Raw genomic sequence first — 144,179 nt, forward strand, 5'->3', positions numbered from 1 at the left:
AAGATTACAGAATGAGGACATTCTTAACTGGCAAGGCATGTCATAAAGCAGTCCTTTCATATGCTGGTGGCAGAAGTATAAAATGGTAAAAACTTTCTGGAAAACAGAAATATGTATTAAAAGCTTTACATTAATTTAAAGCAAACCAAACAAAACCCCCCTTTGACCCAGTAATCCAACTTCTGGGATGTCTTAGAGCAGTCATTGAAAATGTTAGTGGGCTGAGGTTGTGGCTCAGAGGTAGAGTGCTTGTCTAGCATGTGTGAGACACTGGGTTCAATTCTCAGCATTGCATATGAATACATAAAATAAAGGTCCATTGACAACTAAAAATATTAAAAATAAATCTTTAAAAGGAAAATGTTAATAAAGATTTATTCACGGGAATGATAATTATACCCTTGTACATAATTAAATACTTGGAACAACAGTGAATTATGTTATAGACACAAAACAGTATTTTTAGTGCCATTATTTATTATATTCTCAATATTTTTCTCTTTTAGGTTATATTTTCACAAATCATCAGTCAGACATTATGGAATTTCTAATAGAACTAAACCAGAGGGTATAAAACTGTATTTTAAAATATTATAAATATTTGGTTTTATTACAGTTTACAAGATAGTGCTTATCTACATCATGATGAAGAAAGTGTGGTTCTTTTTCTGATCCCTGAAGGGTAGAATCATTTATTTTTTGCAATATGCAATGTTAATTACCAGATCACAGGAGAGAATCATAACAAATAACACTTGGTCTCGTTTTAACCACTAAGCCCTATCTGACTTAAAAACTATTTAATTGGCATATGTGAATTATGTGGGTTCCATTGTGGTGTATTCACACATACAATAACATAAAGTGGTCAGTTATACTCTTTAATACCTCCCCTTATCCCCCCTCCCTCCTCCTGATCCTTTTCCTCTACCTTAATATTCCTCTTCCTGTTTTCATGACATTTCTTTTCCTTCCTTCCTTCCTTCCTTCCTTCCTTCCTTCCTTCCTTCCTTCCTTCCTTCCTTTCTTTCTTTCTTTCTTTCTTTCTTTCTTTCTTTCTTTCTTTCTTTCTTTCTTTCTTTCTTTTCCTCTCTAGCTTTCACATATAAGAGGAATCATTTGATACTTGTCTTTCTGAGTCTGGCTCATTTCACTTAGCACAATACCTCCAGACATACCCATTTTCCTGCAAATGACATCGTTTTTTCTTTATGGATGAACATAACTCCATTGTGTATTTGTACCACATTTCCTTTATCTAGTCATTAAAACCAAATATTTTGTAGTTTTTAAAAGTAATGTTTATCAATAGACAAAGGAGCATGAGCGAAATTTTTGGGGTGATGAAAATACTGGTGAAATACGTTTTATTTGGGTCATGCTTATTCAACTTTATGTATTTGTCAAAGCTCATCATCATACTGCACACCAAAAGTGGTGATTTTTACTACAAATAAAATTTTACTATAAATTGTAATATAAATTTTATAGCATATACAATTTATATATAAATTATGAATTATACTGTTATACTATTATAAATTATACTATTATAGTATAAATATAAATTATGCCTCAATAAGTTTAACAAAAAATAAGTTAATTATAATTCCCCTCTCCCAACCAAATGATATTTGTTTTTACAAACAAAAACATTTTGGCAGGCAGGTACCAGGGATTGAACTCAGGGTCACTTGGCCACTGAGCCACATCACTAGCCCAATTTTGAATTTTATTTAGAGACAGGGTCTCACTGAGTTACTTAATGCCTCACTTTTGCTGAGGCTGGCTTTGAGCTTGCAATCCTCCTCTTTAGCCTCCTGAGCTGCTGGGATTACAGGCGTGTGCCACCGTGCCTGGCTGTTTGTCAAAATTTTAATGCTTGTGTAGAAACTTAAGTAAATGAGTCAGGATAAAAACCTATATTAAATATTAATGATTGTTGCCCCAGGGTGGTGGGATCATGAATGTTCTTTTTTCTATGTTCACTTAAATGAATATATCATACTTTCATAATAAGAAACATGAAATATTTATACAAAAATTTTTATAAAAATTAAAAACATGATATGCTTTTAAGGGTCTGAAAATGTACAGAAACTGGAGATAAGACTATTAAAATGGTAACAATGACAATTACTTTGGTTTTTTTTTAATTGCTTATGTTTTCAGATTCAGAAAATCTAAAATAAAAAATATAAAAAATGTCTATATTTAGCACCAACTACATTTATAATAACCTTAAAACCCACAAAAATTTGAGATGATTTCACATGCTTAATATGTAAAAAATTCACTTGGTTTTACTGTCTAGCCAGTTCTTTTGAAGTTTAAGACACATGATTGTGAGACCTGAGAGAGAGGTGGCAGATCTGGACATTGTAGGTGAAGGCATCATGTGGCAGGCAGCATGTTGCTTTACTAGTTTGGTGGTACATCCCAGGAGGTCACTCCTACCTACACTTACTTTCTGTGTCATGCCAGTCATCATAGAGGAAGTGGGTCCTCCTCCAAGGACTTCCACTGGGTTTTGTCTGAATTCTGTCTCATACCACATCATGGCCAGGAGGCTGCGTGCTAGTAGCATTTTCTATTCTGTAAACCAAGAAGCACAAGGCATGGGGACTGGCTGAGACACTCCGTTCAGAGGTGGCAAGATGGGGTTTTCTCACCCCTTCCTTTTCTTTCTTGTCCCTCCTCCTCCCCTTTTTACAAAAGGAATAAGGTCTTTGGTAAAACAGAGGAAAGGAGACTATAGAGATTTTCTTGAATAACAATGCTGTGACTCAATCAAGTTATGAGTTGTGGAAGATTCTACTTGCCAGCCCTGCTAGAAGTACCCACTTCCTGTTGGTCATGAGAGGCTTCTCTCCACAGGCCCACGGAATCCAAGACACCCTTGACTGAAAGAAAAGCAGTTCTTGGAAAAGACCTCTTATATAGCTTGCTCAAGTCACTAAGCTAGTTCTTCATATTTGTACCACATAAAGATGTGTAAAGAATATTTGTTTATTTTAAGCTTCTAAGAAGGGCAGGGAGTTGAGACATGCTGAGTGTGCGTGCTTTCTTCCTCTTCCCTGCAGATTTTAGTAAACAACCGAGCCTTACTTGAAATTTTGTCTGTGTTCTTTATTTATAAAATACGGTATTTTCCAAATTGTGGTATGTGTGTACCACGGGGATGATTTCAGGTGTTACATGGATAAACATTTCTTATTTTAATAATGAGGTGTTTGTTTGAATAATCATGAGAAAAATATAACCAGCATAAAAATATGATTTTATTGGATATTGTTGATTATGATGCAGTCTCATTTCTTTAAGTTTTAAGAAAATGAGTTGACTTAAAGAGAAATATTAATAGCAGAAGACTGAGTAAATGGATAAGGCAAGGATTGGACCTGAAATATATGAGATGTGGTGCTCGTGAGTGTGGTCAATATTAGTAAGAGGAAGTTTGTTTGCTTGTGGATATTTACTCTGAACAACTCTAAAGATTTCAAGCGTCCTTAAGACCTGATGTTCCTTGCCCTGTCTAGATAGGGTCTAGAACTCTGCTCACAGCCTCCGTCTTCACCAAGTTGGAGCTGGGACCAAGTAGGAGAAGAGAGAAAGAACAGAGAGAAATGGGAACTCTGTGCTACTCAAGATGGAAGCTGGATGAATTTATAGGTGACTTGGTGGAGAGAGTGATATTTGTGGTACCAACTGTTCTCCATGTGGGAGAGAGATTAGTTATTGGAATCACATTGTACTTAAAAATTCTACTGAGTGTTCAGGGGTATAGTCAGCTGTAGGCAATTGGGGGTCAATCCTAATGGAGTCCTACTGAGGTACTATATAGAAGAATTGTCCACAGTAGCTGCAGGGGAACAGAAGAATGAGCCCAGAGAAATTAAGCAATAAAAACGTCTGCCACCATGTCTTATCCCAAGACCTCAGCCCAAAGCCTCCACACAAGCCATCTTACACTCATGTCTTATGGTCACGTGTCTACACCTATTTCAAAATTTTTATGCAGATATTATAATGGTATGCTATGTGGACATTAAACAGTAATGTATGTGAAAATATAACTGTTATAAAAATATTAACAACATGTTAAGTTAAAAAAGCAGCTTCTTGGGGCTGGGGATGTGGCTCAAGCGGTAGCGCGTTTGCCTGGCATGCGTGTGGTCCGGGTTCGATCCTCAGCACCACATACAAACAAAGATGTTGTGTCCGCTGAAAACTAAAAAATAAATATTAAAAAAATTCTCTCTCTCTCTCTTTAGGAAAAAAAAAAGCAGCTTCTAAAACAATGCGTAAAGTGTAATCCCATTCTTTAAGAAGATAAACATGTTTATATTGATTATCACTTGATAATGAGATTGGGATGATTTTGTTTTCCTTTTTTAACTAATTTTTCAAAATAACGAACATATACTACTTGTATGATATTTTTTAATATTTTCAAATGGTATTGAGGATCAAACCCAGTGCCTCATGCATGCTAGGTGAGCATTCTACCTCTGAGCCACAAACCTAACCTGTTGCATGATATTTTTAAAGGTGAAATAATTCTCTTTATTCACACAAAAATTGCCCCTAAGGGGTCTTTCTTTTTTTTTTGTCATATATACATTCTTTTTTTTTTAATGTTGGTTGTTCAAAACATTACATAGTTCTTGATATATTGATAGTAGAGGATAGGAAAGGCAGCAGAATACAACAGACTTGAGTATGTCAATATTTAAATCAATGGAAGTGTAACTGATGTGATTCTGCAGTCTGTATATGAGGTAAAAATGGGAGTTCATAACCCACTTGAATCAAAGGGGTCTTTCTATATGATTCAGGTAACCTTGGTTGTCAAACCTTTGCCTGAGGTTTGGAAGAGGGCTCACAGCACAGATTCAGTGTTTTCAGCTGCTCTGATGTAGGAGATTAAACCATAGTTTCTGTGGTAAACAGAATTATTGCACTAGATGTTTTTTTTCTGGATGTGCAAAACTTAAGAATGTAACTTTCCAATAATCTTAGTTATTAAATATATACATATATAAAAAGTACTTTGAATTTCAGTGTTCTTTGATGATTAAATTTACACATGTGTGTTCTAATAAAAAATCTGGTTCTCAATTTAATTAAGCCAACCTTTCATGTAACATCTCTTACCACTACTAATATTTCTACTATTTTTTCAGTTCTTTAAAATTATTTCACATTCATCAAATAAAAATTGGCAGAGAACTTTATCATATTACACATTAACTTTTATCTCACCAACTCAATCTACTCGGGAAAGTGAGTTATCAAATTGTAATTTAGATTCCCAATTATTATTAATATTCATTGTGATTTCCAATTATGACTAAACTCTGTGGCTTGAGGGGATCAGATAAAAAAGGCCCACGAAATAAAGTCATTCAATAAATATACATCAAGCACTGACAACGTGTGTGATGAAAAGATACCAGGGCTAACTCAGGACTTGGTGGTTTTTGTCCCAGAATGGCTATGGGAACTCAGGCAAGTTACTTCTCTCTGGGCCTTTTCTTTTTCTTTTTTTCCATTATTTAAAAAATTTGTTCTAATTAGTTATACATGACAGTAGAATGCATTTGACATATCATATGTAAATGGAGTATAACTTCTATTCTTCTGGTTGTACATGATGTAGAGTTACACCTTAAGCCAGTCGTGTAATCATATATGCACATAGGGTAATAATGTCTGATTCATTCTACTTTCGTTCCTAACTCCATGCCCCCTCCCCTCCCTTCACTCCCCTCTGTCTAATCCAAAGTACCTCTTTTCTTCCGTAGCTGCTTCTCCCTTATTGTGAATTAGCATCCGAATATCAGAGAAAAAATTTGGCTTTTGTTTTTTTGGGATTGGCTTATTTCACTTAGCATAATATTCTCTAGTTCCATCCATTTACCGTCAAACTGGGCCTTAGTTTTCTTATCTGGAAAATTCAATACGTTTATCATTATGTATAGACATCTATGCTAGACATTCTGACAGACCTCAAAACACATTCAAGGAAGTTAGAGTGTAGGAGAAGAAATAAATAATTATCTACAATAAAAGGCAGCCCATGGCTAATGTCTTAAGGACCATCTTAAGGAAAGTGGTTGATAAGAGCAGCTCTAGGGGTCAATGAGCTGTGGTCACACCTTACCTCTGACGCTTGCCAACAATGAGAACAGTGTAAGTGACATAACACTCTCTCAGACTTTTAGTTTCCTAATTTGTGGGTTTAGAACATCTCATAGGGTGGCTTTGAAGAGTAAATGAGATAATATTTTTATATATAAACATTTAGCACAGTGGTGGGCTCTTGGTAAGTGCATAATAAATGTTAGCTGCTATTATTAACATATTTTCCATCTGGGAGAATTCTGGTGGAAGGAAAATTTAAATAGTGTTTTGAAAGATAGGCTAAATGTTTCTTTAAAAATTAAAAATAACATTAAAAGCAACATAAATAATACATATTTATTGCAGACAAATAAGTGTGGAAAAGAGACGAAGCAAAACAAGGAAAAACACATGGAACTCTAGCAAATGGGTGAGACTTTTAGGCAGAGGTGGTGAGGAAGTATTTCAGGCAGAGGGTCAGGATAGGGAGGTGGAGGAGTGATGCTCACTCACCTGAGCAGAAGCAGAGGGTCCTCTGGGAGAGTGATCTCAGGCTGGATCAAATGGTAGAGGCCTAAGTTCTGGCCTTTATCCAGTAGGCACTGGATGACACTGGTGATGTTTAGGCAAGAGCAACTAGTTGAAAGAAATATTTTAGGGACCGTTTATGCTCTTAAAGGGCTTTCTGAGCCAAGTACCCCCTCCCCCCCCCCAAAAAAAAAACCAAAACAAAAAAACAACAGCAATGACAAAAAATGGAGGAACAGCATACCTGTAATCCTGGTGGCTTGGGAGGCTGAGGCAGGAAGATTGTGAGTTCAAGGCCAGTCTTAGCATGTTAATAAAGCCCTCAGCCACTTAGTGAGACCCTGTCTCAAAATAAAATATAAAAAGGACTGGGGATATGGCGCAGTAGTTAAGTGCCCCTGGGTTCAGTTCCTGGGACACACACACACACACACACAAAAAAAAAAAAAAAAAAAAAAAAAGAGGAACATTTTGTATAAACCCAAGGGAGTATGTGTAGATCAGTACTCTATAAAGAACAACAACCTCTTCTTCTGTAAGCTAATACTTGGATTCACTAGAATTCCTCTTGGGGAATAAACATCCTTTGGGGTAAAGAGGGAGGACTCCCAAACCCCCAAAAGTCATCAATCTAAGGTCTTAGAAACATGAATCTAATAAGAGTATGGACATATTAATTTGGAATAAGAGATGGAGCAGAATAGAATTTCCTGGCATAACAGAAGAGCAAGGTATTGAGAGCTCAGGGTGTAGCAAGTGATGAGAGGTACCTGGAAATGGGAAGGGAGAAAGGGAAATTCCTAGAGCTGGCCAAAGCAGAAAAAAAGACCTTGAGAAAAGAAAGTTTTGTATTGTTTGTGAGATGAATGATGTAACTCTCCTTTTCCATGTTCCCCCACAAAGTGATTTTCAAGCTTGTATTGTCCATCTTTTTTTTTCTTTCTTTCTTGCAAGTGAGTATTCTTTAGGAGAGACCCAAACAAATATGTTTTTGTTTAGGTTTGTGTGGATAAATCCAGAGACTACTGAGACAGACTTGGGTACAAAAGTCAAGGTTATAGCTGACATTAGTAATATAGGCATTGCTATGCTGTGAATGCTTGATGCATTTCAGTTGCCTACAGTCTTTGGTGGAATCCAGAATTCAGCAAAACAGTGCCATTGAAATTGTTCTAGGACTAATGAAGGTGAAATCATTTACCCTAATAGCCCTATGTACGTCATTCATTGATTCTAATGGTTACCTAACACAGAAGCTGAAAAATCTTTAACAAAGAACTCCCAAATCTCTGTTTCACTAATTCACTATCAGTCAATGGGTAGTTTTCCCCAAATCCATAATGAAGAAAATCCCATATCAGAATAAGGATGGAGAACTTTTTGGAGGACAGTTTCAAAGAACCTACCAGCCAAGGTCACAGAAGAACACGTTTGACAATTTACTTGTTTCTCCTCTCGTGATGCTTCCCACGACCAACATCAGCCCTTTCTTTCCAGGATTGTCCACATGTTACTTTCTTACTGCTGTTACCCTGACCAATCTCCAGGTGGAGAGGAGCACCGGGCTGGCATCAGTGTTTGCATAGCACTTGATACAGATCTCTCCTACCCTTAACACATTGTTTCATGGTTCTTTGCTCATGGTTACCCTTTCATGTCAGGTACAGCTGACCCTGCTGGTAATTTACCCTTAGGTCCCTGGAGAGGAGGCTGGGCTCTTACTTTTTGTTATTTTGTGAGGATCTTTTCCAAAAGTCCACAGCCTGGGCAGAGTCCATTTTAGGAAGATTCACTGGCTGGGTGTGGTGGTGCATAACTGTAAAACCAGTTATTGAGAAGCTGAGGCAGGAGGATTGCAAGTTCAAGACCAGCCTCAGCAACTTGGTGAGATACTGTCTCAAAATAAAAAATAAAAAAGTTCTGGGGATATGTCTCAGTGGCAAAGCACCTCTGGGTTCAGTCTCTCGTACTGAAGATTCACTGAAGGCTCCTGGATACTGAGAGGGCGGTGACTGATTTACCTGTCTACTCCATAGACCAGAACTCGGGTTTCTTACAGTTCATTGTTTTGCTCCCAAGCACTTCTGAGGCCAGAGTCAACTTAAATTCTCCTTTTTCATGCTCACACTAAGTATTCCTCAGGCATCACCATTATTTCAGAGTCTAGGACAAATTCACCATTAGGGGCACAATGTTAAATGTTGGATACTCAGGGTCACAGGCAGCTGAGCCACCTGGGTGGGTGCACAAAATCTCATTCTTAGAATCCCCACACTTACTTGATGAATTCTTTTAGACAAATTGAAATTCTTTCTTTCTTTTTTTTTGTTCTTTTTTCCCCAGTGGTGCTGGGGATCGAACCCAGGGCCTTATGAATGCTAGGCAAGCACTCTACCAACTGAGCTATATCCCCAGCCCCCCAAATTGAAATTATTTTTTTTCTTTTAAATTGAAATTCTTAATTGTTGAACAAAGACCCTACATTTTCATTTTGCCCTGAGATTGACAAATTATGAATCAATCCTGGAGATACTTTTTCCTAACCTCATTTAAAGCTACTTCCCAAAGTCCTTATTTTCTACTTTCAGGTTGATGTCTCCTCAAGCCAATGATGTAAGTGACCAAATCGATCATGAGGCAATCCCACCTTTACATCCAGTCCAAGGCTTGATCTTATGGTTCCAACAAGGTAATCTAATAAAAATTGATATTAGACATTTTCCCAAATATGTATATTTTAAGGCTTCTAGAAGTCCTAGATTCATTCTAACCTAGGATCCTCTAGTTACAGATGTTAGAAATGCTATTTATATCAGTTTTTAAAAACTTGTCTTCAATTTTTAGAAGCACACTTGAGTTAAACAGACTTGGGAAATATAGAAGCACTTGTTTATGTATTAGAGTAAGTCAGAATTGCCATTTATTTAAATTCTGATGGTTAGATCTATACTGGGAGGTACTTTATTTTTATTCTCAATAGTTTTTTTTTTAAAGATAGAGTGAGAGGGGGAGAGAGAGAGAGAGAACTTTTTTTAAATATTTATTCTTTAATCATCGGCGGACACAACATCTTTGTTTGTATGTGGTGCTGAGGATCGAACCCGGGCCGCACGCATGCCAGGCGAGCACGCTACCGCTTGAGCCACATCCCCAGCCCCTCAATAATTTTTTTAAAAACATATTTTTAGTGGTTGATGGACCTTTATTGTATTCATTTGTTTATATGTAGTGCTGAGAATTAAACCTAGTGCCTCCCATATGCTAGGGCAAGTGCTCTACCACAGAGTCACAACCCTAGCCCTAAGCTCAGTGGTTTTTAAGCTAGACTAGGAGAGATCTTAAAGAGTTCCATTTGAGCACTTGGGGTGAGAGAGACGATACTGCAGAGGACCACTCTAGGACATATGGGATCTTGGGATCTTCTGTTCTGGTTTCAGACAGTTATTCTTTTTACTTTTTACACTTTGTGCTTATATGAGGTTCTTCCAATACAAAAAAAAATCTTGAAAACTGAACTGAGCTGGTTCATCTCCTTGTACTGCCATTTGATAGAAGAAGCCACTGGAGTTTAGAGAGAATGGATGGGTTGTCTTAGTTAACCCAGATTATCAATTGGAAGACCTAGATAACAAATTTGACTTCTTGGTTCCCAGTTATATGTTGCTGTTTCATTATGGTAATTGTGTCCAGCTAGATAAATAATTTCACTAGAACATAGTGTTAGAGAAGCTCAAGGAACAGGTTGCTTGGCTTATGTTTCCAGAGGAAAGTCTGAATACGTTCTGTTCATTCTAATTTCTCTATGTCCCAGTCCTGTGTCATTATCTTTCAGTATGAAATCCAATAGGAAAATGGAAGGTGTTATTGATAGCCCCTTCAAACCCTGTAATAGAGAAAAATTCTAAACAATGTAATGTCCATTAAATAAATTGTAGTTCACCCATTTTATGTAGAGCATCATACTGCCATTATAAAGAATGAAGTAATCTTACATGTAGACATAGAAAAATGTCTACAATATAATGTCAAGGTAGGAAAAAAAGGTCAACTTTTGTGCTAGTTTACATAGGAAGGGCTTATGTTTGTTTAAAAAAGTTTGTATATACCCTAGCAGAATATTTGGGAAGATGCACACTTTAATGGTTACTTCCCAGGATTGGTGTGGTAGGGAACTTTTGCTTTGACAAAATATTCTTCTTTGCTTGATTTTTTAAAAAAACAATGAGCAGGGGTTACTTTTGTAAAAATAATAAAATCAGTTTTATTTTTTAAAAGAAAAAGTTGTGGTTGTTCTCTCATTGGTAAGAATAGATAATCCAGTTATCAGAGGTTGCTCTTAATTCAACAGTATCCCCCCTCGGGCTACAAAAACAAGTGAGGGCTTTGGAGGTGATCAAAATCCGCAGCCCTAGGCTAAAAAGAATATTTGCTCTTATTCACACTAGGTATTATTTTTGAGTTAGTATAGAGTTTCTCAGTTTAGTTCTCTGAACCCACAAGTCTTTTTTTGTTATTTTTCTTCTAATAATAAAAGCAATGTATATTCATTATATAAAACTGGGAAAATACAGGAAAACACAAAGAAGCATGGGTTTATGGTCCAATCATCTAGAGGTAAATATTCTTAACATTTTATCTTGTTTATTTCATTTCTATATTTTTTTTCCAGTGGATTTGTTCATATGAGGCTGATATTGTGTTTAAGTTCAGAGCTTAACCTGCTATTCTTTTACTTAATTTAAAAAAAAATATTTATTTTTTAGTTGTAGTTGGACACAATACCTTTATTTTATTTATTTATTTTTATGTGGTGCTGAGGATAGAACTCAGATCCTTGCACATGCTGAGTGAGCACTCTACCACTGAGCCACAACTCCAGTCCATACTTAATGTTTTTTAAAAATTTTTTTTAATTATAGGTGGAAACAATATTTTTATTTTATTTATTTTTACGTGGTGCTGAAGATTAAACCCAGTGCCTCATGCTTATGAGGCAAGTGCTCTACCACTGAGTCACAGCCCCAGCCCCTACTTAATGTTTTATCATAAGCTTTTCCATCATAAATTAATTTTATAAACCTCATTTTGAAATATAATATCTTATTACATTCATGTACTTCAGTTAGAAGTACTTCAGTTAGAAGCACAAAGACATTCTAACTGGAAGTCAAGTATGTGGTTCCAAGGGTTGATCAGAGTTGATATCATGGTGACTCATTAGGACGTTCAGAGTAGTTCTGAGATGGCTGCTGAAGCTCCAAATGGCCAAATGGCCTCCATATAGCTTAATCCTAAATGGGAAGACAGGATGGATAGAAAAGGTATGTTATAAAAATATGCTTAAAAGTTCCCCCCACCCCCACCCCCAGAGACAGGGTCTTTCTGTGTTACCCAGGCTGTTCTTGAATGCCTAGTCTCAAGCCAACCTCCCATCCTCCTGTTTCAGCCTCCTGAGTAGCTGAGTAGTAGTGCCTGACATTGCCCCTAGCTTAAAATATACTTTTTTTTTTTTTTTTGGAGGGTGTGAAAGTGGGGGTTTGGGATGGGGGAGGGAAGGAAAACTTTACCAATTATTAAGAGCTGTAAAAATAGTTATACTCTTTGATTTAGTATTTATACATTTGGGAATCCATTTGAGGTAGGCTTTCCCTTATACCTCCCTGTCCAAATCTAGGTCTTATGGACATTCTTGGACTGATAATTGCCATGATTTACCTCTGGGATCGGGCCACTGCCACCTAAACAAATTATCAAGGGGATCAGAAGAAAATCCAGCTATTTGGTAAGTAACTAAAAAACATTTTCTCCCTTTGTATAGGAAAGAGTCTTTCAAATAAAATATTCAAGCGTCCAAGTTTTTTTTTTTTTTTTTCCCTTTTGGATCATTTTCTTTGGAGGAATTCACACAAGTAGAATTACTAAATTGAAGGATGTAAACTTTTTTAAAATATATTTTTTTAGTCATAGATGGATACAATCCTTTATTTTATTTACTTATTTTTATGGGGTGCTGAGGATCGAACCCAGGGCCTACATTTGCTATGTGGGCACTCTACTATTGAGTTACAACTGCAGCCCCAAGGATGTAAATATTTTTATGGTACCATTTATATACTTAAGTTATGGTAAATAATTATTAGAATTATTAGTTATGGTAAATAATACTCTGTTAACAAATACTAGATATTCATTACAGATAGGAATTTTAATGTTTTTCTGTTTACTGTGCTCTAGATTTACTTTTTTTGGGGGGGGTGTACCAGGGATTTAACTCAGAGGCACTCAATCACTGAGCCACATCCCCAGCCTTATTTTGTATTTTATATAGAGACAGGATCTCACTGAGTTGCTTAGTGAGATGTGCTTAGCTTAGTGCCTCACTTTTGCTGAAGCTGGCTTTGAACTTGCCATCCTCCTGCCTCAGCCTCCCAAGTCACTGAGATTACAGTCGTGCACCATAGCGATGGCTAGGTTTACTTTTGAAACAGGACAGTGAAATAAGATTCCCTTACAAACAAAATAAAAGCAAAACACCACTAAAAAATCACTCCAGTTCCATATGTTGTCAGGGTTTTCTTTAGTAATTATTGAATGAACTGAAACCGGACACAAGTCACAATTATACTTTCTATCTCTGAGAACAAACTCTGAGGTGAGCATCATCTCTCGTTGAGGAATTTGGAGCTGGATGTCTGACTTGATCTGCCTCCCTGTTCTTCTCATTCTGTCTGCTTTAGATTGTTTTATCATTGACCACTTCCTTATAAATGTAGTAGCTATGGAAGGGAAGATAAGGTGAAACTCAGTTAATTTTGCCTTTATTACTGAATGAGGAAAAGATTGAAAATTGTAAGAAGCTAAAACAGTCAAAGGGAGGAATTTAAAATATCTCCCTTCTCCTTATCTTTTCATTCTCTGCCTCAGAAGATTTAGTCAACTGCAATCAGATTTTTTTTCCCCATAAAAGTATTAGTCACACTGGATTCTTTTAGGGGAAAGATAGCAATATGTTTAAAGACCCAGGAGAACTGTTTTGAGTGTTAAATAAAATTTGGATTCTAAAGAAAAGTGGAAGGATTTGTTGGCATGACTCTAATGGATTAAGGCTTTGCAAGTGAGTGTGCTAATTAAGTCCACTTCTTTTTTCCTCTGTGTGCCTTTTCTTACCTACCTTGAAAAATTATAGTACCACCAGCACTTTAACAAAGACCTCTCCCTGTACTTACGGAACCGACAGGACCCGCTGATGAATTTGAGGTTCCACCCCCTTGAGAATCTGTTGAGATTTCTCTCACATGTTTCTTAAGTTTTATCTTAATCTTGTATAAAAGATAATCTTTAGAAATTCTTTCCTCTGTAGACTGCTCTGTTTCCCCATAAAATACACTTGCAAATAAGTCTGCAGATTTTTCAACACAATGCCTGCAGCAACGTCCATGATAAATCCTTTCCTGGCCTCAGCTTTCTGTAACCTTCTCCATCCCTCACAATGACACACACTTTCTCTCATTCATCTTTTATTACAATTCAATATTGTGCTTGAATATCATTAGCTTGTATGCAGCATCCCTTTCTTTTTTTTTTCTTTAAAGGACAAACTACTGTTGTTGTGCACATTTCATCTGGAAATTGACTTTGGTGTTATAGGTTCTAATATATTTACACAACAGGTACAGAAAGGTATTGGAAAAAAGAAGAAATATTTTTAACATCGTAAACCTCTAGCAAAAATATGTGTGTAATAGAATCTGGTACTGTGGTATTACACACATTACAACTGTCACTGTGACTTAGAGCCTTAGTTTAGCTGAAAGAAAATCTATAACCCCAGAAATGCAACAACGCCTGAGTCACAGTTCAGGGTAATAAATGTTTTTCACAGAATACTGTAATCCATATTTCCAAAGCTGATGCAACAAAGGAATTTCTACTAGAAATCTTTCAATTTCATGGGTGGAGGCTCCAATGCAGAGAGAAACAGAAAGAGAAAAAAAATTATTTAGAAAAAAATGATCCACTTGAGTGACATGATAAACTGCTCGGATGTTCAGAAAACTTAGCCATCTGAATAGGGAATTCAGTGGCCTTATACTCTCCTCTGATAAAAGGCCAGAGAGGGCAAACTCATAGCTAACTTGATTTGAATAAGTTTAAGGGTGGATTGTTTCTCTTTTTAAAAGGCATGTTATCTTTAAGAGAGTTGTTTTATGACTAAAACAAGCAATTGGGAAGAGGAATTCCAGACTTGGATACTGAAGGGCTTTCTGCAAATTGGGGAAATGAGGGAATAAGGCCTCCTTTCATTGCCTTTGTATTGGCCTGGACAGGGACTGATGTTCTGAGAAACATTCTCTTGTGCCTGGGGGATGCCAGCTGTGTTCTCCAGACTTTGATGGGGGTGGGGGCAGATAGGATCAGGATGGCAAATGGGCAGCAAATAGAAGGTCTGATAGACACACTGAAAAAAAGATGGTGACTTTAATTTGGCAGCCTTTATTCTTGTGCTTTTTCTGATCATCTAGAACCATCTTTTTTGAAATGAGAACAGGAACTAGAATTTTTTCTTTTTTGTTTTTTTTGAGGACATGAATAGGGCCTCCACCTTGAGCTGTGGACTTTAATATTACAAAAGAGGCCTGGCATTTCATCTCTGTGCCATGTGATTACCTTCCTCTCATGATAAACTCCTACTCATTCCTCAAGGCCCATTTGAATGTTCCCGTAGACATGATTTTCTCCTACTTCTCAGCTCCAAAAGGAGCTTATTTGTATTCCTTTATACCATTATGATCTCCTAAAGTTAGTAGCTCACATGGGCAGCAGATCAATTTGCTGAAGTTCAATTCCCCAAAGTCGTTTAGCCAAATTAAATTCACCAAAAGTCAATTGAGGAAATCAATTTGCCTAAAGCAAATTTTTCTACAAGTCTGTGATTTATTCATCATAAGTTCCTTGATGGCAGAAACCTTGTCTTATTCACTCTTGATGCTCCTCCGCTACTCAGAACATATTGCTTGGGGTATTGAAGGGTTAGTGGATGCTTATTGCTTATTGAAATTAATTGAATATAATTATAATACAGATGAAATAGTTTCATATTACTCTTGATTTCCCTTATGTTTTCTTTTTTCTATCTTGGTTAAAAGGTACAGACCATACCTAGCTGGAGTATCGAGACCTTGAGAAGTTTTTCTGCCAAGTCTGTCCTGTAGGCATAGAGCTAGGATAGATTTATGTGAGAATTTCAGCCCTTTTTTGGAATTAGAATCTCTTGGCCTCTCAATAGCTTGTGTTCTTTTTGCTTTACCGAACTTCTTAGATGAATTTATCTTTGTGTACATTTATTTTCTGGATCCTTTTGTTTAGTCTCCTTGTTGCAACATTATAGTTGATTCATCACCACCGATTGTTCCTGTAGACTGAATGTTTGTGTCCCCCTAAAAAAAGTCCCTAAAATTCATATGCTGAAATCTAACACCCAGTGTGACAGTAGTTGGGGATGGGGCCTTTGAGAGGTGATTAGATGATGAAGGTAGAGTTATCATGAATTGGATCTTTTACGGAGATTTCAGAGGGCTCCTCAGGCACTGGTACCATGTGAGGATACAAGGAGAAAAGGGCTGTCTCTAAACCAGGAAGAGTGCCCTCACCAGATAATGGATCTCTGAGCACCTTGATCTGGGACTTTCCAGGCTCTACTACTGTAAGAAATAAATTTCTGTTGTTTATAAGCCAATTAGTCTATAGTATTCTGTAATAGCAACCTGATGGGCAAAAACAGAAATTGGTACTAAGAAGGGGAATGCGGCAATAAGAAATATCTGAAAATGTGAAAACAGTTTGGGAACTGGGTATTGAGTAGAGGGAAGAGGGGTTTTGAGGAAGATGCTAGAAATATGGATCTTAAGGGCGATTCTGGTGAGGGTTCAGAAAGAAAAGAGAACTGGAGTGTAAACCCTCAATCTTAGGGAATGCCTGAGTAAAGATGAACAGAATGTTGGTAGCAATATAGACGGCAAAGGCCATTCTGTTGAGGTCTCAGACAGAAATAAGGAACATGTTATTGGGCACTGGAGGAAAGGTCATTCTTGTTAAAAAGTGGCAAAGAACTTGGCTGAGTTGTGTGCACTCTAGTGTTTTGTGTAAGGTACAACTTGCAAGAGATGAAATTGGATATTTGCCTGAGGAACTTTCTAAGAAAAATGTTGAAGGATTAGACCAGCTCCTCTTGACCACTTAGAGTCAACCTCAAGAAGAGAGAAATGACTTAAAGATAGAATTTTTCAGCAAAAAGAAACCAGCATTTAAAGTTATGGAGCAGTGTATACATACTGAAAAGAATGAGAAGGCGTCTAGGATGTGACCCAATGACTTTCTTTCTTTTTTTTAAAATGTATTTATTAGTGCATCATAGTTATACATAATAGTGAGGTTCATTTTGACGTAACCATACATGCATGGAGCATAATTTGCTCCATTTTAGTCCCTAGTACTCTTCCTCTTTACTTCCTGTCTTCCCTCTCCCTATTCCCCTTCCTCTGCTCTCCTTCTATTTATTTATTGCTTTTTTAAAGTTTATATTTTATAGATATAAAGCACAATTCCATATGAAGGTGGAATTCACTGTGGTATATTCATCTAGGTATGTGGCATAATTTGGTCAATTTCATTCTGCAGTTCCTCCCTTTTCCCACTCTCCTCCCTGTCCCTCTATCTCCTTCCACTGCTTCACTGATCTCTTTTCTATTTTTAGTGGATCTCCCACCCCTTTTTCTTATTTGGTTCTAGCTTCCGTTTATGAGCAAATGATTTTTGATAAGGAGATTATTCAGTCATCTTGACAAAAGGGAAGAGATGGTCTGCAAAACAGTGGAAAAATGACCCTGAAGGAAGTTTGGAAATCACTGGGGCTGCCATTCCTGTCATGGGCCCAGAATGCCAGGGCCTGGGCAACAGAGTGGTTTCAAATGGTGGGTCTCTGTCTCTGGTTCAGTGGGCCAGGGTGCCCCTACCCAGTGTCTCACAGGTGGGCTCCCCTCAGAGCACTGTGGCATGGGCTGTGGCCTGCAGAGCCATGTGAACATGGCTGCCTCCACGTAGAATTCAAAGGACAAGCCCATCTGAGAGCACCACGGACACAGGTCCCCAGCCTGAAAGAGCTGTGGAGTCCAGGCAGAAAGTCACTGCAGGGCTTTCCCATTGAGCCCTGGGGTTGATTCCCACCCCATGGCATGGAAGGCAGAACACTGAGTCAAAGAGAAAACTTTCTGTGCCTCAAGGTTTAATGCGGTTTGCCTGAGTAGGTTTGGGAGTTACTTGGAACCTTTCACCCCTTTCTTCTTGCCTATTTCTCTCTTCTGGAATGAGAATGTCTGTATCATGCCTGTCTCATGATTGTGTTTGAGAAGCCTGTAACTTGTTTGGTCTCACAGGTTCACAGTTGGAGAGGAATTTGTCTTGGGATAAATCATACCTTGAGTCTCATCCATATCTGATTTAGATGATATTTAGATGAGACTTTAGACTTTTACGTTGATGCTAGAAATGAGTATAGACTTTTGGGGTTTCCGGGATGAAATAGATATGTTTTTTAAATTTTTATTTATTTTTTATTGGTTGTTCAAAACCTTACAAAGCTCTTGACATATCATATTTCAAACATTAGTTTCAAGTGAGTTATGAACTCCCATTTTTACCCCAAATACAGATTGCAGAATCACATCGGTTACACATTCACATTTTTACATAATGCCATACTAGTGACTGTTGTATTCTGCTACCTTTCCTATCCTCTACTATCCCCCTCCCCCCATCTTCTCTTTCTATCCCATCTACTGTAATTCATTTCTCTCCTTATTTTTTCTTCCAATTCCCCTCACAACCTCTTTTATGTAGTTTTTTATAACAATGAGGGTCTCTTTCCATTTCCATGCAATTCCCCTTTTCTCTCTCTTTCCCTCCCATCTCGTGCCTCTGTTTAATGTCAATCTTGAAATAGATATGTTTTATTATGTGAGAAGGGCATGAACTTTGGGGGGCTAATGATGGAATGCTATCGACTCAATGTTGATGTCTCTCCAGAATTCATGTTGAGGCCTAATCCCCAGTTTAGAGGTGGGGTTTTGGGGAAGTGATTAGGCTTTGAGGGTGGAGCCCTCATTGGGATTAATAATTTTATAAAAGAGACTCCCAGGAGCTCATTGACACTTCTGCCATGGACAGGCCCAATGAGAAAGTCATGAGCACCTTGATCTTGGACTTCACAATCCCCAGAATTGTGAGAAATAAATTTCTGTTGTTTATAGATCATCTAGCTTATCATATTGTGTTGTAACAGCCTAAATGGACTAAGACTGTTATGAGAAATGGATCAGACAGCTTTTCTATTCTTTCTGAGAACTCATATCTCAGACATCAACAGTACACAAAATCCAGTGAAACCAAGACAAGCAAGTGGGACCTCTGTGGATGAGGGTGGTGATATGGATGTGGAAACCCTGATAATTGCTCACCATCAGCCACTTTACCACTTCCCTGTCACAGAACCCCATTTTACTAAGGGATGAGGTGGGTCATCTCAGTGATGGTGGGGATCTCCCTAATTTCAGAGAGTAAATAATGATTAGTTATTGTCAGTCTTAGTAATCATTCCATTTGCTAGTGAGTGGTTTAGGAGTGCATATCAACTGGCCAATGAGATGTAAAGAAATACTGGGGACTTCAAGAGTGTTCTCTTTTTTTTAATTTTAGGAAAGGTAATAATTGGTACTGGTTTTTTTTTTTTTTTTTGTACGGAAGATTGAACCCAAGGGTGCTTAATCACTGAGCCATATCCCCAGCCCTTTTTTTGGTGTTTTTTTTTTTATTTAGAGACAGGGTCTTATTGAGTTGCTTAGGGTCTTGCTAAATTGCTGAGGCTGGCTTTGAACTCTCAATTCTCCTGTCTCAGCCTCCTGAGCTGCTGGGATTACAGGAGTGAGCCATTGCCTCTGGCCTGGTACTATTTCTTCTGACCACAAGGAAAAAGCCATGAGAAGAACTAAGAGGTGGAGCTCAGACAAACCCTGAGCCACTAATGAACTACTGCTGGAGTGACTTTGCCTCAGACTTTGCCCTTATGTCTTGGTACCTGGGTTTTTTGCTATTTCCAGCTGAAATCATTCTAACGAAAACAGTAGGCATTGTGCTTTATGAAAAAGTTGAGCTCTCTAGCAATAAACGTTTGGTAGAGTGTCCCCTGGAACTGGGAGGAAAGCAGAGGTAAAGTGTGAAAAGCTGGATTCTTTGTGTGGTATAAACCCATGTCTCACACTGCTGGAAACCTGAGTCTCTCACCTTACTCCATCTCTGATCCTCATAACACCCAGGCTAAGGATTTTGGAACATTTCATTTTAAATGTTGTTTTTCTATCATTCTGGCTTTTGGAGTTTATTGGAATCAACTCATCAGCTGTGTCTGGAGGAGCAGACATTTTGGATCAGGGTCTGGTTTGAAGGAAGAGCAAAGGCAAACATATTGTTTAACAGGCACTATGCAAACGTGTTTCCTGGTGCTGGAGCTGCTGTGGTGAGCTTGGAATTGTAAGGATGCAGGAGAAATCTAACTGCAGTCAAGTACCCTGAGCAACTTGGCTGCAATTGAGGCACATTTCTAGTGTACCTGGCCACTGTACACCTGTAGGCAGTGTTTCATTGCTTATCTCTCTTTCCTGACTCCCTATAATCTATCTTATTGGTTAACAGTTTAAACAAAGACCATTGTTTTTTCTTTCAGTGTTCTAAGAATTTGCTTTTTAACCAAGCAAAGGCCATTATTTTTTTGACCAGTCATCCTAGGAAAGGCCCTTAGGTAGGGCTCCAAGTTCCTGCAGAAAAACAACAACAAAAACAAACCAAAGCAGGCTGGTCTTGAATGTGGATTCCTTGTCTGTTGTGCTTATATGCCACTGTGACTTTGACAGGCACTAGTCACAATTGGGCTTGTTTGCTTCACTGCCATCTTCTGAAGCTATGCCAGAGAGACAACACAGAAGTCAGAGCCAGGCACCTTCTTGTTGGTGCCTCTGGGGTTTTGTTTACATAAATCTATGCAAATCTAGCATGGAGTATTTTCCCTTCATTTCTAGCTAGGGACTAAGGTCTAGGCCTCACCTCTGCAATTTGAGGACTGACTCCTATATTGGTGGTTCTGCAGCAGACAGGGTCATAGCCCTGTAGTGGCCAAGTACTGTTTCATCTGCCCAGATCCTTTTCCTTTCTCTTGGGAAGGTTCTCCAACTTTTAATTTCCAGTGATTTTTTTTAATCCTAATACAGTTGTGGAGCAAATGGATAATTATGTTGGTTTCAAGGAGAAATTGAGTATTTAGAATTAGAAAAAGGAGACAAAAGAATATATTCTAGTATATTAAAATAAAAATCCCATGGTCCCTTATTAGAAGCAGTGATCCCATTTGAAATGCATGATGCACTTTTTTTCTGCAGTGCCATTTCAGAGGTAATTGTGATTAGAGAATAGTATGAAAGGGTTTCCCAGGTCAAAAACCTCACAGGTCATTTTTCCCCCCTTGGTACTGGGGATTGAACCCAATACTGAAATTGAAGTTTTGAGATGAAACTGGATCCATTCTGCTTCTGCTGGCGGGTAGGGTCTGCTGAGTTTGCAGGACTCTGCATCAAGAAGTGTTGTATGTAGCTCTTCATAGTGGACTGTGCCCTCCAGTGTAGCAGCAGACCTCAGCAGCTCAGTATCAATTTCTTCTTCTTTCTGGGTTCTTGTCTTGAGAATTTAAAGAATGAACTCTACAGACCAGGATGAGTAAGTGTAAGAGTAGGCTTTATTAAATAGAAATAGAACTGTTGCAGTGCAAGAGAGGACCGGATATCTGTTGGAGTGTGTTAGCATAGTGGGACACTGATATTGGTTCAAACTTATGCTAATTAGGGTTTAGAGGAAGTGTCAATGCTATCTGTCCAAATTTACACTAATTAGAGTTTGGAAATGTACCACTGCTCACTCTCAAGTCCAGACTTCCATTCAGACTGACCTACTTCCATTTTCTTTTGGCAAGCCGGGAAGTGGGAGGTCAAGGTCATTGGATGGTTTACACTCACAGGTTCCAGGCTGCAGAACTGCAGTGGAGTGGACTTCTGCAGCAGGTGACTGTCCCATGCCCAGGCCTGGTGACCAAAGGATGACAGGCCAGCAGGCCTTGGTTCACGGTAGTTCAGGACCACCACACCTGCATGATGAGTTCCATGGACTGCGGACCATGCTTATTCCCTGTGCTCCAACCCACCTGGGCTGCCACTCTGCCTCTCCACTGCTCTGCTAGGCAGCTAGGAGCCATGTTAGTACCTTGTGCATGCTAGGCCAATGGTGTACCATTGAGCTACACCCCTAGCCCTGCATTTTGTCATTTTTTTTAATACTTACCAATTCTGTCCATGGAAAAGACAAGAGAAATAATGATCAGTCTATAAATGGTACTGATCATCTCTTCAAGCCATTTTGTGGTCTCTAAATTCCATTTCCCTCTAAAAGGACCTAGAAAACTTCTTGGGGAATGGCAGATTCCAAGTTTGGGAAGAAAATATACAAAATGAGCCTGGAATATCTTATCATACTATAAACATGAAGGATGCAGCCAAAAATTATTAGAGATATGTCAATAAAAGAACCTGATGAACTGATTTGAAGACACTCTCATTGGCCAAAGATAGGACAAACTGAGCATCAATGAGGATAGTAATTGCAATACATTTAAACACCAAGAATATCTTTAAATCCATGAGCATGAAGTATTATTTTAAAAAAAACCTCCGGAACAACAGTTTTTAAAGAACACTGAGGAACAAACTCACTATTTGAAATCAGGCAGATAAAGGGAAAGAATCGGACATTTACTCTTCCTTTATGTGTTGTACCCTCAGGGAAGTCCCCCCCCCCTTCGGATCGAACCCAGGGCTTTGTGCATGTGATGCAAGCACTCTACCAACTGAACTATATCCCCAGCCCAGAAGTTTCTCTTTATACAGTTACTCCAACTAACATATGAATAAACAGTAGTAGAATTGGAATATTACCTTTTAAAATCTCTAATAGATTAATGAATGTTGGCAGTGATCATCACAGGCTGCTAAAACGAGTCAGCCACACACAATAGTACCTGCAAAGTGTTCTTGATTTAAAAAATTCAAACATGAATCTGATTGAACCTAGATCTAGCTGTGAAGTTTCGGGAAATAAGAAAAGTGCATGTTAAATGATATCATGAGGATACAATCAGCAAAATCCTGACTGAGAAATGCCACAGGACAAACTGGCTTCGTCAGGAAACATATCACAGGCAAAAAAAGCTGAAGGTGAGCTGACAGAATAAAAGTGACTTAAATAGGCTAATAATGCAGCCTCTACTGTAAGTCAGAAGCCCCAAGATCCTATGGAGGGTCACTGGTACAAGTGCCAGAGTCCAAGGCCAAACAACCCCGTGTCTGATGTCCAAGGGCAGTAGCAGCTGAAACATGTCCCCCTCCCGAAGGAAAATCCTAGGGGCTGGAGGTAGATTGAGTTGTTTCCCCCTTTTCTTCTGCTTTGTTGTTCCATTCAGGCCTCCAGCCTTTTAGATGCTGCTGCCCATATTCAGAAGAGTTTTCCCCACTCCACTGATCCATAGGCCTATATACTGGGAAACACTCTCAGATACAACCATAGGTATGCTTTATCATTTCCTAGACAACCATCAGACTGCTTAAGTCGACAATTAAAAAACTAATCTTTGACATTCAAGGTGAGAAAATTTACATCTAAAAATGTGCTAAAGCAAAATATATTTATAGTATACATGGTCATTGAAGGGTTTCTTTGTTGAGTGAGAAAATGAAACTTTTCTTTTAAAATCTGTTGATATGGTAAATATTATTAACACATATTCTAATGTTAATCAATTAAATGAATCCATCAATTAAATTTCGACATGAAACCAACTTAAAAAAAAAGTGAGTTCAGTGACTTAGTAGGATCTTGGTTCAAACAAACTTGGGGAAATTTTTATGAGACAGTTGTGAAAGGTTGAACATTGGATGTTGAATGATATTAAGGGATTATAGTTAATTTTTTAGGTTTGATAGCAATATTGTAGTTGTTTTTAAAAAGAATCTTTTAAAATTCACAGATAAAAAGATATGTCATGGATTTTCTTCAAAATAATTACAGGGGAGTATGTAGAATAAAAAAACTATTCACCACAAGTTGATAATTGTGGAAGTAGGATGATAAGTACTTGGAAGTTAATTATACCATCCTTACCATTTCTGAATATATGTCTGAAATTTTTCATGATAAGAAGTAAAAGAAAAAAAAAACCCCAAAACACTCTTACATCAATTGAGTTCTTATTATGCTGTGTTCTAAGCATTACTAATTCAACTAAACTTTGGAAGGGGTCTAGAAAATGCTATGATGGCAGAAGGCTTATTTTGAGTTGAAGGCATCTGAGAATCAACAGATGCAGGAAGAGACTTTCTCTGCACTCCTTTTGGTTGTGTAAAATCAGAACCTTCCAAAAGAAGTCAACTTTTATGATTCCCTACTTCTGGGTGGCTTCTTGTTCTAGATGGAAAAAATAACTTTGGTCATTGGAGATAAAATTCAGCAGGGCATGGGAAATTGTATAAACATATCTTGCTAAAATAAACCTTACCTTCCATTAATTCCCTCATATATTTCTCAGTACTTCCCACCACTTACTATCCCTTGAAATTCCAACCCCATCCTCTTGTTAGCTGGTATATAACCCCCCAATTCTAACTGCTTCTTTGAGCCACAATTTTATGTGAAATCCTATATATTATGCCAATAAATATCTGTCTTTCCTCTTACTAATCTGTCTCTTATCGTTTTAATTCCCAACCATTAAATCCACAAAGATAAGGGAAAAGTTTGTCTTCTGCAACACCTCACAGAATCCTATTATATAGATACTATTATACCTATTTTACAGATGAGGCAAATAAGTCACAGAGATTACGTGTGTTTTTCCGGATATGCTAGGTTATATTGGAGCAACAACCACTACCAGATCTAGCTCATCATGACTTAACAATAATAGTTTGTTTCACCCATGCAAAGTGACTCTCTGGGGTATCAGTTTTCCATGTGGCACATGATTACCATTTTAGACTGCTTCAGGATTATGGCATCTGCATATGAACATGATTGCCAAGTAATGAAAGAGAGAACATGCAGAAGCATGTTAAGAATAGCTTTTGAATGCTTCCATCTAAACATGTCAGCTATCATTTTTGTTCATATTCTGTTGGCCTTTAGCTTCAAGGGGATGGGAGTGTCCAATACTCCTAGGTAATAAGAAATGGAGAATCAGTGTATCGGACAGAATCAGATGTCATGAATGGGGAAATTGAGGGAAGTTTAATAAAGAGCTTATCTATAAAGGTGTTGTCTGGTTTAAGGAAATCAATAAGGGATGGTAAAGCACTGCCAGAGGAAGCAACAGTAGACACCTGTTACTATACCTAACCTTGAACTGGGAATGGCTGCCAGGAATTGATGAGACTTGCGTTGATTAAGAGAGAATTTCATGACACCCATGGCTGTTAATGAGGGCTCCTCAAGAGGGGTTGTGAGCTCAAGTAGAGGAATTCAATACTGCTGATTCATGGCCCTACAGGGAAAGTAAATGTACTGACCTCACATTCTTCTTATGCTCTAGTTTCTTGCCAGTGCCTTCTACTGACTGAACCTAACTAGAAGCCAAAGGGGAAGGGTTCCATTGATGTAAACTGTATAAATCAGCCTCCACTGGCACAGACCAGGGTGGTGAAGGATGGAGAATGGACTTGGAAGGACAAATAAAGAATAGTTAATACAACAAGATTGTAATGAGTGGTAAAATGCCAATCTTATTCAGTAACTTTCTCAAGATTATATAGATAGAGCTGACATTTGTGTCCTGATGTCTTGCTCCAGAAACATTTCTTGGTATACTATAGTTATTCTGCTTCTCAGTGAGTCCAGGTGTTCCTTGGACTATTGAAAGCAAAATTGCCTAAGTTTCTGCTGGACTTGAGGCTGATAAAACATGAACCTGGACTGTGGGGGGTACCATACAAAGCCTGAGATTGAGGCCATCTTGGGGTCAAGGACATCACTGTTCTTTCCATGTTGTGTTCACAGGAGTTGATAATTCTGTTTGAATGTGATTTCATATCAGTTTTAACTCCCACTGAAAGAAAACATTTGCTCCTAAGAATTTCTGGTGGTTAGCTATAACTCATTGCTGGAGGCAAGTTTTGAGGTTTTGACCCTATTCTGTCCATGTGGATTAAAAAGTAGAAGTCTGATTTTTCTCTACCAAAACCACCCCATATTGGCTCTTTTTCTTTGCTCTATCTAAAGTTCCTCCTTTCCTCCCATGCTCCCCCCACCTCCATCACCATTATAAGTTAGCATCTTCATATCAAAGAAAGCATTCAGCCTTTGGTTTTTTTGGATTGGCTTACTTCACTTAGTATTATAGTCTCCAACTCTATCCACTTACCTGCAAATGCCATGAGATATTATTCTCTTTTAATGCTGAATAATATTTCAGCATTAAAATATTCCATTGTGTATATATACACCAAAGTTTCTTTATCCATTCATCTACTGAAGGGCATCTGGGTTGGTTCCACAATTTAGCTATTGTGATGTGGCTGTGTCCCTGTAGTATGCTGTTATTAAGTCATTTGGGTATAAACCGAGGAGTGGGTTAGCTGGGTCAAATGGTGGTTCCATTCCAACTTTTCCAAGGAATCTCCACAATGCTTTTCAGATTGGCTGCACCAATTTGCAGTCCCACCAGCAATGTATGAGTGTGCCTTTCCCCCCACATCCTTGCCAACAATTATTGTTGTTTGTATTCTTGATAGCTGCCATTCTGATTGGAGTGAGATGAAATCTTAGAGTAGTTTTGATTTGTGTTTCTCAAATTGCTAGAGACATTGAAAATTTTTTCATATATTTGTTGATTGATTGTATATCCTCTTCTGAGAAATGTCCAGTTCCTTGGACATTCATTGATTGGGTTATTATTATTATTATTATTTTTGGTGTTAAGGTTTTTGAGTGCTTTGTATAACCTAGAGATTAGTGCTCTATCTGATGTGCTTGTGGTTAAGATTTGCTCCCCATTCTCTAGGCTCTCTATTCACCTCACTGATTGTTTCATATGCTGAGAAGAAACTTTTTAGTTTGAATCCATCCCATTTATTGATTCTTGGTTTTAATTCTTGTGTTACAGGAGTCTTATTAAGGAAGTTGGGGTCTAATCCAACATGATGGAGATTTGGGCCTACTTTTTCTTCCTTTAGGTATAAGGTCTGTGGTTTAATTCCTAGGTCCTTAATTCACTTTGAGTTTTGTGCATGGTGAGAGAGAGAGGTTTAATTTCATTTTGTTACATGAGGATTTCCAGTTTTCTGCTGAGAGCCATAGCCAAGTAGGAATGACGCATGGCATTTTTGGGTTGAAAGGTGACCCTGCTCAGGGATTAGGGTGGCTCTGGGTTTAGGGTGGATCCTGCTGGGAATAGGGCAGCTCCAGGATTAGGGTGTATCCTGATGCCTCAGGCGCCTGCTCTTTAGAGTTCCCATTGAGTTCTCGGTGCTCTGAGAGAATTGGTGCACGGAGCCGGGTAGAGGCAGTGTATTCCCAGGAAGTGTGTGTAGAGTGTCAGTGAGAGTTCAGGAATAAAGAGTTGCTGTTTGAATCTACAAGGCTTTGTGGTGGCTTGGTTATTTGGTGCCCAGTGAGACTGCGGCAGTTTTCCCAGCACCATTTGTTGAAGAGGCTATCTTTTTTTCTCCAGTATATGATTTTGGTACTTTTGTCTAATATGAGATAACTGTAATTTTGTGGGTTTGTCTCTGTGTCCTCTATTCTGTACCATTGGTCTACAGGTCTATTTTGGTCCCAATACCATGCTGTTTTTGTTATGATTGCCCTGTAGTGTAATTTACAGTCTGGAATAGTAATGACACCAGCTTCACTCTTCTTGCTTAGGATTGCTCTGGCTATTCTGGGTCTCTTATTTTCCAAGATGAATTTCATGACTGCCTTTTCTATTTCTATGAGGAATGTCATTGGGATTTTGATTGGGATTGCATTGAATCTGTATAGTGCTTTTGCAGTAGTATGGTCATTTTGACAATATTAATTCTGCCTATCCAAAGATAAGGTAGATCTTTTCATCTTCTAAGGTCTTCTTTAATTTCTTTCTTTAGCATTCTGTAGTTTTCATCATAGAGGTCTTTCACCTCTTTTGTTGATTCCTAAATATTTTATTTTTTTTAGGGTATTATAAATGGGGTGGTTTTCCTAGTTTCTCTTTCTGAGGATTTGTCACTGATGTACAGAAATGTCTTTGATTTATGGGTGTTGATTTCATATTCTGCTACTTTTCTGAATTCATTTATTAGTTCTAGAAGATTTCTGGTGAAATTTTTTGGGTCTTCTAGGTATATAGAATCATATTGTTGGAAAAAAGTGATAATTTGAGTTTTTTTTCCCTATCCATATCCTATTAATTTTTTTCATCTGTCTAATTGCTCTGGCTAGAGTTTCAAGAACTGTGTTAAATAGAAGTGGTGAAAGAGGGCATCCTTGTGTTGTTCCAGTTTTCAGAGGGAATGCTTTTAATTTTTCTCCATTTAGAATTATGTTGGTCTTGGGTTTAGACATATAGCTTTTACGATTTTGATATATGTTCCTACTATCACTCATTTTTGTGGTGTTTTGAACATGAAGGGGTCCTATATTTGTCAAATGCTTTCTCTGTATCTATTGAGATGATCATATGATTTTTATCTTTGAGTCTATTGATGTGATGAATTACATTTATTGATTTCTGTGTGTTGAACTAACCTTGCATCCTGGGGATGACTCCTATTTGATCATGGTGCACTATCTTTTTTTTTTTTTTAAGAGAGAGAGAGAGAGAGAGAGAGAGAGAGAGAGAGAGAGAGAGAGAGAGAGAGAGAGAGATTTTTTTTAATATTTATTTTTTAGTTTTCGGCGGATACAACATCTTTGTTTGTATGTGGTGCTGAGATTGAACCTGGGGGCCTTATGCATGCCAGGTGAGTGCGCTACCACTTGAGCCACATCCCCGGCCCGGTGCACTATATTTTTGATATGTTTTTGTATTTGACTTGCCAGAATATTATTGAGAATTTTTGCATCTATATTCATTAGACATTTTGGTCCAACATTTTCTTACTTTGATGTGTCTTTATCTGGTTTTGGAATCAGGGTGATATTGGCTTCATAGAATGTTTGTGTTACCTTTTTTCTATTTCATGAAATAGTTTGAGGAGCATTGGTGTTAGTTCTTCTTTAAATATTTTATAGAACTCAGCTGTGTACCCATGCAGTCCTGGGCTTTTCTTGGTTGGTAGGCTTCTGATGGAGTTCTCTATTTCCTTGCTTGAAATTGATCTGTTTAAATTGTGTATATCATCCTGATTTAGTTTGGGCATATCATATGCCTCTAGACGTTTGTCAATGTCTTTGATATTTTCTATTTTTTTTGGAGTACAAATTTTCAAAATAATTTCTAATTATCTTCTGTATTTCTATCGTGTCCGTTGTGATATTTCCTTTTTTATCATGGATATTAGAAATTTGAGTTTTCTCTCTCCTTCTCTTCGTTAGCATGGCTAATGGTTTATCAGTTTTATATATTTTTTCAAAGAACTAACTTTTTGTTTTATCAATTTTTTCAATTGTTTCTTTTGTTTCAATTTCATTGATTTCAGCTCTGATTTTAATTATTTCATGTCTTCTACTGCTTTTGGGGTTGATTTGTTCTTCTTTTTCTAGGGCTTTGAGATGTAACGTTAGTTAGTTATTTGTTGACTTTTTCTTTTTTGAAGGATTGAACTTCATGCACTGAACTTTTCTCTTAGAACTGCCTTCATGGTGTCTGATAGATTTCAATATGTTGTATCAGTGTTCTCATTTACCTCTAAGAATTTTTTAATCTCCTCATTGGTATCTTTTGCAACCCATATTTCATTCAATAGCATATTATTTAGTCTCCAGCTGTTGGAGTAGCTTTTATTTTTTATTTTATCATTGATTTCTAATCTTATTCCATTGTGGTCTGATAGAATGCAGGGTAGAATCTCTGCTTTTTTGTATTTACTAAGTTGCTTTTCAGCATAACATATGGTCTATTTTAGAGAAGGATCCATGTACTGCTGAGAAGAAAGTGTATTTGCTCATTGAAGGGTGAAATATTCTATATATGTCAGTTAAGTCTAAGTTATTGATTGTATTATTGAGTTCTATAGCTTCTTTGTTTAGCTTTTATTTGGAAGATCTATCCAGTGGTGAAAGAGGTGTGTTAAAGTCACCCAGAATTATTTTGTTGTGGTCTATTTGATTCTTGAACTTGAGAAGTGTTTGATTAATGAATGTAGATGCTCCACTGTTTGGGGCATATATATTTATAACTGTTAAGTCTTGTTGATGTATGGTTCCCTTATGTAGTATTAAATGTCCATCTTTATCCCTTTTGATTAACTTTGGCTTGAAGTTTACTTTATTTGATATGAGGATAGAAACCCCTGCTTGTTTATGCAGACCGTGTGAGTGGTGTATTTCAACCCAACCTTTAGTCTGTGGACATCTTTTTCTATGAGATGGGTCTCTTGAAGGCAGCATATTGTAGGGTCTTTTTAAAAAATCCAATCTACCAGTCTATGTCTTTTGATTGGTGAGTTTAGGCCATTAACATTCAGGGTTATTATTGAGACATGATTTGTATTTCTGGTCATTTTTGTTTATTTTTGGTGTTTAACTTGACTTGAATTCTCCTTTGGTTGGCTTTTCCTTTATTGTAGTTCTTCCCTTTGCAGATTTTCATTGTTGTTTTTCATTTCCTCCTTGTGGAATATTTTGCCAAGAATGTTCTGTAGTGCAGGCTTTCTTCCTGTAAATTCTTTTAGTTTTTGTTTATCATGAAAGGTTTTTATTTCGTCATCAAATCTGAAACTTAATTTTGCTGGATATAAGATTCTTGATTGGCATCAATTATATTTTAGAGGTTGGTATATGTTGTTCCAGAGTCTCCTGGCTTTGAGGGTCTTGGTTGAAAAATCTGCTGAGATATGAATTTGTCTTCCCTTATATGTAATCGTATTTTTCTCTCTTATGGCCTTTAAAATGCTATCCTTATTCTCTGTGCTAGGCATTTTCATTATAATGTGTCTTGGTGTAGATCTGTTTTAATTTTGTACATTTCTTGTCTAATAGGCCTCTTGTATTGGATTTTCCAATTCATTCTTCATGCTTGGGAAATTTTCTGATATTATTTCATTGAAGAGATTGCACATTCCTTTGGTTTGACTCTCTGAGCCTTCCTCTATCCCAATAAATCTTAAATTTGGTCTTTTTATGGCATCCCATAATTCTTGGATATTCTGTTCATGGTTTCTTACCATCTTCACCATGAGGTCAACTTTATTTTCAAGATTGTATATTTTGTCCTCATTGTCTGAGGTCCTGTCTTCCAAGTGATCTAGTCTGTTGGTGATGCTATTGAGTTTTTAATTTGGCTTATTGTTTCTTTCATTTCAAGGACTTTGGATTGTTTGTTTTCAGAATCTCTCTCTCTTTCTTGAAGTAATCTCTTGCAACCTGCATTTGTTCTCTTATTTCTTGCTTGGAGTAACCAATTTTTGCCTGTATCTGCTTGTTTAGGTGGTTCTTTAATTCCCAGATCATTTTAGTTATATATATTCTGAACTCCTTCTCTGACATTTCATCTACTGTGCTGTCTATGGATTCTATTGTTGTAGTATTTTGGTTTGTTTGGGGCACTTTCCTCCCTTGTTTTTTCATGATGTCTGTGTGTCTTCCTCTTTTGCAGTGTAGGTCCAAGGTATGACAGCTTCTGCCCTATTGTCTTATAGTGTCCCTACAGGTTGCCAATACCTCACCTTTAAGGGGGAGCTCAATATTACAGCACTCAATGTACCCAACATGCAGCCATAGATCAGTTAGCTTCTATTTTTACATTTACAGTTATGTTGCTATAATCAGAAATAATGAGTTCGGTTATCTTCTACCATATAGTCAAAAGGTTTCTGTAATGGTTTATAGTTTCTTTTTTTTTTATTGATTGTTCAAAACATTAAAGAGCTCATGATATATCATCTTTCATACATTTGACTCAATTGGGTTTTGAACTCCCATTTTTACCCCAAATACAGATTGCAGAATCACATCTGTTACATACTCACATTTTTACATAATGGCATATTAGTGACTGTTGTATTCTGCTACCTTTCCTATCCCCTACTATCCCCCCTCCCCTCCCCTCCCCTCCCATCTTCCCTCTCTACCTCCTCTGCTGCTTTTCAATTCTCTCCCTTTTATGGTTTACAGTTTCTAATGGTAGAAGAGAGAACTGGGGGGTTGGCTGAGATGTTCATGAGGTAAGATATGAGGTATTAGATTTTATGACTAGTGAGAGTGTAATCATAAGAAGTTGGCTGTTAGTAGGAGAAACAAGGGAGGCAACCCCATGTTAGACTCCCTGTTACCTCAACAACAGGATAACTGTTAGCACCCCTAGTAGAGATACCTCTGGTGTGGCCAGGCCCACAGGGACCTTGGTGGTGTCTTATTTCATTGAAGAGATTCCTTATTGTCATTGTCATCCCTTGTTAGAAGCCATGCAATCCCAGTTTCGTGGTGGCGATAGCCTCAAGCCTATATGTACCCTGATGTTGGGCTGTGGAGCCACACCTTGGTGGAAAAGGAAACCCAAGTGGGCACCTCGAGCAAGCATGAGGTGCTTGCCTCCCTGCATAGGTGCGGAGTGTGGGGCGGGCCTCCTGTCCAAAACTTTTATTCCTAGAGAAAGGCTACCTTCTCAGTCTCTTCACATTATAGAGGAGTTCAGGAAATCCTAGAGGAATCCAAGGCTATGGGGAGGAAAGGGGAGAGGCTGTGGGAATATAAAGAGTGTGTCTGGAGAACAGCCCCCATTTCAGGACAATTTTCAACAATTTTTTTCTGATTAAAAACCTACCCTGTACTATGGACTTCAGCAGATCTTTAGGAAATGGTTCTCAGCTCTATAGGCCACTTGGCTGGAGTGGCTCTTCTATATTAAACAAAAAGATAATGCTGATTACTTGTAGCTTTTAAAATATTTGTGGAATGAGAAGGAGTAATGATTTTAGAAGCCTTTTATTCAGGCTATAAAAATCTGCATAAATATTTTTCAAGTGACTCCTAGAATAACTAGAAGCGAAAAATCAAAAACTTTAATAGGTTATACAAAGATTATAATAGATTATACAAAGGTCTAAAATACTTGGTCCTTGTCCCATTAGCACTCCACCATCTGAAATATGATGCAAAAAAAAAATTCTCCTTAATTTTATTCCTGATAAATAAAACAGAGCTATATTCCATGTCTAAGAATATTCGATTGATTAAGAAATATCATATTAATTTATGGAAAATACTATATTCAAGATCATAACTAATAGTTCAGGTGGAAAAACATGAGTTTATCATGATAGATATCATAAAGGCATTTTATGTAAACTAATAGTTGTTTTTGATACTAAGGGGATAGATAGAGTTTTCTTAATATGATAGCCAAAAATCAATCTTAAGCCCATAGCTAAGATCATTCTTAGTGTAAATTCCCCATAAATCCAGGAACAAGGTAGAAATGTCCATAGTCACCATAGTCACCAAATCTTTCCCTTAGGCTTAGCTATAAACTTAACAAGTAATGTGTAGGACTTATATGATGTTATAATGAGGAGCCTGACTGCAGTTTCGATATTTAACTTCTTGACAACATTTAAGCCTTACTCTTCTTCCCCTGTGCCACAGGGCTTTAGATAAGAAAGTGCCCCACTTCTTGGAGGAAGATTCAAACCACATAAGCTCCTGCCCCATGCAAGAACACCAGCCCTACCTCTAGTCATGGTGAAAACCCCGACCAGTCACTGTCCTTGTTCTCTTAAGTAATTTTGGATCCACTTGAGAGTCCTGCCCTGCATTCCTTATATGAATGAATATTATGTTTTTATATGTTATTAGTACACTGAGTCATTTAATCCTTACAATAACATTTTGAGAACATAATTATCTTCATTTTTTAAAATGAGGAAACAAAAGCCAGAAGTTAGGTATTCTGTACTAGATAACACAGCTAATCAAAGTTGGAATCAAGATGTAAATCTCTAAGTCCAGTTCCAGAGTCCTTTCTTAGTCTCTCTATATTACATGTACTCTTCTGTGGAAAATGTGCCTTACTCTATCAGCTATCCCATATTGGTTTAACATTTTAAATGAAAAAAATGACAATAGAAAAAGGAGATCACCACACCTATAGGTCTTTCCCACAGAGGCTACTATGTGCATTCATTTTCTCTTGTTAGGTAGTTTGGCATTTTTGCATTTAAATGCTGACTTTGTTATGTGCTTACAATCTGGCATATTGAAATAAACTTTTTGGAAGATGAAGTGGAGGTATAGAATGTTTAAGAGTCATAATGCATGAAGAGGCAAAACCAGAATCTGCTTCTGTTGCTTCTCTGATATAATAATTGGCATTAATATTATGGATTTGCAACTTAAGAAACATGTTGTATACATTATTTAATTTGATAACCTCAACAATTGTGGGCCGGTAAATTAATAGAGGTCTAAATTCCCTACTGTCTAGATGAGTAAACTGAGATCTACAGAGGTTATATAACCAATCCAAGATCATATATGTTAAATTCACACACATTTAACATATATGATCTTGGATTGGTTATATAACCTCTGTTATATATACCACATTTTTTTTTTTTACAGTACAGATCAGTTCCTGGTTCAAGGTACTCTTAGAAATGTGCTTAGGTATAGAGAGGAATATGTACTACTTTGGTTCCAGATATGAGTGATCTAGATTGTAGTTTCCTAGGAGACTGTATCTAATCTGTAGTGCTCCTTTAGCTCTTGGGAAACACCAACATCTGATAATAAGATCTGGAAATGATCAAAGATTCAGTGTGTATTTTATTGACCTTGTACTTTTAATTCTGGGGTGGCTGAACTGTATTGAGCAGAAAGACGTGAAGAAGCCTTCTTGGAAGTGGATCTTTCAGACCGAACTTCCCCAACCAACATCACATGTAGGAAAGATGAAGTTCCCCAGGCAAGATATTCCTGAATTTCCGATTTAAAAAATCATGATTAAAAGAAGAGTATTGTTTGAAGCCATTAAGTTTTGGGGTGGTTTGTTTGGTAGTCAGAGGTAATTGAAACAGAAGTAATATTAGGCTATTAGTATAATACACAGTTGATAATAACAGGAACATAACTCTGACTTGTGTGTGCATGGAGTTACTTTTCATTTACTATGATGGACCAACATGTGAGTGACCATTGGTGAGGGGATCATTTTCAGCTGGCAGGTGCTTAGGTCTTTAAGACTGGTCTATTTTACCACCGGGAAAACATAATACTCAGAGAGTTTATTTACACATATCTGAGCTAAAACTTCATGACTCATGTTTATCAAGAAGAAAATAGTTATTCAAGTATGTGATTACATTTGTTTAGCTTTTTAGTTTCCAACATGCTCTTTCACATCCATTATTTTGATCTTCCTGGAAAATCTGAGATGCATAGAAGAGGTGGTGTTATTATTTCCATTTGTTCTAAGGAAATAGAGGTACAAGAAGGGATACATGTCTAGAATCACGTGGATAGGATCAGAGGGAAGTTGGAATCCAGATGTCTTGAGTCACAAATTCTTTCCACTCCAGCAGCTGACCAACCTATACTTGGGTAAGACAGGGAATGGATTGTACCTTTCACTGATGTTTTAACCAATATAGTGAGTATACATTCAGTGAAACTCGCTTGTTTCCATGACAACCAGATTCAAACAAAAACCTCAATTGCTCAGGAGGAAGTAGATTCACTGTCATTTTTATCCTTTTGAAGAATTTCACATTTTGATAGGCAAAGTGCAAGAAATAATTGAACTAAATAGTTCTACAGAGCCTCTGATGGAACAAGAAAGCAGATGAAAAGAAGCATATTTATATGTATGTAAATGTGGGTGGCATTTCTGCTGTGAGTCTTTCAAGAGAAATCTTGACAATCCAGAAAAACACAGGAATTGACCCCTTATTAAAATAGAAAAACAGTAAAGAAAGAAAACAAACAACAACAACAACAACAACAAGCAAAGTTGCACCGAAACAGGGAGATGGGAGTTGTAGAAGGGAAGGGAGGAAGAGATGGACAAGGCAGAAGAGCAGTCCTTGCCCCTCAGTCTTTTTCCTGATCTTCAGTGGAAATGATCTGATTTGGATTCCTTACATTGAATCAAGTGGCTTGGAGAATTCATTTGACTTTAATTTGCTTTTCTTATGAGGTAAACCACTCTCGCTCTGCCCTAAGAATTGAGGATTCAGAAATGAGTAGGGAGCATCACTTAGTGGCTCATATTTAATATACCCACTTGCCTGATTTTTATAGGTAAGTGATGGAAATGTCATGATCATGTTGTGAACAACAGAGAGATTGTCCAATATATGGCTTTGAGGCCACATCATTTATTAGTCAACAAGTAATTAATACATTTCCCAGTTTGTAAAGGTACCATGTTACTGTGAAGTGTTGGTGTTCGAAAAAATGAACAAAAGCAACATGTAAAATAGAGGATTAGTAACTAGAATATAAAAAGAACTCTACATGTCAGTAACATATGAACATATAAGCCAATAGACAAATGAGTGAATGATATAGATAAATATGAAATTTAATGAAGAGGGAAACATAAAAGGCTAAAGAACATTTAATAAGATGTTTACCTCCAGTAAGCTAGTGAGATAGTACAAACTGATGGCACCATAAGATACTACTTTATTTTTATGTGCTAGGGTGGAAAATTTGAAAAGTTTATTAATACTTAATTCTATTGAGTTGTGGGAAGAGGATTCCTTTTCTGTGCTTCTGATGAAAATGGGAAAATGATTCCTGACTTTGGCATGGAGCCATTTGATATCACCTTTTAAGATGGAAAATGACCATATCCTCTGATCTAGCATTTCCATTTAGGCATCTGCTCTAGAGAAATGTGCAAACCTGCACAGAAGAACACAGAGGGGGGTGACTGCAGCCTTGTTTGTATCAAGGACAATTGAAAATAGTCTAAATCTTATCAGGGAATGGGTAGAAACAAAGGGATATATTTATAGGTGAAATATACAGAAATTCTGTGAAAAAAGTGCTATTCACATTGACATGGATCAATCTCAAAAATGTGAAATACAAAAAGCAAGTTGTAGACTTATGTGTAATCTATGACCATTTATGTGGAAAAAGAACCCATAAAAATCAATAAAATATACTTTCTAAGGTGTAGATAAGCAGCGTGGTTAAGCGGTATGTTGGATTATAGTAGTGGTTATCTCTTGGTATTAAGTGGGGGAAGGACTGAGGAATGCTCAGGGGGATTTCATTTATATTTATAGCATTACATACTTTCGGTAAGTAGATCATGTATAATTTATTTATTAAAAGTTAATTAAAGGAAAACAATAGATAGGATACACTCCCTGTCTTTGAGAAATTTATTGACTAACGATGGCCTTATCTCTGGGTAAACCTGGGATTAGAACTCAGGTTTCCAATTTCCTAGTGCAACGATCTCTCTCTTGGATATACGATAAATTTAACCACCTGTGAAGAATCTCATACTCTGACTTGCTTCTGCAAAGTGGCAACTTTTCCAGTTGACATAAAGGATAAGGCGTTTTATATGTTAGGGACAAGGGGGAGGGGAGTGCATGGAATTTACCTTGCTTTTTAATAAAAAAATGAATAGATGCACACTGATCATTCATGTATAAAATATACAGAATAATTAATATCATGTAAACACTCCTAAACTCACCACTCGAAGGAACAAAAGACGCATACATTTCCGGAGGAGAAACTAGTAAGAATACTTGAACTGTCCTATCAGAGGTAAGATAAAACCTGAAGGGCTTGGTGGTATTCTTTCCCAGTCTACATTAGCATAATTTCTACAACTCCCTAGCAGCCAAATAAATTAAACAAATGGCCCTATTTGGAAAATTGGAATCTTCTCTTTGTGTGTTAAATGGCTGAGCGGTGATTTATCTGTGCTTCTCCTAGAGGGCGAGAAGTCACATAAAGGTCTTAAGAGTTGTGGCCAGAGGTAAAATAGGGTGTCTGAGTGTATTTAGCAAATGATAATGCAAACCACAGAAAATATATAGCAGGGGGAAAGCAAAATGTACATTTGCTGTCTGGGAAGTAATTGAACATTTATAGTTTGGGAATAGCTAGTTCTGAGGAAGGGAGATCCTTGTTTCAGTCAAAGAATCAGTGTTCTTTGGGAACTCAGTGGGGGAATTTATAAGTATTTACCCATCTAAGTAGCTTAGTTTTTAAAGTTCTTCAAGTCTTCATCTGAGAAGGGATTTAAGCTGAAAGTAGTTAAGACTATACCCAAAAGGGAGGGGGAGAGATAGAGTACATGAGCAGGTAAGGAGGAGGAGGAGTGCAGAGAGGATGGGGAGGAAAGGGGGAAACAGACAGAGTCAGAGGGAGTCAGTGAAGTTTATTGCCAGAGGATTGTCTTCCATACTTTTCCAAGGCATTGAGGGCCACAAGCTTCCCCTCACATACCATAAATGCCTCATAGTAATGTGGTTCCTAGGAAATTGCTACCCTTCAGAGCAAGAGATCAGAACTGAAAAGACATGATCAGTGAGTGGTCCCCAGAAGTTCCTGGCAGCCATTTGACGCTCCCAGCAGTCATTGCCCCCAGTTTCAATTCTCTCTTTCTAGATATCTGTGAATTGATAATTTTAAAAAATCAAAGTTGAAAATTTTTACATCATTATATTTTCACTTTATGTAGAAATTATTAATTTTATTATCCCATTCTCCATTCTCTCTCTCTCTCTCTCTCTCTCTCTCTCTCTCTCTCTCTCTTTCTCTCTCTCTCTCTGACTCTAACAAGAACTCTCATGGGTCATTGAAGCTATTTTTTCTTGTGTGCTTTAATTTCTAGATTGTATTGGCCCATCTTGAAGTTCATTGATCTTTCTTTTGCAGTTACCAATATGTTGAAAAACTTGCTTAGTGAATTTTTCATTCCAAATATTGTATTTTTGAGTTCTAGAATGTCATTTTTTTATTCCACAGTTTCAATTTATCTGTTGAGATCACCCAGTGACTCAGTCATTATTTCCATCTTATCTTTAAATACTTGAACATATTCATAGTGGTTGTTTTAAAGTCTTGGCAAATTTCAACATGGGTATCATCCTTAGTTTTATTTCTATTGCTTCCACTTAACCTCTACCCCATGCACTTAGGGCAGGACATATCTATGACATAGATGCCTTTTAAGATTCTAGACAGAAATCAGAGCACAAATCAACAATCAACATCTTAGGATCCTAAATCAACAATCTTAGGATCCCAAAACTTTAAGTTAGAGTTCGTAATTTTCCCTAATCCTCTCTGATGCTCCTGTGTAACTTTCTAAGTCCCCTCTTCTCCCTTTATAAACTTCCTTCTCTTAATTTGAAGAGTTTTTTTTTTTTTTCCAGCCTGAAATGAAGGTGTGGTGCAGAAAGTAGAAAGACTTGCCTTAACTAGAATTTATTGGCATCCAATCACTGATAGTCTTTTACCTGGATCAGTTTTTTTTTTTTTTAACTTAGAGACTAAGAATTTAGTATACTGATCCTTTGACCTCCATAGGCCAACTATTACCAGCCATACCTCCAGGGAACAACTGCCAACTCAAACAGTTTAGAAATGTGAAGTGGGTAGGTGGAGGCAAGATAAGGAAAGATGCAGAAAACACATAGGTGGTTGGTATTTTCATTTAGTGCTTTGCTGCATTTTTTCCCCCCAAGTTCACAGTCACATTAACCTAAGTTTTGCCATTATTTGCAACGTGGCTTCTCTCTCCCCTCCAAAACTTACGTGTTCAATATATGGCTCTGACATCAACCTTCTGGGATTGCATAGCTATATTTCTGAAGGTTCATTTCATTTCAAAGGCAATCTCAAAACATTAGTATAAGCAGTTTTAGATAATCGAACTACTGCCTTATGACTAAGAATGTCTAGTTTATGTTGTACATTCATCTGCATCAGTGATAGGGGGGATTCCTTAGAGTCACAGAGTCAATTTTAATAAAGTTCTTAGTTTGGAATTTGTGGCACCGGATTTGGGAATGTATTCTTAGAGAACAATGAGGATTGTTTTTTCTTTAAAAGGCATCTCTGTATTACACAAGCTTGAGGCATTTGAATCATTTGTACTTCATATTTTATAATAAAATGGGATTGTTAAACTATGGCTCATAGGCCAATTCTGGTTCATGGCCTGTTTTGGGATGGCCTGTCAGCTAGGAATGGTTTTATATTTTTAAAAGGTTGCAAAAGCAAAAACAAAAAACAGAAGAAGAAAAAGAACATGTGGCAAAGATTTTATGTGGCCCACAACCTTAAAATGTTTGCTATTTGGCTCAGAAAAATTTGTTGTATCTTGTAATAAAGGCTGGAGGGGTAGGGATGCCTCTTGTCATGGTAGAACCGTGACTCAGAGTGCTTGTCTTGGGTTTTCCTTTATTGTAGTTCTTCCCTTTGCAGATTTTCATTGTTTAAAGGAAGTGAAGAGGCACCACAGCCTGTTTTTATTTTCATTGATCCTTTGCTTATACACTGAGTCTCATGGTGTACCTGTGTTAATGTGCTGCCTTTCTCTGTTAAGGCGGGCATGGGAACATGAACCTCCTTACCTGGGACACATGGATCTGAAGCCATGGTGTAAATTCTTGAGGCAGGAACATGTTTCCAGCTGAGAAAGGCAGGCCAGATTTGAGCCATCTTTGCAGAGGCAGAGGGCCACGCCCAATACAGGCCATCTCTACTCAGGATTCTTCTCTCTTTTTTTCTGCTATTTTCTCACTGGTGAGGACTTGTGTTAGTGAGCACATCGAATGTGAAAATCATTTTCCTGCTGGGTGATCCTTTGAATCCTCTCCCAGGCCTTTGGGATGCCCCTTGGGGATGGTGGCATGTTTTATGTTAGGTGCTGGTTGTGAGCAATGCCATTCATTATCAGCTTGGCTTTCAGACTGTCTGTCAGCCTTCTTATGGCAATAAATAAGTGACTGTGGATCTCTAGAGATCGAAAGTCTTCTCTTTTTGTGTAATGGTCTGGTCAAAAGAGGCTGAAATATAGCTCTTCCCCTGTATTCCTTTATCATTTGGCTGTTCCATATTTAAGTGCTATTACCTGGAAGTCATTCTTCTCAGCGATAATTTGAAAGAAAGTTGCTTACAAAGGCATCAAGCAGAGGAGACAACTTGGGTAGAATCAAAATGTGAGAGAGATTGAATTTCAGGTTAAATCCCGGCTCTGTCCCTTGAAACCGAGGCGTACAGATGAGAATGCAAACCGAAAACAGTGGGTAAACATGCTGGAATGTACAGTGGGTAATGGATATTGAGGGATGATATTGTCATGCATGCTAAACAGATATTTTTATGAGTTTAAATTTAATTAGCATCTGGAAATTAACAAGGCTAGAAAGAAGGGCAATGTGTTTTTAAGTGATGGCGATGGATAGGTACTGTTTGGAGCATATAGATAAATGAAGATTTAATTTGTAATGCATAATGAGCCAGGTGCCTATAAAATAATTTGTTTTCAAGTTGCCATCACAGAACAAAACAATAGAACCATCCAAGGTCAGGAAATTACTGTTATTATAATTTTTCTTTGGTTAAATGTTAAATTCAGCTTTGTAAAATGGATATTGATTTATATTGCTCAAATTGGACAATGTAATTTTCTTTTTCATTGTGATATCCTGTTTCTTCTTTAAGGGATGAGGCATAAAAATAATTTTTTTTCAACTCACATCTTTTGAACATTTACCTTAATTGTATAAGTAGGTATATGTTGAGTCAGGGAAGGCTCATGAAGAAAAAGGAAATCGATATCTTCTATTCTAGTACCTTTTCCTATTTAGGGCATTTTTTTGGGGGGGGTGATCTTTTTTGGAGGAAGTCCTGAGAAATAAACTGGAGCTGGAGAATAGAAGAAAGGGTCCAGTTCAATTCAAAAATGATGTAATTGCTGTTCTTCCTTTGGTCACAAACTGTATGAATCTTGCTAAAGCATAAAGCGAGCCCCCCTCTTGCATCCCAAATGGTGCTGAATTTGTTTGAGGTGAAGCTGCTGTGGCAGTAGAACCACGTGCACTTGGCTTAAGTTGACAGGCAGTTTCACTTGGGGAGTTGGTTTTCTTGAGGAGGTTGGCCCTTGTGTTGATCACAGTATGTGTGTCTGTGGATTGAGCATGCAGATCTTCCTCTTCATGGAGAAAGAGCTGAGGTAAGAGGACAATGCTGTTTCTTATAGACCTATCAAGAGTTAAGCTCAAGAGCTATATGGGCACCTATTAGGCAGTGTTTCATGGGGAAGGGGCAGCACATCTGTGGCACAGGTCATCAGTTGTGAAACTAACTGCCTTTCCCCCTCTCTGTTCCATTCTGTGCACTGTGAGCTAGAGGAAGAGTTGTCTTAGGCAGAAGAGGAGGCTGGACTGTCTTTACTTATATTGGGAATGAACTTGTATTTGTACCTTTTCTTTCTCTTATTTATTCCCAGGGAATTAAGTTTTAGTGGGTGGGTCTGGGGGCATGCGGGTGGGCCAAACAGTCCATGGAAACTCAATAATTCATACAGGTCTCTATAAAGTTGGAGAAGGGTGCAAAAGGTATGTAGGAGATCATCTGTTGCAGCCATTTCCAAACCTGACTTCCAAACCACCCCAGGCTTTGAAAAATTCTGGATCTATCTCATTTTTGGAAATTCTGATTTAGTCATTCTGAGAATCTAGGAATTGATTTTTTTTTTTAAAACAAAGTAACCCAGGAAGTTCTGATAGGTAGTTAGGTTTAGGAACCTCTGAACTAGTACAACTCTAGCCTATCAGTAGGAGCACACTTAAATCTTTCCAGTATGTGGAGACTATAAATACCAGATGATACATCAAATTGTGAATTTTTTTTTTGTACCAGGAATTGAACCCAGGGATTCTTAACCACTGACCCATACCCCCAGACCATTTTTCCCCTTTTTTAAACAAGCTTTATACTGATGTTTAGTCTAAAATCTTTAGTAGTTCCTCCACCGTCCTTCAAAGTAGCAGCACCTTCCTAACACGAGTGTGTGCTTCTAGAGAAATGTTTGCTTTCCATTTTTATTTTATTTTATTTTTTTAGTTTGAGACAGGGTCTTGCTAAGTTAAGGCTTTTGTAAATTGCTGAGGTTGGTTTTGAACTTGTGATCTTCCTGCCTCAACTTCCTTTTCTGTTTTCTGTACCAGGAAACCTTTCATCTGAACCAGGTATAGGAGCTGGGCGTCACTGGCATTCTCAAGTCCTGGGACCACGTTCTGTGACATGCAACCTATTTAAGAGGGAACATGAGTAATTCAGACCAGGCCAGGAATTACACAGGCAAGACCTTGTGTAGCTTCCGGCTCTGGGCCTAATCCAGCCTGCCAGGGAATCAGGCAGCTTTCCTGCCAACCTGGGGTGAAAAGATCAAAGCACTAAAGAATCTACTTTGGAAAAGGAGAGGGCAGGGAGATGATTAGAAAATATTTTAAAATGGGTTATTTCTCCCAGAAACCTAGAGGAAAATATATTCATCAACTTTGTTTTTGTCATGGTTTCTAAAGCTTCAGGGTGAAGAATTAGGGGCTAGTTTCTAAGGTAGGGATGCATTTTAGCTTTTGGACATTTTGAAATGGGGTCCTGGATTTGGGGGTACACTGAGGGAAGAGCCGGGGAGGAAAGAACACCCAGAAGGAGACCTGGGAGATTTACAGGGTGTTTGTGTGCGTGGTTGAAGCTGTGGTGGGGAAGCAGTCCAAATCTTCATTGTTCATCCTTTGTTTGGGATAATTTAAACAGGGCCATAAAGAGAGTTTCACGTTTGTACAAGTGCCTTTTATGAACAATAGTTTCCATCCCTTTAATAATGACCTTGGCACCTTCATAAGAACAGCACATTTCTCAATCTGTCCCTGGCTTTGCTGAGGAGCGGTCACACTTCCTGTCCCTTTAATCGCTTCTCCCATCTGGGAAGCACCAGGCCCTCCGGAAGACACCTGTTTTCTCGCCTGTTATTTTTCAGAGCTCCATCTCTGCTGGTCCTGAATGGTTGTGAGTGAAGAGGAAGGGGCAGAGGGCCAAGACGGACTGTCCTAAGGGACAGAAATGCTGAGGTGTCTATGAAAGACCCCTGCCACCTCCATCCCTGACTGAATTTCCTAGTGAGGCTGAACATTATTCATGTGCTTTTTTGCTTAGTGAAGGTGATGAGTTCATTTTGTGAAGAAGAAATTCATGGTAAAGGAAAACGGGAAGATTTTGAAGAATTAAAATTATTATTTTATTTCAGACATGTGCAAAATTAGAAGAAAAAGAATTAGAGGAGTTTTATATAAAACTAAAAAAAATTTTAGTTTTATATAAAACTACAAGTCTTCTTTAGTTTTATATAAAAGTTCTATGTGTCCTAGGAGACTAGCACCTGTATCTCAGAGGATTATCCTGGTTGAGCCTGCAAATAGATTTCCTGGTATTTGATGAAGAATGAAGCTTAGGTGCACAAAGGAATGGCCATGCTTTAAATATGAGGCTCCTCTGAGCATGGGATCTGAGAATTGGACATTCTTGAGGCAGAGGTGGAGGCTGAGGATAGGGTGGGTTAGGGTTCATTTTTTTACCTTTGCTCAATCCTAGTGTTATAGTTCTGCCAAGGTTACTGATGGAGATGGCCTCAGGTAACCTCCAGCAAGGGATTCCTGGAAGCCTCATTCATTTTCCAGTGCTGGCAAGTCCCATCTGGACAACTTCCCACAAGAGCCTCAGCGGCCTGCCCTCTTATTTCTGCACAAAAGGAGGCTTTTGTGGGACAACAGTATCCTCTACATACTGAGAGTCCACCACAGGAATAGGCATTGCAAAAATCACCATGGTGTGGGCCTGAGGGGGCAGCAGAGAAATGGTGCTGGAAATACCAGAACAATGTAAAACCCAATCCTTGCCTCTCACCCAGTGGCATCCTGTCCACAGGGGAATTAATTTACCAATAAACAAATAAAAATAAATATAAAAACAAAATCCATGAAAAACAATTAAGACTTTTCATTCAAGTAAATTAAAAGTGACAAATTCTTAAAATAGCAACAACAACAGAATCAAGGAGTGATTAAAGTGTCATAGGGCTAATAAATGAAGGGATCCTAAAAAGAGTTTAAAATTCCAAATCAGGTAATATAATAAGAATATCAATGATGACCAGGTGAAGAGAGTAAAATATTATGAGTTTTTCAAAACTCAAAGGTTATTAAAAAATTGATCTTATTCATTAGAATATTTGTGAGACATAAGCATAATTATCCTCATGTCACAGGCAAGAAAATGGAGACTCAGAAAGATTTAGTCATTGCTTTTAGCATGTCTGATGCAGAACTAGTCTCAGGATTCAAATGTTCAAAGGAATCCTTAATCCTTCTGAGTGCAGGAGCTCATCAGCATCTTCTTCTGTATCTGGAATCTGTACTGAACTCCAGCCCTTCCTAAAAGTGTTTCTGAGGACAAATCTAGTATATTAATTATGTTACCATGGTAGCATAGTGGGGTGTTTCATAATTTTTGGAGTGTGATAAAACAGAATATTTAATATTACTCCATTTTGATAAAACCCAAGTATATACATGGAAAAATGATATATATTAAGTTGTTGTTAACTGTTTATTTCTGGTATGTGCAACTATGGGTTATCCCTTCATAAATTATAGAAATGATTATACATTGTTTTATATTAAATTAAAAAATTCTTAAATAGTAAAAGAAGAGAAAATGTTCTGAGATTTGAAAAAAACCTTCTGATTTATCTTCAGCCAACTAAGTCTGTCTTATTTACATGAAATAAAACATTTTTGATCAAGAGTAGAAAATTCAATTTACAATAATCAGTTTATATTTTTATCACTTTCATGTATGTTATATATACTACATTGAACTAATAATTTCTTTAATCAATTCCCTCTGTTGAACCTCTACCTTTTCTAACTTACTATTAACCAGCTTAGGACAAACACAATGGGCTAAAATGAATTAATATTAAAAGTAGACCTCCATCTCTCTAATTCTGGAAAATGGAAAAAATGCTTTCTGGAAAAGTTATTCATTTCCAAGTGATATTTTTAATCAAATTGTTATTTTAAACAAGGAAAAGAAACTCACATGTTTCTTATTTTTGTATTTTAGTAGGTTTTAAAATCAGAACTGAATTTGATTTCCAGTAGGAGAGAAGTACTTTTTGGGGAGTGGGGTACCAGGGATTGACTCAGGGCCACTTGGCCATTGAGCTACATCCCCAGCCCTATTTTATATTTTATTTAGAGACAGGGTCTCACTGAATTGTTTAGCGCCTTGCTTTTGCTGAAGCTGGCTTTGAACTTGTGGTTCTCCTGCCTCAGCCTCTTGAGCTGCTGGGATTACAGTTGTGAGCCACTATGCCCGGCTGGAAAGAAGTATTTTTTTATAAGGGTATTCTTACTCTAAGGTTGATCACAGTAATAGATGATTTTACAGAATATTTAAATAGAATGGAAAAAGAAACATTTTTTTTTCCTGGACTGTGGAAAGATTATTGGCTGTTTACCTGCATGGACATCACTGGAAAAAACTGTTATTTCTTGTTTCCTGTGTCTGTAGACCAGCACAACAGTTTTAAGCTCATCATGAGGATTCTGAGAACCAAGTGTCAAAGGGTAATTAAGTTTTTTAAACAGAAAATGTGTACTCTGTTTCTGGCACTGTACTAGGAATTGGGGATTCAAAGAGAATAAAAAAAATCACCCGAAATGCCACCTTCTTTGGAGCATCTAGAAGTCTTTTATCTTCCCATAGAACATTTTCCCCCTTCTATATAATGCTTACTACATGGTTTCACAATTATTAGTTCAAGGGTTTGTACCTTCCAGTAGATGGTGAGCTTCCCTAAAGATGTCCCTGAACATGTAATGTTTGTTGGGTGAATGAATGAGTGAGCTGGCTGGGCTGTACAAAGAATGGAGAGAGAGGGAAGGAAGAGGAGGCCAAGGTAAATTGCTACATGGAGAAGGACTGATGGCTCTGAGACCTGTAGGGATGTTCATTACCTCTGCTCTGTGTTCAGCTTCTGTCCTCTATTTTGACCAATTTGTTTGTCTCCTGCACTGAAGATTCCTTGCAGAATCTAATTCCTGTAGAGAGGTAACTGTGGAGTCATTTAAAAAAGGATTTCCTGAAAAGATGAAATTATAATAGGTAAATGTTTTGGAAATCTTAGTTGGTGACAAGGAAGCTGCTATATTTTTATATTCTGACAAAAGAAGATAGAAATTGAATCATTCCCATTTCTCTAAGATTTGACTTTCCTCCTCCCAGAAGACAAATTGGCATTTCTTGTTCCCTCCATGAAACAAGTGCAAAAATTACTTAAGGAACAAAAATGGATCATTTGTACATTTTTTTTTTTTGGATGATGCTGGGGATCAAACCCAGGGAAGTCTTCTACCACTGAGCCACATCCCCAGCCTAAAATGGATTATTTATATCAAAGACACTTGATGCCATTCCTCCCCTTATTCCACCATAATAGGAACCCTGGATTTGTTTTGGCATCTAGATTCCCAGAATAGAGACTATTTCCCAACTTTCCTTCCAGCTATGGTGGACAACTAAGTTCTGACTAGTGGATGTTAAGAGAAGTATTGAGTACAATGCGAAGATGTCCTTACAGGAAAGGAAGTATGTGCTTCTGTTCTTCCTTTTCCCCTTCTGGTTGGCAGCAGTTTAGGTATGATAGCTAAATGCCAGCAGCCGTTCTGGGCTATAAGGTGATTTTGGAAATGGAAACTGCCCACAGAACTGAAAACTGATATAGTGACTTTGAGTCAAGGAAAATATCTTGACGTTTTCTTTCAACTAAGCAGCTCACAGGTCTATCTCAGAGGATAGACACACACATGCACATGTACACACACATATACACACACATACACATATACCAAGTCCATATATATCATATATATGCTGTCTACACACACACACACACACACACACACACACACACACACACACACACACACCCTGAATCAGGCACTTCCCCTGGGATTTGGGCTGATTATGTAGTGTCATCTGGAAGTATGTGCCTTAGATAATGGTGAGGTCTTTGGTCAGGGAGGAATGTGGTATGGAGAAGAGAGCATGGGTGCCAAGTCAGAAAGACTTGAATGAAAATACTGAATCTTTGTCAACAATTTGTGTAATTTGAACTTCACTTGTGTGGTTACTTAGATATCAGATACTGAGAACATGTTTGTAACACACAATGGTAGACAGTGAAAATGTTGCTATCATTACATTATTAATAGGCCCTATTTCATACCCGAAGTTGATCAAACTCTTGCTGTTATGATTGAGCAATGCATTTATTAAATGCTAGCTAAACGAACCACCACAAATAGGAATATAGGGGCTAAAAACAAAACCTAGTATAAAAATTTCTTTCAAGACCTAAGATATTTTTGCTCAACAATAAGTATAAAGTGATGGTTTCTACCTTTTATTTAAAAAAAACCCCTAAAAATAAATCTCTATTATTGAATAAGACTTTAAATAACTGTGTTGAGTGAGGATTCTTAATCTCAGAACCACAAAGGCTAATTTTAATAGAAAGGAATTTGTGACAGAGTATTAGTAGCTTCTGGAATTTCCAGGAAGACCAGAGAAGCAAAGCTGGAAGGTATCCAGCCAGGAGCACTGTAGCCCTGAGCAGGTCCAACCACTCTATCAGTTAATGGGTCTTGTGAAAACTCCATCAGAGCTCCTGTCTCGTGCTTGGTACCTGTGAGCTGGAGAATGAGACTAGAACCTCAGCCACATCTGCCACAGAAGAACAAAGTCTTGGCAGCCATAATGTCTCCTTGCCTCACCTCCCAATCTCCATGGCTCGCTTAGGCCCTTAAAGTCTTATGTTATGATCGGTAGAACTTAGGCTGCTTGTAGCATGTTAGGGGTAGGGAAGTGTGGCTTTGAAGCTTTTCATACTATAGGACGTACAGTTTGAGCATCCTAGCTTGAGTTCCCCCACAGTGTAGAGCCGAGAAAAAGGCTTGAATGTGTGAAGTTCATTTTGGGGAGCAATCTCCGGGAATAGGAGTTGGGGATTAGGAAGAACTTTAAACCATAGATGATGGCATTAAAGTTGACAAGCTTAAGTTTTTCTTTTTTTTTTTTTAACTATGTATGGAAATATGACCTCAAGAACTATATAAAGTTCAATTTGGAAATAAATTCAACTGAGTCATGAGGATTAACTGTAGAAACTGCACCTGTTGGAGATGGGAAGAGCAGGCCGGGGCATTTGCAATAGAAGACAGGGTTCGAGATAAGACAGGGGCTGTCAGAAGTGAAAGAGTGGGACACATAGACTCTAACTGATGGTCCCTGATGGAGTAGTGAGGATAGTTTGAGATGGTGTTGTGTATCTAGTTGCTGCTTGGGAGATCAGCAATATCTTCTACTGAGATCAAGAATACTGGAGAAGGATATCAATGTTTATAGCAGCTTAGTTCACAATAGTTAAGCTATAGACCAACCAAGGTGCCCTTCAACAGATGATTGGATAAAGAAAATATGGTATATATACATAATGAAATATTACTCAGTTAGGAAAAGAATGAATTTTGCTGGTAAATGGGTGGATCTGGAGACCATCATGCTAATAAGCCAACCCTCCAAAACCAAAGGCCAAATGTTCAGTCTGATAACACACTATAAGTGGGGGAGGGAAGAAGTTCATTGGATTAAACAAAGGGGAATGAAGAGAAGGGAAGGGGACATGGGAATAGGAAAGACAGTAGAATGAATCTGACATAACTTTCCCATGTTCATATATGAATACATGACCACTGAAATTCCACATCATGTACAACCACAAGAATGGGATTCTAATTAGAATAAGTTATACTCTAAGTATATATGTCAAAATACACTGTACTGTCATGTGTATCTAAAAAGCAAAAAAAAAATCTGCACATCATTATTAAAAAATAAGAATACTGGAGAAGGGGCAGATATGGGGTGCGGGTGAAAGGTGATGAATTCATCTGGTGTGTGCTAAACTGGAGGTGTAGAGTAGATCATTGGGAATGGGGGTCTTGATTCGGGGGAGAGGGCAGGGCTGAAGAGTTTTAAGCATTTAAAGGGAGGGTGAAAGAAAAGGAAATAGCAGAGAAGACCGGGCATCCCCACACCTCCCTGCCTGACCAGACAGGCTTGCCATTTGCAAGTTCCTTGTACCAGATCTGTAGGCATAGTCCTGCTTTCTCTCCTCCCGGGTGCTGGCACTGCCAATTCCCAGCCCCTGGAAGTTATGTGCTCCAGAGAGAGGTGGTGTCCCCAGCTGCTTCGAATTCCTCTCGGTCCCTGAAGATAAGCAACCCTGTCTTTGTATTTATTGTTTGTTTATTTTTAAAGTACATTTTACTCCTAATCACTGTTGCTTAATATAATGGAAATAACAAAGTTAATAAACCTATAAGATTTAGAGAATCTTAAAAAATTCATGTAGTTTTCCACTCTGTGTTCCTGACTCCTTTGCTCAGGTAGTAACTGGAATTCCCCTTGAATCCCTGCCTTCTTTTTTCACTCCTGAGGTAGATCTGAATCTTCCTCTCTCAGCCTGAGTCTCCTTTCCAGAGGGACTGTAGAATGACCCGCTTTCTGGCACAGGCCTTAAGAATGCAATCTGGACTAAAAGATATACCTCTCTTATTCCCACAAGGGCAATTGGGAGGAACCTCCACACCCAGTGGCTGGCTCCTTCTCTTGGTTTCTGTTCTGGGTAGGAGTAGGACTGATTCTCTCAGCGGATCAAGGGAATTTCAAGAAGGAGTTGGTTGTCAACAACAACTAATGCTTTGTTGACTCAGGTGAAGATTGAGAAGAGGCTGATTAGCAGTGACTGGAATCCCTGAGGAAGTGACTTCACAGGAGTGCTGGGGTTTGGTATGCTTGTCCTGCTTTTGGTTAGGCAAGGTAATGATCCTTTGATAGGGAAAACATCTCAATTTCTATGAAAAATACAAGCACTGTGTGTGTGTGTGTGTGTGTGTGTGTGTGTGTGTGTGAGAGAGAGAGAGAGAGAGAGAGAGAAACAGAGAGAGAGGGAGAGAGAGAGAGAGAGGAAGGATTAGAATGGCTTCAAACCTGATTACCATTTTGTAGTCACTAGGAGTGAAAGAGAATCCATGGGAACTCAGAGGAAATATTTCAGAAAAATGTGTGCCTTGACATGGTAATATTGCATATACCGGCATATAAAGAAACAAACGTTTTTTTTTCCTTAGGCACATGGCTGTTATACAAGACAAGTCTCTTTACTATCATAAATTTAACTTTAAAAAGCACATCACCATGGTATAAGTTTCTTGCTGAAAGCATCACAATATTCACTAACTTTATCTCTAACCCATCTCCCATCTCCCTCCTGACAAGTGAACACTGGCATTTACCTACCTCACTGGATGAACACGGTATGCATTTTATTTTTAATAAAAAGAGAAATTCTGATTTTTTCAAATGTTATTAAAATGTTCAAAATAAAAAGACCAAGGCCCCCTTTTTTGAAAAAAAAAAAAAGTTTGAAAAAGGTGAATTTTTTTAAATTAATTTTTTAAAAACAAATGACAGCAGAATGCATTACAATTCTTATTGCACATATAGAGCAAAATTTTTATATTTCTGGTTGTATATAAAGTATGTTCACACCAATTCATGTCTTCATACATGTACTTTGGATAGTGATGTCCATCACATTCTACCATCATTGCTAACCCCCTTTCCCCTCCCTTCCCTTCATACCCCTCTGCCCTGTCTAGAGTTTGTCTATTCCTCCCATACTCCCACTCCCTACCCCACTATGAGTCAGTCATCTTATATCAGAGAAAACATTTGCATTTGTTTTTTGAGATTGGCTAACTTCACTTAGCATTGTCTTCTCCAATGCTACCCATTTACCTGCAAATGCCATGATTCTATTCTCTTTTATTGCTGAGTAATATTCTGTTGTGTATATATGCCACATTTTTTCTTTATCCATTCATCTACTGAAGGGCATCTATGTTGGCTCCACAGTTTAGCCATTGTGAATTGTGCTTCTATAAACATTGATGTGGCTGTGTCCCTGTAGTATGCTGATTTTAAGTCCTTTGGGTATAGACTGAGGAGAGGAATAGCTGGGTCAAATGGTGGTTCCATTCCCAGTTTTCCAAGAAATCTCCATACTGCTTTCCATATTAGCTCCACCAATTTGCAGTCCTACTAGCAGAAAAGGGTGAAAATTTACTGGGCTAGTTAAGAAGAAATTTCAAGCATCTCAATGCAGAATAATCTTAATATCAAAGGCAGGAAGATGTAGTGGGCAATGAAGAATTGGAGAGACAGAATTATCATTGCTGGGACGCTACTCCGTGTTAAACATGTGTGTTGTGTCTGTTCTAGTGTCTTTGGTTACCTTTCCTGCCATTGGTTCTCCATATAGGCTTTTCCTTGTGGAGAATAACAAGCCATAGAGGAAGCCAACAGCTAGGATCAGAAGCTTAGAAGAAGGTCCAATAAAACCTGAAGGGATTGAACATGCATCTTTACAGGATAAAATAGAGTAGGGAATATTTAAGGTAAAGGGAGAAACATTAAGAGGCAATTTCTCCTTTCTCTCTGTCATTTGTAAAACAACTATTTATGTGATTTCACAATGCTTTGAAGCCCTAACCCTCAGAGTAACTTGAACCTGACAGAAGAGGGAGAGCAGGTGTGGTCTGAGTATTTGGCCCCCCAAATATAAGCTCATAAATAGTTCTTGAAAGAAAAGGATTGTTGTCTCTGTCTTAGTGCCATCTTCTTGGAAACCTTTGCACCTTGATAGTCAAGTGGAGGAAGAAGCAAGTGTGCAGGCTGAAGTGCAAAAGAAGAAAGATGAGACAGAGGCCCATGTAAACTAATTTGTGCGCGGTGGAGGCCAAAGGAGTGGAAATAAGAGGCTGGGGACATTGGTTCAAGTTGTTGCACTGCCTGCTACTATCCAGATTTTATCTCAGTGGATTTGGAACTTATATTACCATCCCATTGTCGAGAACAACTCTGAGAGAAGACCTACTTTGCTCATAACAACTCCTGTTGGTACTTTTGCCTAGGATCTTTGGCATTCTGGATTACTTCATTTCTCTACTGTAGCCAGTGTAATGTGTGTACAATAAATCATCTCTTCTGCCGTTTAAAAAGAAAAAGATTGTAAGATTAATAATTGGCCTCTATTTCTCTTTCTCTTCCCTTCCTCTCTTGTATCCACCCCTCTCTTCTTCCCTCCCTCCCTACTTTTTTACCAGCTATTTAGTGCACATTTCCTAGATTTTAGACACAGAGAACATAAAGTTCTTGTGTCTTGAGGCCCACAGTTCTTCCACAGCCTGATAGAACCAGCACAGAGATAAATATAGATTGCTCTAGTAACCAGAGGTGGGTATTCTAATTCAGAAATAAACTGGTGTAGGGCAAGACTCTGAGTTATGATAATTGTGGGGACAACAATCTGTTCATGAAGAACAGATTGAAGTGGATGAGGGGATAAGAAATAAGGAGGAGGCTGGAAAGGTATGTAAGTTCCTGGCTGGTACATCTAGGTAAGTGGTAAATATAATAGAAGAATTGTTTGGGGAGAAAAGATAATTTAACATTAGGTATATTGAGTTTAAGGTATAATAAGACATTTAAACAGTTACAAATTTGGCTACTGTGTATTCTAGTTTAAAGAACAGGGAGATTTTTGGTCTAAATGTAGTTTACTGCATATATAATATTTATTAACTCTGATGGGCCAGTAATAAATAATAATGTGATGGCAGAATAAGCCTCTCTGTCCCCTTCACATTCTTTGGCCCTGCAAATTCTTACTCCAGATGTACAGGATCTTTTAATATGGAAAACACTTCAAGTTATGCTGTGAGAGGCAGTCATTCTTAGCTAGAGATGGGTTTGTGGGTCCCACATGGAAGACTCTGGAAACCCAGAACTGCTCTTGTGAAGGGCTGTGGGTGCTCATCAAGAAGAGAGACAGAAATGATCCAGACCACATGGGGACATGCTGGTATGGTGGAACTAGAACCCTGACAGAGGACAGAAGGGTAGAAAAGGGAAGATGATTGAAGAGCTAGCAAAGAGCATCCTATGTTCCCATCCAAGGATGACTGTGTATGAACTGGAGGGACATAAAAGGGAAAGAGATGCTTTGCACCATCTTTTGGTTGAAGTTATAATATTGCTGACAATGAGCTATACTTTTTGAGCCTTCTGGATATTTTGGTGCTCAGTGCATGATAATAATAGATAACATTTAGTGAGCTAGTTATTAGTGCATTCCAAAGCACTATGCTAATTGTTCATATTCATTATTACACTTGGTTCTCACATTAACTTCATGACATGGGAATTGTTACTTCCATTTTGCAGACAAGGAAGCTGAGACTCTTGATAGTTGCTTGTTGGAGGAAAAACAGGTAGTGAGAGATGAAACAAGGAATTCAAAGTCAATGTCTACATCTTCAACTATTATATTCTTTTAAAGTTCATTAGGATAAAGATGGGCTATGGTGGGTCAGGGACTGAATAGAGGAAGAAGAGCAGAAGTCTGAAGAAGAGGGGTTGGGAAACAGTGATCTTCAAAAGGGTGGGTAGGTAGTGAAGAGCCACCAGAGGAGACTCAGGAGTAACTGTAGAAGGAAGAGAAAAGTCAGAAAGGAGAGTTGTCATAGAAGCTAAGGAAATGGAGTTTTGATAAGAAGTTGGCAACCAATGCTACAGAGAAGTCAAGTAAGGTAAGTATGAAAAGATCTCCATTGAACTTGACAAAGTGTTATAGCCATTGACCTTGACAATCTTAGCTAAAGCCAGACTGGAACCAGTTAAGGAGAAAATGGGAATAGAGGAGATAGAAGAAGGAATTGCTGATGCTAATGACTCCATATGGAAATTTGTCTATAAAGGGCAGGAAGGAGTAGAGTTGGAGGGGCAGGTCAAGTTGAAAGTTCCTAATGTCTTTTAGGATGAAGAGACTTGTGACTAACTTCATGTGCTGATTGAGTAGAGAAGGGCTAGATGGTATAGGGATTGAGAGAGGAGAAAGGAGAGAGAGGAGAGAGAGAGACAGACAGACAGACAGGGTTGAGGAGGCAGGTACTTTTGAGCACAAAACACAAGCTGCAGAGCACAGGAGGAACAGTCCTAGGTAAAAGCAGCATCTTTTCATTGCTGAGACAGAAGGATGTGGGCAAGGTTTAGATGTTCTAGGAGGTCTATGAAGCTTCAGGCCTGATGTTTTCTAATTGCTCTGAAAGAAAAGGAAGTAAAGTTATCTGTTGAGAGGGAGAGTAGAAGAGGTAGGATTGGGGTGAAAACAAAGTAAGTTGCTACCTAAGGTTGGTGGTCATGGATTTTCTTAGCAGCTCAAGTGTGGGACTCATTCTCTATCATGAGACACTTAAGTGGTTCTAAATTTCCACTGTCATAAATGGAACAGAGAAGAAATGATTATCTGAAAATGAACTGGAGGGTGAGCATGTAGCTCAGCAGTAGAACCCTTTCCTAGCATGCCTGAGGCCCTGGATTCAATTCTCAGCATTGCAAAACAAAAACAAACAAACAAAAAGCTTGAATTTTTTAAAATAGGAAAAAAAAACTTTCAATAATTCTCAAGATGGATAGCTTCAAAATTACCCAAGAAGGATAGCTTCAAAATTAGTAATATTTGAAAAATATATATTGGTAACCAGTATCAATATTTTTCAATCAAATTTTTATATCAACTCAATTCTTTCATTTTGACAAAGTCAAGTACAATTTCTGTATCTCCTAACAAATTAACTTTTGGTTAGGTTGCTTGCGGTTGGGTTTTATAGGACAGATATAAAATTTGAACAAATAAACGAAAGAGCTTGTTGGCCCATTGTATTTAAGCAATTTCACTTATCCATAGCACTTTTTAGTAAAAGACAGGAGGTTTTTGATAATTGGAAAAAGAAGAACTTTCAGTAGCTATTCAGGTGGCTATTTCTATTTGGAAACAGAAGTGCCAGTTACCTGTCCAGAGATCTTAGTAACACATGTTTGCTGACTGTTCAGTGGGTCTGAGTTCTAGGAATCTCCCAGAGCTCCCAGAGTCAGTGTGAGAATCACTATTGTAAATAAATTATCTACATTATAAAATTTGAACAGTAAATATTCCTACCAGTTAGTAAGAGTGGACAAAATATATAAATATGAAATTTTAATAAACTTTAGGGACTTCTAAAATAGCAATTACTTAAATAGGATTCTATATTTTTTTCTCTCTGAAATTCAGTTTATAAAAATGGGGACTGAGTTTGTGCAGGAAAAAGCATATAGCAGTAATAAGTATATAAAATTTTCTGTTTGCTGGATTTTGTTATATGAGCCCTATTAACTTAGAACTTATTTCTCTTTACTACTCCCTAAACTGATAGAAAAATCATAGGAAATATAAATCGAATACAAGTTCTGTACATAACCCAGGCATAAATGGGTAAAAAAGTGAAGCCCTTATTGCATATTGAAGTACACACTAGTAATTCCATTGATTTGGGAAGCTGAGGCAGGAGAATCACAAGTTTGAGGCCAGCCTCAACAACTGGGGCTGGGGATGTAGCTCAGTGGTAAATTGCCTCTGAATTCAATCCCCAGTGCTTTCTTGCTCTCTCTCTCCCTCTCGCTCCTATTTTTTCTTTCTTCTCTTCTTTTCCTTCCTTCCTTCCTTCCTTCCTTCCTTCCTTCCTTCCTTCCTTCCTTCCTTCCTTCCTTCCTTCCTTCCTTCCTTCCTTCCTTCCTTCTCTTTCTTTTTCCTCTGCCTTTTCTCCGATGAGTTGTTAATCTAGTTTCTAAATTTGGAGTCATTTGTCCTTTAATGGAAAGATCCAGAAGCCATTTTGTTTCCCCATTTTTATGTTGCATGTGCATGGAAGCCTTCAGCAGGATCTCCCAAATATGCAGTACACTGGGGCGGGCTCAGTGGGAAGCAAGGTTGGGGACATAGGGACTACGGAATGATGGGAACCCTGAAAAGGCTGTGCCACTGCTCTTTCTACATGCTCTGGAGTCTTTCTGAATCCTTCATAGATCCTCCTTTGGCACTTGAAGTGGAAGTAGGCTATCTACACTTTTCACCATTACTTAAGATTTATTTAAAGGCTTTATTTTGGAAATTGCTTCCCTTTGCCTATATATTCTTTATTTAGAGGATCTGTACTAAACATCTAAAATGTTAGATTTTTAAATCAAAGAATGTGTGGCAATTGTAAATTTTTGTCCGTATTTAGTACCATCAGAATTCAGATAAGTTTTCTTTTCTTTTTTTAGTTATTGATGGACCTTTATTTTATTTATCTATATGTAGTGCTGAGAATTGAACCCAGTGCCTCACATATGCTAGGCAAGTGCTCTACCACTGAGCCACAAACCCAGCCACAGAAAAATTTTCTTAATAGCATTTTTTATTTAAACTTATTATTCTGATCCAATTAGCTCCCATTTTGCTCCTTGGCAATTTCTACCTTAAATCCTATCTAGAAACCTCTACTTGAAGGACATCCTTTTCTTTATAAAATTTTCAAAATGTTTCATTTATCATAGTTTATTACCACAGACCCTCCTTTTAATATTTGCTATTCTCTTAACATCTGGTCTAACAAAGTAACAATTGTGTGGTTAATAAGCATGGTGTGAAATTATTGGATTCCGCTGATCTCAGGACTTCTTAGTGACGATACTAACTCCTTCTTAGCAAGAGGGACTCAGTTCAACACCGTAAATCATGTCTGCAGAGAGGCATTTGAATTATGTTTCCCCTGGGCAAGGGTGAAAAATCAGAGTGAGATTGATATTGGATTCTCTACCTTTATTTTTTTTCCCTCATTGAGTGTGAATCAGCTATCAATCTCTAGTAAGAATTTTTCTTGTAAAAAAATATGTAAGGGCTGGGTGTTGTGGCACATGCTTGTAATCCCAGTGACTCAGGAAGCTGAGGCAGGAGGATCACAAGTTCAAAGCCAGCTTCAGCACCTTAGTGAGGTCCTGCAACTTAGTGAGACTGTGTTCAAAATAAAAAGTGAAAAGGGCTGGGGATGTGGCTTAGTGGTTAAGCGCTATTGGTTTCAATCCCTGGTACAAACAGACAAACAAACAAACAAACAAACCCCAAAACTACAAGGTAATTTCTTTACTTGAGAGTCTTCAAAGTTGTCCTTCTCTCATTATCTAAACAATATTTGATGAATAGTATAGGATAAGTCTGATATTAAAAAACTACCACAAAATATTGTATCCCATGAGGTAAATTTGCCTTTGAGATAGAGACAAAATTAAGGTTGTTGCTCATAGGAGCTAACAGTTTATTGGAGAAACAAATAAGTATTAAATCCTGCAGTAGTGCTAACTGTCTGAGGGGTCCCCAAAAGCTTCACAATGGCAGTGGGGTTCAGTAGATTAGGCATGGAAGGAGGACTAGGACTTTGTTGGGCAGTATGGAAAATAATGTTTGAAAATTGATAAAAATCTGGTTATTTAATGATAGGAAGTCTTATAATATTCCAAGTTAATTGCTTAAAATGGGCAGAGACAGATTGTAGAGTAAATGGACACATGTTAGGTTATCTTTCTGACCTACAGTAAATCCCCATTCTCTGGTTACTGATTTTGCCCTCTCCCTGACCACATGGGCCTGTTGGCAGCCATATTTTGCACAGGGCTGTAGAGCTCTGGACATATTGATTGGACCAGAGCTGGCATGTGATCAAATTGGGGTCAAGACTTTTCTCTGGCTCTGGCCATATAGATTAACTTACAAGCTCACTGGTCAGCATCCTACCTCAGAGAATTAGGTTTGGGGGGAGAGAGAGAAAGAGTGTGAATGACAGTGAGATAAACACCATAGATAAAAATGAACTCAAAGTGGATCATGGAAAGCTATAAAACTTCTAGAAGAAAGCATTAGAGAATCTTTGTGTCCTTGGCTTTGGCAAAGATTTATTTGACAGGATGTACTAAGTAGGGGCCATAGTAGAAAAAAATTTGATAAATTGGACTTCATAAACATGAAAAGCTGCTTTTTGAGATATGCTAACAAGAAAAGCAAAAGACAAGCCACTGTCTCAGAGACACTGTTTGCAAAACACATATTTGATAAAGGACTCAAATCTAGAATATGTAGAAAATTCTTAATAAATTTTTTTTTAATAAGAAGACAAACAACCCTCCAAAAGTTGACAAAAGAGTTAAACCCTTCACCAAAGAAGAACTATGAATGGCAAATAAAAACATGAGTCAATGCTAAACACCACTATTTATTAAGAAAATACAAATTAAAGCCACAGTGGGATCCCATGGTGTTATCTATGAGAATGGGTAAAATTAAAAAGACAGGCCACACCAAGTGTTTGACAGGATGTGAACCTGTTGGAATGTTGATGCACTACTGGAGAAACATGGGCTGGTATGGCTACTTTGGAAAGCAGTTTGAGTTTCTTATAAAATTAAACATACACTTAAAATATGACCCACTAATCCCATTTCTAAGTATTTACTCAGGAGAAATGAAAACATTGATATACGTTCACATAAAGACTTGTACATGAATGTTCATGGTAGCTTGATTCATAATAGCCTCAAATTGGAAACAATCCAAATGTCCATCAACAATGGATAAACAAATTATGGTATGTTTTCACAATGTCATATTACTGTGTGACACTAAAGAACTAACTACCAATATCCAGAACAGCAATGGGATCTCCAAAACATTATCTTGGGTGAAAAAAGTCATACTACAGATGGTATGGCTTCACTTTTATGAGATTCTAGAAAAGCTAAATAGCTAGGAATAGAAAAACATCAGTGATTCCAGGGCTAAATGCTGGTAGATGGGATTAATTGATAACAGCTCAGAGGAACTTTGGGGATGATGGAAATTTTCTATATTTTAAATATTATCACTGTGTGACTGTATACATTTATGAAAACTCATGAATTAGATACTTAAATACTACATTTTATCATATATAAATAGATATCCCATTAAAATTGACCACCCCCCTGCAAAAAAAAAAAAAAAAAGAGTGTGAGTGAGCCAGGTGCCTAGGAGATAAACCCGGGAACCGGTAGGACCCTGTCTTCTGCTATGTGAATAGTAAAGCAGCAAAGTAGAAAAATATTGTCTGCAGGAAGCAGAAGATGAGTTGATGTGCAGAAAAGCCAAAGGAGGATGTGGAGAGAGATTTCTAAAGTTGTTTGAATTCTTAGCTCAAACACATACCTGGGACTTGGCTGTATTCCTTCCCTGGGCTCCCTGAGCCCCCCCCCCCCCTTTTTTTTTGGTCTAAGCTATCTCAATGGATAATTGTCACTTGCAATCAAAGGAGTCCTAATAAACAAGGAAATGGACACCTTTGTAATCTCCAGGGGCAGAGAATTTCTTAGCACTTTCCATAAGGAATGTTTGTTTGAGAAGTTATTCTTGTTAAGAGTTCCCGAGAAGAATGTAGCAAGTGGAGTTGAGTTGGGACCCTACATTCTAGGCCTGTCTCCTCGACAGGCCTTGATCTCCTTGATCATGCTAGTTGTATGATCATACTAGTTATATGATCTCAGGCAAGTCTCCTTGATTCACTGGACTTCTCCTTTCTCACATGTAAAAGGAGGAATGAATATGTGGCTCTGTGAAACTTTTAATTCAAATTAGCTACATATTTAAAACAGGTACAAGTGGAACTGCTCTGGATGATGTGGAGGGGGGCCTCAAGCCTACTTACTTGGAGGTTCAGGAGTGCAGGAGAAATACAGTTTATGTGAATGCATTGTTGTGTTGGAAGATTAAAGAGTGGGAAGTCATCTGTATTCATTGGAATATAAATATAGGAACTAAGAATGTAAGCATACCTCTAAAATGATGGCAGAGGAAGCTGGACATAAAAATAAATGTTTGGAGTTGAAGTAGAAGCAGAGCAGCTGAGAGAGTGTTGAGAGCAAACTGATCTGTTACTCTTCATCCTAGGGCTCGGCTCCTTTTCTACACAGGACTCATTGTGCAACTCCTAATAGAGTCATGAGTCCATGAGGGTGGCAGCCAAATAGGGCTTGTTTACTAATTCTTTTGTGCTTCTATCCCTATCCCTGCCCGTTGCATCCCAAAGTTCCTCTGATATCAACAGAAGAAGCCAGGACTCTCTAGATGTTCTAATACCTGCAAGAAGCCCCTTCTTCTCAGGAGCACCAAGCAGCTGCTGTCAACTTCTCTTTTTCCTCCACTCCTGGTTCTCTAGGTCTAACAGAGTCACTGAAAGTCTAGTCATGCTAACTGTGGCAGAGATGGCTAGCCTTCCATTTTTTGTTTGTGTTCCTCCTTCCATTATGTTATTGACAAGTAGTTGCCCTGCCAAGAACATTCCTCAGCACGCCTTGCTTCTTAGTGTGTCCTCTAATGATACAATGTGAGCAAAAGTACTGTGTGCTATTTTTGGATTTTTTTTTTCTGTCATTCGCCTCTTTCACCCCAGATCTACTTCGTGCTCTGCCCCCTCTGAGGGGATTGGTTCCTGCCAACTGCAGTTCCTAGACTTCCTTGTCTCACTCTGGCTAGATGGGGCCAGTGGAGGCACTGGCAGGATATTAGAGGAAGAGAGGAAGGGAGAAACAGAGAAAAGGTCATTTTAGGCCAGATCTTGTGGCTGCAGGTGACATCTCTGTGGTCTCAGCTCTTAATGAACAATCCCCTTTTCCCATGGTCTGAGTTGTCCATTGACCCTCTCTGTGGTTCAAAGGAGTAAATGAAGCATAAAACAGGAGTGGGAGTAGCTTCCTGCTGATGCTAATCTCTAGATTGCCTCATATCCTCTCTTAGGCTTTTCTGTTCTTGCTATTGCCCGTATTAAATTGCCTCTATCAGATTATCTGTCCTGGGCTTCAATTTCATGCTAAGATCTTGACCCACATGCAGGCCAAAGTGGGTAAGAAGCAGGTATGCTCTCTATTCTCATGTGCCTGTTTCCTGGCTGGGGTCTTGGGGATAAGGAGCCACAAGGTAGAAAGAGCCTAACTTCAAGTGGCAAAGTGCCACTTGCAGGCCAAGAACATCCTCACTGAAACAGTTATATAAGTAAAAATAAAATTTTGAGTTGCTAAGCCATTCAAATATGAAATCTGGAGATTTATTTGTTTTAGCAGCTAGTCTTGTTCTAATATACTAACCAGAATGGTAATGGGGATCTTAGATATCTTTACCCTTGGCCTCAACCTGTTCCCTTGCATGGCCTTATGGGCTTCTGGGATATTGCTATAGGTAAGAGTTTAAAGTTAATAAAAGTGAATAGTACCTATGGTCCCTTTCAAGCTCTATAATGTTAAAACTATATTAAAAAGGTCCTCAATAAATGATGGATAAATTATAAAAATGGAGAAGACTGAATTATAATATTCTTGATTTCAAAGTTATTTTACTTCTAAAACCATTAATTTATTCACTTAATTAGCTAACTCATCAATTTATTTTTTATTTGTTCTTTTAAGTTATAGATCACAGTAGAATGCATTCTGACACATCATACATAAATGGAGTATAGCTTCTCATTCTTATGGTTGTATGTGATGTAGAATCACATCGGTTGTGTAGTCATATATGTACATAGAGTAATAATGTCCCACCTCCCTACCCCCTTCACTTCCTTCACTCCATTCTGCCTAGTCCAAAATAACTGTATTCTTCCCTAGCCCCACCTGCTTATTGTGAATTAGCATTCACATATCAGAGAAAACATTTGGCTTTTGGTTCTTTGGGATTGGCTTATTTCACTTAGCATAATATTCTCCAGCTCCATCCATTAACCAGTAAATGCCATAATTTTATTCTTCTTTAAGACTGAGTAATACTCCATTGTATATATACCACATTTTCTTTATCCATTCATCTGTTGAAGGACACCTAGGTTGGTTCCATAGTTTAGCTATTGTGAGTTGAGCTGCTGTAAACATTCATGTGGCTGTGTCATGATAGTATGCTGGTTTTAAGTCCTTTCTGTATTAACTGAGGAGTGGGATAGCTGGGTCAAATGGTATTTCCAGTCCAAGTTTTCTGAGGAATCTCCATACTTTTTTCCATAACTGTTGCACCAATTTGCAGTTCCACCAGCAATTTATGAGTGTACCTTTTCCCCCATATCCTTGACAACATTTATTGTTGCTTATTTATATTCTTGATAATTGCCCTTTTTTTTGGTTCTTGGGATTGAGCCTAGAGGCACTTAATCACTGAACCACATCCCTAGCCCATTTATTATATATTATTTAGAGACAGGGTCTTGCTGAGTTACTTAGGGCCTCGCTAAGTTACTGAGGCTGACTTTGAACTCACAATCCACCTGCCTCAGCCTCCCAAGCTACTGGGATTATAGTCATGTGCCATCATGCCCAACTAACTGATCAATTTCTTGAAGCAGTTACCAAATGCAGGTCATTTGTAACAACCTTTGCTAGGCACCAATTCTAGCTTTTGGTGAGGCAGGCTGTGAGAAAGGTCTCCACAGCAACTGGGCTCTGAGATAGAATTCAAATAAAAATTGCAAATAGAAATTGTAGACTTCCCAGATACTGATCCTCTGGGGCTTTTTATGCTGCCTTGGTCAAGGTGATCACTCTGGGCCTTAGCGAAGGGCAAGAAAACCTGATAGTTTACCAGGTAGTATGTTTTTACTTTTGTTTGTGTATGTGTGTGTGTGTGTGTGTGTGTGTGTGTGTGTGTGTTGTGTGTATGTTGTGTGTGCGTGCTTGTGTGTGTGTGTTTAGAGTTTCTAGCCTCATAATAGTTCAGCTGTTTGGCTGGAGGTCCCGGGATTCTGCTGTGTTCTTAATTTCCTGTGTGTGTGAGAACATGTGACTGGTGGACAAACTTATGTGTGTTTTTCCTCTGGCCTCTTTCCTGGCCTATTTATGAAAACAATTTGTTACCAATCAGAGAGGAGACCAGTGTCATTCAGGGCCAGGTTCAGAAGGCTTTCCTAGAGACTCTTGTGTTGGGGGCCATGTTTGACCCTGGCCATTCATTGCTCTGCATCAGTTTGCCATAACTTGAACAGAATTATAGATTATGGTAGGATACTTCACATCAGAAGAGACTTGAGAAGAGTCTGGGGTACTGTTCAGAGGTGGAGAGAGGCAGCTGCCCTGTGTGTTGGAAGTTCTAGAATGGCTTTGTGAAACTCACCAAAGGAGAATGTGGGGCTCACGGTACATTGTGGTTTGGAAAAGCACAAATGTCAGTTCTCCCAAAACTTCAGGGCTGAGTGGTTGGGATCATTCCTTCTTCCTGGATGGCCAAGGGTTTAGCCATAATTGTGTTTATTTAGCATTTTATTTAAATGGTTCAAATCAAATGAAGAAAAAAAATTTCTAAAATCTATAACATGCCCTGAGCCCCTTGCCTTCTTGGATCCGGCTTCATAGCTCTGAAAGTCTCCCCAGAGCACACAAAAATGCAGTAGGAGAGTTTGTTTCTAAGGCTCAAATATTCTAAGTTTCTGTGGTTGTCATATGAAAATATAAATCTCTCTAGGAGGTAATGCTTTACTTATCAGTCATTTATATTAGGGATTCCTTCCTATGGCTTTCTGTGAAGCTGTGGAGCAGGAGCCTCAAAGGGGTGTGACTCAATGGTAGAAGGCTTGCCTAGTATGTGCAAGGCTCTGTACTGTTTGGCCCCCTAGTATCCCCCTGCCTCCATAAGAAAGGAATATGAAGAAATCACTCTGGGCATTGCAGGACTTCATTAGCATGTTCTCTTAACCCTTTGCTTGCCAGAAGGGGTCAAAAATCTATTGGCCACATCCTACCCTTCTTATTTCTGCTTGGGTACCCCTGCTTTTTTTTTAAAATTGCTTTCTTTACATGGACATATGCCATATAATTCACCCCATTTAAAATATATGATTACTAGCTCTTAGTATATTTATAAAGTTGATCATTCATTACTATAGTCAACTTTAGAATCTTTTTATTACCCTAAAAAGAAATCCCAAACCCCTTGGCTCTCCCTCCTCCCCAGTCCTGCTATTCCTTTCCTTATCCTGTGTAATCACTAATCTGCTTTCTGTCTTTATGGATTTTCCTGTTTGGAACATTAAAAAGTAAAAGGAAGGGGCGGGGGAAGAGGAAGAAAAGGAATACTGGGATCCATTGTGTTGTCTGGCTTCTTTCATTTAATGTGTTTTCTATTTCATCCATGTTGTAGCATGTATCAGTACTTCATTCCTCCTTATGAGGAATGAGGAAGAGGCTGGGAGAGGCTCAATAATATTACAATATATGGATACTTTATCCATTGATCAATTGATGGACCTGAATTTTTTCTACTTTTTAGCTATTGTGAATAATATTGCTATAAATTTCCCTTTAGACATACGTTTTCATATCTCTTAGATCATATAACTCTGTTTAACTCTGTCCAGGGCTACTTATAAAGTTTATACATTGGAGGTATTACTTTATGCTCATGCCTCTTGTTTTTATTTTACCCTTAATAACTTAGATTTAAAGTGTGTGTGTGTGTGTGTGTGTGTGTGTGCGTGTGTGTATGCGTGCGCATGCACGTGCACTGATTTTTATTGACAAAACTTTTATTCAGTTCTATCAGTGTTTATGTTTGTTTTGGCCCATGTGAGTAAAAGTTCATCCTGGGTTTTTATGTTGGTATAGATAGCTCTCATTCTTCCTTTCTTCCATTTAGTTTGCCACAGGTTAATTTTCTTTTTGGGGGGCTATACATTTTTAAAAAATTAATAAATCTGGTGAGTTATAGAAATAACAAGAGTGACAACTGAATTTCTATTATACTAAACACTGGGGCTGGAAGTGAGGTTAGCAAGAGGCCAGGGAGAGGCTTTTGGGAAGTAGCCCAATTCCTGGATCACAAGGGATGCTATAGGGCTCAGTGCCACAAGCCCCCTGTGCCCTGGGCTGCTCTCCAGACCTTTGCTCCATGCTCACCGAGTCTCAGCACGGTACGTGCCACCACGCACTTGCATGAAACACCTGCACATGATGATTGCCAAGGACCCAGGAGCTGTTTGAGGCGCCACATCCTGTTTGGGAATTGTTTCAGATGAAATCATTGACTCATCCCTGCATTAATACAATGTATTTAAGGTGAGAAAACGAAAGAGCAGGGGACCTGCAGGGATTCTTGCTTCAAAGAAGCCGTACGTGTGCTACAGCCATCACCCTGCCCAGCTGCACCTGCTCCCTGTGGCTGAACTCTCACTTCCAGGGCTGGAGGTCAGCAGCCAGCCCTTGTCAGAAGGCCAGGAGGAGTCTGCAGGGTAGTCACCTGCTTTCTGGCTTCTCCCTCTTTGCTCCCATGTCAACTTTTCTTCTTTTTGTTATTCATTCAACACATTTGTTGAGTTATTATGTGCCCAGCACTGCCCTAGGCACTGGGACACAGACCTGGTCTCTGCCCCCATGGAATTTACAGCCCTTTACCTTTCTTTTCCCTTCCAACCTCTTTTTCCTCTCACTTTCCATTTATTCCTCTCTCCTCTTCTTCTTAAACTTTTCTATTTTTATGTGTTAAAGAGACACAGATTTTTCTTTTAGAAAAGATATTTCCATGTCAATGTTTCATTTTTCTGGATGTACACAAAGAGAATTTAGAGCCGAAAGGCTTGGGTATAGCCTGAAGGCTAACCCCCATCTCAAGTGGCCTTCTCTTTTGGAGAGGATGAAGCAGATCCTTAGTCAAAGTCTGTATGAAGAAATGTGTCAGCCATGCAACCTCCACACCTGTGCTCTTGCTGCTGGCTGCAGGAGAAGGTGATGCTTCCCAGAGAAGTTGACATGATCCAGGGAGGAATGAAGTGTGTGTGTGTGTGTGTGTGTGTGTAGGAGAGGATTTTTTGGGAAATGGCACAAAGAAGCACTGACTAGAGGTATTAGAAGCCTACTTGGGCCATTTGACTCACCTCTAGATGCAACCCCAAAGTTTGCTTTTGAAAATGCCTCCGGGCTTGCTTGGAATACTTGATCTAAACTCAATCAGGGTGTTGTGGGTCTTATAGACTTTTCTACACTAGAACATTTGGAGCAATTGAACCTAAGTCCAAGACCCTTCTTCTGGTATAATAAGGATGGGTCCTTTTCAGAGTCAGATGGAAACCATAGGCTTTGCTTCTGCTTGAGTCATCTCTTTTCCTTGGAGAGAAGGGGTAGCTGCATCCATTCTTCAAGTGATTTTGTGCTTGTTGAATGGCCAAGGGGCCTGGACCAGAGTAGGGAGGGGAATTTGAAGTAGTGTTCTTCAAACTATTGGCAATGAAGGACTTGCATATATATTCTTAAATTTCCAACCTTTTATGCACTGATAATTTTTTGTTGTATTTTTGTAAAATACAATAAGAGTAAAATATTAGAAATGGAAAAAGAAAAGACATAGGAAATAAAAGCTTTGAGTTTTAAAATTAGATTTAATAGATATTAAATTGTTCTGAAAAATTATTATAATAGTTCCCAAACACTTACTCATCAGTTTCTGTGCTTTTCTTGTTGCAGGCCAATAACAGATTGTGGGTGGGTAGCATTTTGTGGACTACACTCTGGTCCCCACTGCTTTCCCATGACCTCACCCCTTCCCTGAAGGGGTAGCCAACTCCTGCCTTTGGCTAGGGGAGAGGAGTATTGGTGGACTGAGTGCAGAATGTGGAGATATTGCCCCAACAGAGTGAAGTAGTGGGTGGAAATCCCAACTTGGATTAGATGTGTGTTCTGTCTAATGTTCAGGGTTTCTTAGATAGCAATTTGAGTACTAAAGAGCCTAATCCATTCCAGTTGATTTTGGGCATAGGGATCATGGAATCCACAGAAAGCAGCACCAGTAGGCCTAGGAATGGTAGAAGTCAGGACAGTTCCACCTCTGCAGCCCATGTTCATGGACCTTTACTTAGGACCCCATGATTAACATGGTTCAGCTCCCAGGCCTCTGTCTCTCGGCCTGTTGGTATAAATGGATCTCTCTCAATAGAGAGATTCTGCAGTCTCAGTGTGGAAAAAGGTCCAACTCAGTTCAGTCAGTGGTTGGCCAAGAGGTGGGGTTTCATATCCTGCTCCCCTTTTAGCATGGTCTGTGGAAGACAATCTCAGAGAAAGAAGATAATGGCTGGGATCAAGGGCAGCTTTAGGTGCAATCTGCTGTCTGTGGGAGGTTCACAATACTCCAGTTCTCAAGCAGGATAAAGGTTTTAATCATTAAATTGCAGGGACAGATTCCTGGCTCTGCCCTGTGCAATGAGCTCATCCCCTTGGGTCTCTAAGTGTGTTGAAATGTTGTTTCTTTCTCCTGGTGTAACTATCTCACTTAGCAAACAAGAATCTCCATGGAAGGCACTGACCTATGATTTATGTGTCATAAAAGGGTCGGAGTGTTTGATGCCTATACTTATCTGCCTGAGAAGAAACATTAAATGAGAGCTAATGGACCCTTGGCTTCTAATGTGGCTTGCTGCTTGCTGGATGCAGAGCACACAAGTTTTCTATTGCAATTTGGCTTCTTAACCAGGCTAAGCTTTGTCTTAACCCACGGATCTCAATAAAATGCAGTCTCAACCATGAGAGGCAGAACTGGGAGCTTTCATGTTCTCCTTTCCATGTCTTCACCACTGAAGGTCTCTTGCTATGGAGTTGTTTTAGATACAACCCTTCAAAGTTAAAATTCTAAGTTGAAGCAAAAAAATCAAGCCAATGACATCACTTTAAATGATAGTTTAAGATGACATAGGTCCAGATGGAATACCAGATGGGAGGCCTCCTTGGCCTTATACTGAACATATTCTTATAGAGACAGAGTCCATTTGAATCTAGAAAGGCTGTACCTCCCTTTAGCCAACTGTGTTCAATTGAGTGTTCTGAATTGATTGGCTCTGGGTCTTTACCAGAAGCCGACCCTAGGTGGCACTGCGATGCAACTTTAGTGTACTGCAAAACCTTTAGCGTGCAGAAACCCCAGGGAAGATTTAGTGCTCAGAGAAGTTAAACCCTTTAAGGAAAGGAGTACAAAAATCACCACTTAGAGGTTGCTAGAAGTCTGGGAGCCACAGACCATCCTCTCCAGTGACTAAATGGCAAGGATGTGTGGTGGCTTGCAAAGTCTTGATACAGTGAGAATCGCCATTGTGATATGTGCAATGGGAGATAAGAAGGCAGGAGGAGAATAAAAAGCCTGAGAAAACAGAATAAGAGAGAGAGATGAATTTTTAAGTGATCATTATTATTTTATTTTGAAAGAGAATTTGATTTAAAGTACATGAATTTCCTATGGGCTTATACTCCCACCTGACCATTGAATTAATGAGAATTGTTAAGAAAGTATAATACTTACAGAATCATAGTAACAGTGATTAAAGGTACTTATTCATGAGTGATAAAATGAATCAAGAAAGAAAAACTAATGAGAAACATCATAAAACATCTTTTCTTGTGTGCGTTTTTGGTCTTAGGTTAGTTTTATGATATAAGGATAACATGGTCCACTAGATTTTGATGGCTTTGGATGTACACATAGTCATTATTCAAACTTCATTTATGCTTAGTTTCAAAGATTTGTTCCATCTACTTCTTCTTCTTCTTTTTTTTTTTTTTTGTGTGTGTAGGGTGGTACCAGGGATTGAACTCGGGGCTACTTGACCACTGAGCCACATCCCCAGCCTTATTTTGTGTTTTATTTAAAGACAGGGTTTCACTGAGTTGCTTAGTGCCTTACTTTTGCTGAGGCTGGCTTTGAACTGGTGATCCTCCTGCTTCAGCCTCCTGAGCCTCTGGGATTTGTTCCATCTATTTCTAATGGTGCTCTAAGCCAATGGTTCTCAAAGCATAATGCCTGGATCAAGAACATCAGCATCATCCTGGAACTTGTAAGAAACACAAATTTCTGAGCTCACCCTAGATCTCCTAAATCAGAAACTCTGTGGATAGGGCTTAACCATCTATGGTTTAGCTGGTTTTCCAGGTGATTCTGATGCATGCAGAAGTTTGAGACTAAAGAGCCCCTTAAATATGCAAGGGGAAAAGTGAGAATAGATAGATTATTTAGTAAGTATTTAAATTAAGCCTGTACTAAATTTTAGTAGTGTGATAAGAAGTGGAGTTACAACGAAGAAAACATGGTTCCCCTCTCAATCTCTTTATAGTTTAGTGAGAAAACAAGCATACCTACAACTTAAATGTACTTATTACACAAAGTAATTCTACCTAGAAAGGAAGGAGCAGAAAGGTTTATAGGATGGTGAGGGACATTGGGCAGATCCTTGAAGGATGAGACGATTTAATGAGTCTTGTAGCTTTTAAACATTGCCTTTCATTATTGCCAGAGAAATCTATCTCAAAACACAAAGGAACCAAGCCTGTTGACAGATGGAGTCTTCTTTCTTCCACCATTTTGTTGAAGACATGGGTTTTACAAGTCACTTATTGAGAGGAAAAAATCTGGCTATGCTTTGGCTTTCACTCAATGAAGTAACGTCTACACATTTCTGAGGAACAGAGTGACTCAGGAATAGCATAACCAGCCAAATGTTGGTTAAATGTGAAGTAAACATTCTTATGTAACAAACTCAGGAATTATAGAAAATACAAAGACTTCTTGGGAAAATAAAGTTACTCATTGACAAGAGTCATCCGTGAAAGAGGTAATCAAAACAGAGGACTCAGGAATGGAATAGTCATAGTATAGGACTATAAGCTTTTAATCCATTTAAATATAAGAACTGAGTCTAAGCCAAAGTAGAAGTTATGGTAACTAGGTAGAAAATGAATGTTATAATATCTACCAGGGGCTATGGGTGGAGGTGTAAGAGCACTGATTTCCTCATCTGTTTCAGCAGGAAGATGATTTTAAAAAATGACTAACCACTTTATGTTTTTATTAAATGTTTTTAACTTAGAGTGCTCTTCTATGAAATAATACCTTTTATGGCAACCGCCCCCCTACATTTATCTAAACTTTATTTTCCTTCACTATCTTCAGATTCTTTTCCTTTTGGTAAGTGAAATTGGTTTTACAACTTTTAAAAAATTAACACTAGCTAAAGTGGTATAATCTCATTTAGCTTATTTCCATCCACCCATCTACCTTTCTATTCATCCTTGGTTATCTCTTTTATTCTCATGGTTTCAACTCCCAATTATTTGCTTATGATGTTCAAATATTTATCTTTATCCCTCATGACCCTTGTGAGTTTCAGAGTTACATATCCAATTGCCCTCTAGACTGCTTCCCTTGTGTGTCCAAGGGGCACCCCAACATGTTCAAAACCAGACTCATGTTCTTCATTTTTCCAAATCCAATGTGCTGCTCCTCGACAGATATTTTCTATCTCAGGTCGTGGTTTCACTGTCAACTTGGTCACTCAAGCCAGAAGCTTAGAATCATGTTAGATTCTTCATCTTTCCTCCATCCTTTCCATCTACTCAACCATTAACATCACATCCAAGTCAGAATCTCAGAATGATCCTGGTTTTCTACCTTCCTTCTTCCCATCCAGCTAGTCAGTAGCATCACTTCTGAACATTGAGTTTTCACTCTTCTTCATTATCCTGGTGACCATTGACCTAGGACATACCTTCACCAGGGACTTTGACAGTAACTGTGTAACTGCTGTCTAGGCCTCCTTGGCCTTTCCCCATTTACATCCATTGTTTTTTTTAAAAGAGAGAGAGAGAGAGAGAGAGAGAGAGAGAGAGAGAGAGAATGAATTTAAATATTTATTTTTCAGTTCTCGGTGGACACAACATCTTTGTTTGTATGTGGTGCTGAGGATCGAACCTGGGCCGCGCGCATGCCAGGCGAGTGCGCTACCGCTTGAGCCACATCCCCAGCCCAACAACCATTGTTTATATTCTTGCCAGAAAGGTCTTTCTAAAAATGCAAGTTGATCTTAATACTCTTCAACTAACATTCTTCACTGGGTCCTTGCATCCCTAAGGACAAATTTCAGGTACTTAGCATATTCTGTTCCTTGATTAACACTTTTATCCCCATCCCGTTGTGATGTAAACAACTTCTGGTTCTCCTGCCTACCATTTGTGTGTGTGTGTGTGTGTGTGTGTGTGTGTGTGTGTGTGTCTTTAATAGCTTATAAACTCCTGTTCATTTGTTGAAACACAGCTTCAAGGGTCATTTAATGAAGGCTTCCTCAACTTGGACTAAGTCTCTTTTGTCTATACTCTATGAATACCCTTCACATACCTCTTTTGTAGCTGAGCATTTAAGAACTGTCTATATGCTGTTTTATTGCCACTATCATTGCAGTTTCCTCACTGTAGGAACTCTGTGGGGTGTGTGTGTGTATGTGTGTGTGTGTGTGTGTGTGTTTAGCACAGTGCCTATTACACAGCACAGCACACAGTAGGCTTACCAAGACTACTGACATGAACTAAACAATCTTGGAACATCTTGCTATTGATCACCAAATACACTCCCTCTCTCCCTTGGGCACAATTGGATAAACAATGCCAAATTCAATAGTGCTCCATTTTTCTGAACTCTGGGCAGACTGCCTTCCTTCTTTGGACACATTCTTTCTTCAGATATGTTAATCTTATTGATTAAGTTATAGCTTTCTTTTAGAACAATCACATTCCTGTTGTGTCTCTTCAGGCGGCATCCTGGACTCCTTAATTGGATTTCTTCATTCCTTCATTCAGTAATTCATTTATTCTATTCATGGGAAGCTGCGTGCTAGAGGCATCTACTAGGTTTTCAGTAAAACAGTGCCCTTTATATTCCTGGCCTTCAGTGCAGAGCACAAAGCGTGAGCCCCCGCGATGCACATGTGCATCAGGGCACCATTGACAGGGAAGGGAGGACAGGAGTCCTGTATGCTCAGTCCAAACCCAGTCAAGTTCTTGAGAACAGTCTAGTGTACTGGTTGATAGCTCTGGTTTTGGACTGAGGAAGACCTGATTTTGAATTTCCAGTCAAAAGAGTTTAGAGCACAGGTTCTTTCCTATGAACCTTTTTGTTGAATGAGGGTAACAGTAGGACTTACCTTATAGAGTCATTTCAAGAATTGAAAGAAATGATGTTGAAAGGTGAGGGGTAGATGATCAGCAGATTCCCTCTTCTTCCTCCTCATTTAATAATAATGCAAACTCTGAGTCTGGATTTAGCCTGATCATTCTTTGGGTCCTCCTCTTTTTGGGATGTGATTTAGTTGATAGGGTGGGAACCTGAGAAAGACCTTGTGGACATTCAGACACCGGTTGCCTTTTTCTGCTTCCTCTGTTAGGAAATGCTTTGTGTTTTTAGGGACTGTGTTTATACAGGGATTATTTAGCATTTTTATTCTCTGAAGGTGCTGGCATAGCTTCAGTCTGTAATTCTAAAGAGAAGGTGTTTAGCTGTGCCTTTCTTTGTTTGTCGGGAACATTTCTGTAGATAAGCACCCTGCACAGTAAATAAACTGCATTGTTATTACATTGCCTAGCAATTTACCTGTAACAGACGGCTGTGGCTGCTATAATGACATGATAGCTAATCCATACCCCTGCATGATTTTATCTCCTATTGGAGGAGGCTGGCAAGTTTAAAGGGGATGCCCTTAAGGATCAGCTGGGGAAAACCAGTTCTGGTTTCTGTGAATTTTTTTGTTGGAGGAACACCAAAAGTCCTATGCCCAGATTTGGAAAGAGTGCTTAATTTCAGGATCAATTACTTTAAGCTTCCCACAAGTAGGTTTTACCTAAAGCTGTGGCAAAGCAGTTTGATTTAATTAAGGAAGGCTCTCAGACCTTGAGTCTGTGGTTAATACAGAGGATAATTTTTTTTTATTACTGCTTTAGAAGTTTCAGATATGCAAATAGCCTATCATCCAACTTGCTTTAAAAGTAAATAACAATTGCCTTTGGCAATTGACAAATAATGCTGCTTTTGTTTATTTAACTCCCTGTATGTTTTTTGATAATGCCCTCAAAGGGATGTTATTAGGTTCAAGGGCAAGAACTATTTTATAGTGCTATAAAATTAGTTTGATGCTGTTTACCAAACATGGAAACAATTTATAGTGTCACTGTAATATTCAATGTAAACTACAGAATTGGACTTCAATTGTACCTTATTTCTTGGGAGTTGCCGTTTGTTTTTCTGACTGGTCTGAAAGATTCTAGAAGGAAGGGATTGTGTTTGGACTCAGGAGACTGGGCCCCCTTCTGGAGCAGGTATCAACTTGGAGTTCAACCCAGGTTCCATGCCTGGCTTCAGCCATTAATAACCCCATGACCTTGGGAAAATTATTTACTTTTCTGTAACATTTTGTTATTGCTGGGTGAAGCTTATTGGAGATATTACTTGAAAATTTTCAGTAATTACTTTTCTAAATAGTCTCAGATACCTTTCACAGCTTAAATATTACTGGTAGTGCTTATAATAAGGAACAAGAATTGCTTCAAATTTGGGAAACTTCTCAGATTGGCACCAATTGCTTTTCCCCATTTATTCCTCTCTGACCTGTCTCCTATCAAAGAAAATGTGTCTCACTTGTCCCAGTGATGAATTAGGTAGGGCTATTTCTTGCTGGTGGACTATTTATATCTCTCTAATCTGTCTATTTCTCTCCATCTCTAGCACCACCAATAGCTAACATTTATTGAAGGCTTACAGTGGGCCAGGTGCTCTACAGGCATGATCTCATTTAATCCCCACTAAAACCATTATTATTGCCATTTTACAGGTGGGGAATTTGAGGCTTAGAGGGGTGAAGCAAATTATCCAAGGTCACACAGCTAATTAGTGTTAGATTCCTGGGCCAATCTCTTGCCTAGATTTCTGTAGAGGTCTGGTAAGAGAACTGATAATGTCTTCCTAACATCTTCCTTCCCTCAAGTCAACTAGTTCTCTGCATGGAAACAAAGTGAATTTTTGAAAGAGGAAAAGCTAATGTCTCCTACCATCATCGTGTCCCTGGCCCATATTCATATTCTGCTTGACCTGGATTCTGTCTCTTCTGGCATGACTTCCCCTTGCTCTTTTACTTTTGTGACTTTCTTCCAGATCTTGGATGTACCATCTCTCCTGCCCAACTTGTCTTTGGTTCTTTCTGTCTGGAACATTCCCCTTCTTCTCATTGTCTGTGTCTCAATCACATTTCCTCATCTATCCTTTTTCAACCTTCTCCAGCAAAAGAATTATGTTATTTTTTTTCTTCCTATTGATGTGGGATGTTGCTCACTGGTGGGTCACTTTTATCTTTCTACCCTCTACTGGTTCTTTGACTCAAAGACCAGTTTGTTCCTGACCTCAGATTAGGCTGGGTTCCTTGTTCATTGCTCTTATAGCAGATAAGTGCCTTTTCTTAGTGGTATCTATCAGGATTTATAGTTACAAAATATTTATGCAGTTATTTGATTCATGTCTACCTGTTCTGCTCTGACTCAAAGTTTTATAAGGACAAAGATTATGTCTACTTTAGCTCATTTTGTATACTCAGTTTCCAACATAATGCTTGGCGCATGGTTATTATTATTTATCATACTGAGTGAAAGCTGAGCATTAGGAACTGGGAAATGCTAATGATCTGTCCTGTGGTTTCTTTGCCCTCTCCTGCTATTGGAGGAGCAAGTAGCCTATGTCTCTTTATGAGAATGTGTGTGTGTGCACATGCGTGCACATGCCTGGCCAGTGTAAGCAGGCCTGCAGATATGTGTGTGGTACGTACACACACACACACACACACACACACACACACACACACACACACTGCCTCCCTCCCTCTCTCCATTATAGGCAGCTGAACCAGGAAGGTGAAGAATATTTTTCATGGCGTTATTTTTATGATAATCTATTTCGATGGTTAATTTGGTTTAGGACACTGATTTATCACCAGTTTATAGATCTCTCTCTTTCTCTCTCTCTTTTTATTGTCCTATTTGAATTATAAGGATGGCATGTGTGAAATGGAACTTCTTGGCCTATTGTTCTGCTTCTCACGCAACCAGTGTAGTTCAGACAATAAAAAGATCTATAAAATTAATATATACACAGAGTGAGAGAGGAAAGAGAGGGACAGAGACAGAGAAAATGGGTAATGCTTTGGAATTGGATACCACATTTATCTCTCTCCGGTGAGGTTTAGAATTAAAATTTACATGTGGAGGAGGCAGAAATGAGGTATGAAGGTGTTGTCCTCTCATGTGGAAAGAGGTCTAGTAATTCTAGCTTACCTGTGTTACACAAAAAACATTTTCTTCTTGCTTTTATCAATATTAAGAGCTAATAACAGCTGGGCTGACTTGAGAAGTATATTCTATGAAGATAGGACTTAAAAGAAAATAAATACCAAGTCATTTAGATTATAAATTATGTAACCCTTCAGGTATGTCTCAATGACATCACCAACAGGCATCTAAAATGGATATCTGCCTGTGAATTTTCTCCAGCACCTCTGTGCACACCTGGCACATAGTATTTGATGTATTTTTGTAGGATGGAAGTATAACTGAACAAGTACCAAGAAGGTATGGCTGGTTAACCTGTATCCTGAGGTGCCATCCTAACCTCACTGATCCTTCACAAAAGGATTGGGCTTTTTCCCATGATGCCCTCTGACACATGACACCATTTTCTGGTCAACTCCTCCACTTCTTTTGTCTCTTAGCTTTCCTCTTGGATTTGTTACTCTTCTCATCCTAGCTATTGACCTGTCGTTTTCAAATAATGAGATGGAGAATATTCTAGTAGAGTACTTGATGCTGATAAAGTGCCTTGTGAGTAGAAAACAAGCAACAATCTTCCTACCTTCTGAGGAAGTATTTTGAATGACCAGGTGGCAGCTCCCAGATGTGATTTCACTTGAGGTTCTTGGATCGACTATTTATTGCTATGCTTGAAATGATGGTTATTATTGTTACAAATATTATTATGCTGAGGAAGCCAGCTTGCAAGCACAGACAGCTGCATTGTTTACAAACATAATTAATGAGGTGATTTTTAATATCAACAGCTCAGCACCAGCCTTTTTAAAGACTGTTTATGGCCTGGGCCACAGAGCCATTTGTAACTTCTACAGCACTTCTATGACGGGGCTGCCTCCAAGAGTCATTTCCTTTGGCCGGGACCTGGTTTATTTTATGAATGACAAAAATAAACCTCTACTTGTTGCTGATGAGGAATGGTTTATGTCTAGCAAGCACAGGCCTACCAGAAGATAAACACAGGAATACTTTTCTAAGAAGTGAAGGTGCCTTTCTTAGCAGCAAACTTCTGTATTTATACAAAAGTCATCCAACTGAGGTGGCTATCCGGGGGGACTGGGAAGGAAGGAATGGTACATTCTCTTTCTAAACATGGAAATGTTTGTGTGTGTGTGTGTGTGTGTGTGTGTGTTTGAGAGAGAGAGAGAGAGAGAGAGAGAGAGAGAGAGAGAGAGAGAGAGAGAGAGAGAGAGAATATTGTATAAACACCATAATATATCAATACATGGAAAAATGGATTACACTTCAAATAGGCTTTTGACACCTGTGGTGTAACAGCCGAGGACTCTTACATGACCTCAGACTTTTTATTTCATTCATTTCTGTATGGGTGAGGTCTTTGAACAAAAGATTTTTTTCTCCAGTCTGGTCTGGCACAAACTTTTAAAATGGACTTCCAAGCCACCCTTCCTTGATAAGTAATAGGCTGAAATTGTCCTTTTGTCTTTGTTTTGTTCCCTTGCCCTCCTGATTTTTAACTTTGAGGTTCTTTGGTGATTGATAGCTGGTGTACTCCATATTCAAAAGATAAGGCTTTTCCTATGAGGTGCTCACATCTAAGCCCCTACCCAAGCTTAGAACTGATTACCTTTCTAGGCTCTGCTGAGTTCAAAAACAAGAAAATGGATTCCAGTATGGTTTCCTGGCTTGTTTTTACATTTTCAGGGGTTAGACAATTTAATAGTTTGTTTAAGCATCTTATCTTTCCCCCCATACACATCCCAAAGGAATTATTGTTCTATTCCCTCTTGACCATGGAATTGCCCGGTTATGCCTGTTCAGTAGAAGTCAATAAGTTCAAGAAAAAAAAGTAATAAACATGACCTGAGATAACTAAAGCCATCTTGCATTTTTCTTGTAATTTCCAAGCAAATGCCTCTAAAAGCTAGGATTTTTTTTAAATCTCATCTCCAAGTAACCTTGTTTATTACCTTAATCAATAGTCCATTACGGGCATCTCTGGAATGGGTGATGAGAACTTAGAGAACACCGAGGCTTCATAACTTTAAGTGTAGAATAAGCGCTCATTGAATACAACTCGGCATTTACCAGTCATCTGGGATATGTAGCCCCCACCCTCAGGAAGCTCATCCTCTCTTAGAGGGTATAGAAACAAATAACTATGGGGGCTGGAGCTGTGGCTTAGTTGTAAAGCACTTGCCTAGCATGTGTGAGGCCCTGGGTTTGATCCTCAGCACCACGTAAAAATGAATAAAGTAAAGGTATTGTGTCCAACTATAACTAAAAAATAATTAAAAAACAAAACAAATAGCTATGATCCCTCTGTGTAAATGCCCTAATGTTCTTCTAAAGAGAGTTGTTTGGTCTACTTGACTGCTGGGATGTTCATTTTGCTGATTATACTAATGAATAGACAGGAGAAAAAGAAGGTGCCCGAGGGAGCTAAATTGACTTATGTAGGAAAGGACATAAAGCTACCAGTGGGATAGAAAAGACTAAATGTAGAAAGTATGTGGAGGGAGAAAGGAGAGGGGAGCTGAAGTTTGATAAAATAGAAAAGAATTTGGGGGATCCATGTAATGGTGACTGGGATTTGGGAGGACAAAGAGATCCAATAAGATGTTTATTTATTTTTAAAAATTGAGATATAGGGACTGGGGTTGTGGCTCAGTGGTAGAGCGCTTATCTAGCACGTGCAAGGCCCTGGGTTCGATCCTCAGCATCACATAAAAATAAATAAACAAAATAAGGATATTATATCCAACTACAACTAAAAAAATATTTTAAAAAATTGAGATATAACTCATATAAAATACACGAATGTTAGGGGTAAGCTGTTTTAGCCAACTATTTTGATGTTGTGACTAAAGGCCGTATAAAAACAATTTTAAGGAGAAAGAGCTTATTTTGGGGCTCACGGTTTTAGAAGTCTCAGTCTCCATTCCCTGGGGCCTGAGGTGAGGCAGAACATCATGGTGGAAGAGTGTGGTGGAGGAAAACAGCAGGAAGGGAAGAGAGAGAGAGAGAGAGAGAGAGAGAGAGAGAGAGAGAGAGAGAGAGAGAGAGAGAGAGAGATATCTCCACTCATTAAGGACAAAATATACTCCATGTATGTATAATATGTCAAAATTTACTCTACTATCATGTATATCTAAAAAGAATAATTTTTTTTTAAAAAAGAGAAAGATTATAAAAAACAAAGGACAAATATATATCCCAAAGCATGCTCCCAGGGACCCACCTCACCTGCCTATAGTTATCACCCAGTTAATTCAGGGGATTAATTCACTGATTAGGTTAAGGCTCTCATAACCTAATCATTTCACCTCTAAACCTTGCATTGTCTCACACATGAGCCCTTGGGGGACACCTCACATTCAAATCATAACACAGCTCAATGCATTTTTACGTTTGAATGCACTGGTGTAACTACTACCCACATCAAGATATAGAAGATTTTCATTATCCCTGAGTATTCCCTCATACCCCAAGGGTAATCATTATTCTGATTCTAGCCTCATAGATAGAGTAGTTTGATATGTTTTTAAACTAAATAGCTGTGGAATCATGTAGTATGTGTTGCTAAGTTCTTTCACTTGGCATTATGTCTGTCAGATCTATACATGTTTTTTGATGCATCATTAATCTATTATTTTTATTCTTGTATAGTATTCCATTGGGTAAATATGTCCCAATTAATTTGTCCATGGACATGCCCATTGTCCACATTAATGGCCATTTGGGTTGTTTCTATCTTGGGGACAATTTTGAACAATGTTGCAGTGAGCATGACTGCATGCATCATTTTTGTTTGGTATATATCTAGAAATGCACTTGCTGGATCATAAGGTATATGTGTATATTTAGCTTTAGTTGGAACTGCCAAATAGTTTTCCAAAGTGGTTGCACCAATTGGTATCCTTTGCAGTGTGAAGTGCTTCATTTGTTCCACATCTTTGGAAAACCTTAATGAGAATTCTGAAGATGTGTTTCTAGATGTTATGTGCTACAACTTCCCCCTTTGTTGCCATTTAGGAGGCTTTAGGAAAAACTGTATTTAGAGTCAGATTTGTGTTGGATTCCACACAATTTCTGCCAAGGGCAACAGTCTCAGGTTTCCCTGGGTTTGAATCCTGGCTTTCCACTTACCAACTGTGCGTTCTCCGGCAAATTAGCTTTTGCCTCCCTTCTGCCCCAGCCTTATTTTTCTTTTTTCCTTTCCTTCTGGGTCTTTTATTCTTCATCTACAGAATAACAATAATAGAGTCATTGCATAGGGTTTTTATGAGATTTGAATGACATCGTCTATACAAACCCCTTTGCACAGGGTCAGGCATGTAATTAGAACTAAAAAAAAAAAAAGGCAGATTTTGTTGCTATTAACTTAAGTGTAAAAATTCCAAGGGAAAGGTCAAATATAGGAGGATGTAGGAGGATAGAGTTGGGAGACTTAGGCCAGCTCTCAAATCCATCTGGAGATACTGTGTTCATAGCTAACACATAAAACTTGGGATTTAAAACAAAGAGGCAATAATTCCCTAGCATCATAGCTTGCTGCTCGCTTTCTGCATCCTGATAGGCAATTGTGACTTTTTAGGCATTGCGTTTTTAAGTTTAGCTTTTATAAAGACATGGGTGGGCAGAAGCCAACCTCATTATATGACATCATCAGCTACTATCACTGGGTAATTTTAGAAACAAGATTTACAATAATTAGAAATATCTCAGAAGAGATTTGTAAGATGCAAGGTAATAGAAGAAAAACTTTAAAAAGAAAAAATAGGAGCCTATTTAATTTTATGGTTGACGCAACATGTGTGTCCTGCCAGAATAAATCGGATCATCTGATTTTCAAATTGCCAGGTCTATTGTTTCAGAAATAGAGGATGTAAATAATTTCAGTGCAATCTCCCGGATCTGGACCTCTCTCATCCAGAACTGTTATCAGCATTAGCATAATTTATGGTGCTATCTAATAATGAAATCACTGAACACTGATTGTACAGCTTCTTAAAGCTATAATTATTGCTCATTAGGAATGGATTTCATATTGTTTGCTCCTGGCACATAACAAGTTATTGAAAAGGAAAAGTTGTCAGTAGAAGTGAGAGAGACCAGGAAAGATACTTTTTTATTTCTGAATATTCTCTCTGATGAATCTTGTCTGAGATTTTGTCTCATAATAATGGAGAACAAATGGCCATCCTAGTTGCTGTTTACTGTTGTTTCTCTTCTGCAAGGAAAATTTTAGCTTTACATCCTACTTCTTTGTTAGTCTGTGAGGTGGTAAGTGCTCAGTAACTGTTCACAAGCTAAATGAGTGTGTGAAGACAGCAATGAGGAAAGACAAAAGCCACTAGCCTAGCATATTACATTCTGAGTTTTGTCCAGTTCATACCATCCATATATATATAATCAGTGCCCATGAAGTTCACCTAAGGGATTGGAGTTGGTGATTTTTCAGAGGCATGAATCTAAAGTTTTAGGTTGTGTATCTCAAAATACCTTAAAGTACTTTTTCTAAAATCACAGAAGAATGCTTGACTTTTTCCAGTGTAAAAGATGATGAACAATGTAAATGTAAACTGAATAAAGTATGAGAGCCCCTTTTAGTCACTCTGGTTGATCCTCTTCCACTAACAGACTGCATGAATGAATATGTGTCATTTAAACCCTGATATTTCTGGCAACATTGAGACCTCATTGCCCAGGATGTCATGGGGGGAGAAATCTTCTTGTGTTGTTTGGCAAATCACTGCCAGATGGACCATAGGGTCGGAAAGGTATGGTCTTAACTCTGAAAATAGAGGTTTAATTAGTGAGTTGGTTTTTTTTTTTTTTTTTTTTTGGTACTGGGGATTGAGCCTAGGGGCAATTTACCTCTGGCTTATACCCCTAGTCCTTTTTATTTTTATTTTGAGACATGGTCCCACTAATCTCTGCACTAGTCTCTGGGATTACAGGAGTGTGCCACCATGCCTGGTTAAGTGATTTCTATTGAATACAATGGTTAGGGAGAATTATACTTTTCAGCATGGAAGGGAGCTGTAAGAACCAAAATGTGAAACAGAGGTCACTGTCAAAATGTTCGTGTTGCTAGGAATGGGGAAGTGAGCTTATCAAATAAGACTTAAATTCATTGTGAACAGTGCCTTTGGCTTGTGACATCATCCACTTTAATAGAATGTAGCTGGGCTTTGAGACTGGTATAATTTATTTGACCTTCAAAAGTTGAATGTGACTTTTCTGTTTGTCAATGAATCCGGCCTAGTGATTTAACCAACGCCAGACCAGATTTTGTAGTTGGCCTTTTCCTACACAGTTTTAGCTTCCTTAAGTCTTTTGGCATGAAATCTGAAAGGGCTGAAGAAATCAAGTATTTCTTTAATAGATTCTTCTCTTACTTCCTGATAACTGTGCTCTCCTTTCTTTAAATACCCTCTTATCTAGGCCCTTCTAGTTCCTGAAAGTACAGGGAAAATGTCAGATATGCAGAAATAAAGAAAACCTTATTCTTTCACTGGAAAATTTCAAACTTTAGTAAAACTGTAGAAATGTTTAAATTGCCTTCCAATTTCTGAGAGAAATTGGTTTCCTTTAACGCTTAACGAGATAAACTGCAATTCGATTCAAGTCATTTTTCTGCTTCTCCTTGTTGACAATCTGAGCTCCGTTTTTTTGGTTTCCTCTTGCTTTCTGATTGACTTCAAGATTGCATCTAATCTTTTTATTTTATCTTGCACGAATGCAGCCTGCAATGTGTTGTGACAAGGAGCCAGACCTCCTATTAGCATATATTTATACCTTGCCGCACACAAAGTGGTGCTTGGGGATTATTAAACCAGGCTGGAGCTCTGAAGGCGCATAAAAGGCATCATATTCACCCCTCCTGCCAAAAGGACCCTCTAGCCCAACTGTCTATCCACGTGGAGATCTAATTGTTTGTAGAAAGGGACAAATGAGGGGAGCCAAAATAGTGATTGTAGACAAAGTTAATGTGATGGAGGAATTATCAGATAATTGCAGGCATGGGAAGACACAAGAGATGGTCATTGTCCTTGGAGACACCTTGGAGGAATTTTAAGGGCCATTCTACAAATCAGTTAACATGATCAAAATTAGTCGACTAAGGAAGGAATTGGAATGTGAAACATTCTGGCAGAGGTCTAGGAATGAAGAGCTAGGCGAGAGGTATTTATGATTCGTGGGATTCAGAATATGAATTTACAATCCCAGATGCTACGGATTGAGATTCCAAGGTAGGGTTCCTTCTGGGGTGACTTGAGGAGAGGTGATAGGCAATATCTCTTCTGGTTCTATTGTTTTTTCCACACATAGAAATCAACAGAAGCACGCACCGAACAGCATCATGACACATGTCTGCCCATTCTTTGGTGTTCCAGTTTTCTTTTAGTGGGGATTCTTGGGGCCTCCAGGATCTTAGGACTTATGAATGAGTAAACTCTGTCCCCTATCAAAACTGGCGATGATGTGATGTTAGTCATTCACACATGGGTTCGCCCTAATTTCCCCTCTGCTAACCATCCCACAGCACTTCTATTTTAAGCTTGTTTTCTCTAATTGCAGAAAGACAGGCTTTGTCTGCACTGAAAGAAATTTTGAGCATTAGTAAAAAGTGAAAGAGACAATTTGAGGGAAGGAAGGGAGGCCTTTGGAATGCTTTGCATGCTAGGGAATTGGTCCAGAAGAGAAAGTACTTTTCCTTTCTTGACTGCCCAATAGCTCTTGCCCTCCCAGGATGGTAAGTCCCAGTGACTGTTCTTGGGAATTTGTGAGTTTTGCAAAATTTTTCATTGTGCTATACATCTCATGGTCTTTTATACATCTATCTTCTCCAATTGTCTGTGAGCCCTCTGGGGATAGAAACAGTGACTTTCCATTAATAGTTGGTGGCTGATGCACAGTTTTTGAGCTATACCTTTAAATACTTCAATCTTTGAGATAGGAAGCTATACCTGGTCAGGTTGTGTGCCTGGAGTATACCAGGTGGGCTTGGTCCCACTTTGTCTTTCTACTTTTTCAGATATGTGGAATTGCAAGTTGACCCTCTTTGGAGTCATCTCTAAGGGCCAAGGGCTGCTGCCTTCCAGACCACGTCTGCTTTATACTCTTATTGCTGTCTGATTATCTTCGCAATCTATGTCCTGGGATGGCCGGCATATCCCTTTTTGGACCTTTCTTCCCTCTCTGTGGTAAGATGAAGGACCAAGTTAGGCAGAGGTAATAGAAAGAACAAACAATCTACTTTGGCTTTGCCTAATTAGGTCTGAGTTGCTTAAGAAGAAGGAACTCAAAGTATTCAGAAATTATTACTTTGCATTCTTTTGTATACACTTCTCTTGGAGGTCTCAGGGGCTACAGGGTAGCTGGGCTAAAGTTGGATTTGACCATGGAAAATGTGCATTTATCATAGGCATAATTCCAGGAAGGAATGAAATGACGACGTAAAACTAGATATGTTAGAGTTGCTTCATTTAAGGCCAGACTTTGTAGAAAAGACAACTTTGAGATATATATAGTAGAAAGGAACAAGACCAATTTTATAAGTCATATGTAAACATGAAATTCATTAGACATTTTGGAAGTGGTGTGCAGAGAGATCAGAAGAAAAGGAGAAGGCACAGGTTCTTATTCAGGGGAAGACAGAGACACTTGTAAGTGTTAGATAGTGTTAGGAAAAATGGGTATAAGTACTGGTTAAGAAGTTGGAGCAGCCACCACAGCAATATCTATAGAATTATGACATTGAAACCAACAGAATGTAAACTATTTAGAGGAAACCAAGGAAAGGAAAGGAAATAAATAAATAAAAGGACAGCATGGCACCATGAAAGATAGCACATGTCAATGGAATAGTATTTATAATCCAGATACATGGCTTAGTGTGACCAATCAAAAGACCTGTTTTTAGAACTGAGATCTAAATACATGATATTAAGTAAATACAAGGTTAATACAAGGATCTAAAAACAAGGCTACAGAAGGATTGACAATAATAGAATGGAAAAAATATACTAGGCATATACGAAGTAAAGAGATCACAGGTAAGCCCTCTCAATATCAACCAAATAGAATTTAAGGTGAAAAACTTAATAAGGGACAACAAGGGACATTATATGTTGAAGATATAACATAGTAATCATGAATATATATGCTTCTAACAGTAAGACCTGAAAATATAAAAGGCAACAACTGATTGACCTAAGAAAGAATGTAGGTAAAACAATGATGGTTAAAACTTAAAACAAAAACAGAAACAAAAAACCTCTTGGAAGCTGATAAAACAAATAGAAAAGCTATAGAACAAACATCTAAAATATATGATTTTCAAGCAAGTATAAGTCAAATAGGAAGCTTAATGAATTTCAAAGAATCAACTTTGTAAGACTCTATTTTGACTATAGTATGTTAAAACTAGAAATTAATAGTAAATAAAGGGAGAGCTAGATAGCTAACTAACTAAATGACTTGAATGTTGGAAAACTAAAAAATTTATCTAAAGATTTCCACAAGTTTTTACATATAAAAACAGATTCAAGAACTCTCCCCACTCACTGCATTAAGACTGTATTATTTAATATATCTTTTTGTCTAGTCTCTGGTAAATTTATTTTCTGGGTTAGAGGATGAGAAGCTGTAATAACAATTGAAACAAAAGGAGAAGAGGAAGAAGAGGAGGAGGAAGAGGAAGAGGGGGAAAAAAAAAGTAGAATCATCTCCCTCTCCTATTTAGACATAACCTATATAGTTAGTGGGAAATTTTGGGAAAATGTGAAAAAATTAGAGGATGCAAGGCTGCCGAAGTCTGGCTTGGCACAAATCAGGAGCCACTTATCAAAAAGAAACTAACTTTATTTTTAGAACTACAAACGCCAAACAAAACAGCTCCAGGGAAAAACCCTCAGAGCCCAACTGCCACCACCGGCTTCCACAAGCCTCTCTCCCCCACACCAGCCTTTTCACCTCCCACAATCCTCCTCCTCTTGAGGCCGATTGGCTGGGTTGCGTGGGCAGAGCCAAAGAAGTCACCCAATGAGCAGCTCCGTGGAGGAGCCAATCAGCTAGATGTTGCTGGGGCAGCTGTGAGCCAATCATCAGCTGGCAGTCTGAAGGGCAGGGAAACAGCCCAATGAACATCACCGCAGAGGAGCCAATCAGCTAGATGTTGCTGGGGCAGTCTGAAGCTTGCTGGCAGCTGGAAGTTTGCTGGGGCCCCTTTGGCTGTGGCTCTCAACATCTCCCCCTCTCTGTTTAAACAACAAGCATGTGGCTTATGGACCGTGCCTGCCTTAGGTTGTCCAATACATATGGTCCTTACCCGTCTTCGGATGAGCTGACCTCAGGGCGTCAGCCTCCTGTCTTAGGTTGGTACCATTGTAATTGGATCTTACCCGTCATTGACTACCGGTCCAGTATACAGCCACACCTGTGGAGAGGTCTCAGCGGGGGGGGGGGGGGTGAGGTTCTTTGCCTCACCTCTGTTGACCCTCAAATTTTAGCTGAATGATCATGACAAGCAGAAGGGAGGAAGATATACCAAGTCAATTGACGGCTCCTTTTGGGAAAATTGTACCACCGATGATATCATCAGCAAAAATACCCCAACACTACCACAAGTCGCTGCACCAACAGATAGTTCACAATGCATATAAGTGACACATAGTTCTGTAAGCAGTTCAATGCAAGTCCTGTAAGCAGTTCAGTGATGGCTATTGCAGAAACTGTAGATTAGTTTTATCTTTGTCTTCACCGGCACAGGGATGAAGATAGGAATTCTGGCAATAATGACTAAAGAAAAAATTAGGTAACATTCCAGAAGACACTAAAAGAAAACAATTTTCTTAACAATTTATATTATCTTCATCGGCACTGGGATGAAGATAGAAATTCTGGCAATAATGGCTAAAGAAAAAATTAGGTAACATTTCAGAAGGCACTAAAAGAAAACAATTTTCTTAACAATTTACATTATAGTGAAGAGAATTATTAAATATAATGAAAACGAAAGGTGAGAGTAAACAAACAGATCTGTTAACCTCCTTTTTTGTTTACATATTAAAACAATTCTTAACAGTTATTTACCCAATTTAAATTAAACCATTTAAATCACGTGAATAAAAAAAAATATTTGGATCCATCTTTTCATGAGCGCTCATCATATATGATATATGGAAATACGTACATTGGACATACGTACATTCAAACATATAACACAAAATACAAGTGTGCACACATAATATAATACATACAACACATAACACAATAGTAAAGGCCTTATAACTTTTTACAGGTAAAATCTCTATTGCAATGTTTAAAAACTCTATAGTCAAAAAAAAAATAGAACTGATCAGCAAAACATTAACCTAGGTCTGTATGAGCTCAAAAAAATAAAATAGAACTTCATGATATGGGAAAGGGCAATAATAAAATAGATATTGAAAAAAGCATCCTGGTTCTGTCGCAGATGTAAGGATAGCCAAATTGGAGTTTTGGATATCAGCTATTATGGATTTGAGCTAAATCATCTTCTTTTTGGTCTGTAGAAATCGCTTTAGTTAATCTCTCTGGAATCCAAATCGGCTGCTGTTCTCCCTGTGGAAACACAAAAACAGACCCCCGACTCCAGACAATCACTGGGTCAGGATTTTAGTTAATCTCTCCGGAATCCAAATCAGCTGCTGTTCTCCCTGTGGAAACACACAAACAGGCCCCCGACTCCAGACAATCACTGGGTCAGAACCTTGGTTAATCTCTCTGGAATCCAAATCGGCTGCTGTTCTGGGTCAGAACCTTGGTTAATCTCTCTGGAATCCAAATCGGCTGCTGTTCTTCCTGTGGAAACACACAAACAGACCCCCGATTCCAGACAATTACTGGGTCAGGACCTTTCCATTGTCCTGTTAGAATATCTTTCCAAAGTACCTTGGGCTTATGTACATTTTTTGGACACATATGCCTTTCTGCAGCACTAAGTCCTGATGAATCCAAATTTAAAAAATTTAGAGTAAAAAGCGTTATTTTAAGTTTATCTTTGGGGAATATATACCCCTTCCCAATTCCATCTTTTTGCTTTAATAAGTACATTTTAATAGTTTGATGAGCTCTTTCAACTATGCCTTGACCCTGTGGATTGTATGGGATTCCTGTTATATGAGTAATGCCAAATGATGAGCAAAATTGTTTAAAAGAAGTAGACGTATAACCAGGGGCATTATCTGTTTTTAACTGTTTTGGAATGCCCACAGTGGCAAAATTTTGTAAGCAATGAGCTATAACATCTTTAGTTTTTTCACCGGCATGAAGGGAGCCCATCAAAAATCCAGAAGAAGTATCAACTGTAACATGCAAATATTTTAATTTTCCAAATTCTGGCAAGTGTGTGACGTCCGTCTGCCAAATATGGTTAGGCATCAATCCTCTAGGATTGACTCCAAGATTAACTTGTGGTAAAAAGGTCACACAATTTTGACATTGTTTTATTATTTGTCTAGCTTGTTCCTTAGTTATTTTAAAATGCTTTTGTAAAGTATTAGCATTGACATGGAATCTTTCATGAAAATTTATAGCTTCTTCTAGTATAGAGAAAATATGTATGTCACGTGTAGTTTTATCTGCTAAATCATTGCCCAAACTAAGGGCTCCAGGCAATCCTGTATGTGCCCTGATATGTCCTATAAAGAATGGATCTTTTCTGTCCCAGATTAAACTTTGTATAGTGGAAAACAAAGAGAAAACAGTAGAAGAAGGGGAAATTCTACCAGCATCTTCAAGGGATACTATAGCATTAACTATATACTGGCTATCAGAAAATAAATTAAATACAGAATCTTTAAACATCACAAAAGTTTGTAATACTGCATTAAGCTCTACCTTTTGAGCTGATTGTTTGGGTACTAAAAATGTAAAAGTTTGATCAGGTGTAACTATTGCTGCTGTACCATTATTTGACCCATCAGTGAATATATTTGGAGCATTCATGATAGGTGTTTTTCTTGTCATTTTTGGAAAAATTACAGGATGCAATGACCAAAAAGACAATAAAGGATTAGATGGTAAGTGGTTATCAAATGAAACATTAGATTTGCACATTATTATTGCCCAAGTATTTAACTCATTAGCTAATTCATCAATTTGATTCATAGTATATGGAGTAATAATTTTATGGGGAGAAATTCCAAACACTGCCTTTGCTGTTTTTATTCCTTTGAGTATTAATTGTCCTACAGCCTCAGGATACCTAGTAAGAATAGTGTTAGGAGAATAAGATAAATGTATCCATAATAATGGACCTTCTTGCCAAAATACTCCTGTAGGAATATTTTTTGTTGGTAGTACAATAAATAATAAAGGCAAACTTATATCAATTCTATCCAAATGCATATTTTCCATATATGTTTCAATGATTTTTAATGCCTTTCTTGCTTCAGGCGTTAACATTCGGGGTGAATTTGGATCTGATGGACCTTTTAGGATATCAAATAAAGGTCCCAATTCTCCTGTTGGAATACCTAGATAAGGCCTTATCCAATTTATGTCTCCTAATAACTTTTGAAAGTCATTAAGTGATTTGAGTTGATCTACTCGTATTTGAATTTTTGGTGGACGGACCATGGTTGAGGATAATAGAACTCCTAAATAATTAATTGGAAAATTTAATTGTACTTTATCTATTGCTATCTCTAGATTATAATTTTTTAATAAGTTTGTAAGTGTGGCATAACATTCTAGCAATGTGTTTTTAGCTTTGTGTGCCAATAACACATCATCCATATAGTGAAATATTTGTAGTTCAGGATTTTGATTTCTAAGTGGCTGGATTACTTTGTTAACATAAATTTGACACATAGTTGGGCTGTTAGCCATCCCTTGAGGGAGTACTTTCCATTCATATCTCTGATCAGGACCTTCATGATTTAGTGCAGGGATAGTAAATGCAAAACGTGGACTATCCTCAGGATGAATTGGAATTGAAAAAAAACAATCTTTAATATCTATAACTAAAACATACCAAGTTTTTGGCAAAGCAGACAATTGAGGAATCCCCGATTGAGCAGGTCCCATAATGACCATTTCATTGTTAATGGCTCTTAAATCTTGCAGTAATCTCCATTTACCAGATTTCTTTTTGATGACAAAAATGGGAGTATTATGGGGAGATACAGAAGGTTGTATATGTCCTTCCGCTAATTGTTGTTTGACCAGATCATGGGCTACTTGTGTCTTTTCTTTAGTCAAGGGCCACTGAGGAACCCATACTGGTCTTTCTGATTTCCATGTAATTTTTATTGTCTCAGTGGCCCTTTGTGAAAATCCAACCCATGTCTGTCTGTTCCTTGATCTATTTGTATTGGTGCTGCTATACATTGTTCTTGTCTTTCTAATCTTTTTCCTTTCCTAAAACCTTGTCTAGCCATAATAGTGGGTGCATTTTGATTGATATTATTTGTTAATGTCAAACCTAATTGATCTAAGACATCTCGTCCCCATAAATTTACGGGAAGATGATCCAATACATATGGCTGTATAGTTCCTTCACATCCTTCAGGATCCTTCCAATCTAATAGCATTGCACTTCTATCGGGATTAGTCGCCACTCCTAGGCCTCGAAGCGATTGAGTGGCTTGTTGTAATGGCCAATGTTTTGGCCATTCTTGACGAGAGATGATGCTAAGATCTGCACCTGTATCCAATAGCCCATTAAATTCATGTCCTTGAATATTTAGTTTTAGCATGGGGCGAGAATCTAAATTTAAAGAAAGCATAGCCCAATCTACACCTGTGGAGCCTAATCCCTTGGAACCTCTTTCTACAACATGACTGGAAAATTTATCATGTAGGCTTGGTATTATTAGTAACTGTGCTATTCTATCTCCTGGTGAAATTACTGATATACCCTTTGGAGAACTGGCTATAATTTTTATTTCACCTTCATAATTGGAATCAATTACCCCAGGACTTATCAAAAGTCCTTTTAGAGTAGAAGAGCTGCGTCCCAATAATAAGCCTACTGTTCCTTTGGGAAGAGGTCCTTTTACCCCTGTGGGAATGATTTGAACTCCCATCTCTGGAGTTAGTACTGATTTGGTGGAGGCGCAGATGTCCAACCCTGTGCTCCCTCTGGTTTGTCTGATGAGGGATCTGATGTGCTGGGCACTACCCTGATGGGGTTGCTGGGGTTGCTGGGTTCCTCCAGTGCTCCGTATATTTGTGGTTTGGGGCCCCGGAGCATTGGGGCCCCCTGTCCATTTTTTGGCAACGGAGCCCGATGCCTTTGTCCACGATATTGTGGATAAACACCTTGTCCTTGTTCGTTTTTTGATAATGGAGTACCCTCTATGGTGGTTTGAGGACGGTATTCATTAGCCCAATATAATGGAGTACCCTCTATGGTGGTTTGAGAACGGCATTCATTAGCCCAATGTCTCCCTCTACGGCATCGTGGGCAAATACCCGGTATTCTACTTGTTTGATACCTAGTTTTGTTAAACCCTCCTCCTATGGGGCAATTCCTTTTAAAATGTCCTGTTTGTTGACAATTGTAGCATGTTCTTGGCCTGGCATCTAAAGCCTGTTTTACTGCAGCTGCCACAATTTGCCCTTGTTCATTAATGTCTCTGGCATCTAAAACCTGTTTTACTGCAGCTGCCACAATTTGCCCTTGTTCATTAATGTCTCTGGCATCTAAAGCCTGTTTTACTGCAGCTGCCACAATTTGCCCTTGTTCATTAATGTCTCTGGCATCTAAAGCTTGTTTTACTGCAGCTGCCACAATTTGCCCTTGTTCATTAATGTCTCTACATAATTTAATATATGTGTTTAAATCTTCATGTTTCCATGGTCTAATGATATCTCTACACCAACGATTCGCTTGGTCATAAGCCAGTTGTTTTATAAATGGCATTGCTTGTTCTGTATTCCCAAAAACTCTGGTAGCTGTTTGAATAAGCCTATCTACAAATTCAGCGTAAGGTTCATTAGCTCCTTGTATTATCTTAGATAATTGACCTTGTAAACCTCCAGGTTCTTGTAAAGTCTTCCATGCCCTAACTGCATCTACAGCAATTTGTAAATATACACCAGGATCATATGCAAGTTGTTGCTGCCGATCCTCATAAGGTCCCTTTCCTAACAACATATCTAGATTTCTCTGAGGATAACCAGCTGCTGCATTTCGACTAGCCGTCTCCTTGCAAAATTCCTCATTGGCAACCTTCCATAACAGGTATTGTCCTCCATTTAGCACAGCTTTACACAAACTAGCCCAATCTGCTGGCGTCATGCTTAAGTTGGTAATGGATTCGACCAAGCTTACAGTGAAGGGTGCTTGAGGACCATAGGTTGCTACAGCCTCTTTTAGCTCCTTCACTGATTTGAAATTTAAACCCTGGTAAGTTCGCTGCCCTCCTACCTCAAATACAGGGCATACTTGAGATCCTGTCTCAGGATCCCAACTATCAACTGCGGGGGTTGGGAGTCTCTTAGCATATGGAGGTGGTGCTGTTGATTGGACACTTATGCCCTCTGGTGATAGAGTGCTGTTAGTAGCAGTCTCTAGTAGAGGTGGCGCTGTTGGTTGAACACTTACGCCCTCTGGTGATAGAATGCTGTTAGTAGCAGTCTCCTGTAGAGGCGGTGCTGTTGGTTGGACACTTACGCTCTCTAATAAAAGGGTCTTATTAGCAGTCTCCTGTTTTAACTTTTCCCCTGATAGATTTTTCTGCTCTAAACTTTCTTCCTCTGTCTCACTATCTCGAAAGACCTTCTCTTTTACTTGAATCTTTTCCTCTTTCTGACTAGCTCGAGCTTTTACTTGAATCTTTTCCTCTGTCTGACTAACTTGAGAGACTTCCTCTTCTACTTGAATCAATATGTCTTCTTCTTCCTCTACCTCTGTCTGAACTGAAGGCTTTGGACTAAGCAAATCAGATATGTACGTCCACAATGTCAATGTGCCAACTGGCAGAGTCCCTGGGCTGTTCTTTTCTATTCTTTTTAAATCTTCACCATGATGGTTCCATTGTGATATATCTAACAACTCCTCCTTAAAAAGCCATGGGCTATATTCTTGTATTATATCAACGTATGCCCTGACTGCTCTTGATTTTACTGGGAAGCTTCCTTCCTTTAACAATTTACTTAACACTCTTTCGGTTTGTTTTTTACTAATTGCTGATCCCGTATTTCTACTATAATACAACCCAGCAAGATAACAGCAAATAAAACCGAGACAGAATCCAATAAAAAGGGAACCACACAAAATCATTATAACAGCCTTTCTATCCTCCTGACATATGTATCCGTCCTTTCTCCCTATCTGTTCCTCAAACGCAAATAGTTTTTCCTCAGATGTGAGTGGTTTTTCTTCCCTCTTACTCATCTCCAGGGACAGGAAAGTTAAAACAAAAACGAAGCAAAACAAAAGAGGAGACTTAGAATGGCTCCCCATCCTCTCGCCCTGCCCTCAGGGGCGAGCAGTTTACTTACCCTCAGTTGCTCCCCGTGCGAGCCACCAAATGCCGAAGTCTGGCTTGGCACAAATCAGGAGCCACTTATCAAAAAGAAACTAACTTTATTTTTAGAACTACAAACGCCAAACAAAACAGCTCCAGGGAAAAACCCTCAGAGCCCAACTGCCACCACCGGCTTCCACAAGCCTCTCTCCCCCACACCAGCCTTTTCACCTCCCACAATCCTCCTCCTCTTGAGGCCGATTGGCTGGGTTGCGTGGGCAGAGCCAAAGAAGTCACCCAATGAGCAGCTCCGTGGAGGAGCCAATCAGCTAGATGTTGCTGGGGCAGCTGTGAGCCAATCATCAGCTGGCAGTCTGAAGGGCAGGGAAACAGCCCAATGAACATCACCGCAGAGGAGCCAATCAGCTAGATGTTGCTGGGGCAGTCTGAAGCTTGCTGGCAGCTGGAAGTTTGCTGGGGCCCCTTTGGCTGTGGCTCTCAACACAAGGCAATTCCTTAACTGAAAGTTATTTCTCCTAATTTTGCCAGATGGTTGGAAATGTACAGCAACTGGAACTACATCCTTACTTGGGAGTGTGATCTTCAGAACTACCTCCTGTGCGCCATGATGTTCACAAGAGAAACCACATAGAACCTCAAGGAGTCAAGAGGAAGGTAATAATCGCTACATATGTGTAGCTTATTCCAAAGATCCCAGGTTAAAGGACAGGGCTGGATTGCAGGTACTTTAACATTTGTAGAGGGCCACTGATGGCATCTCTATTTGTCTCTCAGCTGATATGGTAAGTGTGAGTCACTTACTGATTTGAAACATTTTCCACTGGGAAATGTAGGATAGTTACAATTTTTGGCATAATAGTGTATGGGCTAGATTTCTGGGAAACCAAATCTGAGGTAGAGTCTGAAATATATGAGACTAGAATAAAAAAATGCCCTTAGGGTCACCCCTTGTAGAAAGAAAAAGAAAGAAGGGAAGAAAGGAGGATCAGTCAGAGGAAGAAACTGACTGTGGGAAACCTCAATAGAACAGATGTATTACAGAAGTTTCCAAGCTGGGATAACACTCTAGACTTGTCTTGGATTGGGGTGAGAGAGCTGGGATTTTTTACTCAACAGCTAGTAGTCATTGCATGGGGCCTGTTCTGGAAAGGGTGCATCAGCTTGGGCAAGGTGACTTTTTTTGGCTAATGTAATGCCCATAGTGAGAATAAGGGGTAATAAATTCTTCATTCCTCAGGGAAGACATGGATGCTATCCATGTCCTCAGTGATACAATTTCATATCATTTTGATTCCAAACTATTTTTTGTTGCTGTTTTTGTTTAGAAAAGTGAAGGGTCGGAAGGAATCAGGTGAAAGCCTAGCACTTGCTCTTACTCTGGGCATAGTTTGAGGACAATGGCTCTATGAACATGAATTTTAAAAACTATGCTTTATAAAGCTGTAACACAGGGACTTCTAGAATTTTTTCTAAGACCCTCTTGTCTGAATATATCACTAAGAGTGGGAGTATCCTTCCTATTTTTTTTTTCTCATACGGAAAGGAAAACATGAAGAAAATCATAAAAGTTTCAGGTACTGTGTTCTTTGTCAAACCATATTATTTTATAGATATATATTTTTGAAAGAATGTGTGTGTGTGTGTGTGTGTGTGTGTGTGTTGAAAGGATTTTAAAATCCCAATGATAACTCTTCGACTTATTTTTTAACCTCAGGCTAATCAAGGATGATTCAAAGATAAAAAGAGATGTAGTTTATGGCTCTTTGAAAGGCTTATTGCTAATTCCATTCCTTACCCCATCTCCCTACTTTTCTTTCTACCTTAAATCCAGCTGAACTAAAGGGTGGAGAGAGCAGAGGGGAGGCCAAACATAAAACTGACAGTGTGGAGTGGGGAAAGAAACACAGGACAGGAAGCACATTCTATCGATCTGGATGGATGGAGGAAATTGTCAATGCCTGGTCCTTCTGGGGTTGCCTTCTTGATGAAGATTTTTCTCTACCCCTTGGTTATAGCTAGAATGTGCCCCAGCCTGTGGAGACAGATCCCAGCAGTTAGTGCATCTACCCATCATGGGTAAAGCTTCTTCTCAGAGAGTGGAGATGTGGGAGGGACTAAGCACATGTGTTCTGGAGTAAGAGCATGCATGTTCAAATACCAACTTCACTTCCCGCTTGTTCTGTCCTCTTGGGTAAGGGACTTAACTTCTCTAGGCCTTAGTTTTCTCATTTATAAAATGGGTTGATAATAGTACCTCATAGATTTTGTTGTTGTGAATTGAAAGAATTAACTCTTTAAAGTCATGTAGAAAAAAGCATTTGATAAATATTGGCTATTATTTACTTTTGGGGGCCATATTCCCTAGGTTTCTTGTACTTTGATACATTCAGTATCACACATAAAGCACTTCTACATCCAAACCTCCCACTCAGGCTTCAGGGTCAGAACATTTTTAGCCAGTACCTTCTCTGCACATATCATTTGAGCAAGTGTACAGAGAGAACCATATATTCTTACTACACACACACACACACACACACACACACACAGACACACACTCATACAAAAACATACACTCACATATGTATATATGTATTAACACAAATAACTTCCCATTTAATAATCTTTACATATAATTATCCATCCTCATAAGGATTATTTCTATTCCTGACCTACATATTGAGGTCATTTCAAAGCCTAATAAATTCAAGGTGGGATCCTTTGTTAAGTATATATTCCACCCCCCCATCCATTCTCTCCTTGCCTCATCTTGATTATCTGGGAGATGAATTTCTAATTTAAAAAAGGGGGAGGATATAGAAGTAAGGACCCTTGTATTAGACCAAAATTTCCCCTGAAACTTTAGTGTTGATGTTTCTCAAGCCGGTTTTATTTTTTTTTTTTTGCCTGTCTTTTTTATTTTCCTTTAAGAAAAGAAAGGAGCTAAGATGGAGAGCAGGCTAGGAGACTCTAAAGAATAGGATTTATTTTCATCAATTTGGAAACTGAACAGAATGAAACAAACATGGGAATCACTGATCATGACTTCATTTGGGTTGAAATCTGAAGCCCAGGAAATGTGCAGAAGCATATTTCCATTTCCACTGATAATTTTATACTTCTCTTAATAGTTGCTTATTTACAGACATAATTATTCCTTTAATTAGCCTAGAGATTTTTCTCTCTCTAAAATATGTGTTAACTAGTTGATTATTAAGCAAGTATTTTGTGCCAAGCACTGTCCTATGCACCAGGCATCTAGCTATGAGTGAACAAAAATAGATGTCAAAAGAGGTCAAAGTTCTCACAGTATTTATATTCCAGTGGGAGGAGACAATACATCAATAAACAAATACGTATTATGTTGGCTGGTGAAAAGATGGAAAAATAAAGCAGGTGAGACAAATGGATAAGGAAAATAAAATAAATAAGAAAAAATAATCCCCAAACTAAAGCTGGGCAAGAAGTTAGAGAATGATAGTCGGTGGTGACTATGTGTGATTTTGAGTGGGTTGTTCTGGGGAATCCTTTCAGAAAGGGTTTCATTTGAGCTAAGACCTTAACATTCAAATACCAACTTGTGTGTGTTTGTGTGTAGGTTTTTTTTTTTGTCACCACGTAATATTTTATCAAGAATACCTGGAATTCCCTTGGTATCAAGAATTTAGGAACCATAATTTCCCCTATATTGACCTTGATGACATCTATAGCAGAGTTGTAACGTTCAGCTTTCCATTTAGAATATGTTGATAACCATTCCGACATTAGAAAATTCCTCTTTTCTACATTCATTCTTTATCTCGTCCTATGAAAGGGCAAAATGTAGGAACAGGGCCAAAAATGGCTTATTATTATAAATGTTCTTAAGTTTGGATATGGAAATTTAGTGCCTAAAGCTTTCATATTTGTTTGAAACACCTATGCCTTTTTTTTTCCCTTCATCTTTTTTAAAAGCTAAGATTCAGAACTGCAGTAACAAGAAGGAACCAATTTGGGGGCATTGGAACTAGCAGTTCCAGCGACATTTATGAATTTTCTTGTTTGATCCGTGTAAGTCTGTTCCGGGGAGGTTACATAGATCTGAGGTCTGGTACATCCTTCAAACTTACCTCCCTCTGGTGGCCACTTTAACACCTGAAAATCCCCATGCCTTTCCATCAAAGTCTCCATAACGGAGACAGAGGGCCTGCTGAGTTGGATTTTTATGGTAAATTCCTTTTGTATTGTATGTTTATGTCTCATTACACCTTGAATTTTTACTATGTTGTTCTCCATCATCCCAAACATTCAACCGAAGGCTGAATTTTTTTTTTTTTTTTCCTGCTGTGATACTCATGTGTCTATGACAGAAGGAAGGCAATCATCTGGGGATGAATGGACCTTTTAGACCTGCAGTTCACATTCCAGTTTTATCTTAGGAGCAGGCAGCATGCCCAATTTATGCTGTGCCTTGTTTCTAGATTGTTTTAGCTTGGCTGACGTCATTTTCAGTGGGTGAAAGAGCTTGTCCTGTACTTCCTGGCCCATCATATGGAGGCCTTTAGAAGAGGGGAAAGAACCTGCTTACATTTCTACTCCATGGCCACCAGATGGGACCCTTTCCAGGGATGATTTGAGAACCATTGTATCAACAGGTTTGATGGTGGTGGAACAGAGAGGCGCTTGCTGCTGGATGACAGGGAGGACACACTTTATTATTATTTGAAGCTTCTCTGTCCTCAGTCCCAAACTTCCACAACTGCCAAGGAAATATGTAAGAAAAATTTATTTTTAAACATGAGGAGAGTAGGAGGCTCTATGCTACGTTTATAGCGGGGTTGGGAGAGGATCCGTATAAGCATCCCTGTGGGATGTGGGGTGTAAACAGAACAAATGTGGTAAGAACAGGAGCGAAAGCAAGAAACAATGGAGAAGCAGAAAGGACTATGGAATCATATATATCCCCCAGTTATATTTGAGGAAGATTATTCTTGAAGAGGAGAAATTCTTGTGGTGATGGTAGTAGATGAGGGATAGAAGTGGTAGAGGAAGTAGAGATGAGGGAGGAGGTGGCGACATTGGTGGAGGTGGATGGTATACTGGAAGTGTTGGAGAAATTGAAAGAAGGGTGAAAGAGGTTGTGGAGGGGATAAAGTTGGTGATGGAGAAACTTGTGGTGGTAGTTAAAGTGGTAAAGCCATCTAGATTACACAAATATCCAATCTTTATACAAGGCAGAGTGAAATAAGTACCCTAGTAAATATGAGAGCATGCAGCCACATGAAATACTTTTTAATTTTTGTTTACCTTGAGTGTTCAGATATTTTTCTCATTAATTCCATAAATTTTTTTTCACTTTCAGGTCTAAAATTTTTCCTATTTTCTTAAGTTGCTCAGAGAGCAGTTGAACATTAGTGCCCATTCATTTCACTCTGAGCACCTTCTATCAGCCAGACTGGACCAGTCATAGGCAACAGAAAATGACAAAGACATGGTTTCTGACTTCATTTAGGAAACAGACCTATAAACAGAACATAAAGCAGGAAATTAAATGCAACTATGGCAGAATGATAGACATTGCAGAGAAATGACAGACAACCAAGGTGGGGAGTGCTGGACCAGGGGAGGAACAGATAATAATTTGAGGATTAGAGAATTGAGAATTAGTTGGTTGAAGGGGAAGATAAGTGGTATAGGCCACACTAAGGAAGAGAGAAACTGTGGCGAATATGTAGTTGTAAATAGTTGTTCAGCTTCTACTTTCTCCCCTTCAACATGGGAATGTTCAGTTCCTTGCAATATGTTGGGATTTAGAATCAAGTTCAAATGCATCTGTGGTTCCAAAAAAATAAATTTTAAGTGGAATGAGGAACTTCTCGTGTTTAGTGGTGAAGTAGAGTTTTGTTCGCAAGTAGAGACAATAAGAGCTAATCTTAGAGGTGCTCCCAAATTATTCAAACCTGCTCATTCTCTTGGCCTAGGAAATGAATGGGAAGACAGAATTTAAGTTATTTTTCCTATCAGAGGGAGCAGAATGAACAGTGTTTAAGCTGGGATAGGTGAGCAGCATGTAGCATCTGTGTGGAATGATAAATTACTCACTCTGAGAAGACCTGATATGCAGGAAAAAGTCAGCCAAAAATATGAGTCACTCATTTAACCTCTTGAAGAGATGGAACATGCTAAGATGGGGAAGGTAATTAGACTCTTCAAGATCGCTGGAAATGAAAAACAAACTAAAAAAATACAATACCCATGCATTTTTGATCAAATTAAAATATGAATTTTCAAACAATGCATGGTTGTTAGACAAATGATTCAATAGAAGTACACAAATATATCTAAATAGAGTTTCAAAAGCTGTGTTTTAAATAGGAAATCTTAAAATCTGTGAAATTGATTTCTATGAAATTGATTTCCTGGAATGAACACTGCAAATGACTCTTCAGAGATCACAGAGAGGGGGGGATTTCTCTGGGCTCTGAGGTGCCCTGCAGAGGAATTAGTGCATCTCTAGTTCCTGGTGCTTCTTTGATGAACAAAAGGAGATACTCAAAGAGGCTGGATGGTGGCTTGATGTTTTTTATGCAGAATTTCCAAATCAGAGTGGGCACCCCCTATCCAAAAGATTTGCTGTTTTTTTGCCACCTACCCTGGAAAGCAGGACATGGATTGCATAGAATAAAATTTTAGAAGCTGACCTCTGAACCTCATATTTAAATTCATTTCTGGCTTATTCTTTCCAAATAGCAATTGAGTTTAACTATTGTGATTTAGCCATCTGCAGTCCATGTTTATAATTGTTCACACTATTATTGTCTCTGAAATTTTCACAGTTAATGTTATTAAGGGGTGGATATATGATTTCCTGGGTGGTTCCATTCACTCTTCTGGCCCATTTTGATAAGAAAGTGCCTACCTGCTGCACCAAGGAGCTTTTATTGGCATTTTGAATTTTCACTTGTAAGCAAATAATATAGGAGAACAGAACCACTCCATTGGTAGCCTTTCAGATACAGAATTCTGTTTAATTTGCAAAAACCCTTTATAAATTCTAACTATTAACTCAGCCTTTCTTGCCTGCCTTACAAAAGCAGCTCTTAGGAAATAAAGCATTTGGGACCCAGTGGGAAAGATTCCAAGCTCATACTGCCAAATCTCCTGAGTTATCCTGACTCCCACCTGAGATTTTGGGATTTTCTATTATGAAAGGGGGAGGGAGGGGTCAGCTCCATCTGGAACCTAGATGAGAGAGTAAATAGACTTGTCTGTTTTTCAAAGATAATTGTGGGTTATGAAACAAAGCTAAGTAGGTAGCAAAATCCTACGCAGATTACAAAAGTGATTTTATATCTCTGCATTAGCACACGTAATTTTAGGCCCTGAAGCAATGTCTGGTGGACCAGTCAAACTTGCTGGGGCAATCAGTTAATGAATCCAAGAGAAGCAATGGTTGGAATTAGATCGTGGATTATGGATTCCTAAAACTGGAAAGGACTTCAGAGATTTTTTTAGGCAAACTCTTTTGCTTTATAGTTGAGGAAATAGAGGCCCAGAGAAGCACAGTTATTTCTAGTGGTTATCCTGATTTCCAGCACTGTGCTTTGGTGTAGGATGACCCTCAGCTCAAATTCAAATTATTGCTATGTGTATTCACTGTGGCTGTTCCTCAGAACATGTGTCATGAGGGACACGTGACTCATGACTCCTCACAGCTAATCCTGCTATTCAAAGATCACAAAGCATCTTGTTCTCATTAGTTCTGGTCATACCTCTGGTAGGTGGGCAACATTCTCCATGATTGGCCCACAATGTCTGGCTCTGCCATTAGTCTGAGGGTGGGTTGATTGGATTTTGGGAGACATTTCCTAGGCTGGGACTTTTCACCTTCCTTTTGCTTGGGATTCTTTCTCAAGCTGAGGGAAAGAGTAGTCTGACTATAGGATTTTTGTTTTCCTGAAAGGTAGACAATAGTGGTGAAAGTCTTGTTGAAGTTAATTGAACTCTCTGAGCTTTTGTTTCTTCTTTTTGAAATAAGAAAAAGAAAAAAAAATGTAATTCACAAGGTTGATCCCAAGTATAAGGGAGGCATTTAAAAAAATGTTTATTTTCTCTCTTGCTTTTTGTAACAATTTCTGAATATTATTTGTTTTTGATTAGTCTAAAAATAATTTCAAATTTTCTGTTTATGAAGATAATACATCTTTAGTAATGAAACAATACTGAAAATTATGAAATTCTTTCTACACCTAACAACCAGAGAAAACTATTGTGCCTACTTTTATAATATTCTTCCTGTTATCTCCCTGGGTATCAATGTCTGTATTAGCATTTATAATGTTGCATAAAATAAAATCATAATATAGACAGTTTCTCAATCTGCTTTTTTGCATATAGTTTAAAGAAACTGTTAATAGATACTTTCTAACAGTTCTGGGAATATTTAAATCCCAAATGCAGGAAATAAGGGACAATACAATGTAATCTCACAGGTAAAACTTCACTATGACCTGATTGGCACTCTTCTCTTCAATTGGCCCTTTCCTCTGTTCTCCTCAATTAAGACAGAATATGCCACTGGACATATACAATGCCATTTCTGGGATTTGCAAAAAATTTGCAAACGTTTTCATTTCCCCTAACAAAAGCCAGGGTAAATAAATGTCATATACTACTATAGTTCCCTATGGAGCCCATAAGATCCCCTTAATCATATCCTTCCTCCATTTTCCAGGGGATGAACTTTCAGGAAAGGCACAGATTTTTTTTTTTTTTTTTTATACTTAAGCTCATTGGGTTTTGTTGGCCTGTAACTATATGTGATGCCATGTTTTATTTAGCTTGATCTCCTTGGTGTCCCAGTGTCTTGCCATTGTTAGACAGACAGACTGATATTGGCCACACTCTGTCCTTCATTTGCTTCTCAGTTTTGTTCACATTCCCAGTGTCTTTGGGACTCTGATAGTGGTGATATAAGTGATGACTTGGAATCAAGCAATGTAAAGGCATGCAGAGTGATTCTGCCTGGAATTATCATCGGTTGTTGCCATCAACCCATTCCTGTGAGTACCTGTTAGTAGAAAATAGTGCTAATTGAAAGTCTTGGGGTATTGGGAATTCTAGGTCATAATGGGCAGGTGAAAAACTTCAGTATTAAAAACTTGTGTAAGAATCACACTTCCATGCAAAAGGTTCTCATCCATGAAGGGAAGATATTAATATTCATGTGGTCCCAGATCACCAATATAATGTGCAGGAGACTTTCTTATACTTTGAGATCCTCTGATTAGAGCTGGCAATTTAAAAGTAGCATTTTCAGGCTGTTTTCTGTTTTGTCATAATTGGACCAAACTCTCTCCCAGCATCTATGCATTTTGGTTTCTCTTCAGCCTCCTGTCTCCCCTCCACAGGAGTCTGCCCTGATTTGTTCATGCCAGATGTATTGAGGTAGTTTTTATCAGGCAGCTTTCAATTAGGAAGTGGTGGCGAGCGTGCCTACTCATTTCTCACCATCTCCATAAGGAGCCACTTTAACTCTGATGCAGTGATGCAGGGCTTCTAACTGTGACCTCAAGAGGAAAGGCCCCATCACTAATCTTATGTGCTCATCCAAAACAGAACGCAGTGGTGATTTGCAATCAAGGCTCACTGGCACCTCTGTGACGGCCCCTAGAGGGCTCTGCCAGGCCCACTGTGAAGATGGAGACATTTTGGAACCACTGGAGTGGTTCTGGCGCTTCTGACCTTATGCCAAGTTTCTGTCATAACTGGAGATTAGACATGTTTTCATTAGGAACATTGGGGAATTAATAGAAAATATATTCTTGACTTTGAAATTTACCTTGCTGAATTTCTCTTCCAAGAGAAAACCTCAAATTTATGTGGCATCTTCATTCCAAGACTGATGATGATGATGACGATGATGACGATGACAATGATGTGTGAGGGTTTTCCTTTGCTGATTATTCATGTTTCTCTCCATACAGAACCTCTGTATGAGGTTCACTGGCAGAGCTGGAAAACAAGAAACAGATAAGATCCATGCTTGGAAAATTCTGGAAAACAAAATGGGTTTTTCATATATTTATATTCATATGTTCTTATAAGTGAACAACCCAGAACTTCAAACAAAATTTTGAAGAAATTATGACCAAAAAATTGAAGTTTTTTTAAAAATTAAATCTACATATATGTAAAGCACACTAAATTTACTGAGACAAATTTGAACTAATTTCCTTCCTCCCTCGCTTCCTTCCTCCCTCTCTCCCTTCCTCCCTTCCTTCCTTCCTTCTTTTCTTCCTTTCTTCCTTCCTTCCCAGGACCTTGCATTTGCTAGGCAAGTACTCTTCTACTGAGCTACACCCCCAGGCTCTGTAAGCTTAAATTTTAATTGTGCTCCCTCTCTTTTGTTTAGTAAATGGACTAAAAGAAATTACTCCAAGACCAGGAAAAGACAGCTAGCTTTTCCCTGCAAATATGGACAGAAGGTAGTTTTCATGCTAGGTATATTCCATTTCAGGTAGACCCTCCACCCTTCTCTATCACTGGCTTCCTTGTCCTCTGTATTTCACTAGCTTTGACAATAAGAGACATCTCCCATACACAGAAGGGCAAGAGAAGTATAAGTTCTAGATATTTATTCCCTCAGTTCCCTTTTTGGTGAGTATGACTGAAAACAATGAGACATAGAAACAAATTCTTATCATTTTTTTGGGATGCACATGCTATCATGTTTGAGAGTGAGTCTATATTAAAACCAGCTTTTTAGTCCTCACTCAAATATGAGTAGATAACTGAAGATTACGACATTTGAGGAAAGCCTTTAATGGGAGGGAGGGAGGGAGGGAGAGAGAGAAAGAGAGAGAGAGAAAAGGAGAATCAGAAACAAAGCAACTTAAAGGAAGCATAAATTAAACATCTTAAAAATTAAAGCCTATTATTAAATATTCTCAAGGAAATAAGGGAAGATATCGAAACCATGAAACAAGAACTGAATGCTATTTAAAAAGGACAAAAATAGATTCTTAGAGTTTAAAAATGTAATAGATTAAGTGAAACTCAATAGAAATATTGAAGATCAGATTGAATAAATCTCCCTGAAATAAAGCAAAAGTGAAATGTGGCCGGATGTGGTGGTGCATGCCTGTAATCTCAGTGGCTCTGGAGGCTGAGGCAGGAGGATCACCAGTTCAAAGCCAGCCTCAGCAAAAGCAAGGTGCTAAGCAACTCAGTGAGACTCTGTAAATAAAATACAAAATCAGGTTGGGTCTGTGTCTCAGTAATTGAGCGCCCCTGAGTTCAATCCCTGGGAAGGAAGGAAGGAAGGAAGGAAGGAAGGAAGGAAGGAAGGAAGGAAGGAAGAAAGGAAGGAAATAAAGAAAGAAAGAGGAAAACAGTGGATTAGATGTTAATTAAAAAAATGTAAGGACCAGTTCAAGAGACCCAACATCTGACTGATAAAATTTCCTGAAAAAGAGAATAGAGAAAATAGAAAGAAGAAAATCATCAGCCAAATGAGTCAAGAAAATATTCCAAGGAAATACATAAATTTTCATCCTAAAAGAGTTTACTGAGTACCCTCAGAATGAACAAAAATAGACCCACAACAAGGGCATCTCATTATGAGAATCTGGAATATTGACGACAAAGAACCTCAGATAAGCTTTTAAAAGAGAAAAGTAAACCACAGAAAGCAACAGGATCAGAATGGCTCTGGCCTTCTCACAAGCAAAACTAGGACCTAGAACCAAATGAACAATAGGTTCTCAAGTTCTAAGGGGAAAGTGATTATCAACCTTGAATTTGATACCCAAAGTATCCTTTGGATGTGAGGGGAGAATAAAAGCATCATTAGACACTCACACGCTCAAAACCATTTCCTTCCCCATACCTCTTCTTAGGAAGCAACTGGTTCTAGGCTGGGGCTTTCCACCCTAGACTTCCTTTTCTCTGTGCTCCATAAACATAAAGATTTAAACCAAGAAAGAGAGAGCTCTACAAGACACGGGAAATAGAGAGCAAAAGGAATTCTCAGAAGAACTAGTGATGGGATACACCAAGAAGACAGTGAATGTACCAGATAGTGAGAGATGGGAGCAGATCATAAAGTTCTAAGATATACTTCTTAGGAAGATGAAATTACTGGGATATCCCTATGTATTAAGTACTTGAGAGATTTAGACAACTGTCTGAAGATTGGTATTAAATAAGTGATAAATACATAGTAAATCTAAAAAGTGAATGCAAGGCAATTATAGAAAAATAGTTGTAAAGAAAAGGAAAAATTGTTATGATTATTATTTGGCTCATCTGTGAATAGCATTTTCATAGTAATAGTATTATAAATTTCAAATATTGGTCTATCTAAAATTATAAAATTATAATTATGTTGAAAAGATGAAAAGATAAGGAAAAGCACTTTGGTACAGTGGGGTACATAAATGAAAAGAAATAAAATATTAAGTTTTATAGGAATAAGTCAATAAATAGTGCCTAAAATTGGAAGAGAGAAGAAGGAGGAGGGGAACCAAACCAAAACCAAAACACTACCAAGTAATAGAACAACACAAAAATGTCATTTCGAGACCTAGAGACCAATTTCATGTATTAGTGAAAAGGCATGAAAGTAATTACCTCATGAAAGGGGGAAATGGGGCTGAGGGAGATAAGGAACTACTATCTTTTTGTAATAAACCTTGTAGAATGATTTGACTATTAACTTTAAACATGCATGTCTATCTGATTAAAAAATAATAAAGGAAACCATAAAAAGAAAATTAATTAAATAATTAAAAATATGCATGCACCCCAGGCAGTCATTGTTAAGCAATTGGAATCGGCAAACAAGTGAAACTATTCTTATTTGGGCAACATGAAAACTATAAAAGTAGAAAAATCATTTTTATGAGTGTCATTACGGCATTGCTTATTAGAGAAAAGGTTTGTAAAATTGGATTAATTATCAATGGGTGCCTGTCACATCAAGAAGTTTAGGGTGTAAGCTGAAGTATTGTTTTATCTTATTGTGGGCAGCAAGGGACAGGACAGAACAAGAGTCAGGGGACTGTGATTCCAGCTAAAAAGGAACAGATTTTCAGTCTAGACTTGTGTGGAGTCAATTGCAGGACAATCAGCTAAGGTGAGCCCTAGAGATCTGGGCAGTGGAAGCCAAGGGCTGAGTAGTCCGAGCAGGAAGAGGGGCACTATGGTTTGGATATGGCATAAGTGTGTTGCCCAAGGGTTCATGGATGGGAAGCAGGTAGTGGGATCTTTAAAAAGGTGGAGTCAAGTAGGAGGTCCTAGGGTCATGAGGCATGCCCTTGGAAGGGATTAACCAGTAGTTCTTGTGAGACCCTAGTTTGTCCCTGGTCTCATTTTCCAACTTCCTCTCACCATGTGATCTCTGTCCCTCTTGTACTTGCTTCCACCATGATGTCATCTGATGTGATGTGATGCGATCAAGGGACCTGCACCAGAGCAGTCACAATGTTATTTGGACTTTCAGGCTCTAAAACTTTGAGATAAATAAACACCCTTTTCTTTACAGATTATACAACTTCAGGTAGTTTGTTGCAGTAATAGAAAACATACTAATACAAGGGGTACCAGAAAGCAGACTTCAACTCTGATCTTTAGGGTAGGTGATTCAGGTTTCCTGGTCTATTACACATTTCTCACTAGGTAGAGTGTTGTTTACAGGTAGAAGAAGGTGGGGGCCTGTAGCCATCCTGATCTCTTGATCTTCTATGCTTCATTTCTTTGACCTTTACAACTGGATTTCTTAAACTTTATCTGTATGCTTAGTTTTTTTCCTAACATTGGGGCCTGATCCTATATCAGCAGCCCCCAAAGCTGGTGTTTTAAGACAGCTTTTTCACTGTTGTGACTAAAAGACCTGACCAGAACAATTGTAGAGGAGGAAAAGTTTATTTGGGGGCTTATGGTTACAGAAATCTCAGTCCATAGACTACAGGCTCCATCTCTCAAGGTGAGCTAAAACATCATGGCAGAAGGGTGTGATGAAGGGAAGTGGTTCACATAATGATCATAAAACAAAGAGAGGCTCCGTTTACCCAATAACAAAATATATTCCCCAAAGGCACATCCTCAATGACCCACCTCCTCTAGCCACACCCTTCTTGCCTTCAGTTACCTATCAGTTAATCCCATCAGGGGATTAATTCACTGATTGGGTTAAGGCTCTCATAACCCAATCATTTCTCCTCTAAACTTTTTTGTACTGTCTCACACAGGAGCTTTTGGGGGATACCTAATATCTAAACCATAACAGTTGAACAGCTGGCATCATCACCCTCTCTCATGATTTTGATTAAATGTCCTCCAAGAGCTCATGTGTTGAAAGCTTGTTTCCAATGCAGCAGTGCTCAGAGGTGGAACCTTTGGGTTGATTAGATCATGAGGCTCTGACCTCATGAACGGATTAATCCATTTATGCATTCATAGCTAAATATGTTTAGGGGGAGTGACTTTGTTATAAAAGTAAGCTCTTGCTTTGCTTCCTGGCTGCTATGAGGTGAGCAGCCTCCTTTACCATATACCCTTTGCCATGGTGTTCTGTGTTATCATAGGCCCAAAAGCAGCTGGGCCAATCAGGGACTAAAACCTCTAAAACCATGAGCCAAAATAAACCTTTCCTCCTTTTAAGTTGTTTACCTCAGATATTTTATCACAGTGATGGAAAGCTGACTAATACACCCTCTGATGTTAGCAGCATAAATAAATCCTTGTCTTATACCCCCAATCACTGAGAACCTGACCTGAACTTCAGTCCCTCTTGCTATTCTAATGCCCAGTCTCCTAAATGTTCACCACACAATACATGTCCATAGTACTTCATGATACCTGTTCTGGGTTGGGCAGAAAGTCTGCCACAAACCTCTATTTCACCCCTGCCCAATGTGTGATTTGTATCTCATCTTCATTTTCCCCATATAGACTGATCACCTAGCCTCAGGCCAAGCTTTGATCCTGTCTCTCTGACTTTCAATAAAGCCCAGGTCCTGACCTTATTCCCAGGTTAGGAATTTATTGAACATTTAGAATCAACCTATTTGAAATCCTCCAAACATTGTGCTTTACAGGTTTATAGAGATTACCTCATTCACAGCTTATAATAACTCTCTGGGGTCATAGTTAAGATAACCAACACCAGATAAGAAACTGTACTTTGAAGCTATGAAAGGACTTGTCCATGATCACAGTACAGGGATGGGGCAGGAATTGAAACACAGGTCATCTACTTCCAGCCTCAGGCTGTGATTACAAGCCTCATTGCCTCCCACGGTCTTTGTTGAAACGTCATCATCTACTGACTCAACTTCTCCCCTGTTTCGAATCCTGAATCTAGTTGCAGGTGAGTCCTGCTTTTGCCTAAGGTGGAGGCAGATGTGCCTGGTTGTTTTCACAGGATTATTTGCTTCGATGGAGTTCCCAGGTGATCTTATCAGTCCACAAAATGCCCTACAGCTAGGGCAGGTAGTTCTCAGTGTGGTCCTTAGACCAGCAGTGTCAACATCACTATGGAACTGGTTAGAAATGCAGCACATCAGACTCTGCTTGAGATCAACTGAATTGGAGACTTTGGGAGTAGGAAGTATCAATCTGAGTTTTAACAAGCCCTCCAGGTGATTTTGATGTACACTAAAAGTTGGGAGCTCTAGGGTCATAGAGTCTGCTAGGGTCAAGTCTTTGCTTAATGTTGACTGTGCTTAAATAAAATGTGTTCAGAAAAAAATAGGAGCAGGAGATGTGTTCCTGTCTTGAGTTGCCACACTATTCAACTTGTGAATTCCTCCATTCTATCTCACCGGGATCACAAAATGGGAAGATACAGTGTGAGAAATCTTATTCAACCTGACCCTGTACAGAGAATCATGAAGACACTGTCTTTGGATGCCTTTAATGAAAATGAAAATAGAGTCATCAAAAAGAAAGGCTGCAGGTCAGGACAGACAGGAAAGAGTCTGAAATCAATGTTCTTGAAATCTAAAGAAACATAGATTCACACACAGATATTTTAGTGTTAAATGCCTCAGGCCTTTTTGTTGTTGATGTTTATGACTTCTCTCATCTCACTTACATCTGCCTTATGGTAAAATAGTGGCAGTCACAGCACTTATCAAAGGGTATATATGAGGGAATGGATTGAGGCAGCAAGCTGTTATTTTCCTTATTCTTATAACAATACAGAAAATTAATAAATTTAATGATATTTTTCTTTTACATAGTTCAGTGATTTAAATACAAAATTAACAACTGCTCACTCACTCATCTCCTCAGTGGTTAGCCAGAGCCAGTTCCTATTGTTTGCTAGTTGGTATCTTGTCTACATGTTTCCAGGTATTTAGCACCTGCACCACACCTGGGAGAACACAGCTGCTGAAGTCCTGGCCCTGAGTGTAAAGCCAGGGCTTATCCAAGCTTTTGAACCGCAAGCTTGCTGAGGCTGCCCGGGTGCCTTCCAAGCAGGGCATCTGTGATTGATGATGGGAGAGAGTAAATAAATTTCAGTAAGTACACATGAGAGTGGATCAGGACAGTAAGTGTTTACTATGTACAATCAATGGGCATTATTTTAGAGGAGATTAAAATTTCCTGGACTTAATCCTCCTGCTGGAGCAGCGTTGGTGGCAGAGGATGAGTTACTGTTTCCTCCAGGGAGGTAGTGAGGAGCATCTGTGCCTTTTGAGTCAAAGCATGTAGTAAAATAAGCCATTTAGAAATCTGTTCAGGGGCTGGGGGAGGTGGCTCAGTGGTAGAGCACTTGCCTAGTATGCATGAGGCTCTGGGTATGGTCCCCAACACTAGGGGGTAGGTGGAATCTGTTTGGTTTGGAAATCAAATAATAGATGTGTTTGTAGTACACAAAGTGGAAGAAGGTGGTTCTGGATGGCTAAATGTCTGGAAATTGGAAATGACAAGTGTGTTTCTCTCTAACCCTCTTGGGCACTGAAACCTCTTCTCTATTTTATAACCTATGTAATAGAATCTGATGTTGGTGAAGGTTGGTGTTGGATTTTACTCTGGGGTGTACATTTCTGCCTAGTGGTGAGCTGTGGATGGAATAGGGCACCATGGTAGAAATTGAAAAATCTAGCTTTCTTCTGAACTTTATTCTTCTGTGTTTCAGAAGCTGTCACTTAAAATTTAAAGTAGTTTCTGTCTCCTAAGATAAGTCAAAACTTGAACTTAACTTTGGGACGTTTGTTCTAGAAAAAAATCTTGAGCACCTACCCATTGTTTGGGAGATAAAAACTGTAAACTTAGGATTTTCCTGAAAGTAGATAATTAAGTATTATTAATGTAAGCTATATGTATATTTTTAGCAAAATGAAGATTTCCGGATACTTTTATTTCTTCATGAGATAATTTTATGTAGATTTGAACTGCTGATGCCTTATATCAGGGGTTGGTAAACTGTTCTATGTACAAATCTGGTCTACTGCCTGTTTTATAAGTAAAGTTTTATTGGAACACAGTCATACTCATTTATTTGTCCATAGTTGCCTTCCCACTACAACAGTTAAGTGGTTGTTAGAGACTATATTGCCCTCAAAGCCTAAAATAGTTATCATCTGGCCTTCACAGAGAAAAGTTTGTTGACCTCTGCCTTTGATTATTGCTTCTTGTGTGCACAATCTTAAACAGTTGCACACAGATATTACAACCAGAGATTACAAAATGACGGGGAAGATACACATGTCTGAACTTCTTATCAGACTTAACTTATGAAGAGACTTTCAAAAAGACTTGAACCTGGCTTGCTGTCAGTCGTCCTGGCTGTCCTGATGATGGCCTACACATAGTGCTGTTCCAGACTAAATAACCCTGGAACCATTAGTTTCTGATATGATGGTCTCATTGGAGACCTAAGACAATATTTCACTCCATGATATGTGGATGAGTGCAAGTGGGATTTCCCTTGAAGGGAGTGGTTATTCTCACTGTCAATCATCCCAAGAAGATGGCAATTCTGGATAGGAAAAAAAAGACTGAAATTTTCAGCTCTTCTCAAACCTTCAATGACTGCAGCCCCATGAAAGACCCTGAGCCAGAAATGCTCAGATGTCCCTGAATTTCTGTCTCTCCAAATTTTGTGAAATAATAATTGCTTATTTTTCATGTGGATAAGCTTGGGGGTAATGTTGTACTGCAATGTTTGACTTATACAAAGTTTTAGGCAAACTAGGCCTTATGCCACATGTCACATGGGTGCTCAATAGTCAACTATTCTAATATCACTGGTGAGTGGGTATAGGACTCCTGCTAAAGTGCTCACTTGTGGTTAGCTTTGGGTAACTCAGCCTTCAGCTTAGAGGCTCTCATATCATACAGATGGGAGGGAGGGAACAGTTTGAGAGTGACGTGAATGTATGTGCATGTGTGGGGTGTGTGTATATGGTATGTAAATCAGTGTTGTTCCCTGTGTTCCTCCATAAGGAACAAAAGGATCTCTTTGCTGTGCCCTCTGTGACTATGAAGCCTACATTAGTTGTGTTAACTCTTCAGGTCTTAATCCCTTCTGGTTGGTTTTCAGAGATACTTCTCTCTATGGATTCTACAAAAACTTGTTCTGACTTTTAAATGATGTTTGAAGAGCACCAAAATTGTGTTTGTTTCTGTGCTGAGCCTTCTGGATTGTATGTATTGAAAGCAAACTCTGTGGTGGGTAGCAAGTGAGAACTGCATGGGAAATGTGTTCCAGGTCTGTGGGGGAACTGCACACAGAGAGGAACTAAATGATGCCTGTTTAGATTCTCAGCTGAGAATTTTCCAGTCTTCCCTGGACCTGGTTGTTGACATGGTTACCACATAATGGAGAAGGTTACATAAAACACAGGGTCCCTGGTCTTCATGGGCTTTGACATTTACTTAGGTATTTTGGTGTTTGCTTCCAGAAACTCAGGAGCAAAGTTGTTTCTGTTGTAAAAACAAAAACCCCAACCACAACTTCAAATTGTGTGGCCCTTGTTGCCTGAAAATTAATTCAAGGAAAAAGGAATTCTTAATAAAGATGTTAAGGCTATTAGCTTCTGCACAGTGTGCACATTGAGAGACAAGGAAAGAGCCTAAGGGCAGGAGAAGTATATCACTTATGACAGCTCTGTCCTTGTCCTTTCTGACTTGTCCTGAGTGAGAACCGAACAGTTAAGTTTGTGTTTGGAATGGAGTCCTTCAGTTCTCATTAGCAGCTGATCATCTGTGTCTGTATTTTCAGTTTGTAACTCTCTCCTCAGCCCTGTACTTTCTTGTTTTGCAATTAAAAAATATTACCTGCCCTTCTAATCTTAAAGGAATATCTTGTATTAGGATATAGACTTTGTCAGTGAGCTCCCATCACACATAAATTCAATGAGCTCTTCTAACTTTTGAGTTTCAGAGGTAAACTTCTCAGCAGCAACTCCAAGTTCTAACAGTTGCCCTTGTCAACCTTGTGTTCCCTTTTAGCAAAGATCAGTAACAAGGACACTAGGTGCAGTATAGAGGTTTAAGTGGATGACAAGCTTCATTTCCCTGCGCCATTAATCTATACATTGAATTGCAAAGCCCTGGATGATGTTGAGGATGATTTTTTTGGAATTAATCATGTTATGGAGGTTTAATTTTTGGGTTATCTATACATTGGGAACCTATCAAAGAGGTTGGAGAGAAGTAGGTTGCAAAGAAAAAACTAGGGGCCTTTCAAGTCAGCCAGACCTGGACATTCCCCAGGATTTACAGAGCATGTGACAATGTAATGAGGTGGTTTAAGGTAAAAACCACCTAGTCCCACTATTTGCTCAGTGTTCCCAAATGGGTTAGCAATAATGCCTATTTCAGTGGTGGCATGGGAATGAAATTAACATATTTGAAAGCATTTGGAATAGTGTCTAGCTCAATACACCATTTACTATTATTTTTGTTATTATTACTGGCTCTTTCATCATAAGCCAGTAAGGTAACTTCTCTAAGCCTGAGTTTCTTTACCTATAAAACCAAGGTGGAGAGCTCAGTGGTTGGTCTGGGTTTAGTCCCAAGAATGAAGCTCTGGGTTTGGTCCCAAGAATGGCAAACAAAATAAAACAAAGAAAAAACAAATAACAACAACAAAAAAACCAGGATGGTAATAATAATTGTCTCTTTTTTTTGTATTAATATATGTAAAACATCCTGCCCAATTTCTGTTATATAGTAGGAGCTCTCTCTTAAGGATATTTTATTTTAATATATGATTAATATGTGCCACCTGTTTTATTCTATTATGTTTGGGGCCTTGCAGACTTAAATAAAGAGATATAATCAGACTGCAGTGGGCCTGATGCCATTGTTATAGTGCTGGGACACATTGACCTGAAATTGCCTCCAAGGCAGTGTCGCTGCTCTACACTGAGATTTTTACTCCCCGAGGTCATTAGAACCCCCATTCTCAGCCAGGTTTGATTTCTATCAATTTCTACTCCCGGAACAAGTGAGTCTGACTCAAACACTTGCTCCTCTAATCTCTGCAATCTGTGAAGGAAAGAACATCCAAAGCTTCTTTTTAAAACGGGTCTTCAGCTGTGCCCCTTGTGAACTTTGGGACCCAGAGAGATCTTGATGATTTCTGCAAAGATCTTGTAACTGGCTGAATTACTCCAAGACCCAACCTGGCCCATGACTATTAACATTTAGCACTGGAGCCTGATTATTGTGTGATAATTGCTCCATTAGCTCATGTTGCTGCTATTGTTCATAATAGCCCTTCCTTGTCCCTCGCCGACCTCGTGTCTCCTGTTCTGACCTCTCTTTCCATGTACATTTGATATATTTCTCATTATCCTGCTTAATTTTGCCGGTTATTCCTCAGAATGACTTGGGCAATCTCTTGCAGTCTCCGAAGCTTGATATTCCGTGTATCCCATGCTGACTCTCCCTCCTCTGGTGTGTTCCAGATGGTTTTGTACCAAGCAGAGCATATGCCTCTTTCTTCCCCTTGATTACTCTTTGCATTTCTTTGCTCCTCTGCACCGTCCTCCATTTGATTTACTTCTGGAGTATTTATTGCTGGGGTGATATGCATAATGAATGCCCTTGGGCATTCATTAAGTTTAACTCTGAACAGTTTCTATTTCCCCTCAGTGTCCTTGATGTCTGATATGTTTGGTCATTTGCTCATGTAAACCTCACAGTTTTCCAGCATTTACTCCATGGAAATTCCAAACCTCTCCCTTTCAGGTTGTGCTATTTATTTATTTACATTTAATTTCATGGAAGTCCTTAGTTTAAAATGGTACCTTACTAGTGACCCTCAGGATGTCCCTGTCTGTCCCAGTCTATTGGAGGAATTACTCCAGTTAACCATTGTAGTGTAACAAACTCCCTGCCTGTCAGCTGTTTAAAACACAATCATTGTCTCTCATGGTTCTTTGGGTAGGCTGGGCATAACTGGACAGCCCTCACTTGGGATTTCTCCTGCAGTTGTGGTGGGAGGGCTGTGATGGTCTTAAGGCTTGAAATGGCTGGCCACCTAGGAGACTCACTCATATGGCTCGCAGTTGATGGTTTTTTTGAGGCCTCAGCTGGGGTTGTCCCACCAAAGTGCCTGCATATGACCTCTCCATGTGAGAACATGGGCTTTTCAAACCATGGTAGCCAGGATTTGAGAAGGTGCCTTACAAGAGTGAGCATTGGAGGGTGAAAGATGCAAAGCTTCCTGTGATCTTGGACGTCATGTAGCATTATTTCTATTACACTTGATTTGTGGGAGGGGAACTACATAAGGGAGTGGATTACTTCTTTGGGGGAGACTAGCTATCATAGTGAGTAGTTACTCTGTTCTTTACCTTGTTCCTTATTTTAGAGTCAGAAAGTTCCTTTTGATGTTGGTTTTTTTCTCCAGATTGTTTTCTGGTAACTTGAGCAGTAGTTACAGGCAATTTGCTCTTCCAGCAAGCTTCAGTTAGGACATTCCCACTGCCACCTCTACCACCCGGCTGCTATACTATCTATTTCTCTCCTTGAGATTCTTAGCTTGGAAAGACTCTGCTAACCTAAAGAGATGAAGTACAAGGGAAAGAGTTCTACATTGTCTTCTAGGTCTGACTTTGGAATGATACGTATGACCTTGAATGATTCATTTGCTCTCTTTTGACTCTGGTCTTTTCTGAAGTTTTCTATAATCTCTGAAATTCTACAATACTAATAGCCACCTTTGATATGCTTACCTATTGGATTAAATACTCTACTTCAACCTTTGGAACTGATTATGCACAGGTTTGGGGGCTGATGGAATGGTCACTGCCCATTATAATCTTTGCACATAGTAGGCACTTAGCACAAAATTTTTTTGATAAAAATTAAATCTAGAAAACTAGGTGCTATCATTATTTTCAAGATCTTGGTGGTGTATGCCGCTGGATTATTTATTTTAATTTTAAAGATCATTATCTGGCATATGTAAGGATTTACTTTGAGAACTTAGAATTTCTTGTTAACATGGTCTCTGCATGTGTCCCTTTGCTGCTAACAGGCAGTTCTTTGTGCCTGTTGACAGATTGATATTTTGCAAGTAACCCTCATGCCCTGATTCTGGCTGTGATTACCTCAAGCTGCAGCAACTGGAGGGATGCCAAAGGTCTGTGGTCATCTGAGTTTTCTTTTTTTTTTTTTTTTGTGCTGGGCTATTGGAACCTTCAGCTCTGTCCCTTTGGAGTTAGAGAGGTGAAAGAAAATAAGGAAAATCCACAGGAGTGAGGAAGAACAGGTCAAGTATAAATGAAATATATACCCTGGCTGTCCAGCTGAGTGCGTCAGTTCCTAGGCTTACTCCAACTGGAGGCTGACCTTGGGTTTCCTGCCCTCATAACCCATTTGCCATTTGAGAGGACAAAAGACTCCATCAGGAGGACCTTAACCCTACTAACAGTTACAAATCATTGGCCCTGGGGAGCTGGGACTCAAGAGAGGTCCTTTGCCTTCTTTTTTTATATTTTAGGGGAATCAAATTTCAAAAAGCCTGAGTGCCCATATCTCCAGGATTTCCCATGGTCTGGGAGGTGCCAGGCCTGAAACTGGCCTGTTGCTGTGTGTGCTCTATTCAGCAAGAAGTCATCTCCCTAGAGGGAAGACAACTCAACTCTAAAACAGACTTGAGACTGATGGAAGAAATCACTATGAAGTGGCCTAAATTGATGTGTTTGGGTGTTTTGATGACAATCATAGGGAAGGCGAAGTAGGAAGCAGTCTCAACTGGCATGATTGGAAAAGGCTAACATTTCTAGCAGTTCTTTTAAGAAAAAGGCTCCTTGGGAGTTGGGGGTGGGGGTGGGCTGTGGTCTTTCCTTATCCTGAACAGGAAAGCTTTCTGACCCGCTTGGCTGCCATTTTTCACTCACCTCTCTGCCAGTCATCATTTGTTTTATTTTATTTTTTAAAATCTTCAACTTTGGCAAACGTTTTTGTAACATTTATGCTTAATTAAATAAAACCTGTTCACGTTCTGAGCTGGGGGAACAGAGGTCAAGTAACACCAGACTCTTTTGCCAGCCTTTGCTGAACCGGTTCAGCAGCTGCAGTCCCTGCTCTCCCTCTGGAAAAAGCATCCTTGACAATGTTAATAGTTTTGACCTCTGAGTTCTTGTATTTCACCAAAAAGTCCCTAAGGTAAGAAGGAAGGGACTGGAAAGCTGGTGCCTAAGGCTAAACTTTGACCCCCAGGTTAAGAAGAGGAGCAGAATAATTCTGCAGAGACAGGTTGGTCTGTACACTACAGAGTGAAGATTTTTTTAAAAAAGGAGACTTCATAGTTTCCCTACTATGAATTATTTGTAGTTCTGTGGTCAGTAGACCTGGGTCTTGGAGGACAAAGGAGAGTCTGTAGAAATTCAGCCCTGACTGGCTAGATGAAATAATGTAATATGCAGGTTTCATTTGCCTAGCCCTAGCAGGTGGCCCTGGTTTGTCTAAACTAGCAGTCCTAGGTCACCATGGGCCTCTCTCGGGAAGCCCTGAAAGTAATTTTTCTCATCTCCAAAGGTCTGACAAAGTCCACCAGAATATTTTGGGTATTAATCTCATCAGCAGAAATCCTGAGTGATCATCGGCTTTTGGAGTTTGTCCAAAAGCCAGGGGGAATATTTCTATCTTCTCTCCCACCAGCTTGACTGAATAGCACCTAAAGGTTTTTCTTTTTGTTTATATTCCAGGGAAATCATTTCATCATAGAATAAATTACAAGACATTTTCAACAAATTCTTCAGTCTTTTTTCAGATTGAGGGAGAAGTAAGGTACAATAAAGATTGGGAAAGACAAGGCTGGAATGATATAATACTGACTGGAATGATATAAATAATTTTAGTCAACAGTTTAAAGGCATTTTTAAAATCAAAGCTTTTATCATTGTTAAGAAGAGAAAAGAGCTGACTGGCTAGCAGCCAGAACTGAGCCTCAGGAATAAATTTCTGTCTAGAAGCCTGTTGGTGTCTAGCCCTTCAGGCCCTGGCAGGTGCAGTAAGGCCTTCCACCAGCTGGTTCAGCCCAGAGCAGGCCTGGTGATATTTCCAAAGTGCCATTTCCACTAGCAGTTGAAGTGTTTTGCTTTCCTGCTCAGTTCTGGTCTGCCTGGTACATAATGCTGGCACTCAGAGTTCACCCAAAGCCTTTCTCAATTGCACTGGGAACACCCAGAATAGTTGATGATGATGATGATGATGATACCTTCTAGTTTATCATGGTCTTCTGAGTTAAAATACTATATTAAGGGTTTTATATCATTTTTGTCACTTAATATTTGCAACAACCTTGTGAGGTAAATATTACCATTGACCTTGTCTTATGTTTGAAGCTTAGAGAAGTTAAGTGACTTGCCAAGACCACACAGTAAATAGAAGTGCTGGGATTTGAAACCAAGTCTACCTGGCCCTCAAGTTCATGCCTTTAAATTATATGACATATTGCTGGCTATTTTTCTTGATTTCTTAATTTACTCTACTTCCCATTAGGAGCTGTCCCCTCCCCTAAACCCATTTGTTTAGAACCCTACCTAACCTTTATCAACTCCTTTCCCAAGGACAAGATACCACCATTGGCCAAGTACTTTTTTAAACCAGATTTCCACAGAACCGTGATAGGTCCACATGACTGATAGAAGAAATGATTGTATGAATCCAGGAGTATCTGCTGATACATCTCATCCTCCAGATTAAATCTCTTGGGTAATGTTACTGGCCCAGATCATACCCAACTTCTTTAGATATCGTGGTACAAAGAATCGGTCATCTTGAGAAAGCCAGCACTATAGCCTTGTTGACTCCCGCCCTTCCACTCTCACTGTACTCTCTCCCCAACCCTTCCAGTCTCACTGGGAAGCCCAATGGGTCATGGCAGACTCTGAGCTTTGATGATTCAGAAACTCAGAAAGTCATTCTGGGAGAAAAATCTGTTCATTCTACCATCTCAGAAAAAATTTATGAACAAGAATGTCAGTTTATTAATTTATAAATTTATTAATTAATTAATTTTTTTTCTTGTCATTTCTCCTTTTCTCAGAGTACTCGATCTCAGAATTAGAACTTAGAAGGAAGCCAGATAGATCAGTCCTCAAAGGGCTACTTGAGAATCCTAGAAGTAAAACAAAGAAACTGACTTATCCTAACTGATATTTTATTCAGACCCTGAAAGAACCATTCTTGTCCTTTCCAGTGAACAGCACCCTCCTACCTCCAAGTAAATCTAAGGGTTCAAGACCGGGTGCAGCCACCTATTACCCCTGTGGTTATTGACAAGGCATTTAACCTCTTTAAAGTCCTGTTTTGTTGTTAGTAAAATGGAAGTGATAATATCTTACATATGATTCACAATGTTTAAATCAAGGTTATAGATAAGAATGTTCTGTATATGTTGTTCTTCATTATGTAGAAGAACATAATTCAAAACCTTGTTAAACCAGTTCTTTGTAAGCCACCAATCTGATCATTCATCCCAAACTGCCACTTTTTTAGGAAGGATGTGGCTGCTTCCTAAACTTCAATGGGCACATGAATCTTCTGGGTTGGCCTGGGATTCCAAATTTCTAAGTGATGCAGATGCTGTTGGGTAACACTTTGAAACAATATTTTAGATACTTTTGGTAAAATTCTATGCTGATGCTCAAGAAAGACCATGTATTTAAATCTCAGTAGGTAAATATAGACAATGCTATGCCAATTAATATTTTTGTTGTTGTGGGGAAAAAACCCCATAACACATAAATATATAACCCTAAATCAAATTCTTTAATAAAAGAAATAATTCAGTAAAGAACATTATTGGGGACACTTAGCAAAATTTGAAAATGATCAGTGAATTACAAAACAATTGCATCAATGTTAGTTTTACTAAAATTGATGATGGTTTCAGACAGGGAGAAGAAAGAGAGTGATGATAAATGATAAAGCAAATGGGGTGAAACATTAACAATAGATAATTGGGGCTAAGGCTATATTGGTATTCTAGGTACTAGTCCTATAATTGTAACTTTTTTATGAGTTTTAAAGTATTTTCAAATAAAAAGTTTTGAAAATAACAATAATAAAGATCAATAGGACTCCTAAAATGCCAAACACCGAGGTTATTGTATGAGCTCATTTCAGGTGACTGTTCAATACTGTTGAATTTATATGTTCTTTCTTTGTCCTTTGCATTTCATGGCTTTAGTTTTTTAATTCTCTTGTTCCCTTTCTGACTGTTTGTCCCCATTCTCCCCCATAGATTCCTCTTGATTTATGTTTTACTGTTGGTGCTTTTTTAGGTTACCTCCTTTGCTCTCCGATCATTTTACTCTCATGTGTAATTCCAAGAAGTGTCTTCAATGTGAGTCCTTTACATCTTATTGTCAGATTCACTTTTGCACATGATAGTTTTATTTTACTGCATCACTGTGCAATTAATTTTTCCATGGCCTACGGCTTACTTTTTGAGAATAGAGAGTGCACTTTACCATCTTTGCATCCTTTGTGCCTAGCGTAGTGCTCAAGTTCTATAAATGCCTGAAGAATAAATAAAGCAAACTCAAACACTGGGGCAGACACCAGAAACAGCCATCTGAGCAGACCAGATGGCAAACGCTAGTATTTGGACACCCTGTAGAAACACAAAGCCCACTTAAATTCTGTTGTGTATGTGTATGTGTGTGTAAATTACCTCTCTGGATGGTCTCAAGATACCAATAGCATCTGGGGAAGACACCTGAGCCAAGTTTCCTCTGTAAATTATTTCTGGACTCCTTTTTTTTTTTTTCAGATTTAAACAATAGGCTGTCAAAATTGTCAAAAAGAGGAAACATGTTTCTTTTGGGAAAAATTATTTATCATGCTCTTCTACTGTAATTAAACAAAGCCAGTTCTTTCAGAGAAGGAAGGTTATGGTCTTGCCAAGATTGTGGCTTCCAAGGAAATCTTTGCCACATTCAAACTCAAAGAGAACTCAGAAGACCAGGTAAATAAGGGTCATCAGGTGAGATGATCTTGGCCTAAATTTCACATGGGTTTGGATTCAATTCAATTTAACAAACAACATCTTTACACACTTTCTGTACATGAGGCATGTACTAGGTTAGAATAGAAATATAAAAAAGCTATGGCTTCTGACCTCATCTTATCCAGTTGGGGCTATAGCTATTTAGACAAATAAAGATAACTCACTGTGATAATCCATATATGAAGTACTGTGGATCAGAAAGGACTGGATGATTGGAAATAAGAAAGAAAAATAATTTTGAGATATTTTCTCTTGAACCATCCATCAAAAACTAAACTGAAAATATTACCGCCATTTATGCACACTAAGATTCAATAAAAATAATATTTTTTCATGCCTATCAAGAAGGCTTTGATGTAGAGACATATAACTAAATAAGCTTTAATACAGTGGAAAAAGACAGGGCCATTAGAGAAACCAGTAATGTGTGGTGAGAATATAAGGGGAATAGCAATAAAATCTGAGTGGGAGATTGTGGCAGTCCTTACTGGGCATAACAATATTTAGGATGTTTAGGATTTAGTTCATGCCTCCCCACAGTGGTTGTGGGCTCTGTACCCATGTTAGCTTATGGTTCTGGATTCTTTTAGTCAGATGTTATAGAACCAGAGGTCTTAGGGGAGATGACACAAATACTATTCATTAAATTTTCCTGGGAATCTAAAATTGAGACTCAAGGAAGTTAGGCAACTAAATAGTGGCTTTGTTTCTGGGATGACATTAAAGAGTCTTGCGTAGCCATGTTTGGATTTTGAGAGCAGATAAATAAAGCAAAGCTGGGATGGAGGAGTTTGTGTGGGAGAGAGAGATGAAGAAGAGGGGGGAAGAAAGGATGGAAATGAAAAGTAGAGAAATACAGACAGACACACACAGATGGAAGTATTGTTGAGGAATCATTGGTTGCAAGTTCCTGAACTTAATCTGAGCTTGTTAAATGAAGAGAAGCCTTTATCATGATGATTTAGACTATATGACTACCATAGAACCTAGGGCTAGGAATTCAGCTACCTTTATGAAAAGGGACTGGAATTAGAAACTGAAACACTGGACATCTGACTGTTTTCCCACCACATTCTGGCTTTACCCTTTTCTGTTTATAGACTAATCTTCTATGCTAGATGGCCATCCCATAATTTCCAGGCTCATATCTCCCTTGGTCAAGACAACAGATCAGATTGAACCAGGACCTAACTTTCTGTATTTTACATTCTAATTTTCTCAGGTCCATTAGGGATCTATCTCTTCTTGGTCTAGTATCCCTAGCCTTGGAGTGGGAACAGGATGATGGAACCTGTGCATGGCTATTAGGGACTCATTCCTGGGTGAAGGGGACAATAATGGGTCAGTCTTAACTGAGAAACCTCCTTCAAACCTTTATGCTTCCCGAACCCAGTTTGGGAAGAGGGCTGACTCTTAGGTTTCTGTTTGCATTTTTTTTTTTTATGAAGGCTTTTATGTTCTTCCTGAGAGATCCTGATTCCTTATGTAAAACCCACCTCACTTAAGCTAACTTTAGTGAGTTAGCAACGGAAGAGCCTTCCCTAAGATTTCAATAGTCAGAGGAGGATGAAAGAGGGCGTTCCAAGTTCAGATAGCAGCATGACTGGAAACATGGGAATGAGAGAGTTCATGGGTGATTGGGAAGAGTTCTCCAAATAGGTATTGCAGTACAGGGTGTCTGAAGGGCTGTTGTGGAAAATGAGGCTGGAATAGTGACTGTTCATGTTGACCTTAGAAATTGTCTTCTGGATGGATAAAGAAACTGTAATATGTCTATACACAATGGAATATTACTCAGCTTTACAGAAGAATGAAATGATGGCATTTGCAGGTAAATGGATGGAGTTAGAGAATATGGTGCTAAGCAAAGTAAGCCAATCTCCCAACACCAAAGGCCAAATGTTTTCTCTGATTCGTGGATACTGATCCATGGATACTGATCCATAATGTGGTGTGGTGGGGCAAGGGAAGAATGGAGGAAGTTTGAATTGGGCAGAGGGGGTTGAGGGAAGGGAGAAGGTATGGGGATAGGGAAGATGGTGGAATGAGATGGACATTATTACCTTATGTACATGTTTAATTGCACGAATGGTGTGACTCAACGACATGTACAGTCAAAGAAATGAGAAGTTGCACTCTGTTTATACAATGAGTTGAACTGCATTCTTCCGTCATGTATAACTAATTAGAACAAGTAAAAAGAAACATCAGTAGCAGCAACAAATTGCCTTCTTGGTTGTTTGGAGGAGAAAAGGGAGCCTAGTAGGTTTTTGAATATCAGAATGATGGTATCTGACCAGTGTATTGCATTTCTGTCTTCTTAGAGAGTGGTATAAATTTGTTTGTACCATAAGTTTGGCAGTGGTTGGTCTATTAACTTCAGTGTTATATGATAGATATGAAATTCCACTTCTAAATCAAATGGAATTGCATCTAAAATAATCACAGAGGCCTCATTTGCTGACCATCTGCCAAGAATTACTGGATTTCTACAGTAGATGCTATTGGTGCCCCACATGGATCCCCTTTACCTGCAGGTACACCCATTCTCCAGCTACCATAAGTGCTGCAGCTTACATCTGTCACCTTCTTGGGAGTCACCTCTCTGGGAGATACATGAAAGATTCTACCACTTGGCTCTGTTACCTCATAGCTTCTGGTCTGGACAGACTGCTTAATTCCAGTGTCTTAATTTTCACAATGTAAATAAGATAATAATAGTACTCAGGTTGATGTGAGGATTAGATGAGGTAATAGACATGAAGCTTTCAGCTCAGTGACCACCAAAGAGCTTATTAACTTCTATTGTCATCGCTTCTGGTTCTCGGCTCATTGGGGCTACTGTATGACATTGTACAAGTTGTGCACTGTGTCAGGATCCGTGTCTAAGGGGGTAGATTTGGTTTTATTTTATTGTGTAATATTATACATATTTACTGAGCACACTGTGATATTTTGATACATACATACAATGTGTAATGATCAAATCAGCATCGTTAACATTTCCACCACCTTAAATATTTATCATTTCTTGGTGTTGGGAGCATTTAAAATTCTTTCCTCTGGCTATTTTGAAATATGCATTAAAATGTTATTCACTATAGTCACCCTACTGTGCTGTGGAACACAACAACTTATTCCTCCTATCTGTACTTCGGTACCTATTATGTATCCTCTTTCTATTCCACCATCCCCCATGCTTCCCAGACTATGGTGACCTCTGTTCTACTCTTTATGAGATCAACTTTTCTTGACTCTACATATGAGTGAGAACATGCAGTATTTGTGTTATAACAAAATTTTGACAGATGCAAGTAAACTTGGGGAAGGATTGCCCTTTCCTAATTCTTATAAAGTTGCTCTCTGTCTGTGTTAGTAGAAGACGGTCCTGAAGCTGAATTCAGATTTCTTCTTTTGTTCCTTCTACCAATCTAAAATGGTGGCTCGTAGCCTGGTCTTGACTTTATGAAACAAGCTGGCATAGCCCTTCTCTTTTCACCTGTTCTGGAGCTCAGTGATAACCAATAGCTGAATTTCCATTAACCCTGTGCTCAGCAATAGCTGCCTGTCCTTAGACTCCCTTTGTCAAATGACCAAACAGCTGAGTCATATTAGGTGGTGTGCTTTGCCAAGGCTTAAGGAGGTGGTACTTGAGCTACAGAGTAGGGTGTGGTAGTACCTATGAAGAAGAAGGAAGGAGAAGGACGTGAACATCAGCAGCTCGCAAGGGTGAATCTGGGCTGGGACACTATTGTTGATTCACACTGGACTTGACGTAGAGAAATAAAAATCAAAGACATCATCACAGTTGGTACAAGAGGGCCAAGAGTACCCATTGCCTTTCCTGCAGAGATTTCTTCACAGAAGATTTCTTTGCTACAGACAGCTTCTCTTCCAACTCCCACTTTTACCCCAAAGTGCCAAACAGGGAGCTGAGTTCTCACTCTTCTGGCCAGGCAATGGCAGCAACCCTGTCTTTTAATTCACAGAAGTGACAGTGCAGAGCCACATGGATAAACAAATGCTTATTTTCAACCAACATTTGTCAATCCCCAGGAATAGCTTCCCTCTTTGTCATGAGATTCAGTCTATGTGACCAGGCCCTGGCACGAGAGATGGAAATGCCCCAGTGGATGGAAACTGGGATGGGGAGAGGCTGTCAGGAGGTAATCTGACCACATTTCTGTGACATGAGCTGGTATGAGTCCCTGGAGGAAACCAGGCTGGAGGGCGAGCATTCACAGGTCTGGCTGGCAAGTGCTTTGTAACACATGCACCTTTTCTTAAAAGTAACCTGATCTGAACAGTATCAGAGAGTGACTATAGATGGAACACACAAGGACAGCTTTCCCTTTTGATAAAGCAATAATCCTATTCTTTTATATAAAAGAGCTGTTCTTAAGCTGGGCGTGTGCCTGTAGTCCTAGTTAATTTTGAGGTTGAGATAGGAGGTTCCTTTGAGTCCAAAGGTTTGGGGCCAGCCTGTTCAACATAGCGAGACCCTGTTTCAAACAACAAAGGAATTGTTCTTCTCTGCCCCCTCTGGCTGACCAGCTTTCCCCCATCACTCCCCTGCAAGCCTTGCAAACAACCAATAGAATAGAATCCCTGAAAAACCACAGATCACAGACTTTTGATCTTGACTTGCAAACTGGTACCTGGTTAGGGTCTCCTCTCAGATAATATATGAGAAAATCTGGTCTAACTTCAGAACTGTTGCTTCTGAAGGGGTAGAATTATAGCAAGTTAAACATTTCCAAGTACCCAATCAGATGATTGAAAGAATTCTAGCCATGCCAGACATTTGCTCCTATAATGTTTGGTGACCATCCCGCATTTCATGAATCCCACTATTTGGGAGAACACAGGTGGGTTTTCCATTGGGATAGGATAGAAAACCTCATGTGGGGCAGCAGGAGATGGGGTTGTCTTCTTTCTCATTGCTCCTGAGTTCTTCAGCCTTTGGGGATGGAGCATGCAGATTGTCTGTCAGTGACAGCAGGGTTGGATGAAAGGCCTCTGGAAAGTGCCAGAATGCCAGAACTTTCCTGGAAACTGGAAACTGCCTGGTTCTGGGATTGTTTGGATACATTGTCCTTTCATGTGGATTGTATACTCAGCAACCCAGATTTGTGAATCCTCTTGAAAGAACAAATCTTGTGTTTTAGAGACACGCATGAGACATATGACTCCAAGTGGCTGTCACACTGTGTGGAAGTAGAATCACAATTGAAAGGTGGCTGACAAGAACCCAGAGAGCCCCCTCTTCATGTAAGAGGCTGCAACTGTTTTACAGATGCGTCTGGACTTAGAAAGCTTTTTTCCTCCTTTCATATGTGAGTTTTCTTATGTCCAGAGTTAAGGCAAATAGCCTTGCCTCATGAATAGAAGTCAAAGTTCTGCTGCAGACAGGGGAAAAGGGTCACACCTATTTGGAATCAGTTCACCAGCATAGAAGTGTATCCTACTTTGAGCCCCAAATCTGTAAAGTCTTATGAGCTCCAAAGTTCAGTTAAAACAGAGCTCAGGCACAGGAAGAGGCTATCAGACATGTAGATTGTGAGAACCAGAACTTTAGTGGAGAAAGAAGGAAAAAAAAAAAAAACCAAGGAGAAGCCAAGGCCAATTATCAGAGCTGCTAATTTTTACCAACCTAATCATTAATGAATACCGTGTTTCTGAAAAGAATGTTAAGAGAATAATTGTATTTCAAGGGCTTCAAAACTGCTAAACTCTGAAGTTGTACAATTTGTGCAAATTAATATGATAAAAAGAGACAATTAAGGTTTATAATTAACAGATAAATACAAATGATCTGGTGAAGACAATCTAAGTTTCCGCTCTGTCTTATGAAGCAGTGTAATTGATTTTTATAAATGCTAATTTACAGTACATGCTCTGTTAACCATTAACACAGAGAAAAGAACGTGGAGTAAATGGAAGTCAAGGAGGAATGCGAGCCAAAGAACTAACAAGCTGGGTCTAGCCAAGGAGAAGAAATAGGAAAGTATGCCAAATATTAGAATGTGGCTTTCAAAAGGGAAAAATAGTAAAGAATAATCTTTCTCCTGTTTCTCCTTGATCATCTACCCCTGTGGGGTGGAAAATAATCCCTCAAAATCTGTACAAGTGCAATTAAGTTTTTCTCCATCGATTTTATACCATTTATAACTGGCTAGTTGTATTTTCCTGAAATTTACAGCATGTGGGTGGAATGGTCTGACTCAAAATATAGATCACATTGTATAAATAAAATGTATTTCATCAGGGAGAAGTTTCCCTGGCAAGGACAGTTGAACTGTTCAAAGAGAATCCTGTGTCACTTCTGGTCAGGAGAAGCCTGCCATATGTAATCAGATGGCGTGGACAGAGAATATTGATGGAGATCACATGTGATCCCCACGCCCAGTGTGGCAATGGCTGACACTCCAGATGGTAGGCAATTTGGGATGGAGCTGCCTTTCACAGGGGCAGCTCCCACAGAGCAGTTCCAGCGTCAGCACCTGTAGGGATTTATCTATTTAAGTTGGTTAATGAATCTCCTGAGCCATTCTAGGAAGCCAGAGAGTTCACAGCAAAAATATTCTTTTCCTGATGTGAAAGGAATAAAGATTAAAAGAGTAAAGGGAAGGAAGAGGGATTAGGAAGAGAGGGAGAAGTTTGCTCTGTCTATTCAAGACAGGGACTGAGTCTCATTTATTTGTATTCTTGATTTCCAACAATGTTCTTTACATGATAGACACATGAAAAAGATTTGTTTTGATAATGAAAATAGAGGACGGAAACAGTGGCTCCTTTTTATTCACAGAAATGTAGTTTCACTTACCTGTGCTCAATTGCAGTCCAAAAATATTAAATGGAAAATTCCAGGATAAGCAAGTCCTAAGTTTTAAATATATCGCAATTGTTCTGTTTTATTATTGGTTATTGTTGTTAAGTTTTTTCTGTGCCTAATTTATAAATTAAAATTTATTATAGTTATGCATGTAGGGGAAAGAATGTAGTATATGCAGGCATCAGGTGCCACTGGGGTGGGGGATGTCTTGGAACATATCCCCTGCAGATAAGTGTGTAGGGGGGCATTACTGTAATTCATGTTATTTATAAAAGGAAGTCTAAAGATATGACTTTTAATTTTGAGAGCCTAGAGGTTTTTACTTGAGTCTGATGAACACTCTGCTTTTGAGTTTTCAAGTTGCAATCAGTAAAGGTAAAACAGGAATCTGGATGGAGAGAGCATCAAAGGATATCTTAAGAAGAGCATCATTGTTCTAGGGTTTTAGACCTGGTGAAGTCAGGAATTGACTTTTCAGTTACTGATCCTTCTATCCATGCTTCATTAACCTGTTCCCGATGAGTTAGGAGTCCCTCCAAGCATTTCTAAGTATAACTTGCTGGTGAATGTGATGTCTTTCCTGAAATTCGTAATCCACAAGACCAGTTGTACTTGCAATAGCACATTTTTTTTGGTTCCTTTTTTTGTTCCCTTTTTGATAAATCATATTTGAATTCTGAATTTAAAATTCTTTAAAAGGCAAGGGCTGGGGCTGTAGTTCTGGGGCAGAGCGCTTACCTAGCAAGTGTGAGGCACTGGGTTCGATCCTCAGCACCACATAAAAATTAACAAATAAAATAAAGGCATGCTGTCCATCTACAACTACAGAAAAAAAAGGCAAAACCTGGATTTTAGGAGTTAAAACAAAAGTCACTTTTAACACTTCAGTTGCTTTTTATTAAGTAGGAAATAAACAAATTCCATAGACCAAGGCTGTCCTTAGAAATACAATGTGAGTTATACATGTAATTGTTAATTTTCTAGTAGCAACATTAAAAAATAAAAATTAACAGGTGAAATTAATTTTAATACTTTTAATCTAACCCAATATATCCAAAATATAATTTCAATATGTAATCATCATAACATTATACAGGGATTTTTATGTACATATTTTATATTATCTTTAAAGTCTAATGAATATTTTACAGCACAGCTCACATGGTGCTGGTCATATTTCAACAATTCATATCACATGTGATTGATAGTTGCTGTATTATGCAATATAGGGGGCAGGGTAAGAGGAGAGAGAGATCAATTCCTAAATGCATCTTCCAGAGGTGTATTGATTCTTACTCCAATCATAAAATATAGAGTCGTGATGGAGAAGAACTTGTAGCTATAGTCATAATACTTATTTATAGTATAAATAAAGTTTAATTGGTACAAAGATGATAAAGCTGAATAATTATATCTCACCAAGGATGAATTTGTTGGATCTATTATAACTATGTTAAAAAGAGACTTGCTTAACAGATCTTAAGGAAATCATATGTTTATCATTAACTAAATACTATACTCAGAATAGATAGCCCTATTGAAACAGTGAAGATCACAAATAGACTTTTCTGTTTTTATAAAATCTTTTGGGCCAATTGACACAGCTACATATGATACAACAAAGGCCAAAAGTATGGCTTTGGTCCATCTCTGGGCAGTGCTCTTTCAAAAGATCTGGAATCCTTATTTAAACCATGGCAATTATCTTATAGCACCCATCAGGAAGGAGAGGAGGAAGTTCCCCTTTTAGCTTTTTTTTCTCTAGAATTTTGTCCTATGTAATCTATTATTATTTAGTATGCATATATAATTTCTTTTAACTTCCACCCCACGTGAATGTATGTAAGAATCAATAATGTTGCTGCTGGGTGCCACATTCCCAGCCTCCTTTTTTAAGTTTTTTGAGACAGGTTCTCACTAATTGGCTTAGGGCCTTTCTAAGTTGTTGAGGCTGACTTTGAACTTGGGATTTTCCTGCCTCAGGCTCCCAAGTCACTTGGATTATGGGTGTGTGCCACTGTGTGCCACAGTTCTACTTATTATGATGAAAGCTAAAACCAAAGAAAATGGAGGTAGCATTCTAGTTCCTTACATGAAAGTAGCCTCGAAGTTTAGAGAAGGTGTTTTTAAGAGTACCTTTCTCTGATAGGGAGTCAAAGAAGCATCCCCGATTAAAACAACATATGACAACAAAAAGAGGGAATATTGTCAGCACAGCAATATCAGCACGGCTCATCAAACCTGGTGATAAAATAAATGCTTTGGTAAAATAAGCGGAGTGTGGATGTTACACTCTGCCTTACTGAGCCTTCACCCCTGGTAAAGTATTTGATATAGCTGAGATTCTCAATGGCTACTCTTAGAGACAGTATCATTTTTCTAGAAATCCAATAGAATTGATTTTTTTTTCCACAAAGATGTATTATAACTTCTGTAGTGGGCATGAGAGAAACACAGAGGCTGCACAGATAAGCCAGCAAGGTTCCCGTCTGCAAGGGACTGGTAGTGTACCCAGAACCTGGTAGTATACTATTCCAGAAAGCAATAGAAGTACAGAATAGGGTAGACAATTATGCCTGAGGAGTGAGGCAGATTCTTCAGAAAGTAGTGAGGAACTAGGTATTGATGAATGAGTAGAATTTTTCTGGTAAAGGAGCAAAAAGAGTTATTTTCGGCAGAGTATTATATTTAAAAAGTGAGGGCATGATGTACTTAGCCTATTTAAGAAGTGGGGACTGATGGGGACCAGACTGTAGGATGCTAGAGGGCATAGACAGGTGAGGCTGGAGGGCAGACTGGGAGTCTTATAAAGGGCCATGAAGATGTTGTTTGGACTCCCTGGGCAATGAAGAAATGTAAAAGATGTGACACACAGGAGTGTGGTAGCAGTGTGGTGGTGTGAGGTCTGAGGAGAGAAAGTACACCAGAGACAGAGCCCAGTAGTGGCTGGCAGACGGGGGACATGAGGAGGGAAAGGAGCCAACAGATTACAGAGCAGGATCTTCAAGGGTTGATGACCAACTGACAAGGTCCAGGGGTCAAAGAGGAAGGATGAGCTGTAATGACATACTTTAGAATAATCCACAAATCAAATTACACTGTTTCCCCAGAGTATGAAAATTGTGAAAAAGGGATAAAATCTGTTTTGCTTACAGAGAATGAAGTACTCTGACCCTGAAAATTCATATTGAAAAAAAAAAAGGTCTCCTTAGTTTTAAAATATTTTTAGGATTATTTAGTTTGATACTATATTGGAAAAAAACCTTTATACATAATTTACTTTGAAACAGATAATATTATTTAAATGCCCACCTGAATTCTAGCTCGGGGCTCTCGCAAGCATCAGTTATTTCCTAAATGTGGCCACTCAAAGGGGAATGCAGAGAGGTGATGTGTTGGAATGGCTACACCTTGAGGCTAGGCATGTCTGAGCCTCTTTGGTCTGGGCCAGTCCTGTGTCAACTATGGATGGATGACATCTGTTTCTTCAAAACATTCTATGTTCTCTGAAGTGATCTTACCACATGGTGGGCGATGTCAGTTAATTTGGGATAGGAAAGTTCAGAAAGTGGAAATGCAAAACTCTGGATTGAAGCCTAAAAAGTCTTTATGCAAGAGATTTAATTTAGATCCCAGAGATCTCTGGGATCAAGACTAATGCTATTATCTAAAACCTCATCAATTTTACCAGTGGATTAAATCACTTCTTATGTGAGCAAAGCTTCACTCGCCTTATGAATGGACAGTTCTCTTTCAGATCCACTGGAAGCCTATAAGTTTGAAACTACTTTATATTTAAAGCTCTTGGGTTATTTTAGGCACCATGGACTGTTTTTCACTTAATTGCTGCCCCTTGGGGGATCTGTACAGAGGTATCACTCTCTACTAGCCACAGAGAGAATGACCCGATTGTGCCTTGAATTTCCTCTAAATACAATCTATTGATTTTCTTTCTCCCACAGTAAGCAGGGTGATCTTCGTTATTCCAAAGCAATTAGGTAGAGTATTTGGTTGGACTCTTCTTCAACCTTGAAGGATTCTATTTACTCTCCTCCATTATAGCCTTAAAGCTTTAGTCCCTATATAGCCGAGAGTTGCTTTTCTGCGCCAATAAGCAAAAGCATTACAATATTAATAACCCTCGGCCATGGGTTTAGCTTCCTCACCTTCTTCCCATGCTTGGATGACTTCCTCTGCATTTGAAGTAATCAATAGTGGCCTGAAATTCATTCGGGCTCTCGCACACTCCACGAAGTTTCCAAAATAAGCTAGTGGCAAGTATTTAATTAGCTCATTTTGTTTCTGTCAAGACAGAGGTGCAGACTTGAGTCCAAGCACTGGGATACAGTATAGCTGTTCCTGAAACTTCTTTACCTGGCAGTAATAGGAATGGGATTCAGAAGACCAACAAAGACTACTACCCTCTCTGTGGCTTTGTACATATCTCTTGCTAATCTGGCCCCTTGTTTTCCTTCGAGTAAAAAGAGTAGGATGTCACTAATCTTTTGAGAGAGGTTTCTTTAGCAGTGAAGACCAGGATTAGCACCAGTCACCATACTTGGTGCCAAGGTAAAAGATGCACAAGACACAGCCAAATGGGGAAAGAAATATAATGTGCATGGTGACAAGTGTTTGCCTGTGCTGCGGGAAGGACTCTGCTAGAGCTGGGGGTGGGAGGAGGGCCAGGGTGAGTATCTGTAGGGCTGTGACTGAGGTGAGCCCTAGGGCAGGGCTGTTCCTGGGACGACAGGAGGCTGAGGACAAAGGCACTGCCCAGTTTCTTGCTTTTCCTGTAGTCTTTGTAGTAGGGAAAGATTTATTTTCTCCCCATGTCCAGTGAACAATATTTATTTCCATATGCTGCAAAACATCTGAATAAAGGAAGTATCTCTTCGGATGTTTATGTTAGGAACCGTCGGCTCTTTGCTGATAGCTATCTGTGATTTTTGAAGTCACTGTATTTCCATCCAGATGAGCCAGTAGGGAATCTCACGCATACACAGGAAAAAGCTGTAGCGAGTTCCAGTGGATAGGAAGCTGAGATTAGCTGGCCTGAGGAGGCCTTCTGCTATGGACTGGCAGGAAAGCCCGGAAGGGTATTCACAGGCTAAAAGTGAGAAGAGTCCCTGATCCCTTCCTTTGGTTGGTGGAGAAAGCTCCAGCTCTGTGATTCTGGGTTAACAGTTCTACCACACTGGTAGGTCTCCTGCATGGGAATCCCACCTAAATTCTCACTAGAGAGAAATACCACAGGTTACAAAGCTCGGTTCCCCACGGCTTGTACCACTTCCTTGCCTTGTTAGGGGTTTATTTAGGCTACATGTTGATTCAGAAAAAAGAGTAAAGGCAGTTTACATAAATGCAAACATAATAAAATAAAACCTAAGATAATACTGCTTAGGGGTGTATAAATGCTGACTCTTTAAAAGATTCATGTGTTTTGACTTAGCAATGATATCCCTAGAAATTTACCCCCAAAATAAGAATTAAAATATCCTGAAAAGTTTACCTTTTTTTTGTTCATATTCTTTTAACATTTTTTCTGCTTTTAAAAAATTGTGAACTTAATTTACAGAAGAGTGTAAAAGTGTATATGTACTATTAATAAGAACAATATTGAAGTAAACATTTGTGTTAAGAAAACTGATAATGTCTTAGAAATGCCTTTAAGCCCCTCTACAATTGCACCCTTCCTATACACTCTCTCTTAAATATGCAATAATATTAATATTATTATTGTGTAATAATCATTCCATTGCTTTTTAAAATAATTTTACCACTTCTAAGTATATTCCTAAATAATATATAATTTCGCTGCCTAGTTAAAAATTCTGTGATTGGCTTCTTAGTCTCAATGTTATGCTATTGAGACTTAAAAAATATTGGTATGGATAACTCAATTTCATTTATTTTCTCTGTTCTGTTGCATTCTGATATTTGAATATTCCACAATGTATTTATCTAGTCTAGTATTGATAGATTTTTAGGTCATTTTCAGTTTTTGCTATTATGAGCAGTGTGGCTAGTTAATATTATTGTACCTATATAATAATACAGTATGTTCAAGAGATAATCTATGGTATATACTTAAGATTGATTTGTGGTGTTTGACTTTACCACCTTTCCAACCTAGGTAATGTCAAAATATTTTCCAAAGTGACTGTTCCAGTTTAGCTCTCACCTGGAGTAGGTGAGGAGTCCTTTGTTCTACATCAGCACATTACTTAAAATTTATTCTTAAATATTTTACATTTTTTTGTCAATCTTGGGGCTATAAAATTATAACTGATTATGGTTTGGTTTGGATTTCCTTGATTCCTAATATAGCTAAACAACCTTTGGGTAGTTCAGGTTTTCTCTTTGGAGAAAGTGCCTATTAAAGGCTCTTTTCTGAGGTATTTGCTTTTTTTGTTTTTTAATTGAGTCATGCAAGTTATTGATATATCCTGATTTTGATCCCTTTGTCACTTATATGAGTTTCCAGTATTTTCTCCAATTTTGATATTGTCTTTATTATGGGATCTTCTTATAAACAGAATTTCTTAATTTTAATGCAATCAATTTTATACATTTTTTACTTTATGGTTTGTGCATTTGGTTTTATTTACAAACTACTTCCCTGTTCATGGATAATTAAGATATTTGCCTTAATTTTCTCCTGAAACTTTTATATATCTGCCATTTGCTTTTGAGTCTTTCATCTTGGAGTTGATGTTGGTGTGTGTAGGAGTCCAATTTTACATTTTTTCTGTATGGATAATTGTCCCAGCACTATTTAGGAAAAGTCCATTTTCTTTCTTGACTGATTTATGGGGCCAACTATGTTAGACATCAAATATCCATATGTCTGTGGGACAATTTTTAGAATTATTATTTCATTCCTTTGATCTGTTAAAAAATAGACTTACGCACATTAAAATTTTAAAGCTTTCATTTGAGCAGACAGGGATTCATGAATTGGCAGCTCTGGACTGCATATAGTTTGTTCCTTGGCTCTGACAAAAGGGAGTGGAGAGGAAGGCCTTTTATAAGGTGAACATGGAAGAAAGGCAAAGAAAATATTTGGTTAATGTGGAACTGTAGGCTTATTTGGATCATTGCAGCAGAAAGTACTTAGTAAGAAGATAGTTGGTAGTTTCTGATTGTTTAAGCCTAAGTTTTATTTTACCCTTTACACTTGAGTTGGGGTGTAGTTTGTTTATGTAGGAACCCAGGACATGGAGCTGCCTTAGCCTAACATGTATTTGTGTGTGTGTGTGTGTGTGTGTGTGTGTGTGTGTATGTTTAAACAAAACTCCTTGTCGTTTCCTGCAGATACTATGCTGTCCCAATATCTATAACTTTATAGAGAGTCTTAGTATCTGGTAGAACAAAGTTATCTGACTTTGATTTTCATCAATAGGATTTTGTTTCCTTTTGGTCTTTCATATTTCCATATAAATTTTAGTATTTGCTTTCAGGTTCTGTGAATAAACAGTTGGGATTTTATTGAGATGGCCTCAATTTGGGAAAAAATTGACAACATCTTTACATGATTGAATTTTCCAATCCATAAATATATCTCTACTTTTATTTACATTTTTAAAAATGTCTTTTATAAGGTTTATAATTTTGTTCATAAAGATCTTTTGAATAATGTTATTGGGATATCTTTAAAATTTTTATTCTCATTTGCTTTTGTTGACATCAGGATGCAATTGAATTTTGCATGTTATTTCTTTTTAATTTTAATAATATACCCATAGAGTTTTTGTTTTCTGCATGTACAGTCATATCATTGGCAAGTACAGTAAGGATAGTTTTATTTCTTTGTTTTTCCTTTTTCTCTTGGCCAGGCACAATACAGTGTTGAATAGAAAGGACAACTATGTAAAAACTTGTCTTGTTCCTGATCTTAAATGAAATGGTTCATCAATTCTCCATTAACATGTTGTTTGGGGCAAGTTTATTTTTAAAAATATTTTATTAGGTTAAGAACATTTCCATCTTTTCTGAGTTTGTTAATTTTTTTAAAATCATAAATGAGTGCTTTATTATAGTTTTCCTGCCTAGAATTCAGATGATTATATGATATTTCTCATTTTAATATGATGAATTATATTATTTGTGTATTTTCTAATGTTAAAACATCTTTGCATTCTTGAGAAATCCGGACTCATGATTTTTTATATATTGCTTAAATCAATTTGCTAATTAAAAAAAATTTGTGTTTTGTTCATAAGTAAGATTGGCTTGTAATGTTGTTTTGCTTACTGTTCTCGACAGACTTTGATGTCAGGCAGGCAACATTATAACTGTTTTTAGAGCAGTTTTAGGTTCACAACAAAATTGAAAGAAAATTACAGAGATTTATACCTCTACCCCTATATGTACATAGTCTCCACATCATCAACATTACCTGCCAGATTATATTTGTTATAGTCAGTAAACCTACCAACACATCGTAATCAATTAAAATCTATGGTTTATATTCAGGTTCATTCCTGCTGTTGTACATTCTATGGGTTTAGATATATTTGTAAAGATATGTGTCTACCATTTTGGTATGTATGGTCCTCGGTAAGACAGTATTCCACAGTCCTAAAAATCCTGTGTTTGGCCTATTCACCCTGCTCCCAACCCAGGGTTATTTTATAATGGAACAAAGGAAAAATGTAAATAAGAAAGAAAAGATAAACCTTAGGATTGAGGTTGAAATACAAAATGTATGCCATAAAATCTCTTACCTGGCTAGGAATTTGGCTCTGAGCTTTCTGTAATGAATTTAAATCAATTTCATGATTCACAGACATCACAGAGACAAAATCAAGCTAATTGTTAGTAAATAGAACAAGTTTTTTTTTTTTTTTAATGAGGTAGTATAATGGTGGTGGTTTAGAGACTATTCTTGGGGCTGGGTTACCTGATTTTCAATCCCTTGTCTATAATTTACTAGTTATATATGTTGTACAGTTGCTTAATCTCTGCATGTTTCAGTTTTATCACCTGCAAATTAAAGATAATTATGGTATCTCTTTATCAAATATTTCACAAATTAATAAATCAACACAAAAGAAGTAGTTTGAAAAGTGACGGATTCTTGGTAGCATTCAATAAATATTAACCTTAATCTTCAGTTCTGATACTGAGACCAGAAAGAAAATTTCCCCTTAGACCCTCATTGCTATACAAAATTACATATAAGAGGTTGTGAGGGGAATGGGAAAATAAACAAGGAGAGTAATGAATTACAGTAGATGGGGTAGAGAGAGAAGATGGGAGGGGAGGGGAGGGGGGATAGTAGGGGATAGGAAAGGTAGCAGAATACAACAATTACTAATTGGGCATTATGTAAAATTGTGGATGTGTAACCGCCGTGATTCTGCAATCTGCATTTGGGGTAAAATTGGGAGTTCATAACCCACTTAAATCTAATGTATGAAATATGATATGTCAAGAGCTTTGTAATGTTGTGAACAACCAATAAAAAAATAAAAAATTAAAAAAAAAGAAAATTTTCCCTTAGATTTCCTTTTTAGAGAATATTGTTTAATGAAAAGGACAACAACCCAACAAAATTCTTTTATGATGATTATCATCAATCATCATCATCATTTTAAGCATGAATAACTTTCAGACAAACTTTCATCAGTAATGCTTTTTACAGTTGAGCTTTTGGTAAATTTTAAGGGCAGTGAGTCTGAGGTAATACTCCATGAGTAGGACCTGTGACACAGCTGTGTACTTCCATATTTTCAGAGCATTTTACTAAAGGAGCATAAATAAAAGACCACCTTGACTCCACATGGGCCAAGAAGAGTTTCTCCTTGGGTAGTTTTGAGAGTATAGCAGTGCTGTCAAGAGTAGTCAATGCCCAATGACTGCATTAATTTTATCTTGGGTAAAATTAAAATCAAATGCTGATTAACTATCACCTTAGTTATGATTTCATTATTATACAATGTCTTCATACCTAAATCAATTAACTTACTAAACTAATTGATTACCCTGTATTCCAGTCAAATAACAAATAACACATCTGAGTTTACTGTGTGTTGCATTGCACTCAAGGACTTCACATATAACTTATTTAACTCTAAGAACAATCACATGAGGCAGATAGTGTTTTCATCCCCATCTTACAGGTGAGCCATTCAACTAGTAAATGACAACTAGGATTCAATCCCAGATAGACTGGATCCTAGATCCAAATGTTAGTGAGATGCCTGCCCAGAAGGATGACTTTGCTTTCAAATAGTTGGCCTGTGCATAGCCGTTCTTTGTGGCAGGAATTTGATAGTTGGCCATGGTATTCCAAAGGATGAAATGATATTATTTGAATGTGAAAGTGTTTTTTCCTTCTGCATTTCATGACAAGGCACATAGCCAGCCCAGCCAACAGTGGCACCAATATACAAAGCAAAAACAACACTGACAACTTTCATGCAATTTCCATCTGATCAGTTATAGATCTTAACTTCCATAGTGGATTAAGGAGCAGGTTCTAAATAATCATCAATAATGAGGTCAATAGTGGATTGATTTTATGATCTCCATGATCAATTCCTGTCTACTGAAATATAGATAAAGAAAAAAAATCTAAAAGAAGAAAACATACACAATCTTTTGTAACTCTAAAGGGATTTCTTTACAAGTTAATAGAATCTGTCCATGATCAGTAGAGGAATAACTTTCCAAAGGAGCCTTATTCCTGCATAACATATTGGCATGCTAGGCCAAAGCCTTCAATTTATCAGGGTGGAAACAGGCATGCTGCCATCTCTAGGGTCTTTTTCTTTAGTGAAAACCTGTGGTTCTCTATAGTTGGATTCTTCAGGCAGGCATTAGCTTTTGCTATCACAGAAGCATAACATTTAGCTTCAGCCGTCTAATAGGAAGCTTCAGTAGCTGTACCAGATGAGATTAGAACCTGGGAGAACACTTTTTGATTCTCTCGGTTTCTTGGAAGTCAGAATTGGGGTAGTCCTGACACAAAAAGGAGCGAGCACTTCTAGTGGTTATTCTCTATATAACTTTCCAGGATCTTATCAAAGATGTCCAAGAAAACGTTCTCCTCCTTGATCTTGTGACATGTGTACTGCAGAACTTGGAGGATACCCTACAGTAAGGTACTGCTTTGGGATCTACTCTTGATAATGCTGATTTGGAAATAGTAAAGATGCCCTTTCAAGAACTATAATGGAATTCACAGTGTGATTTTAGCTGAGTGGTTAAATAGTTGTAGAATTAATAAAGATATATACCAACAGGAACCTGAGCATACCCTTCCAAGTAGTCCTTTAATAGTTCTGAGATCAGGAAGTCTCCATAGGTAATTTACAAGGTTAGAGTTACTTTTTACAAATCCCCTGTTCAATACAAAAGAACATTCCTAGACTCAGCAGAGCACTATCTAGACTTTAAGAAAAAAACCTGGAATCTATATAAAACTGGGAAGGCAAGCTTCCTGGCAGTTAACCAGCACCTACACTTCTAAGACTATTAAGTCCTATCTCTGATAGCGATGTCCTAGAATTTATACTCATTTCTACATTTAATGGTCAAACTCAGCTATTATCATATGAATTAAATATAAAGTATTTTTAATGTAATAAGTTTTGGGGGATTTTCTTTTTCTTTTGAGGTTCTGGGGAATCAAACCCAGGGCCTAGTACATGTTAGACAAGTGCTCTATCACTGAATTATATCTCCAGCCAAATCATAAGTTGATAAAAAGGCTTCAGTTTGAAAACTCCATGATAATTCTGAATTTCTTGATGTAAGTTTTATAGATTCATTTATTTCATTTTGCTTTGGTCTACCTGTCTCACAAGTATATGTAATAGGAGTAAGAAGAGAAAGCCCTGGGCTGGGGTTGTGGCTCAGTGGTACAGCTCTTGCCTAGCACGTGCAAGGCCCTGGGTTCGATCCTCAGCACCACATAAAAAAAAAATTAAAATAAATAAAATAAAGGTATTGTGTTCAACTACAACTAAAAAATAAATATTAAAAAAAGAAAGGAAAGCCCTATGTATGTTGGAACCTGATGTGGATGAGACTTGTTTTAAGTTATTAGTAACTAATTGAAAAGAGGGAAGCTAAGAAGTTTCTTCCTCCAGGCATTGAAGCAAAGTTTTAGAAGGTCACAGGATGGTAGCAGACCATCAGTAGAACTTGAAAGCTCTTTAACTCGATTCTTTCCCTACATGCAGAAGTGCAGTCTGACTTCAGGATGGATATGTTTAGACTTAAAACTTAGGGAAAATTGACTCTTTCTAACTGGACCAAAATTTTAACTCCAAGCATAATAATAAGTAGGCCAGAAAAAACTTTAATATAGTATTTAATTCTAACTTTGGAGAAGACATATAGTAAAAATTTTCTTTAATTTTCCCCATGAGCCACCATCCAGTATCACCAGATTCTTTTCATTAAGGACTTTAGTGATTCTCTAAAGAAAGTTTATATCCCAACAGGAATTTAAACCATTCATTCCTAAATTATATCTGGCTGAGTCTCATTATGTTCACTAAAAATCCTGGGTACCCAAGGTCTTAGAAATAAGAAACTCTGCCATAGAATATACAGAATAATTTGAGATTTAAGTAATATCACCAAAAACCATAAAGGAAGCAAAAAAAAAAAAAAGGAGATTTTGAAGGAAGGCAGGGTCAACGTGGAAAAATGTTAAGACAAATCATGAACTGCTTCCTCAGGGGTTAGGGATGACTGGAAAGAAGGGGTTCTGGCCATGTGAGTAATGGAACTCAACGGCAATGCAGAGTTAAAGGGAAGGAGGATCAACCTTACCTCTGAGTATTACAAAAGTATTACTGTATTATTCTCAGTGTATCAGGACAGGAGGGACATGATTCAAGTTGATTCTCTCTAGATGTCTCCAATATGAAGTAATTTTCTCCTTTATAATTAATATTATGTGGAGTGATTATTTTGAGTAATTAGGATATATTATGTGGAATGATGTTTTTCATATGTATGTATGTGTGTATATATCTTGTTCCTCTTTTCTCATACTTTAAACCACTTATATGGAGAGACAAGTGATTTAAAATTAAGGTTTCCTGTAAGCAGGCATTAGAAGCTATTCTTTAAAACCAAAACATTCAATTTCTTGTCTTTTCCATGACACTTTGCATCTAGGAAAAGATTCTTAGTCTTAGATCTTACCATGTTCAAAGAAAAGCAACCAAAGACTTAGAGCATATCACAGAGTAAAGCTATTTCCCCAGGTGACCTGGCTTTTCCTGCATTTAGAAAGTCAAGCTCATCTAGTCCAAGGTGGAGCACCAATTCCTGGAGTTATGAGACACTTTACATTTTCTGGGTCAGGTCCTTGGTACCAAGGTGGGGCTCAGTGGTGAGTCATTTATATATACACTCAAAAACCACCTTTAGAAAGTATGGTATATGGCTACTGAGGGTTTGGGTGGCCTGAGGGTCTCATCCTCTAGTCACGAATCAACAGGGAAATCAATTTCTGAAAGTGAGTGTGAGAGATAATACAATGATCCTTAATGAAATCCTGCAAGAGGACCTAAGAGGCAATATGGAAGAGAAAGGCAATTCATTGTCAGTATAGCCAAGTTCTGAAGGTTGACCAACTTGTCCTTCCAGACCCCATCCATTCTGCAACACAGCCTTCCCCTTGAAGAAGCCAGACAATATATTTGAGATGACCTGCCTTTGCCATTATCCTGTACACTGAGAAGCATTCCAGGGATGACATTGGCCTGTGATCTGGATTGAAACAAGTTTTTCTGATTTCCTGTGTAGACCTGCATTGCCTAAAGCGACTGACTAGAGGAGACACAGTTGATCATATTTTTTAAACAGTTGAAATAGACTTCATTCTGGCTAGTGATAACTCTCAGAATGAAGACAGCAAGCTCTATAATAGGTTGACTCTCCTTCAACTTACTGAAGAAGGACATGGAACAATCTGGAAAGAAATATATTAGAGGATGACTGGACTGTGGAACCCAGAAAAGAACTCTTCATTATTTTCCTCCATGAGTAAGAAGTAAAGTGATATGAAGATGAAGCCTATCTAGCTCCTCCTTACCTTCAGACTACTACCTTTTTATCTGAGTGCCTGCTGTTGGTGGACTTCATTCAAACTCTCCTTTACTGAAATTACCCACTTGTTATCATTCCCCACCTCTTCTTTGCCATTTGCATATGTGCTTTCAATCAAACACATTCTCAGAACCATATTGTATGAAAGAACATTCAGTCTCCCTTTATGTATGTATGATATATTTACATCTCTATGGATTTACAGATTCTTATCATGGGTTTGCGTGCATTACTGCCATATTTATATTGAGGCTCAAAATGTTCCAGATTTGTTGAGTAAGATATTGTAGATCTTTATCACCAAAACTTCAGTGTAATCTTCTTAACAATAAAGTTATTCTTTTACATAATTACAGAATTATCAAAATTAATACATTTAAGATTCATATATTATTGTTGTCTAAACATCAGTCTATGTTAAAATTTTGTCAATTTGTTCTTCATAATCATCTCCCTAACCCCACAAAGATTTTAAACTGGGACCTTACATTGCTTTTAGCTGGTATGCCTTTTAAATCTCTCTCAATCTGGAAGTTATTTAGCCTTTTAAAAAATCTTCAATGTTGTTGGCCCATGTGGAAGGATATATCCAATTATTTTGCTGAAAGTCCTTCAATTTGAGGTAGGTTAATGTTACTGAATGATTAGAGTCAGATTATATATATTTAGCAGAAATATTCAGTGATATTATATTCTTAGTGCATATGTCAGAAGGCATGTGGTTTAAGTTGATGTCCTCCAGATTTCTTCACTTAAAGTTATTATTTCCCTTTGAAATTGATTAAGAAATTGGTAGAGAGATATTTTGAGGTTAAGTATATATCATTCTCTCATCAAACTTTTACCTACTAGTTGTAGTATTTGTTTTTGATTCCAGCCTGAATCAAGTATTATTGTTATCATGATGGATACAAAATGGTGATTTTTCTAACTCTACCAATACTTCTTCATTTATTAGTAGGCATTCTACTCTAAGGAAGATTTTCCATCTATTCTATCATTATTCGTTTTTCATTCATATATTTCTGTATGATTTCATGGATTCTTCTTTTAGTCAGTGAGTTATAATTTATTACTATCATTATTTAATTTGATAGTCAAAATATCCCAGATTTGGCCAGTGCAAGCCCCTCCTAACTGAGTCTGGTGTTTTTTGACATGTCTACATCATTATTTCAGCTTTCTTTTGGATACAATAAGACATTTCAAGCTCATTGTGTACTTTTCTTGCCTCAGCTCTGGAAGTAGCCGTTTCTCCAAGGAGTAATTGTTCCTCTTAATGGAGAATGGTATTTAGAAACCCAGCTGTGGACAGCAGAGGTACTTGTTGTTCCCTGAGTTTTATTGCTTTGTCAGCAGACAGAACTAGGCAAGAAACATATGCATCTGAGGGCATATGTGTTTATTATATATTACATATATATATATACACATACATGTACATTTTTATGAGTGCAAATGTAAATATGTGTATACATGTGTGGAGATATATATTTACTTATTTATTTGTGATATATATGTATATATGCGTATCTCACAAATTCACATTATACCCTTGATTATAATCCAGCTTTGTAGGGCTTATTCTAGGCTTCCCCTTTCCACATGTGTGATTCCCTTCACAAGAGCTAGGTTTTAAAGCCATCTGTAAAAGAAGGATAATCTGAGGGAAGTCATGGTGATAGTAGGAAATTAGAGGAGAAAAGGCCTACGAAATCTATTTTTAGTGTGGGATATCTTCTTGATGACTAATTGATGATGATGACATAAAATCCAATGAAATTAGGAAATATGAACTAAAAAAGTAAAAATTATAAATATCTTTGTTTTTAATTGATACATAGTAATTGGACATATTTATACAGTGAGTTTGACATCTCAATGCATGTACATAGCATGTGATGATCAGATCAGCATCTTTGGTCTATTCCCTGTTCACTTTCTTTCTAGTACTTCATTTGGGATTGTTTGCCTTGAGTTGATCTGGGATAAAAGTGGTAAAAGATAGTACTTTTTAAGTTTAAAAAAATTGTTTTTTATTTATTTGTTCTAATCAGTTATATATAGCAGCAGAATGCTCTTCAATTCATTGTGTACAAATGGAGCACAATTTTTCACT

The 144,179-nt window shown here is 38.3% G+C and overlaps 1 long non-coding RNA gene across 1 annotated transcript; it reads left to right on the top strand.

Moving 5' to 3' along the window:
• Nucleotides 1–6,064: 6,064 nt before the first annotated feature.
• Nucleotides 6,065–94,326, top strand: LOC120886853 (uncharacterized). Its single transcript, XR_005729980.2, has 3 exons — nt 6,065–9,343; nt 12,329–12,436; nt 94,206–94,326. It is a non-coding gene; the product is annotated as an uncharacterized LOC120886853 (long non-coding RNA).
• The last annotated feature ends 49,853 nt before the right edge of the window (nt 94,327–144,179 follow it).

Source organism: Ictidomys tridecemlineatus, chromosome 5 (genome assembly GCF_052094955.1).
Source record: "Ictidomys tridecemlineatus isolate mIctTri1 chromosome 5, mIctTri1.hap1, whole genome shotgun sequence".
NCBI classification, from domain to species: domain Eukaryota; kingdom Metazoa; phylum Chordata; class Mammalia; order Rodentia; family Sciuridae; genus Ictidomys; species Ictidomys tridecemlineatus.